Source organism: Lepisosteus platostomus, chromosome 5, assembly GCF_059453375.1.
Source record: "Lepisosteus platostomus isolate fLepPlt1 chromosome 5, fLepPlt1.hap1, whole genome shotgun sequence".
NCBI classification, from domain to species: Eukaryota; Metazoa; Chordata; class Actinopteri; order Semionotiformes; family Lepisosteidae; genus Lepisosteus; species Lepisosteus platostomus.
The window spans coordinates 64,246,749-64,370,244 of NC_142615.1; the positions used below are offsets into that span (position 1 = coordinate 64,246,749).

At 43.7% G+C, this 123,496-nt stretch overlaps 3 protein-coding genes, 1 long non-coding RNA gene, 6 other non-coding genes and 6 pseudogenes across 12 annotated transcripts; 11 read left to right on the plus strand and 5 right to left on the minus strand.

Moving 5' to 3' along the window:
* The first annotated feature begins 11,123 nt into the window (after positions 1–11,123).
* On the plus strand, positions 11,124–13,280 carry LOC148671228 (uncharacterized). Its single transcript, XR_015937175.1, has 3 exons — positions 11,124–12,120; positions 12,467–12,627; positions 12,756–13,280. It is a non-coding gene; the product is annotated as an uncharacterized LOC148671228 (long non-coding RNA).
* A 4,025-nt stretch (positions 13,281–17,305) lies between these two features.
* Positions 17,306–17,414, minus strand: LOC148671229 (5S ribosomal RNA; annotated as a pseudogene).
* Positions 17,415–17,951: 537 nt separating this feature from the next.
* Positions 17,952–18,070, minus strand: LOC148671230 (5S ribosomal RNA; annotated as a pseudogene).
* A 5,019-nt stretch (positions 18,071–23,089) lies between these two features.
* Positions 23,090–23,254, plus strand: LOC148671231 (U1 spliceosomal RNA). Its single transcript, XR_015938398.1, has one exon. It is a non-coding gene; the product is annotated as a U1 spliceosomal RNA (small nuclear RNA).
* Positions 23,255–38,975: 15,721 nt separating this feature from the next.
* Positions 38,976–49,510, minus strand: LOC148671232 (protein FAM78A-like). The gene is made up of 2 exons (XM_088631760.1): positions 48,734–49,510; positions 38,976–39,501 (listed from the first exon to the last, which is right to left on the minus strand). The coding sequence occupies exons 1-2, from the start codon at positions 49,036–49,038 to the stop codon at positions 38,976–38,978; spliced, it is 831 nt and encodes a 276-aa protein (XP_088487886.1). The 5' UTR covers positions 49,039–49,510.
* A 15,856-nt stretch (positions 49,511–65,366) lies between these two features.
* Positions 65,367–69,550, minus strand: LOC148671233 (uncharacterized). Of its 3 annotated transcripts, none has more exons than XM_088631761.1 (6): positions 68,376–69,548; positions 67,970–68,053; positions 67,668–67,730; positions 66,917–67,009; positions 66,027–66,383; positions 65,367–65,587 (listed from the first exon to the last, which is right to left on the minus strand). In XM_088631761.1, the coding sequence occupies exons 1-6, from the start codon at positions 68,541–68,543 to the stop codon at positions 65,402–65,404; spliced, it is 951 nt and encodes a 316-aa protein (XP_088487887.1). In that variant the 5' UTR covers positions 68,544–69,548; the 3' UTR covers positions 65,367–65,401. The 3 variants fall into 3 exon arrangements, with proteins under 3 accessions (XP_088487887.1, XP_088487889.1, XP_088487888.1); XM_088631763.1 differs by having other exon boundaries at positions 68,684–69,546; XM_088631762.1 differs by lacking the exon at positions 67,668–67,730 and having other exon boundaries at positions 68,376–69,550.
* A 7,605-nt stretch (positions 69,551–77,155) lies between these two features.
* On the plus strand, positions 77,156–92,293 carry LOC148671234 (CD5 antigen-like). The gene is made up of 12 exons (XM_088632976.1): positions 77,156–77,427; positions 79,273–79,581; positions 80,751–81,068; positions 81,574–81,606; positions 81,736–81,774; positions 82,294–82,608; positions 85,102–85,245; positions 86,780–86,878; positions 87,273–87,344; positions 89,159–89,245; positions 90,122–90,208; positions 92,178–92,293. Exons 1-12 carry the CDS (start codon positions 77,352–77,354, stop codon positions 92,291–92,293), a joined length of 1,695 nt encoding a protein of 564 aa, XP_088489102.1. The 5' UTR covers positions 77,156–77,351.
* A 2,834-nt stretch (positions 92,294–95,127) lies between these two features.
* On the minus strand, positions 95,128–95,199 carry trnaa-cgc (transfer RNA alanine (anticodon CGC)). Its single transcript has one exon. It is a non-coding gene; the product is annotated as a tRNA-Ala (tRNA).
* A 13,153-nt stretch (positions 95,200–108,352) lies between these two features.
* On the plus strand, positions 108,353–108,471 carry LOC148671236 (5S ribosomal RNA). The gene has a single exon (XR_015937932.1). It is a non-coding gene; the product is annotated as a 5S ribosomal RNA (ribosomal RNA).
* A 537-nt stretch (positions 108,472–109,008) lies between these two features.
* On the plus strand, positions 109,009–109,127 carry LOC148671237 (5S ribosomal RNA; annotated as a pseudogene).
* A 537-nt stretch (positions 109,128–109,664) lies between these two features.
* On the plus strand, positions 109,665–109,783 carry LOC148671238 (5S ribosomal RNA). The gene has a single exon (XR_015937933.1). It is a non-coding gene; the product is annotated as a 5S ribosomal RNA (ribosomal RNA).
* A 537-nt stretch (positions 109,784–110,320) lies between these two features.
* On the plus strand, positions 110,321–110,439 carry LOC148671239 (5S ribosomal RNA). Its single transcript, XR_015937934.1, has one exon. It is a non-coding gene; the product is annotated as a 5S ribosomal RNA (ribosomal RNA).
* Positions 110,440–110,976: 537 nt separating this feature from the next.
* LOC148671240 (5S ribosomal RNA) lies at positions 110,977–111,095 on the plus strand (annotated as a pseudogene).
* A 537-nt stretch (positions 111,096–111,632) lies between these two features.
* On the plus strand, positions 111,633–111,751 carry LOC148671241 (5S ribosomal RNA). The gene has a single exon (XR_015937936.1). It is a non-coding gene; the product is annotated as a 5S ribosomal RNA (ribosomal RNA).
* A 537-nt stretch (positions 111,752–112,288) lies between these two features.
* On the plus strand, positions 112,289–112,407 carry LOC148671242 (5S ribosomal RNA; annotated as a pseudogene).
* Positions 112,408–112,944: 537 nt separating this feature from the next.
* Positions 112,945–113,063, plus strand: LOC148671243 (5S ribosomal RNA; annotated as a pseudogene).
* The last annotated feature ends 10,433 nt before the right edge of the window (positions 113,064–123,496 follow it).

Sequence of the window (123,496 nt, forward strand, 5' to 3'; positions counted from 1 at the left end):
AGTGTGTGATCTCCTTTCCCAACCTGAGGAACAGACAGGAGTGAGCCAGTCTCTCAATAATAATAAAGCAGATTATGATCTGCTGTCCCAGCCTAAGGAACAGTCAGGAAAGAGCAGATCTCTCTATAATAATAATACAGTTTGTGATCTCCTGTCCCAGCCTGAGGAACAGACAGTGAGCCTGTCTCTCAATAATCATTGCGCCTCCTGTCCCAGCCTGGGGAACAGTGAGCTTGTCTCTCAATAATAATAATAATACAGTTTGAACTCCTGTCCCAGCCTGAGGAACAGTGAGCCTGTCTCTCAATAATAAAAATACAATGTGTGATCTCCTGTCCCAGCCTGGGGAACACTGAGGCTTTCTCTCAATACTAATAATACAGTGTGTGATATCCTACCCTAGCCTGAGGAACAGACAGTGAGCCTGTCTCTCAATAATAATAATAGAGTGTGTGATTTCCTGTCCCAGCCTGAGGAACAGACTGTGAGCCTCTCTCAATAATAATAATCCAGTGTGTTATCTCCTGTTCAAGCCCAAGCGAAGACACAGTGAGCCTATCTGTCAATAATAATAATACAGTGTGTGATCTCCTGTCCCAGCCTGAGAAACAGACAATGAGCCTGTCTCTCAATAATAATAATACAGCGTGTGATCTCCTGTCCCAGCCTGAGGAACAGACAGTGAGCCTGCCTCTTAATAACAAGCCAATGTGTGATCTCCTGTCCCAGCCTGAGGAACAGACAGTGAGCCTGCCTCTCAATAACAAGCCAATGTGTGATCTCCTCTCCCAGCCTGAGGAACAGAGAGTGAGCCTGTGTCTCAATAATAATAATACAATGTGTGATCTCCTGTCCCATTCTGAGGAACAGACAGTGAGCCTGCCTCTTAATAACAAGCCAATGTGTGATCTCCTGTCCCAGCCTGAGGAACAGACAGTGAGCCTGTCTCTCAATAATAATACAGTGTGTGATCCTCTGTCCCAGCCTGAGGAACAGACAGTGAGCCTGTCTCTCAATAATAATAATACAATGTGTGATCTCCTGTCCCATTCTGAGGAACAGACAGTCAGCCTATCTGTCAATAATAATAATACAATATGTGATGTCCTGTCTCAGCCTGTGGAACAGAGAGTAAGCCTGTCTCTCAATAATAATAATACAGTGTGTGATCTCCTGTCCCAGCCTAGGGAACAGTGAGCCAGACTCTCAGTAATAATAATACAGTGTGATCCACTGTCCCAGCATGAGGAACAGTGAGCCTGTCTCTCAATAATAATAATACAGTATGTGACCAACTGTCCCAGACTGAGGAAAAGACAGTGAGTCTGTCTTTCAATAATAATAATAATACAGTGTGAATTCCTGTCTCAGCTTGTGGAACATACAGTGAGCCTGTCTCTCTATAATAATAATATAATGTATGACCTCCTGTCCCAGCCTGGGGAATATACAGTGAGCCTGTCTCACTATAATAATAATACAGTGTCTGATCTCCTGCCCCAGCCTGAGGAACAATAAGCCTGTCAATCAATAATAATACAGTATGTGATGTCCTGTCTCCGCCTGAGGAACAGAGAGTAAGCCTGTCTCTCAATAGTAATAATTCAGTGTGGGATCTCCTGTCCCAGTCTGATGAACAGACAGTGAGCCTCTCTCTCAATAATTATAATACAGTGTGTGATCTCCTGTCCCAGCCTGAGGAACAAACAGTGAGCCTGTCTCAAAATAATAATAATACAGTTTGGGATCTCCTGTCCCAGCCTTGGGAACAGTGTACCAGACTCTCAATAATATTAATAATAATAATACAATGTGATCTACTGTCCCAGATTGAGGAACAGACATTGAGCCTGTCTCAATAATAATACTGTGTGTGACCATCTGTCCCAGACCGAGGAAAAGACAGTGAGTCTGTCTCTAAATAATTATAATAATACAGTGTGGGATCTCCTGTCCCAGCCTGGGGAACAGACAGTGAGTTTGTCTCTCAATAATAATACAGTGTTATCTCCTGTCCCAGCCTGGGGAACAGACAGTGAGCCTGTCTCTCAATAATAATAATACAGTGTGTGATCTCCTGTCCCAGACTGAGGAACAGACAGTGAGACTGTCTCTCAATAATTATAATAATACTGTGTGAGCTCCTGACCCAGCCTGGGGAACATACAGTGAGCCTGTCTCTCTATAATAATAATTCAGTGTGGGATCTCCTGTCCAACTCTGAGGAACAGACAATGAGCCTGTCTCTAAATAATAATAATACAGTGTGGGATCTCCTGTCCCAGCCTGAGGTACAGACAGTGAGCCTGTCTCTCAATAATAATATAGTGTGTGACCACCTTCTGTGGTCTGTTTCAAATCCGCCCGCGATGAGACACCGAGGAGAAATGAAGAGCCCCAGTCGCGCTAGAAAATCACCCGGGAAAGAGACTTTCAATGTAGGAAAAAAAAGTCGCTAGTAACAGACATAATATGTTTGTTTTGTTTTTTTAATCGCTGCGATGTGTGACTAAGCTCATACGACTAAGAGTTGCCCCCTTTGTCTAGATCTGGTAACCTGCTCGTCGCTGGTGGGCCAGATCGTGTCCCCCGTCACTACACTGGGGCATTAAGACCCACACAGACTGCAGGGTGAGTGCCCCCTGCTGGCCCCACTGAGAGGTCGAATCCCACCTCCTCCGCTCTCTGCGAAAAGCAGTATCTTCAGGCCCTGACATCCCACCCCTGCCACTCTCTGCGTAAATAAGTATCGTCAGGCCCTGACATCCCACCCCTGCCACTCCCTGCGTAAAGAAGTGTCGTATGGCCCTGACATCACACCCCCACCACTCTCTGCGGAAAGCACTGTCGTATAGCCCTGACACCCAACCCTCCACTCTCTGCATTAAGCACTGTCGTATAGCCCTGACACCCACCCCTCCACTCTTTGAATAAAGCAGTGTCGTCAGGCCCTGACATTCCACCCCCGCCACTCTCTGTGTAAAGTAGTGTCATATGGCCCTGACACCAATCCCTCCACTCTCTGCATAAAGCAGTGTCTTATGGCCCTGAAACCCTCCCCTCCACTCTCTACATAAAGCAGTGTTGTCAAGCCCTGACATCCCTCCCCCGCCACTCTCTGTGTAAAGCACTGTCGTATGGCCCTGACATCACACCCCCACCACTAACTGTGTAAAGTAGCATCGTCAGGCTCTGACATCCCACCCCTGCCACTCCCTGCGTAAAGAAGTGTCGTATGGCCCTGACATCACACCCCCACCACTCTCTGCCGAAAGCACTGTCGTATAGCCCTGACATCCCACCCCTCCACTCTCTGCATAAAGCAGTGTCGTCAAGCCCTGACATCCCACCCCCACAACTCTCTGTGTAAAGCACTGTCGTATAGCCTTGACACCCACCTCTCCACTCTCTGTGTAAAGCAGTGTCATCTAGCCCTGACATCCCACCCCCTCCACTCTCTGAATAAAGAAGTGTCGTATGGCCCTGACACCCACCCCTCCATTCTCTGCATAAAGCAGTGTCGTCAGGCCCTGACATCCCACCCCTCCACTCTCTGCGTAATGCGGTATCGTCAGGCCTTGACATCCAACCCCCGCCACTCTCTGCGTAAAGCAGACATGTTACAGACATTTACAACAAAGACATATTATAAAATATTGACATATACTGTAGGCGGCTGGAGCATTATTGGGAGACAGACTCACTGTTCCTCAGGCTGTGACAGGAGATCACATACTGGGCTCCCAGATCAACTGAGTTCCCTCCTCCCTCTCCCAGTAGGATTGGGACCCGTTGTGATTCTGGCAGGTGTGGGAACTCTGGGATTAGATTTCTGAATTTCGGGAAGAATGTTTCTCTAATCCCAGAGTATCTGTCACAGTGCAGTAGGAAGTGCACCTCTGTCTCTATTTCTCCCCGCTGGCAGTGGGAGCACAGCCTGTCCTCTCTGGGCAGCCAGGTCTGCCTGTGTCGCCCAGTTTCTATGGCCAGGTTGTGGTCACTGAGCCTGTAATTCGTCAGGGTCTGTTTCTGTTTGTTATTTTTTATTTTGGTCAAATATTCAGCTAGTGTGTATTGTCTATTTAAGGTTCTGTAGCATTCCAGTTTATGTTGTGTTTGTGTGTGTGTGTCCCAGTGTGTGAGATATTGCTGTTTGATCTGTGCTGTGATGTGGTTGAGTCTGGGTTGTGGTGCTCTAGCACTGCTGTCCTGAGGCTGGTTAGTGTCAGTGTCACTCACTGCGAGTGTGATTTCAGCAGAGTCTCTGTACTCTTGGGACACTTGACTCACCTGTCTCTCTCTTTCTCTCCCTGTGCTGTCCCTCTCCTGCCCCCTCTCTCCCTCCTCGGACTCCAGCTGGAGGAGGTCCAATCACCACCTCCTGTGAGACAGAAGAAAAATAAGGTGGGTAATGCTCTGATCCTCTCTTTACTCCTGTCCAGTGTCCAGTCAGTGTCCAGTCAGTGTGTCTGTATGAACCCCTCTCTCTCTCAGTGCAGTGTTCATGTACTGGAGTGTCCAGTCAGTGTATCTGTATGAACCCCTCTCTCTCAGTGCAGTGTTCATGTACTGGAGTGTCCAGTCAGTGTGTCTGTATGAACCCCTCTCTCTCTCAGTGCAGTGTTCATGTACTGGAGTGTCCAGTCAGTGTGTCTGTATCAACCCCTCTCTCTCTCTCAGTGCAGTGTTCATGTCCTGGAGTGTCCAGTCCGACTCTTAACGTGACTCTCCTGTCTCTGCTGCCCTGAGCTGTGTGTCGGTGGAGACAGATGATCAGGACGAGCCGATGGAGGCGGCGGAGACCGTGGGTCAGGAGAGGAAGAGCGAGGGAGAGGAGGAGCAGGCTGCCGGGAAGGACAAGAAGAGGAAGAGGAGGTGCAGGTGAGCAGACAGGGGGGCGCCGCTTGGTCGTGTCTGTGATTCAAGGAGGAGTCTCCTCTTGCTGTTTGATGTCATGGTGACGTCTGTGTCTGTGTCCCTCACACCTGCAATAACAATATTCTTTCCAGGTTCCTTTCCTGGTTCTGTGCCAGCTAAGATCTGGACTGGACTAGACTGGAATGGACTGGAGCTGAGGGACGCCAGACTGGACTGCACTGAAGCTGAGGGACGCCAGACTGGACTGGACTGGAGCCTAGGGACACCAGACTGGACTGGACCGGAGCTGAGAGACACCAGACTGGACTGCACCGGAGCTGAGAGACACCAGACTGGACTGGACTGGAGCTGAGGGACCCCAGACTGTGCTGGACTGAAGCTGAGGGACCCCAGTCTGGACTGAAGCTGAGGGACCCCAGTCTGTGCTGGACCGAAGCTGAGGGGCCCCATTCTGGACTGGACTGAAGCTGAGGGACCCCAGACCCCAGTCTGGACTGAAACTTGTAATTTTTGTTCTTTTGTTAAGCATCAATAAAAATTTTTTAAAAAAAATCTGTTTAGCTTTTGGTTTTTTCCCTCCCCCCCCCCCAAAGTTGCTGCTGGGAGAGGTGTGAGTGGGGCCAGCAGGGGGCGCTCTCACCCTGCAGTCTGTGTGGGTCCTGATGCCCCAGTATAGTGACGGGGGACACTGGACTGTAAACAGGCGCCGTCCTTCGGATGAGACGTCAAACCAAGGTCCTGACTCTCTGTGCTCGTTAACAATCCCGGGGTGTTTCTGGAGAAGAGTAGGGGTGTTACCCCAGTGTCCTGGCCTGATTCCCCCCCTGGTCTTGACCCATCATGGCCTCCTAATCACCCCCCTCTCTGAACTGGCTCCATCCCTCTGCTCTCCTCCCCACTGAGAGCTGCTGTGTGCTGAGCGGACTGGAGCATCATCCAGGTAGGGGCTGCACACTGGGGGGGCTGGAGGGGATCCCCCTGACCTGGGAGGAGCTCTGAGTGGAGAGTCCAGACTTATTAATTATTATTATTATTCGTGCTGCACTGGTCTTCAGTCCTGGCAGTGAGAGGGGGACTCTGTGATCAGTACAGACACTTATGACTGTATAATAATACACGATACAAATGGAAAACAGGGTAGCGCTGTAGTCCCTTCGAAACGTTTTGAACTGCCAGAAGAAGTTTTCACAACCCGGACTCGTGAAGGTACAGGTCTTCTCCCATCGTCCGGAGCAAGGTGTATCGTGTCCTGGTGATTTCTCCCGTTTTGAACGGAGTTTAATGTCTTGTTTCTACTTTATTAGAGAGAGGCACTGAACATCCTGTGATGGACTGGTGTCCTGTCCAGGGTGTGTGAGTGTGTGTGTGTCCTGTGATGGACTGCTGTCCTGTCCAGGGTGTGTGAGTGTGTGTGTCCTGTGATGGACTGCTGTCCTGTCCAGGGTGTGTGAGTGTGTGTGTGTCCTGTGATGGACTGCTGTCCTGTCCAGGGTGTGTGAGTGTGTGTGTCCTGTGAAGGACTGGTGTCCTGTCCAGGGTGTGTGTGTGTCCTGTGATGGACTGGTGGATCACAATATTAATTCTCCTCCTTGATTCCCTCCTTCATCGCCAGAGTGAAAGCGGGACACGGCAGTAAAAGCTCAGCCCTGCGGGTGGTGGTCCTCTCGGCCACACGGGGGCGCTCTGGCTCCACGGGGGGGGGGGGGGGGGGTTATGTTCAAGTCCCGCTGGGAATCGCACCGACGCGGCGGAGTTTGTGAACGTCCCAGACACCAAGAAAACGAGAGAGAGAAAAAAGGTCGTTTTTGGGGTTCAAGAAGCAACCCCGAGATTCAGGGAGTTTCCCCGCTGAGCTTACTCTGCCGAAAACACGCAGGTTTTATTTTTTTCCCGTGTCCCCCCTCACACAGGCCGTTTCTGTAGCGTGAAGTTGTGTTTTTTTGCGCGGCGGTCGGTGAGGGGCGAAATTGTATTTATTTTTTTACCACGGTCTGAAACAGAAACGGCCGTGTGGTGTTGTAGAGAGGTCGACGTGCCTGGTTTTCCTCGTCTCCGAAGCCTGTTTTTTTTGGGGGGGGGGTTGTGAGGTCCCACGCAGCGCTCGGAAAAGAAAATGCCGTCTCTTTTCCCCGCAGGACGGGGGGGGGGAACCTGTGTTTTTTGGACGTGGCGTGGCCCGAAATTTCCACCCTTGGCCGCTAGAGGGGGGTGGAGGTTGGTCTTTCTTTGACTTGGGGGTCGGGGGGGGTGCTAATTTCACTGAACCAAACCCCACGGAAACCCGTGTTGGACGTGGGGGTGCTGAATGCGCCCTCGACGTGATTTTGTCTTTAAATTCAAGTGCAGCTTTTGTAACCCTTGGGCCGGAAAAAGCTGGACCCGTTTCCCCTGCCTGTCCGAGGTGGCGACTACCGGGGTCGTACAGGGACACCCGGCTGGCCGCTGAGAGTTGGAAAAATAAAATGTCCACCTAAAAAAAAAACAACCGCGAAAAATATCGGCCATTTTTGTTTCGCGGCCGAGCCGTGAGCGCGTCGGGGGCGACATCACGGGGGCGTCACAATGAGCCGCCTGACGTCACAGAGCGGCGGAATCTAGCGGGGGGCGACGCCGGAGCCCCGTGAGCTCAGAGGAGTGAAGGGAGAGGAGGAGGAAAGGACTATATAGCGCTTTCTAAACACGTGTTTCTTCCAAAAAAGATTCGCGGGTTACTTCGACTTCAAACAAATAATAGTTTCAGCTTCAGATTCACTCTGAAGAATCCCTGTGAAATCGGTAAGTCAGTTAAAAATGCCGCTGTCGAGAAATAACAAAATAAGTTGAGAAATAAGTTGTTTTTTTTTTCCCGTTACTCCACTCTGATGGGTGTGATCGTGCTGTAAAAAGATATTGAGAGGAGGTGCACCTCTACACAGAGAGTGGTGGGGGTGGGGAACAAGCTGCCCAGCCCTGTGGTTGAAGCCGATACCCTGGCTTCTCTCCAGACACAGCTGGGTGAGCTCCTCCAGTCAGGACAGGAGGGTCTACTGTACACAGAGGGGGGCGGGGGTGGGGAACAAAGCCGATACCCTGGCTTCTCTCCAGACACAGCTGGGTGAGCTCCTCCAGTCAGGACAGGAGGCTCTACTGTACACAGAGAGTAGCGGGAGTGTGGAACAAAGCTGATACCCTGGCTCCTCTCCAGACACAGCTGGGTGAGCTCCTCCAGTCAGGACAGGAGGCTCTACTGTACACAGAGGGGGGCGGGGGTAGGGAACAAGTCGCCCAGCTGTGTGGCTCCGCCCCCTCCCCTCCCCTCTGTGACTCTGCTTGTCTCGGCAGGACGATGGACCGACAGAGATGCCGCACGGCCGTGCGCGGTCGCAGCAGGACCCGGGCCCAGCGAGGCGTCGTAAGTCCACCCCTCCCGCCCGCCGTCCAGCGTCCAGCGTCCAGCCCTCCTCCAACTGGCCTCTCCGCCCCCAGCAGCGCTCGCTGTATTATAATAATAATAATAAACTTCACTGATAGAGCACCTTTCACACACATAGCAGCGCAAAGCGCTTGACAGACCAGGTCTCACGGTAACACCTCCAGACGAGGAGAGACACTTCCAGTGGTGATCTTGACTGAGGACACGCCTCGGCTCAAGAGACAGGGTCGCGGGTCCGAGGAACACCAAGCTGCAGGTCCATTATGGCCTTCTGAGAGCACAGATTGCCTCTGGACGTCCCAGACTCTTCCTGAACACACTGTAAAGACTCATCTGTCCAGACTTTCACTGGACACACTGTAGAGACTCACCTGTCCAGACTCTTACTGGACACATTGTACACACTCACCTGTCCAGACTCTTACTGAACACACTGTACACACTCACATGTCCACACTCTCACTGGACACACTGTAGAGACTCACCTGTCCACACTCTCACTGGACACACTGTAGAGACTCACCTGTCCACACTCTTACTGGACACACTGTCCAGACTCTTACTGGACACACTGTACACACTCGCCTGTCCACACTCTTACTGGACACACTGTCCAGACTCTTACTGGACACACTGTACACACTCGCCTGTCCAGACTCTCACTGGACACACTGTACACACTCACCTGTCCAGACTTTCACTGGACACACTGTAGAGACTCACCTGTCCAGACTCTTACTGGACACACTGTACACACTCACCTGTCCAGACTCTTACTGGACACACTGTACACACTCACCTGTCCACACTCTCACTGGACACACTGTAGAGACTCACCTGTCCACACTCTCACTGGACACACTGTAGAGACTCACCTGTCCACACTCTTACTGGACACACTGTCCAGACTCTTACTGGACACACTGTACACACTCGCCTGTCCACACTCTTACTGGACACACTGTCCAGACTCTTACTGGACACACTGTACACACTCGCCTGTCCAGACTCTCACTGGACACACTGTACACACTCACCTGTCCAGACTCTCACTGGACACACTTTCCAGACTCTTACTGGACACACTGTAGAGACTCACCTGTCCAGACTCTTACTGGACACACTGTAGAGACTCACCTGTCCAGACTCTTACTGGATACACTGTACACACTCACCTGTCCACACTCTTACTGGACACACTGTCCACACTCTTACTGGACACACTGTACACACTCGCCTGTCCACACTCTTACTGGACACACGGTCCAGACTCTTACTGGACACACTGTCCACACTCACCTGTCCACACTCTCACTGGACACACTGTCCACACTCACCTGTCCAGACTCTTACTTAACACACTGTACACACTCACCTGTCCACACTCTCACTGGACACACTGTAGAGACTGCTCAAGGCCCCTAGTCTCGACACGACTGGGCTGGACTATTTGGTCAGAGCTGTCTCGGAGATGGGCTGTTTGGCGTCTTCACAGGTCACACCGGTCAGGCCGAACCCGGACTGGCAGCGGGAGAGATCCCGGCCCAAGTCCCGGTGCTTTTCCGTAAGTCTGACCGGGTCGCCTTCCGCGAGACTGGACCGGCCGCCCTGTGGTGGGCCCGGTGCCCCACATCTACCCTACAGCTCCCCCACTGACCCCTAAACTCCCGATACCCTACAGCTCCCCCCACTGACCCCTAAACTCCCGATACCCTACAGCTCCCCACACTGACCCCTAAACTCCCGATACCCTACAGCTCCCCACTCTGACCCCTAAACTCCCGATACCCTACAGCTCCCCCCACTGACCCCTAAACTCCCGATACCCTACAGCTCCCCACACTGACCCCTAAACTCCCGATACCCTACAGCTCCCCACACTGACCCCTAAACTCCCGATACCCTACAGCTCCCCCCACTGACCCCTAAACTCCCGATACCCTACAGCTCCCCACACTGACCCCTAAACTCCCGATACCCTACAGCTCCCCACTCTGACCCCCACAGTCCTGATGGCCGAGAGGTCTCTGCTTGCTGTAGTGATTGAGTGAGCTCTGTGGACCTAACCTCTGTCTTGTGTCCTCGTTTTCAGCGTCTCCTAGTGGTCCGTCATTTCACCAGAGCTGAAGGTGAGATCTGGGGAGGAGACAGAGCACCCCCTAACACCCCTGAGCTAGGTTACAGGGTAAGACAGCTTCTTACTGTTGGACACACCTGTCCACACTCTTTCTGGACACACTGGACACACTCGCCTGTCCGGACTCTTACTGGACACACTGTACACACCCACCTGTCCAGACTCTTACTGGACACACTGTACAGAACCACCTGTCCAGACTCTCACTGGACACACTGTCCACACTCACCTGTCTGGGCTCTTATTGGACACACTGTACACACCCACCTGTCCAGACTCTCACTGGACACACTGTCCACACTCACCTGTCTGGGCTCTTATTGGACACACTGTCCACACTCACCTGTCTGGGCTCTTATTGGACACACTGTCCACACTCACCTGTCCAGACTCTTACTGGACACACTGTACACACTCACCTGTCCAGGCGTAGTCTCTGCTCCTCATCCCCCCTGCGTTGTGTCTCCCTCTCTCCCCGCTGGACAGAATCCCGTGGTGTCTTCGTGTTTCCCCGAGCTCGTCCAGAAGCTTGAGAGGGCGGCCGAGCTGCAGCTGGAGCTCCCGGGGTCGCCCGGCTCGTCGCGCTCGGGGTCGCCCGGCTCGTTCCGCTTGGTTTCCCCCCGCCCCCGCCCCCGCCCCCCCCCTCCGGCCCCCTCAGGCCCCTGACCGCCCCGCCCCGCTGCCCCCCCTTAATCCCCGCCATGCCCCTCGAGCCCCCCCTGCTGCCCGGGGCGGTGCCCCTGCCCCTGCCCCCGCCCGTCCTGCCCCCCATCGCCCGCCCGGCCCCGCCAGGCCCCGCCTGGGGCTCCCCAGTGCGGAGGGCAAGGAGAGAGGCTGAGATGTTTGTCGAGACAAGTGGGGCAGAGTCTGTCCGTCTGTCCGTCTGTCTGTCCATCTGTCCTTCTGTCCGTCTATCCTTCAGTCCATCTGTCCCTCTGTCCATCTGTCCCTCTGTCCGTCTGTTCTTTTCTCTGTCCATCTGTCCATCTGTCTTTCTGTCCTTTTCTCTGCCTTTCTGTCCATCAGTCCATCTATCCTTTTCTCTGTCTTTTTGTCCGTCTGTACTTCTCTCTTTCTGTCTTTCTGTCCTTCTGTCTGAGTCTCTCCATGTCTCCCTGCTCTCTGTCTGTCCTGCGTTGTCCCAGCTGGGTCTCTCTCCCTGTGTCTCTCCTTGTGTCTCCCTGCTCTCTGTCTGTCCTGCGTTGTCCCAGCTGGGCCTGACTCCCTGTGTCTCTCCGTGTGTCTCCCTGCTCTCTGTCTGTCCTGCGTTGTCCCAGCTGGGTCTCTCTCCCTGTGTCTCTCCGTGTGTCTCCCTGCCTGTCTCTCTGTCTGTCCTGCGTTGTCCCAGCTGTGTCTCCCTCCCTCCTCTCTCTCTCCGTGTGTCTCCCTGCTCTCTGTCTGTCCTGCGTTGTCCCAGCTGGGCCTGACTCCCTGTGTCTCTCCGTGTGTCTCCCTGCTCTCTGTCTGTCCTGCGTTGTCCCAGCTGGGTCTCTCTCCCTGTGTCTCTCCGTGTGTCTCCCTGTCTGTCTCTCTGTCTGTCCTGCGTTGTCCCAGCTGGGCCTGTCTCCTCTGCTCTCTGCCTTCAGCTCTGTTCGCCGATGTCCCGCCAGCCCGTCACTCTCTCAGCCTGTCTCTTGACTTGCAGGAGGAAGAGGAGGTGGAGACAGCTCTTCCGGCAGGAGAGAGGAAGGAGGTCAGTGCTGGTCCCACCCTGCCCCCTGTCCTGTCTGTGGTGGAGTTTTGCCGTCTTGTCTGTCCCTGGGTCTCAGTGTCTCTCTCTCTTTCAGCCCTGTCTGTCAGTGTCTCTCTCGGCCTGCTGTCTGCCTGTCCCTGCCTCTCTGTCTCTCTCTCTTTCAGCCCTGTCTGTCAGTGTCTCTCTCCTCCTCCTCTCTGTCCTCAGTGTGTCTCTCTCCTCCTCTCTGTCCTGGAGTGTCCAGTCAGTGTGTCTGTATCAACCCCTCTCTCTCTCAGTGCAGTGTTCATGTACTGGAGTGTCTAGTCCGACTCTTAACGTGACTCTCCTGTCTCTGCTTCGGAAGCGCCGATGCGTCTTTTTGAAGTCCCTGAGCTGCGTGTCAGTGGAGACAGAAGATCAGGACGAGCCGATGGGGGCGGCGGAGACCCTAGCTCAGGAGAGGAAGAGCGAGGGAGAGGAGGAGCAGGCTGCCGGGAAGGACAAGAAGAGGAAGAGGAGGTGCAGGTGAGCAGACAGGGGGGCGCCGCCCGGTCGTGTCTGTGATTCAAGGAGGAGTCTCCTCTTGCTGTTTGATGTCATGGTGACGTCTGTGTCTGTGTCCCTCACACCTGCAATAACAATATTCTTTCCAGGTTCCTTTCCTGGTTCTGTGCCTGCTAAGATCTAGACTGGACTGGACTGGACTGAATTGGACTGGACCGGAGCTGAGGGACACCAGACGACTGGACTGCAGCCTAGGGACACCACACTGGACTGGACCGGAGCTGAGAGACACCAGACTGGACCGAAGCTGAGGGACCCCAGACTGTGCTGGACCCAAGCTGAGGGACCCCAGACTGGACTGGACAGGAGCTGAGGGACACCAGACTGTGCTGGACCGAAGCTGAGGGACCCCAGTCTGGACTGAAGCTGAGGGACCCCAGACTGTGCTGGACCGAAGCTGAGGGACCCCAGTCTATGCTGGACCGAAGCTGAGGGACCCCAGTCTGTGCTGGGCCGAAGCTGAGGGACACCAGACTGTGCTGGACCGAAGCTGAGGGACCCCAGACTGGACAGCACTGGAGCTGAGGGACACCAGACTGGACTGGACAGGAGCTGAGGGGCCCCAGACTGGACTAGACTGGAGCTGAGAGGCCCCAGACTGGACTGGACCGAAGCTTAGGGACCCCAGTCTGGACCGAAGCTGAGGGACCCCAGTCTGTGCTGGACTGAAGCTGGGGGGCCCCAGACTGGTCTGAACTGAAGCTGAGGGGCCCCAGACTGTGTCCTGGCCTGATTCCCCCCCTGGTCTTGACCCATCATGGCCTCCTTATCACCCCCCTCTCTGAACTGGCTGGGAGGAGCTCTGAGTGGAGAGTCCAGACTTATTAATTATTATTATTATTCGTGCTGCACTGGGCTTCAGTCCTGGCAGTGAGAGGGGGACTCTGTGATCAGTACAGATACTTATGACTGTCTAATAATACACGATACAAATGGAAAACAGGGTAGCGCTGTAGTCCCTTCGTAACGTTTTGAACTGCCAGAAGAAGTTTTCACAACCCGGACTTGTGAAGGTACAGGTCTTCTCCCTTCGTCCGGAGTAAGGTGAGAGGTCACCCCCTCGGGGCGCAGTATCCCCGATGCACCCCCCCACCACCACCCAGAACGACACACACTTCTGTGACGATTGGGAGACCCCGGTTCGACCAGCCCCTGCGGTGGAGGAAACGACCTGCTGGAGAGAACACGCAGACTCCACACAGAAGGGTCACTTCGGCATTTATTCTAACAGCAAAACAACACCAGAGAGAAACGGTCTCCGAAAGATAAGCGCACACCGGGAAAAACACGACGGGGTCATTACAAATGGGAATAGGAGTCCTTTTTTCTTTTCCGGACGTCAGTTGTATCGTGTCCTGGTGATTTCTCCCGTTTCGAACAGAGTTTAACGTCGCGTTTCTACTTTATTAGAGAGAGGCACTGAACTTTGGGGAACGTGACATCCACCCAGTATTACTAGTAGGTTGATAAATATAAATGTTCTTTTTCCCCCCGTATGTTACCTCGCGAAATATAACGATGGCCAACTCCTTAAGTCGAAATTTAAACCCTTCTCACGCTACAAGACAGTCCGTCAACATCACCGCGGCCCAAAGCGCGACCTTCGGTATGACGTTGGCGGAGAAGGGGGTAGGGTAAGTACGTCACAGCCGGGGGAAGCCCCTATCACGTGAGAGGGGTGCGGCGGGCGACGAGCCCCCGGGGGCGAAGAGAAGTTGATTTGCGTGGGGTGTGGAAACACTACACGACCGGGCAAGCGAGCCGTTTTTTTTTTTTTTTCCAGAACATCAGAACAACCGCAGAGATAACCATCGATCCACCTCCAGACGTTTCCTTTTTTGTCCTCTTTGGCCTCCAAAATAAAAAAAAAGGAGTTGTTCCACACCCCTGCCACCCTCTGTGTACAGTAGAGCCCCCTGTACTGACTGGAGGAGCTCACCCAGCTGTGTCTGGAGAGAAGCCGGGGTATCGGCTTCAACCACAGGGCTGGGCGGCTTGTTCCCCACCCCCACCCCCTTCTGTGTACAGAAGAGCCTCCTGTCCTGACTCCAGTAGGAAAGGTCACCTGGAGGCAACACACCGGCTTCTTTTAACAGATCACCTCGGGAATCGGGAACAACGGAGCTGTGTGCGGCCGTCTGTACGGAGGGGTTCAGCGCGGGGGGGCTCCGGGCTCGGGTCTGGACCCGGGGGGGGGGGACTGTCTGTGTGGAGTCTGCATGTTCTCCCTGTGTTCTCCGGGTCCAAAGACAGGCTTTTGGGCTAATTGGCTTCTGGGAAAACTGGCCCTGGTGTGTGTGTGTCCTGTGATGGAGTGCTGTCCTGTCCAGGGTGTGTGAGTGTGTGTGTCCTGTGATGGACTGCTGTCCTGTCCAGGGTGTGTGAGTGAGTGTGTTTTTGTCATGTGATGGACTGGTTCCTGTCCAGGGTGTGTGAGTGTGTGTGTCTGAGTGTCCTGTGAGGGACTGGTGTCCTATCCAGGTTCTGTGTGTGTGTCCTGTGAGGGACTGGTTCCTGTTCAGGGTGTGTGAGTGTGTGTGTGTGTCCTGTGAGTGACTGGTGTCCTGTCCAGGGTGTGTGAGTGTGTGTGTGTCCTGTGATGGACTGGTGTCCTATCTAGGGTGTGTGTATGTTCTGTGATGGACTGGTGTCCTGTCCAGGGTGTGTGAGTGAGTGAGTGTGTGTCCTGTGATGGACTGGTGTCCTGTCCAGGGTGTGTGAGTGTGTGTGTCTGTGTGTCCTGTGATGGACAGATGGTACCAAGCCTGGACACCCATGAGACACTGGCTTCCTCAGAAGACTCTCACGGAGGGCACACTGTCCCTAACCCGGGTCCAGAAGAAACTACAGTGATCTATAATTCCTGCGCCTCGGAAGGGTTTATGACGTCTATGTCCGGCGCCCGCGCCCGTGGACCGGCGGTTTGGCGTCGCGCTCCGCAGCTCGAGCTTCGGTGCGAGGCAGGGCAGGAGGGAGTCGATGTGGCCTCGGCGCAATCTTTGCTGGTGAGTCAATTGTGACCGTTGCGGTACAATAAACCATCAATAAACCTTTTCCCACCCCGTCCAGTATTTCTGTCGCGGCCCACGTCCCCTTACAATCGACAAACTATAAAAAAACAGTAGCCCTATCAACATTACACGCCATTTTTTTTATTTTAAACGTCCGCTAGATACGCAGGTGGCTCGATACCTGTCTTATCCTCGCCGGCGTCTTTATACCGGCAAGTGAATTTTATTTGGGGTCCCTCAGAATTGTGACAGAAATGTCAGTGAACCACAATAAAAAACGAAACTTTTTTTTAAAGGCGGTGAATGGATTTTCTGAGTAACCGTGTAGCGACTAACGTAAGGAAAAAAAAGTTGTCTTTCCCTACGAAGATGTTTTGGTACAGGACTTTCTTTAAATATCAGTTGTGCATAGCGTTTTACAAAAAGTTGATGATGATCTTGGAGATAATTGCAAAGGAAAATTGAGATAACTACCAAAACATTACGTGTGAAACGACAGGACAGAACTTTGAACCCACAAAGAAACAAAGGTATGAAATATTGCCTCGTCATGGGGGGTTGATAATTGTAGTAAGTGTTCCTAATTTTCGTAAAGAAATGTATATTATGGGAGTCACACGTGAGATTTAGTGTATATACGTTTCATATTGTGCATATATACGGGGTTAAAAAGTGGAATGAGTATGATTATAAACTCGTGTGTCCTAAAATTTGATAATTTTTGAACAAGCTTTGATTAGACAGGTGAAAAACAACATCAGATCCTTTTTTTTAATATATTCTCACGTCTGAATATCAGCTTCTCCCCTCTGGCCAACATTTCAGGGCTCCCAGGTGTAGATCCCAAATTGAAACAAATATTAATTTGTTACCCAGTTAAACAGTTAATAGAAGTGAGTGACCAGGGTAAATAAAGGTGGGTCAATGTAAACTGTTTATTCTGGACCAGACTTCGTCATGTGTGATATGTCATGACTTCTTATATTAAGTTTTAGCTTTATATTTAGTTCTACATGTGTAATAGATGCGATGTGTGTCCATAAAAAGGTTTCTCCAGGGGAAAATCAAGTTGGTTTTAAAACCATGTTTCCTTTTTAGGGTACGTTTGCATTCCAAGTGTGGGGTTTTTGCCTTTTTATCATATTTTGGATGTGAATCCATGGTATTTTTGCTGAGACAAGTTGCCTTTCTTATACGCGGAGGGATCTGCTCGTGAGATGTCCGCTTGGTCCATTTCTGAGCTCAGTATAAGGTGTAGAAAGCATGACTGTCATCATAACCCGCATCTCACCCAGGTGTGGAATAATGTTGTGACTATTGCTTCAGCAATAACATGCTGATTGCATGTTTCTAGATGGGTATAACAGAGATCTCAACTACTGAGGGGCCTTATTAATAAAGTCTCCACAGCCGAAGCGCTGTGTCTCTTTTCAGCTGGCGATAAACCTTTCCTCGATCCTTTGCGGACTTGTAAAACTGTTCATGATCAGAATAAAAAACGCTCACGCTAATACACAAGCACCCGTGTCTCGCCAAAGCTGACAAATAAACAGACGGACAAGCCGCACTGCACGTGTGAACAGGGGAATGAGCGAGCGAGCGGGGGTAGGGCGCCTCCTGCGCTTAAAAGCTTACAGCACCTGGTATTCCCAGGCGGTCTCCCATCCAAGTACTAACCAGGCCCATCCCTGTTTAGCTTCCGAGATCAGGCGTGCTCAAGGGGGTGTGGCCATAAGCGAGAGCAAGTCTCGCTGGCACCCTTCTTATTGAGAGGACAGCTCTGTCACCTCTTTTACGACGCTGCTTTTTTTCCCTTGCGTTTTTCTCTTCTTCCCACGTTCTCTCTCTTCACTGCCTTCGTCCCCGCTCTATTTCACTTCAGCCTTTCACTCTTGCTTCCTTCCAATGAGGACGGAGCTGCGGGAGAAAGGGCGCTATAGAGGATCGCTGTGGAGTGCTGCTGCTGTGCTTTGACATCTGAGCTCTGTGGAAAACGATCTCAATACAATTCTGAAAAACGCGACTCTCCGAACGCCAGCCGAACAAGTCTCCACAGCCGAAGCGCTGTGTCTCTTTTCAGCTGGCGATAAACCTTTCCTCGATCCTTTGCGGACTTGTAAAACTGTTCATGATCAGAATAAAAAACGCACACGCTAATACACAAGTACCCGTGTCTCGCCAAAGCTGACAAAGAAACAGACGGACAAGCCGCACTGCACGTATGAACAGGGGAATGAGCGAGCGAGCGGGGATAGGGCGCCTCCTGCGCTTAAAAGCTTACAGCACCTGGTATTCCCAGGGGGTCTCCCATCCAAGTACTAAGCAGGCCCATCCCTGTTTAGCTTCCAAGATCAGACAAGATCAGGCGTGCTCAAGGGGGTGTGGCCATAAGCAAGAGCAAGGCTCGCTGGCACCCTTCTTATTGAGAGGACAGCTCCGTCACCTCTTTTACGAGGTGACGGAGCTTTTTTTCCCTTGCGTTTTTCTCTTCTTCCCACGTTCTCTCTCTTCACTGCCTCGTCCCCACTCTATTTCACTTCAGCCTTTCACTCTTGCTTCCTTCCAATGATGATGGAGCTGCGGGAGAAAGGGCGCTATAGAGGATCGCTGTGGAGAGCTGCTGCTGTGCTTTGACATCTGAGCTCTAAATCTGGAAATCTAATAAGTAAATTGATTCTTAAAATGTAGAGAGCTTTGCAAAAAATATATATTGGGGCTTTTAGATAATATATTTCAAGGATGTAATTGCTGTGCTTAAGTACGTGCAGAATTTTAGAAAACAGTGCGTCAACAAAGTACACTGTTTAGGTTACTTTAGAAGACAATGTACCAAAACAATATATGCTGTCTGGGTCGTTAGAATTAGCTGAAACTAACTGATAAGCTTTCAATAACATATCTATTGCTTCTTCTTTCGCTTTTTGATGTAATCTGTTTTCTCTTAGGGATAGGGGAAGTTTTAGAAGGGACAAAGCGCTGAGCTTTTTTACAGCGCAACGTCTTATGAAAACCCTGTACTGCTTGTAACAAATTGAGTCTCTGGTTGCACTTTGCGAAGTGGCAGCAGGGCTCCCAATATTGCAATATTGAAATAAAGACCTTACTCAGGTGAGAACTCTCTCTTGTGGCTTCCTTGATAGTTATATTTCCATGACACCGGTTTTAATGTCTGTAGATTGTATCTTATTTTTATTTTTTGTTTTGTTTCATGTTCATATTATGTGTTTTCACCCAGTTGACTCCAGTTAATAACAGTTCACCCAGTTAATAGCCACTTTTTATGCGCGAAAAACGGGTAATCTTTCTATCTCGTGATCAGCTTAGTATCTTTCTGTAAGTTTTTTTCTTCTTAATTAAACGTTTAAAATACATGAATTTCATAAAGACAACACACGTTTCGTACAGAAAAAAATCATATTCTGTTCTCTTCCTGGTATGTATAACAGATCAGCAGGTCTTATTTTCCCAATTGCTTTTTTCCACTGTATTTATCATATTGGCTAGCCGATGTCCTCTCTTAGCTAGGTAATGTTACTTGTGGATGTGCTTCTGCGTTGCTTAGAAGCACATGTATCCATAGAAAGTGTATTATACTACTATTTGAGCTACAGTACATAAAAATAATTATATCGTTATTAATTTCTTTAGGTACGTGATTCCATATTATATTCCCTATTAATCAAATTCTAAAAGTATGCTTTTGTTTACTCCGATAACGAGCACATTCACAGAAAATGTTAATATCTTATGACTTTTCACAAAGTATATAAACTTAAGATGGTCAGAAGGAGCATGTAAAATCGTTTCCGAAACGTGGTAAAATCTTACTACATGTAAGACTTTGATGCTTAAAATGTTTAGGAAGAAAGTGGAATACTGGTGTGTATTTTTTCTTTAAACTACCAATACCAGCCATATACAGTTTACACTATATGTTTATGTTCCTAAATTTATATAGTTTATGGTGGTGTATCGTGGTTGTAGAGGTTTGATGGGTTTACTGAGACAATTATTAATTGTAGCAGTAATCACGAGGTTGTTCGTTGTGGCTTTTAGGAAATCAATCGTCAGAACAACTAACAACGCACACACACGGGTTCAATACACGAGATACATTTATTCATATAAATTGTGCACCAAACATATACTAGTCTGCCTGGATACAAGCAGCAGACCTTACTGTGAGGGTTATCAATATACAAGGTATATAATCTCGAAGAGATGCCAACACAAAGAGATACACAACAGAGAATATATGTCAATATATATCGTTCGGTTACCAAATCGCTAATCAGTGTTATTACCCACTGTTACTCTAAACTCGGAAGTAAATACATTACTCATGAATTAAATTGATAACAACTTGTGTTGAGGTACAATTGAATTCTCGAGACACAATGTAGAACATGGGGTTTACTTATCCACTGTGTATGGATTTGGAATCTCCCGGCACGAACACCAAACCAGCTGACAGGCTCTGTTGCAGCCTCTGTTCCAGCGGTTGTCCAATGGGCGTTGTCCTGGCGTTCTCTGGCTACCGGCCAACCAGTTGAGGTACAGCTCGGATTAGGACGGGCGGAGGAATCTGACTGCGGCGCGCAGGGCAGTCGTTGCTCCGAGGAGATCTACCAGCAGTCCAGCTGGCTAGTAGAAAGTCTCTATGCACAGAGTGTGACCGCGAGTCCTCACAAGTCACTCTTTTGCCTGGGAAGAAGCTGGTTCGTTCCTGGTCCAGCGCTGCTTCTGAATAAGCTATTCAGGTTGTCGACGAGGGTCCAACTGTAGGCTGCCGTTGATCAAGCGGATCATTCACGTTGGTAGAATTCTGAGTACGTATGGGATCCTCGGCCTCGCGCTTAGAACAAAGTCCAAGTCCCTTTGCAGACAACAGCAGTTGTCACGTGATTGTCTCTGAGGATGCGCGAAAATGGCCAAGGAGAGCCCCGATCTGAGCTTGCGCTCCCTTTTTGACCAAGACATAGATGTGTGCTGATTGGTTGAGAGTTTGGCAGGCATTAGAGACCCACGTGGTATTACCACGCCCTGCCAGTCCCTGATTGGTTGGTCAAGGTGAGATATGACTCACTTACAGTGCCTTGCGAAAGTATTCGGCCCCCTTGAACTTTTCAACCTTTTGCCACATTTCAGGCTTCAAACATAAAGATATAAATTTTTTATTTTATGTGAAGAATCACCAACAAGTGGGACACAATTGTGAAGTGGAACGAAATCTATTGGATTTTTGAAACTTTTTTAACTAATAAAAAAATGAAAAGTGGGGCGTGCAAAATTATTCGGCCCCCTTGCGTTAATACTTTGTAGAGCCACCTTTTGCTGCGATTACAGCTGCAAGTCGCTTGGGGTATGTCTCTATCAGTTTTGCACATCGAGAGACTGAAATTCTTGCCCATTCTTCCTTGCAAAACAGCTCGAGCTCAGTGAGGTTGGATGGAGAGCGTTTGTGAACAGCAGTTTTCAGCTCTTTCCACAGATTCTCGATTGGATTCAGGTCTGGACTTTGACTTGGCCATTCAAACACCTGGATACGTTTATTTGTGAACCATTCCTTTGTAGATTTTGCTGTATGTTTGGGATCATTGTCTTGTTGGAAGATAAATCTCCGTCCCAGTTTCAGGTCTTTTGCAGACTCCAACAGGTTTTCATCCAGAATGGTCCTGTATTTGGCTGCATCCATCTTCCCCTCAATTTTAACCATCTTCCCTGTCCCTGCTGAAGAAAAGCAGGCCCAAACCATGATGCTGCCACCCCCATGTTTGACAGTGGGGATGGTGTGTTGAGGGTGATGAGCTGTGTTCCTTTTACGCCAAACATATCGTTTTGCATTGTGGCCAAAAAGTTCGATTTTGGTTTCATCTGACCAGAGCACCTTCTTCCACATGTTTGGGGTGTCTCCCAGGTGGCTTGTGGCAAACTTTAGACGAGACTTTTTATGGATATCTTTGAGAAATGGCTTTCTTCTTGCCACTCTTCCATAAAGGCCAGATTTGTGCAGTGTAAGACTGATTGTTGTCCTATGGACAGACTCTCCCACCTCAGCTGTAGTTCTCTGCAGTTCATCCAGAGTGATCATGGGCCTCTTGGCTGCATCTCTGATCAGTCTTCTCCTTGTCTGAGCTGAAAGTTTAGAGGGACGGCCAGGTCTTGGTAGATTTGCAGTGGTCTGATACTCCTTCCATTACAAGATGATCGCTTGCACAGTGCTCCTTGGGATGTTTGAAGCTTGGGAAATCTTTTTGTATCCAAATCCGGCTTTAAACTTCTCCACAACAGTATTACGGACCTGCCTGGTGTGTTCCTTGGTCTTCATGATGCTCTCTGCGCTTTCAACAGAACCTTGAGACTATCACAGAGCAGGTGCATTTATACAGAGACTTGATTACACACAGGTGGATTCTATTTATCACCATCAGTCATTTAGGACAACATTGGATCATTCAGAGATCCTCGCTGAACTTCTGGAGTGAGTTTGCTGCACTGAAAGTAAAGGGGCCGAATAATTTTGCACGCCCCACTTTTCATTTTTTTATTAGTTAAAAAAGTTTCAAAAATCCAATAGATTTCGTTCCACTTCACAATTGTGTCCCACTTGTTGGTGATTCTTCACATAAAATAAAAAATTTATATCTTTATGTTTGAAGCCTGAAATGTGGCAAAAGGTTGAAAAGTTCAAGGGGGCCGAATACTTTCGCAAGGCACTGTACTCTTGACACTTAGGAATGCAGTCCAGATGTCCATTCGGCACTCCCTAGACAGATAGGCACCAATGGATGACCATTGATCATGATAGCCAGGCTAAGCTAAGTGCATCCCCATCTGGGAGCTGTCCATTATCAAAAGAAAACATCTTAAATCAACCTGCATGAATACTTTCTCTGTGGCTGCACCACAAAGATGGAGGGTGAGATGGGGCCTCATTTAGGACAGAATACCACTGCCTAATTCTGTCTTATTAACAAGCATTGCCGCTACAACGGCATCTCTCCTGTCAAACGTCCTCCTGACGTGTTTGACAGGATCTGGGCCGTGGTGAACAGTGGGAAAGACGCCCTGTGGAGAGTGAGGAACATGGGGCTGTTCAAAGGCATCGAGGTCCCAGTCAAGGCAGCAGGTAGCCTGGCCCTGTTCATCACCCGAGAGAACTATTACCTCAGAGATCTGTGGAGAGAAGGGAGGGAGGAAGCAGAAAATCTGTGGGAAATTGAGAGCATAGGTCAATATCTCAAGAAACTGTGAAAAACATTATCATGTTTAAGTAAAGAATGTGATTTGCACCAGAAAAAAATAAATTGTTGCTATATAACTGGTACCGTGTCAAAATGTAATGAGATGTGATTATATATACTGTTTTAAGTATGTATATTAATGTAAAGCTTTCTAATTTGTGATGTCCTGTATTTTTTTGTGAAAAGAAAATAAAGTTCTTAAAAAATCGATTCACCCAGGGCGAGGCTCGGCCATTGCACTCCGGCTGTGCTGACCCCTGCGAATTCCCCAAATATGGGAATCTCGACTGCATAATTTCTGGTAGTGGGGGACTGCGTTCGCGCTCTCTCCTGATGTGCTTGGTCCAATATCAGATACGGGAGAGTTAGGACACCACGAGCTGCGATAGGATCCCAGTTCGAAAGGAGTCGATGCCACTGCTGGTTCCCGGTTTCTTTTAGTTAGAAGTCCGGAGAAGCATTTCAAGCTGGTTACACTACTCCTTCCGGACATTCATTCCCTTTTCAAAGTCAGTCGTTTTGCTGTTGTCTGCATTATTTAGGCTGATTATCGAGGTTAGCCTTTATTTGGTCATGGGGGCCTCGGTACTGTATGCTAATTCTCAAGACAGTTTCACCCGTTTTCTGATTGCTACGTTCTGTACCAGTGCAGACATGTCAAACAGTGAATGGCTGTACCTCTATTGTATCCGTGCTCAATGAATGAAATCAGTAATAAATGAATATATGTATAGTTATACGAAAAACAAGTGGTTTATCGACTCATCTTCATTTGCAGATTTAGAGGCAGCTTCGATATTTGGGGGAGGCGTAAAACATGGTGCTGATCTTTGGAAAGCAGGAGGCAAAACTGACACGTTCTCATACAAGGAGCTGAAACCAGGCCACCTGGGTGAAGATCAGGTATCGTAACCGCTAGACCATATGGGAGCATACAGCCATGTTGTGCGTGCGTCATGTAAGCAAACTGTAATTGCTGCCTTCATGACCTGCTTGATGGAGAAAACACACAAGAGAGTTGGCACTCAGAGTGTCGAAGGGTTGATGTATACTAGGGCTCAGTTGAAATGCAGCGTCAGGACTTTTCCGACTAGTGTCACACAAAGAGAGTACATCCTTTCCTACTGTCTGTGTATGTCTCGGTAACTCGCTGTGATCGTATAGTGCTCAGAATTTGTGTTGTGGCCGCAACAACCCCGGTTCGAATCCGCATACTGGCAGAATAGGAGGAGTACTGCCTGACTGGATCGTTGATGAACGACAGAGGCCACTCCGACCTCTTCTTGGTTTTCTTCAATGACTTACTAAGGATCTTCTTCACATTCGCCCATGCAGGGGAAGCCAGTTACAACAAAGCAAACGCAGGAAAGTGCATTTCAAGCAGAGACCAGGAGGGACTTGTTTACACCGAGAGTGGTCGGAGAATGGAACAATGCGCCCAGCCCTGTTGCTGGAGCCGATTCTTGATGAGATCTTGGGCTCACTAAGAGGCCCCCGCTGGATGCTAATCTTTCTGTTGTTCTTGCAGGTCCTGCGCTGCTTTTGAGCCGACAGAGCTCGTCCTGGTCTGTCGGCACAGCCCAATTGCAAATGATCGGCTCCACATACAGAAGGAACGTGCGTTTGGTACAAGAGTGCACGAAGGCACCGGAAATACATTGGGAACAAATGACCGGTCGTTCAAGACCTCTGTGAAGTACAGGAGCGTGCAAAACGAGCCTGCTTCCACCCGGTCTCGAACCGGGGACCTTTCGCGTGTTAGGCGAACGTGATAGCCGCTACACTACGGAAACCTGCAGGGACCGCTGCTGGTGTCTTGCTTGCGTTTCGGGCTGAGAAAGGGACGCGTCACTTTAGGCAGGGTGCGCTGGAGAGAGGAACAAAGGGGGCGATGAAACAAAATACCAAAACCCGGGATCAAACCAGGGACCTTTAGATCTTCAGTCTAATGCTCTCCCAACTGAGCTATTTTGGCGGTGCGCAGAGCCCACAGCCACCTGCTCCAGCCTTCCTGTGTTGCGGCATGAGCGCACCAAGAGTAGCGGGAGAGTGTTGCAGGAACGTCACTCTGAAGGAAAGCCACCCAGGTGCGCCCTCTGAGCTCTGTCCAGCGCATCTTCCTCGCATGGACTCCTGCCTGCGACTGGCAGGAAACAATTAGCAAGAACAGAACGACACCCCATGGGTGTCTCATGACCACACCTTAGGTTGTGACACGTGCAGGTGTGAGGGGTTGCCGGGCTACTTTGGAGCAGAGCTTGGGCGGAGGGGGGGCAGGAAAGCAGACAAAGAGGTGACACCTCAAGGTCTGCACGATCACAGCTCTCCGCCGCCCCAGGCTTCCGCTCGATAAGCTACTTGACACACCCGCCCCTCCTCACACAGACCGTGGAAAAGCCCCCGAGTGGGAGCGCTCTCTCTTCCTCCAAGGAGCTCTTGGACACGACGCACAGACAGGGCGCGGGGAGCCGCCGCCTGCAAACACGGCTCCAGGAAGGACTCCACTCCGCAGGAGCCGCAGAGCAGAGGAGATGGGGGCAGCTTAGCTCCTGTGCAGAGACCTGAGCTGTTGTTGCTGCGGGCGCTGTCTTTTCTGCACTCGGGGTAGGAGTGAATGTTGAGTTGCCCTTAGAAATGAAGCAGAGCACTTCAACGGCACGGGTGTGTGTGTGTGTGCGTTCGCCCTGGTGATTCTGGGAGACAGATCGAACCTGGGCTAAAAGAGAGGGGGCTTAGCCCTCTTCCATTTGCTAGTTCAAAGTTGTACAACCCATTTGTATCTGCTAGGCGGTGCAGTCGTCGTCCACAAAGAAGGCTTTGAAAAGCGTCAAAGGCAAGTCATTCCGAGTTGGTCGTCTGTGTTTTCCGTTCAGACGCGAAATGCTGAAATGATCTCTCGGCTCCTCGGTTGTCATTTCTGCTCCGTAAAGGAATCAGAGGACGCGTCGGCTTCCAGCACGGTGGGTCGGGACACAATGCCGGGGGTCGGAGAGAGCGATGTCTTCCACGTTAGTATAGTGGCAAGTATCCCCGCCTGTCACGCGGGAGACCGGGGTTTTCTTTCACCTCCTTAGAGAAAGGACTGCCTTTCACTTCTCTGTTTTCTTTCACAGCGTCGTGCACCTTTTCATTGCTCTCGCTTTCAGAGCCTCCGCACGGCACACGACTCGACATCTGGAAGCACATTGAAGTGAAAGCAGGAAGCGCTGCGACATGCACTGTGCAGATCCCGCCACACTAAGAGGTGAGTGGGTCTGTTCGATGCACAAAGAACGCTTTGATAAGCGTCAAAGGCAAGTCATTCCGAGTTGGTCGTCTGTGTTTTCCGATCAGACGCGAAATGCTGAAATGATCTCTCGGCTCCTCGGTTGTCATTTCTGCTCCGTAAAGGAATCACAGCACGCGTTGGCTTCCAGCACGGTGGGTCGGGACACGATGCCGGGGGTCGGAGAGAGCGATGTCTTCCTCGTTAGTATAGGACCTGTCACCTGTCCCCACCTGTCACGCGGGAGACCGGGGTACATCAGGACGCGCATTGAAGTGAAAGCAGGATGCGCTGCGACATGCACTGTGCAGATCCCGCCACACTAAGAGGTGAGTGGGTCTGTTCGATCACAACGCTAGGCGAATCCCCAATCCCCTTTTGTGCGTGGCGACAAAAGAAGGCTGTTTCCGCCCGATTTCGAACTGGGAACCTTTCGCGTGTGAGGCGAATGTGATAACCACTACACTACGGTAACGATGGTAAGACGTGCCCAGCGGCCCAGCGCTGAGCTTCGTCAATGCGATTCAGCTGCTTCCAGTGCCTTTATTGGAGTGCGCTGATTGACCGTGCTCTCTCTCCAGAGACCAGCACGCCTGTCATGGACGGAGCAGGAAAGGCGGCGCCACATTCTACAGCCTTCTCCACGCATACGACAAAATCGGGCTACTGAAGTGGAGAAAATCGTCTCTCCAGAAAGTGCAAATATCATCTTGGAGAGTATAAATCCTATTGCCGAAGGTCAGCCCTGTCTACCAGAGTAACCCTCCCTCCTCCTGCAGCGATGATCAGCTCGTCTCACATGCGAGAAGTCTTCGGTTGGAAACAAGCTCCCCCTCTTCTCGCGCGTTTTGCACATTCGAGTGGTTTTAATGCGGCTCCTTCGTATGGTGTTGATCTTTTGGAAAGCAGGAGGCAAAACTGACACATTCCCATACCGGGAGTATGGAGTTTTCAACCTGGGCCGCCTGGATGAAAACCAGGAATCCTAACCGCTAGACCATATGGGAGCACACAACCCCGCTGTTCTGGGCATCATGCAAGCAAACTACATAAATATGAGAAAACACGCAAGAGAGTTGTCACTCAGAGTGTCGAGGGGTCGATGTATACTGGGGCTCAGTTGAAATGCAACATCAGGACTTTTCCGAATTATGTCACACGAAGAGAGCACAGCCTTTTCCGCCCTGTCACGTGTGTATCGGTAACTCGCCGTGATCGTATAGGGGTCAGTACTTTGCGTTGTGGCCGTCCTGATGTACCCCGGTCTCCCGCGTGACAGGTGGGGATACTCGCCACTATACTAACGAGGAAGACATCGCTCTCTGCTTAGTGTGCAAAACACTTACTTACAGCATTGTGGGTGCTGTGGTTTAAATGCTATTGGTTTGTGAACAGAATACCCTTATCCCAGTGCATTGTGCCACATTAAATAAACGCACGAGAAAAAGAGATTCAGAACGCAAAGCTGTGTCAGTGTTCTGTGTAAAAAATCGGTTTGAACATCACGGGAGCTGTTTTTAATAAGCTGCTGAGTAAAGAATATTGTGGCATTTACAGGTTCTTTTCAGAACAAAGGACAAGTGGAGACGCGATTAACAAACAAGCGCTTTGTTATTAATACTCACACTTTATGAACACTACCATTAAAACTACCAGTTGTACTCTCACTAATGTTAAAATGAATACACTAGTAGTAGTATTAGTTGCTGCCCGTGACGTCACATACACTCTCTGTGACGAATGCGAGACACCTAGACACATACAGTGACGTGCCGGCTGTTGCCGTGGTTACCATACTTATGATTTATAAACACTGGAAAAAATGCATTTAAACTGTTACTTACATACATTTATCAACTTGGAATATAATTTTCTAGCTCTAGGATAGAGTTACCTAAATAATAATATGAATAATCATTGTTTAATTTCGGATTGAACATTATTAACACTAAACGCACTATGGTAATTGATCGATACAGTCTTTATTGACTGTTTTCTAGATATTTAAACAGGGTCAAGAAAAGAATCAGTACTCACCAATCAGTGAAGTTAATCGATTATTCTATGGTCCTTCAGTTGAATAAATTGGTTGTCGATACATAAGTGATCAATAATTCTCCTCCGTGCGCTCCTCGCGCCTTCCACGTTCTCGCTCTCTGATCCCGGCGCTCTGGCTGGTGTCTGTGACGTCACAGCGGTCTTTCTGACAAAGCAGAGCTGGAGGAGACTCCTGTCCGGAGCCCGGGGGGCTTTTCTTACAGATAAAAAAATCTCCCCCCCAAAAAAAAAAACACACCGGACTGTGAAGAGAAGCGAATCATCACAGTTGGAGAAGGAGAGCGACAAACCTAGGAATAAAATTCATTAAACAGAAAAAAAAAGTTTACATCGCAGATTATTGCGTTACAAAGCGTACCCGTGTGGAGCAGTAGAGGACAAGCACGAGTCCCTGAAATAAGCTCTTTTAAGAGTTTTACACGAATCTTCAGAGTAAAGAAGCCAGGAGGATCAGACTCCTGATCCTGGAGGTTAAAATGTGTATCCTGGTTTTATTTCCACCCAGCTCTCAGTTCCATTAGTGGTCTGATGATTTAAATTAACTGTAAAACTGTTACCAGACTTAATCTAAATTGTAAATTTATAAGACTGGCTACTAATAATAAATATACTGATCAAAGTGTCAATACTGGTGTTTATAAAGTAAATACTGTAGCATTTGCAGGTTCTTTTCAGAACAAAGGACGAGTGAAGACGCGATTAACAAACAAGCATTAACACAAAACCAAACGCAGGATATACACACACATGAGGAGACTGACGAACACGTATACACATTTAGGGTGGTAATTACCTAACAACACACTCTACTTTTACAGGACTACACAGGGCACTAGAATTACTAGGACATTATTTACACAGGTAGGGTCAGTCGCTGGTCATCGTGCTGAACCTCAGACTCTTCCCGGCTACCACTCCCAGCATGCCCAGCGGTACTACGAGCGCCTAGGGGCGCTTCCTCCTCACCACCAGGCGACGGCGTTACAATATATTGTTCGGTTTAAATCAAAATGCTTTACTACTACAAGAGAGAAGTATAGTATGGAGGATGCGGCAAATTTATGATTTCTTGGAAGAAAACGGCTTTTCTTTGCATTCGAAATGAATCGAAAATAGCACGACACACAAACCCTTTGTTTTTTTTTTAAGAGGTTATTTTTTTAAAATGACAAATATAGAAAACGTGTTGTTGTTTTTTCACCTAGAAATTTTGGACCAGGCCGATGTATCACTAGTAGTGGCGCTGAGGTCACTATGGTGCAATTGAGCACTGTCAGACCCGGGCCAGTGACGTAATGGATAACGCGTCTGACTTCAGGTCAGAAGAGTGTAGTTTCGACTGGGCTTGGCTCGTGTTTAAACCATTTACATTTCTGTATATTAATGAACTGCAGCTGAAAGCTCTAAAAAACACGTTGGGTAAATTGCAGTGAACTAAAATTCGCACAAGGCTGTTGACTGCTTAAATAGCTCCGCAGAAGCGCGACTTTGCTCAGTGCTAGAGCGCATGTAAGAGATCCCGGTTCAATCCCCGGTATGTTTAGGTGCTTTATATCCTGTCGAGTGAGAACTCTTCGCTTGTTTTCATAGCCCAGTTTATATAGTTAAATCCCGATACTTTTGAAGTGCTATAATGTTGCTGTGCTGTTTTAACGTGTCTTTTAATGCAGGGGTGCCCAACTTTTTTTAATCTACTTCTTCATTTGCCAGTCCAGCGCGATCTACTGTACCAGTGTGAATCTGAAGCTCTAATATAGGAAAAACAGACTGTGGGCACATCGGTACAATAACGATACCCATCACTAAAATGACAGCAAATAAAAGCAAGTGACTCATGCTACAGTGAACAATTAATTTTCCCCATTTTAGAAAAAAGAATATCCTACCTTAATGTTAACATTGGCACCGAGAAGCTTACTTGAGAACACTTGTAATATTTTTTTGAACGTGTTGACACTGCTAATCATGTCGATGCCATTTTTAGTTTGTCTCTGCAGCTCAACATTCAGCTCATTCAGCAGTTCAGTCAAGTCTGTGAGGAATACTAATTCCAGAAGCCACTGGTCATCCTATAATTGGGCATATTCACCATGTTTGGACGACTTGAGGATTTCCTTGATTTCAGGTAACAGCTGTCTGAACCTCTCCAAAAATGTTTGTTTTTGAAATCTCCAAACAGCCAGTCAACAGCCTCGATAAACGCTTTTTAAATTTCTTCCTGGCTGAGTTTTTCTGTTTAGCCAGGACGCGGCTCACACGGGACGACGCGATGATTGCTTGCTTTACCTCTTGTACTAGACCTCGTGAAACCCGACTGCTGCTAGTTGAATTTGTAATTTAATTTATTTCAACTTTTCTTTTCTGTCACTGACTTTTAGCAGGAAAGTCCACATCATACGTTTTGTGTGCAATTTATAAATGTGGTTCTATATTTTCCTTTTTCGCGTAGGCGCTAGCATTGCAGATTTGAATGCGAAAGTACAAAAAATAGTCATGCTCCCATTTCTTGTGATAACGGTAAGTTTTCGGTCTCTTTGCTTAATCCTTTTCGCTCAAACACTACAACTATCAAATAGGCAAACGTATCAAACTGTTGGCTAATTTATCACAGCCAGTCTGTTTTGCTCCACGATGCGCTGTAGCGAACGTGGGGTTCGTGAGGCAATAACCAAGAGAAAGTTCTTGGGCAGCACACACACAACAACTTATTTACGGAGCTCCTGTAGCCTTTTTTTCAGTGAGCCAGCACTCAGGGAAGATACTTTTACAACCCGTTCGACAAGGGTTAAACACACAAGGGCAGTAAAATGTATGACATCACATGCACAGATCTGAATGAATGTTTAGGCTGTTGGAAAAAAAAAGTAAATACTCAAATAGCCCATTTGTTTTTTGCCATTCTTACAAACGATCGACTGGCAAGCACTCCGCGAACGATTGGTTGGGCACCCCTGTGTTAATGCATTAAGCTTTGTTAACATTCAAATGATTTTGACTAATTTCACGTCATGTTCAGGAAAGCAAGAAAAGTTCTTCTGCATTTTCTGCAGTTTGACACGTAGAGCAACATGAGCTTGGAAAGCCGTATTCCTTCTTTTCACAGAAACGGCGAAAACGACAGGTGTTTAAACAGAGGGTGTCCCAATGTCTGGGACAACGCATTGTGATTTTGTATAAACGCAAATGGTTTCTGATTTAAGCGCAAATGTTCCTCATTTAAACGCAATGCTACCTCATTTAAAAGCCAACAACATTACTTTTTCTCCCTGGCGCTAATAAGCTACCACACATGGAGAAAAGAAAAGAAAATTCATATGTGCATAGGAAGGCAGAATAAAATCCAGAACTGTATTGGTGATATCGATAAACAGGGCTCATGTTCTCAATAAAACGTATTTGTATAAAACATTAAAATTCGTAAATATATATTTTTTAATTATGCAAAGTGTCTGTTAAACCATTCATGAAGGATTTTTTAGACAAAAAAACACACTATTATATGAGAAAATATATTTACTATATGTGCATTTAATTTCTTTTTTTAACAATTTCGATTCCAAGGTCGATAAAAATTGTTGCCCTGCTTTTTTGTCATAAATACACAAGCTTGTTATGTCTTGTGTCAGAAATAAACTGCATGAAATTCGCTAAAGCAACAAAAAGTAAGCCACAAAGAAGACAAACATTTGCGTTTATAATGCAATGTCATCTCGAGCCTTTAAAATGACTTTAAACGCAATTTGTTTTTCTCTGTGGCTCTAAGGCTTTGTCATTTAGGTGTGCTGTTTTTTACGTATTGTAAAAAAGTCGCTAAATCATACGAAACATAAAAACTCCTATTGTAAACAATTGACCATTCATATTCCTGAATTTTAAACCTATGGAGTATTTATACTTTGTCTTAGTATTTGTGAATAATACAGAGCTCCTTTTCAAAAGCTGTCAGTACGGTTTAGTGCTTAGGTCTCCTGGTTTTCACCCAGGCGGTCCGGGTTCGACGCTTAGTATAGGAGCGCATCTGTGTTGCCTTCTGGATCTCAAATGAGCAGCTCAGTACAGATAAAAGCCCCGAAGAGCAGCATGCGGAGTGCAAAAAAAAGTATAATAACGATCGTCTTAGTGTGTTAAGAGAGATACATTGCGCGTGGTGGGGAGGTGTGACTGGCAAAGAGTGTTGACCTTCGAAAAAAGGACTCTCGGGAAAATATTTCCACATCCTGAAGAGAAGATTGTCCCCATTTCTCTAGTCGGAACTCCTCTAATGCTAGAGAGCTGTAGAATGTGGAGTCTCCTATCCTGCTCTGGGGGTAGGGTGTACTGTCGTTGCCGTAGCGCGGTGGTTATCACGTTCACCTCACACGCGAAACGTCCCTGTTTTCGCTCTTTCAAACTGCTTGTGGAGTTATTGCACGGACCCATGTTGTCCTCGTGAATAATTATTAAACTAAACAGCCAGCAGCGATATCACTCCTCTTCTTCATTAATTTCCTTAGTGAACGGCCATGTCTGTGTCCGAGCGCCTGGTGCGAATAGTGAGATAAGCCATTGTTTTCCGATATTTTCCAGTGCGGTTATTTATCATTGTTTTAATTAATTGCTTACACTTATATTATAGTGCTTTTCTGGACACTCCCCTCCACCACCACTGTGCAGCATCCACCTGGATGATGTGACAGAAGCCATAGTGCACCAGAAAGCAGAGCAATATAGCCAATTGATAGAGGGGGATTATTAGGAGGCCATAATTGGTAAAGGCCAATGGGAAATTTACACCCCTACTCTTTTCAGGAAGCACACTGGGATTTTTACTGACTGCAGAGAGTCAGGATCTCACTTTTATATCTCATCCGAAGGACAGCGCCTGTTTACAGTACAGTGTCCCCGTCACTATACTGGGGCATTAGGACCCACATGAGCCTCAAGGTCAGCACGCCCCCTGCTGGCCCCACTAACACCTCTTACAATAGTTTTTTCCCAGGAGGTCTCCCATCCAGGTACTGACCAGGCTCACACTTGCTTAGCTTCCATGGGTTGCCAGTTGTGAGTTGCAGGGTGATATGGCTGCTGGCTGGTTTACATATTGAACGTGTTACCTGTAAAGTCAAAGTGACACTTTTACACATGAATTTTTGTATGAAAGCAAAGGTTTCACAATATTTATTTTATTAGAATACTAGTAAATCCTCTTATTCGCCATGCAATTTCTTGGCCTTCTGACAGGCATGTGTTTTTTAAAGAAACTCTACTGTATAAAAAATAGAGAGGAGCTAAGATACCAATAATGGTTGCAATAATGAGCAGTGTTTTGATCATGCAGTTTCAGACTATAATGTGGCATGATATTCACTGCGTTTATCTGTGTCCTAGTGTCCAATGAAAATACATTTAAAGCAGAGTCCTTGATTCATTTACTCAAGCAAGGAAAGAAATTTCCTTCTTGATAATCTTTAACTGGACCAAATATATGCATTCCCATTTAGTGCTAGGTACCATTAAGGTGTAAAGTGCTAGGTACCATTAAGGTAATTAGAGACCTTCTGTAAGATAATGACATACACTGCACCTAACATTGGGCTTGAACCTACGACCCTCAGATTAAGAGTCTCATGCTTTACTGACTAAGCAAGTCGGGCACAGATGCCAAATAGACCTGCTGTCGTCAATTTGAAGAGGTAGCTGGCTTATAATTACAGTGCCTTGCGAAAGTATTCGGCCCCCTTGAACTTTTCAACCTTTTGCCACATTTCAGGCTTCAAACATAAAGATATAAATTTTTTATTTTATGTGAAGAATCACCAACAAGTGGGACACAATTGTGAAGTGGAACGAAATCTATTGGATTTTTGAAACTTTTTTAACTAATAAAAAAATGAAAAGTGGGGCGTGCAAAATTATTCGGCCCCCTTGCGTTAATACTTTGTAGAGCCACCTTTTGCTGCGATTACAGCTGCAAGTCGCTTGGGGTATGTCTCTATCAGTTTTGCACATCGAGAGACTGAAATTCTTGCCCATTCTTCCTTGCAAAACAGCTCGAGCTCAGTGAGGTTGGATGGAGAGCGTTTGTGAACAGCAGTTTTCAGCTCTTTCCACAGATTCTCGATTGGATTCAGGTCTGGACTTTGACTTGGCCATTCAAACACCTGGATACGTTTATTTGTGAACCATTCCTTTGTAGATTTTGCTGTATGTTTGGGATCATTGTCTTGTTGGAAGATAAATCTCCGTCCCAGTTTCAGGTCTTTTGCAGACTCCAACAGGTTTTCATCCAGAATGGTCCTGTATTTGGCTGCATCCATCTTCCCCTCAATTTTAACCATCTTCCCTGTCCCTGCTGAAGAAAAGCAGGCCCAAACCATGATGCTGCCACCCCCATGTTTGACAGTGGGGATGGTGTGTTGAGGGTGATGAGCTGTGTTCCTTTTACGCCAAACATATCGTTTTGCATTGTGGCCAAAAAGTTCGATTTTGGTTTCATCTGACCAGAGCACCTTCTTCCACATGTTTGGGGTGTCTCCCAGGTGGCTTGTGGCAAACTTTAGACGAGACTTTTTATGGATATCTTTGAGAAATGGCTTTCTTCTTGCCACTCTTCCATAAAGGCCAGATTTGTGCAGTGTAAGACTGATTGTTGTCCTATGGACAGACTCTCCCACCTCAGCTGTAGTTCTCTGCAGTTCATCCAGAGTGATCATGGGCCTCTTGGCTGCATCTCTGATCAGTCTTCTCCTTGTCTGAGCTGAAAGTTTAGAGGGACGGCCAGGTCTTGGTAGATTTGCAGTGGTCTGATACTCCTTCCATTACAAGATGATCGCTTGCACAGTGCTCCTTGGGATGTTTGAAGCTTGGGAAATCTTTTTGTATCCAAATCCGGCTTTAAACTTCTCCACAACAGTATTACGGACCTGCCTGGTGTGTTCCTTGGTCTTCATGATGCTCTCTGCGCTTTCAACAGAACCTTGAGACTATCACAGAGCAGGTGCATTTATACAGAGACTTGATTACACACAGGTGGATTCTATTTATCACCATCAGTCATTTAGGACAACATTGGATCATTCAGAGATCCTCGCTGAACTTCTGGAGTGAGTTTGCTGCACTGAAAGTAAAGGGGCCGAATAATTTTGCACGCCCCACTTTTCATTTTTTTATTAGTTAAAAAAGTTTCAAAAATCCAATAGATTTCGTTCCACTTCACAATTGTGTCCCACTTGTTGGTGATTCTTCACATAAAATAAAAAATTTATATCTTTATGTTTGAAGCCTGAAATGTGGCAAAAGGTTGAAAAGTTCAAGGGGGCCGAATACTTTCGCAAGGCACTGTATGTGGTGACCAGGAGTCCAGTGCCTATCACGGTGTGGTGTGTTGATTATTCAATGCAGAGCAAATGTCAGTAGCCATTGAAATTAATGGTTGAAATCAAAAGCACTTTATTCTTTCACACAGTAACAGATACACATATAACATAGGACGATTTTCATACCGGGGTAAAGTTAGCTTCAAGTTCGAAAATGATTTTGGCACGCCTGTAGCATTTTCACGAAACCTCCTTCACGAAACCCAAAGTAAGGCTTGGAAAGGTCAGAATGCCTGCTTAGTGTGTAAAACACTTACTTGCAGCAGTGCCACATTCAATAAAACCACAAGAAAAAGGGATACAAGTGTATCAGTTTCAGGAAAAGGTAATGCACAATGGTTCTATTGGATGCAAGTGAAACCTTTTCTGAATGGAAATCAAGACAAAGATAATACTAAACAATGAATACTAATCATTTTTCTTTTATTTCTATTAACAGGACAGGAAATGGTGTTCCAATATACCAGGATCCATGATATAACATACTTAGATTTTACAGATTACCATGGGACAGACCTCGAAGAGTTAGTACATTAACAATGGCCAATATATACACTTAATAGGGAGGGCAGATGGTGAGTGGAGAAGGTCTGTTCACCAGGTAAAAATATGATTCAAGTGAAGCTGGAAAAACCAGGAATGCCGTACAAGTTAAATCCAGTTTGAATCCAAGTAAAGCACGACAATGTATAACATGGTGGGAATATAGACCATATCCGAAAAGATTATCATCCAATTTATCCAAACTCAGAATACACAATGAAACTTATGACAGTTGGCTAATAACCGCTCTTTATAGAAATGAAACTGGACTCATTATGTGCATCACAACATATACTAGGAGCATCCCAGGACCCAGAGTATGAATTAGTACTGATTTTAATTACATCCAGATGGACTAATTTGAAACCTTTTTTATGGACAAATGGACTCGATGGACAATATTATTCAATTAAATGTATCAATGTTATCCAGAGGAAACACTGTGAATATAAACAATGTTTCAATCCAACAGCCTGTGGCTATAAAATGCTAACAATATGTCCAACATTGATGACACCACCAACAGATGGACTTCTTAGGGAAGCAATGTTGCATGTTAAAATCATTACTTTAGAGGTAACTTATGTTTTAGCTAATGTTGTATTGCAATATAAAAAATGTAATCAATTGTAGAAACAAAACCAGTACTTTACAATGGCTGCAACAAAGCATATCTGTTACAACTTGCCCAATGAGGACCTGACACACCTCTTCGCATTACAGTGCGAAATCAGTAATCAGACACACCCCTACTCTTGGGTACTTTAACCTGCTTCACTCTCATCTCCCTGCTCAGTATTTGCTTGAACTTCTCGTGATACAATTCAGAGCCTTTTGCTATCTTGATTGCTTCTTGGTTATTCTAGACTTCTAGTTTGCCGACTCGACTTCGGTTTTGGATCTTGTTTTCGGATTGGTCTTTTGGATTGACTTCCTGGTTTTTTTAACTTGATACTTTTTGACTACGGATTATGGCATCCTGGTTTTCGGCTTCTTGTTTTCTCATCTCCCGCATACGGTCCATCTTTTGTCTTTCGTTTAAACAAAGTGTAGCAATATCCACACTAATTATAGATGACCCAATTATATCAAACTTAAATTGCACCAAGAAGTGCTCGGGGAAAAAAAAAGTTTGTTTGGAGATATTGGAGGTCTCTTTGGAAGTTCAAATTTGGCTCTAATTTCTTGGAAAATTGCAAATACAGAAGCATGTGCTAACTAGGCATATGCTCAGCAGGCATTGCAAGGTCTGGGTTTAGCAGATAATGGAGAAAATTATTTTTTGCATGCTGTAAAGCTTTAGTAGAAATAGTGAATACATTAGGTCAAGGTATAGTGAAAAACACAATTATTCATGTGAAAATTTTGCTAGAGATCTATTAAATGTAGTCAAAAGTGAATTATTGGATATCAGATTAGGAGTAGTCCTAAATACACTATTGGAAATGCTTAAAAAGTTAGGCTTACAATGGTTCACTGACAAAAATGAATTAACTTGACAGAATTACAACAAAACCCACTACATGAGGTGACACTATTACAGTTCCATTTTTCTTAGTGTTTCCACAAGTATCACATAAGCATAGATACAAGAAAGTAAGGGATTTTGAGAGTTTGCGTGATTCCATATAAAGATATATTCCATATTAGATTCCATATAAAGATCAAGTAATGACTCGTGGTAAGAGAAGATCTATAGTAAACAGAAAGCATGACACTGCTTACTACAACTGATTGCTGTCCTGAAACTCACCGTTATATTATAAGCAGTTGTAATACTTTACAGCCTTTATATAACAATTCTAAATTTATTTCTAGAATTGCATCCCTGTTGGGAACCTCACAAGCAATACAAATGTCAGCCACGCAATGGTGTATCACAAGTAATAGGTTTATTCCATGCTGAAAAGAGAAGAAAGGAAGCAAATTTCAGCTGTGGAGCATTCTTCGGGTGTCACTGCTGTCAATGGTATATCATGTCTGACAAAGAAACCTATATATATGGGGATTTATTGTGACCAGAAAAGCACACTTCTGCATACAGTTAACAGATGCTTGTGCGAAGGACACAGTGTACAAACACCTGTTGTTGCAAAAAAAGAATCTGACACATACGCTGAACAAGCAGACTGTTGTGTTGCATATATGAAAGTCTGTAGCATGGATCAGCGGTTAGTCCTTAACATATTGATCATAAAATATGTGCTTCTCCAATACCATGTTAGGTACATAGAGGAGATGATTATAACGGTATAAAAGGGTGCTTTTGAACAATGGCAAGCAAATCAGATAGGATTACTCTGACAGTCTGATCTTGGGGAGGCCTCTTCATTATTAATAAACCTCTTTCAATCCTTCACTGAACTGCACTGTGCCTCTTTTCTCCACAACAGTACAGTTGGAGTTTCAGGTTCTTTTAGGTACAAAATTACTGCATAGTATAAATACTCAGATCATAGTTTTTTTTTGAGCTTCTAATGTGACTACTCAATTAGGGGACTACCTTCTTTATTATTTTTTTCCTGTTTGAAAAAACAATTCTCCCACCCTTCCTATCCCAGGAAACAAGATGTGCAAATTTGTAGATACACACACACCTACTGTATATATTCTCATATAATGTTAAAATAATGCCTTGCAAAAAATAATACTAGCCATTTTTGCAACGATTTAATTTAAACTGGGCCGAGTATCACTGTGCTAAAGGTAGAATGGTTGCAGTTGTTAAGTCCAGGAGACATTCATAGCTTTGCCACTTGGGGCATCTTGTTATATTTTTGTTTCTGATGTAAAAAAAAGGTCGGGGGGGGGTTCCTTTCTTCAATATACTACCCTATAGTTTTGGTGGTATAACAACCACAGGCTTCCCAGTTTCTGGCCTCCACATCAGGACCTGCGCGTCGTTGGCATTGGGCTTCACCATGGCGTTGGGCGGAATGGGCTCGTTCCTGGCCAGGATCTGGGGCTGCTCCTGGGCGGTGGGCTCCAGCAGCTTGGCACGCTGGCCCAGGGGTTTGCCGGGGTCGATCTCGATCTGCAGCTGCATCCTCCACTTGATGGTCTTCAGGATGAAGTGCTCCCTGCTGGCCTGGTTGATGGCCACCAGCCAGGTGATGAAGCTCTGGTCCCTGCGGATATTGGTCAGCTGGGACTGGTTGCTGTTGCTCACGGGCACGCCCCAGGACACACTGGGGTTGAAATTGTCGTCCATGGTGACGTTGAACTCTGTGTCCTTCATGGTGGGGCTGGTGAAAATGTAGATCTCTTTCTTATTGCCATACCAGGGGTAGTTCACCCCATCAGAGTCACTTATTGCTTGAATTTTACCATCCCTTAAATCAGGGATCTCCCAGCTAGACCTAAAACAAAACACACCAATTAATAGATCAGCACATCAACATGTAACACAGCAACAGTGCAAGTTTGACACTTTCCCCCTTTATAGTAACACACAAGTCTATGGTGGCTGGATTGATTAGCTACTATAGTGTTTCTAATTGGGTCATCATTACTTTGAGTTCCTGAGATCATATTGTTGAAGATTCTGATCACTTATGGATCAAAAACTCACACAAACTGAACTGTAGGAAAAATAGTCAAAATGATTAGAGTAGTTGAAAACATTAATGGTGGCTTGTACCAATTGATGATGCTCATAACATATGGTACTTCCTGAATTTGCCTAAAATATCCAAGGCTTTTGCACAGCAAGAACTAAGGAAGAATTTTCCAGCAGGAAAATGTGTTCCCATCTAACAAGAAAATATATATATATACAGTGGTTTGAAAAAGTGTTTGCCCCCTTCCTGATTTCTTATTTTTTTGCATGTTTGTCACACTGAAATGTTTCAGATCATCAAACAAATTGAAATATTAGACAAAGATAACACAAGTAAACACAAAATGCAGTTTTTAAATGAAGGTTTTTATTATTAAGGGAAAAAAAAAATCCAAACCTACATGGCCCTGTGTGCAAACGTGATTGCCCCTAAACCTAATAACTGGTTGGGCCACCCTTAACAGCAACAACTGCAATCAAGCGTTTGCGATAACTGGCAATGAGTCTTTTACAGCGCTGTGGAGGAATTTTGGCCCACTCATCTTTGCAGAATTATTGTAATTCAGCCACATTGGAGGGTTTTCGAGCCTTAACCGCTTTTTTAAGGTCCTACCACAACATCTCAATCGGATTCAGGTCAGGACTTTGACTAGGCCACTCCAAAGTCTTCATTTTGTTTTTCTTAAGCCATTCAGAGGTGGATTTGCTGGTGTGTTTTGGATCATTGTCCTGCTGCAGAACCCAAGTGCGCTTCAGCTTGAGGTCATGAACAGATGGCCGGACATTCTCCTTCAGGATTTTTTGGTAGACAGCAGAATTCATGGTTCCATTTACCACAGCAAGTCTTCCAGGTCCTGAAGCAGCAAAACAGCCCCAGACTATCACACTACCACCACCATATTTTACTGTTGGTATGATGTTCCTTTTCTGAAATGCTGTGTTACTTTTACGCCAGATGTAATGGGACACACACCTTCCAAAATGTTCAACTTTTGTCTCGTCAGTCCACAGAGTATTTTCCCAAAAGTCTTGGGGATCATCAAGATGTTTTCTGGCAAAACTGAGACGAGCCTTTATGTTCTTTTTGCTCAGCAGTGGTTTTCGTCTTGGAACTCTGCCATGCAGGCCATTTTTGTCCAGTCTCTTTCTTATGGTAGAGTCATGAACACTGACCTTAACTGAGGCAAGTGAAGCCTGCAGTTCTTTGGATGTTGTTGTGGGGTTTTTTGTGACCTCTTGGATGAGTCGTCGCTGCGCTCTTGGGGTAATTTTGGTCCGCCGGCCACTCCTGGGAAGGTTCACCACTGTTCCATGTTTTTGCCATTTGTGGATAATGGCTCTCACTGTGGTTCACTGGAGTCGCAAAGCTTTAGAAATGGCTTTATAACCTTTTCCAGACTGATAAATCTCAATTACCCTTTTTCTCATTTGTTCCTGAATTTGTTTGGATCGCAGCATGATGTCTAGCTTTTGATGATCTTTTGGTCTACTTCACTTTGTCAGGCAGGTCCTATTTAAGTGATTTCTTGATTGAGAACAGGTGTGGCAGTAATCAGGCCTGGGTGTGGCTAGAGAAATTGAACTCAGCTTTCCAAAGATGTGATAAACCACAGTTGATATATGTTTTAACGGGGGGGGCAATCACTTTTTCACACAGGGCCATGTAGGTTTTGATTTTTTTTTTCCCTTAATAATAAAAACCTTCATTTAAAAACTGCATTTTGTGTTTACTTGCGTTATCTTTGTCTAATATTTCAATTTGTTTGATGATCTGAAACATTTCAGTGTGACAAACATGCAAAAAAATAAGAAATCAGGAAGGGGGCAAACACTTTTTCACACCACTGTATATACACCTGTTTGACCTGTATTGGCTTTAACTGACAGAAGTCATACTCATTCTTAATATCCCATGCATCTGTTTTTTTTAAAAATAAACATAGGATCGCACTGGTATCACACAAGTCCTGCATCCTCTTTGGATAACTCTGCAGTACCAGTGATTCAGATGTGGCAAGATTTGTTCAGATATGCCCATGAACTTTTTTGAAAAGTAAATCCATCATCTATCCACACATATTATAACTGCTTCATCCAATTCAGAATAGCAGGGGAGCCTATCCTGGTAAGCAAAATGCACAAGGCAGGATACACCTTAGATGGGACACCAGTCCCTCACACACACACACACACACACACACAAGGGCCAATTTTCCCCAGAAGGCAACTAATCCACCTGTATGTCTTTGGACTTTGGGAAAAAACCCTCCCTATATTCATTAGAAGATACAACTCTATATACACCCTAAGAATTGAACTCAGAGATGGTGTAATGCTAACCACTGTGCCACTTAGAAGTTGTTGCACATTCTGTAATTCCCCCCCCCACAAAAAAAAATAAAAATTGTCAATTATTTTCTTTTAAATCCCCCCCTCATCCAATTTAGATTCTCCATAGTTTAACAGGCCTGCATTTACAGCAGCTCCTAAAACCAGCACAGGAAAGATATAACCCAGCAACCTTGCAGGAACCTGTGCTTGTCAGAGTTATCTGCTATTTTTCACTTCACAGGCCCCACAGATACCAATGGAGTCACCACTGCCTGGGGGACTGACACGGCTCTCACAGCTGCTGACAGATTGAAATCTGATGATCCAATGGATGTTTTTGATATGCAGGAGACTGAAGGAAATGACCAGCATCATCAGGAAAGCAAGATCATCCTCAGTACCTGGGTCAAGTGTGCAAATACTGTCTAAAAGTAACAAGAGTGCTATGGAGGCTTTTAAGGGTTGTATTGAGAAGAGGCAGATTGGCATGTAGTGGAGGTATGTTTCATACCAAAGCGGGAGAATGCCCAGGGCATAGGACAGTTTAGAACTATATCTTTGCTGAATGTGGAAGGAAAGATCTTTCTGGCAATTGTGGCAAGATGACTTACTGACTACATGCTGCTTAACAAGTACATGGATATATTAGTGCAGAAAGGAGGCAAAAAAAGGAATAGGGAACTAACAGTACTATGGCTGGACCTAGCCAATGGATATGGCTCATTACGACATAAATTAGTGCATCTGACAAGTAAGATGTAAAATGGCGAGTAAGATGGCGCTGACAGTGAAGGCTGGCGTCCTGCAAGTGTCCTGCGAGCATCCATTCGTCCTTGTTTATTTAGTTTTATATAATAATATATTATATAAATAATTATAAAATAATCCAGATACGACCTCAAGAAAGCCATCAAAAGAGCTAAATACAACTATAGAGTTTATAAAAAGTTTTATAAAAAGTTTATAAAAAGACCAATCCACACAAGGCTCCTGGCAATGGCCATGTTCTGAAGTCATGTGCAGACAAGTTGGCAGATGTCTTCTCAGACATACTCAATCTTTCTCTAGCTCAGTACATAGTTCCTTCCTGCTTTAAGAAAGGCACCATTGTCCCCGTTCCTAAGAAACAGAGTCAGGTGTCTAAATGACTACTGCCCCGTTGCACTTACATCAATTATCAAGTGCTTCGAGTGGTTGGTCAAAGCATTCATCACCTCCTCACTGCCTGATACACTTGACCCATTAGTATTTGCGTATCGCCAGAACAGGTCAACAGAGGATGCTATAGCCACTGCCCTCCATACTGCCCTCTCACAAGGGGATAAGAAAGGAACATATGTGAGAATGCTGTTTGTTGATTACAGCTCAGCATTCAATACCATAGTGCCCTCAAAGCTCGTCATCAAGGTCCAGGACCTGGGACTGAACATCTCCCTCCGTTACTGGATCCTGGACTTCTTGATGTCCGCAGGTGGTGAGGGTGGGCACCAACATACAGTGGTGCTAGAAAGTTTGTGAACCCTTTAGAATTTTCTGAATTTCTGCATAATTCTGACCTAAAATGTGATGAGATCTTCATCTAAGTCATAGAAATATACAAAGAGAACCCAATAAAACAAATAACACACAAAAGGATATACTTTTTCATTCATTTATTGATCAAAATGATCCAACATGAAATGTCTGTCAGAAAAAGTATGTGAACTTATGCTTTACATAAATTTACAAATGTATGTAGAAATTCAGAAAATTCTAAAGGGTTCACAAACTTTCTATGCTCTACCCAGACTCTAAAAACTGGAGCCCCCCCATGGCTGTGTGCTTAGCCCTCTCCTCTACTCCTTATTTACTCATGATTGTGTCGTCAGGCGTAACTCAACTCCATCATCAAGTTTACGGATGATACAACAGCCATCGGCCTGATCACAGATGGTGAAGGGTCTGCGTACAGGTAGGAGGTTGAAACCCTGGCAGCATGGTGCCAGGAGAACAACCTCTCTCTGAACATCAGTAAGACTAAGGAAATTATTGTGGATTATAGGAACCAATAGGGAGATCACATACCTATTTATATCAATGGGACTGCAGTGGAGAGGGTCAGCAGTTTTAAGTTCCTGGGAGTTAACATCTCAGAGGACTTTACCTGGACCCACCACACCAACATCGTGTTCAAAACAGCACGGCAGCGCCTGTTCTTTGTCCGAAGGCTAAAGATGTTCAGAATGCCATCACATATCCAGGCCAGCTTCTGCAGGTGCACTATTGAGAGCATCCTGATTGGCTGCATCACTGCCTGGTATGGAAACTGCTCCACCTGAAATCGCACTGCACCAAGTACCACAGAGGGTGGTGAAGTCAGCGCAGCTCATTACCGGCTGTAAGGTACCAGACATCCATGATATCTTCTCAGCTAGATGTCTTAAGAAGTCCAGATCCATTCTCAAGACCCCAGTCATCCTAGTATCGAAGCATTCAAGACTGCTAAATAGCCAACCTGCAGCTTCAGCAAATCACTGTAATGGCTGCATGGACATACTGTACAGTTTTCATTGTATTTCTTTGTATTTGGTGTACTGCACTACTTGGACATAATGTATTGCATACACCCTGGACACATAACAGCTCTATTTATATTGAGTTTTGTTGTAGTTCATCTTATTCATATTCTATGTTACTTAATTTAGTCATTTTTATGACCCCCCCCTCGTAGAAAAGGAATTGCATTGCCGGCATGTACTGCTGCACACTGTATTGTTGTGCATTTGAGAAACGTTGATTGAGATACTGGATGTTTACAGACAAGTCACAGGGTCACTGCTGAGCACTGAGCTGAAAATACACTGATTTGAAATTCAACAAACAAACAAACAAACCACAGAAAACTGGACAAGTGTCTTTGTCCTGGTCAGTCAGATAAGTGGCTCACCCACACTGAAACTAACACTGTCCATGCTCTTGGACAAACCGTCCTATCTTTACTGGCATCAAATCACTGCAGGACTGGGTAAGTGCTGTTTTGACAATAATTTGTTCCCTGGACTTGGACATTGAATACAAGAAGCTCCTTATACAGTATACCAAGATGAGAGTGTCAGCAAATCCTATAAATGCAACGTGTAGTGTGCACAGTGTCACTAGTAGTAGTGACATTGCATATGACTATTTAAAGAAGGTTAAGCTGCAACATGGTAATAAAAAGATTACTGTACGGCAGAACACATTTGTGTACATCTTTACAGTAAGCACTGATTGAATATGTACTGTAGCAGCATTTCCTTTTTTATTACAGGTACATAAAAACAAAAGATTAAATATGTGTCTTTTCGTATTTGCGTCTTCTTCTTTCTCATTTCTCTCAATCCCTTCCCTGTCACTCTTCATTTCAGAGACACAAAAGGGTTTCTCCAGAGGGAAATTTGAGTCCAGGCTACTGGTGCTGAATCTATTAAGAACCATGTTAACAAGTACTCTGCTGGGAAATGTGAAATTTCTGAGAATATTCACATCTTGACTTGTGCCACTGTTTCAGGCGTTTTAATATAGACCTTGTCACTTTCTCCACAGCAATTCTCTTAATTTGGTACTAATCCAGAAACCATTGCTGAGCTCATTAGAGCAGTTTGCAAACATCTCAATCTAGCTGACCATGGCGTAGGACGAATGCAATTAGTTTTGATTAAGAAACTAAACATCAAATGATACATTAATTTTTCCCCCCCTAAATAATACCAGTTTTGAACATGTTTTGATAGGTCCACTTCACAGTCATTAGAGTTCAGTTATTTTACCTTCAAATACAACCAGAACATGTTCCAGCCATGTAGCTACAGTAGTTCCTGGCTAAAGATCATGATTGAAATAAAGGCAAACATTCACAGGCAACTATGAATGGTGAAAGCAGAGCACCATTTCATAACAGCAGTTATGAAAATAACAGCACACGTAGGATTAATATACTACCTGTTAGTGATCCCTTAGACAGTTCACTGAGGATATAAAATACCTGATAATCTCATACTCTTCAGCAAAGCAAGAGGTACTGGAAGTTACTGAGGAAAGCTTTCAAAAATAAAAACAGATACAAATAAATCCAGCCATTTTATTTCTTAAGATGTGTAAAAATATATTAGAATGTAACTCTATACTTCTATTATATAAACTGTATGTATAAATATTGCATAGTATGAACATGCTAAATGCTAATTAACTTCACTTTTATTTAAGCTGATCATACTGATAGTTACACTAAATCTAAAAGTGAAACCAAAAACTTTGCTGTCTTGACACATGAAACTTTTTAATTTAGGACTCAGTAAAAGAAATCTGCACCACTTGTGAATTAGCCGATAACACAAGAACACTGCAATAACTCAAGTAGCACTGCCAGCTTGGGGTTCTAGGGGCGCTGTGCTGTGCCATGCTGGAAGTTTGGAAGAAGGTTATACAAACAGTGAAGCTGGGCTCTTCCATACTGAGCCATGTTAACATTAACCTCACAGTTAAGACTAAATACAGGGCTGCAAATACTATCCACTAGACGTAGAATTCAGGGAAGTGGGGGACACAGTGCAGAGAGTGCAAGGCAGGACACGCCCCGGACAGGACGCCAATCCATCACAACACACACACACACACACACACACACACACACACACACACACACACACACACACACACACACACACACACACACACACACCAGGGCCAATTTCCCAGAGGCCAATTTATCAACCAGCATGACTTTGGACTGTGGGAGTAAACCCATGTGAACATGGGGAGAACATACAAACTCCACGCAGACAGCACCCCAGGAACTGAACCTTAGACAATGGAGTCCACCATGCTGCCCTGGATTTGATCACTCTGCTTTATTTCTGTGTACAATTTATATTACAATTGTAAAGTAAACATTCTAAATGCCTGGTTACTTTTCCCTTGCTACTTAACAGAACCTTCCTGTACATTATACTCTTTTTCTACCACACAGCCACCAATTAATGATCTACCTCAAAGGAGGAAAGCAGCTCTTGGATGACCAAATACTTGGGTGTAATTTTTTGTACATAGGCCTTGTTTGAAAATTTCTGCCTGCACAGGCAAATTACAAGAAGGAAAAAAGAATAATGTATTTTGCTGTATTTCTTATAAGTTGAATAATAATAATAAATATAATAATTGCTTACACTTATATAACGCTTTTCTGGACACTCCACTCAAAGCGCTTTACAGGTAATGGGGACTCCCCTCTGCAACCACCAATGTACCGCATCCACCTGGGTGATGCGACGGCAGCCATAGTGCGCCAGAACGCTCACCACACATCAGCAATCAGTGAGGAGGAGAGCACAGTAATGAAGCCAATTCATGGATGGGGATTATTAGGAGGCCATGATTGGTAAGGGCAAATGGGAAATTTGACCAGGACACCGGGGTTACACCCCTAATCTCTTTTCAAGAAGCACCCTGGGATTTTTAATGACCACAGAGAGTCAGGACCTCGGTTTTACATCTCATCCGAAGGACAGCACCTGCTTACAGTACAGTGTCCCCGTCACTATACTGAGGCATTCGGACCCACATGGAGTTTCAAAAGTGGGTAAGAGGGGTTTGAAGTATGGTAAAGCATAACTGCCTGTTTAATTCACCCCTTACTGTCTACATTCAATCAATATAAGGCACAGACTAATGTTAAGGAACAAGTAATACATTTATTACATGCTGAAAAGAATAATGGAAAAGACAGAAAACACAACGTGAGCCTGTCTCTCAATAATAATAATCCAGTGTGTGATCTCCTGTCCCAGCCTGAGGAACAGACAGTGAGCCTGTTTCTCAATAATAATAATCCAGTGTGTGATCTCCTGTCCCAGCCTGAGGAACAGACAGTGAGCCTGTCTCTCAATAATAATAATAATAATAATAATAATAATAATAATAATAATCCAGTGTGTGACCTCCTGTCCCAGCCTGATGAACAGACAGTGAGCCTGTCTCTCAATAATAATAATCCAGTGTGTGATCTCATGTTCTAGCCTGAGGAACAGACAGTGAGCCTGTCTCTCAGTAATAATAATACAGTGTGTGATCTCCTGTCACAGCCTGAGGAACAGACAGTGAGCCTGTCTCTCAATAATAATAATACAATGTGTGATCTCCTGTCACAGCCTGAGGAACAGTGAGCAGTTGTAATAGTTACAGCTTTCCTTATTTAGCTCAGCAGCTTTTATTTCGCCCGCGGCTAGAAGTGCAAGCAACTTGTGAAAACAGATTGGGTTTGCTGTGTTCAACCGGTTTGGTTTCTTCGTTTTGTAAAGCCGAAACGTTGCGTTTAATTTCTTTTTTCAGCATGGAATAAAAGTATTACTTGTCCCTTTGCACCTTATGCATGCTGACGCAGCTACCCACCTGAACTATAGAATAATGTTATCAGACTTGCGTCTGTTCACCAATTTATACAGGCTGTAGGAAGTCAAAAGATTCTGAAACGTTTTTGTAGATACTGTATATTGTAGCAGGTTGTGCTGAGCATTTTCAGTTTTGTGTTTTTATGCGGTAAAGCATTTCTTAGAGGTTACATAGAAACGTGTTTTTATAGGGCTATACATATTTCTTACTGAAGTCTAGTAGATAGCCCCAATAAGCCATTGTATATACAGTATATATAATGTGAACATCAGCGCGCTTGCTAACGCGGTACTTACGTTCCTTCATCCCCGTATTCATTGTAAAACTGCATGTGGTTGCACGCTTGAATCCAGCCCACGGTCCAGGTCTCCTTAGCAGCGATGGGCGGCACCAGTACCCGGGCCGAAGCTCGGAAATACGGGGTTGTGTACTGCAGAGCAGAGAAGGATTCGTAGATGCTGGTGGGATTTGAGTCTATGATAGAATTCACTTCAAGAACGGCAATGCTTTCACGGAAACGTTTGGGAAAACTCTGGCTAGAGCCTATTGCATTGAATATCACTAGAACTCCCAAGAACGGCAACAGACGCATGAAAAACATAGTCACTGATTTTGTCTCCACTCAAGGAAATATATATATATTTTTAAAGAAGGTGTTACGGTCAGTCTTCCTAAACAGAAGATTGGATCCTATGTGGGTTCAGTAGACAGAACAATAACCAGGAACTTCCTCGGTAGTGATTTCGCAATCCGAAAGATTTGCTCAAAAACGGAAAAAACAGACAAGTTCGAATGTTACACAAAGCCGCAATCCGAGAAACGAAATAAAAATACTAAAAGGGGTCCGAAAACAAGAAGTCACTCTAAATGAACAGCCAACAGTAAGGGAAGATCAAAAGTCAAACGCAATACTAAGCGAGGAGGATGAGCGGCGCTTAAATGCATTGAGAGGAGCGGGTGTGTCAGCAAGAGAGCAAAGCGGTAGGTTAGGTGGTTATCGATGTCTCTGCCTACGTTTTGATCGGGACGTCTGGGTCTTAACCGAAGGTCTTCACGGCACATAGCCTAGCGTTATCGCGATGGTTAGATATCCTGTTGCAGTTTCAAATTTTTTACTAGTCTTGAAAAATATCCACTCCCGGCACATGTTGTGTATAAGAAACTTACTGCACGTTTTATGCCAAATCAATATTTCTATACTGGAAAGCTAAGGAGGTCCAGCATTTGTAATAATAATAATAATAATAATAATAATAATAATAATAATAATAATAATAATAATATTCTAGTTATCAATAGCATTTTTTTATAAATATACAAACAGCTTACTTTACTTCTCTGAAGCAGGTTTCCGTTTCTTATAGCCATAGCATAGTCCATTGCCGCAGAGAAGAAGAGCGGATATCAGTGGATTCTGTACAGACCTGCAGGCATGTCCCAGGTGAGTTCAAGTTCGCGATCAACAGTTACACCAAGAGCTGCAGCCACGCTTTCCTTTAAACTACCGGCGGTTTAAAATAAACTAGCCATTTAAAACAAAGTAGTGATTGACAGAACTAGACTGATCTACATGCTCTGATGCATAAAATAATATCGAGATCTGCAACAGCAATGCCTGATAAACGATCTTTCCGTCGAGTTCCTACCTCAAGTTTTAGTACCCTTATACGATCAGTCGTTTTTTTTTCTTACTTTTGTTATAGTTTCCTTAAAAGACGGAGGAGAGGATGTGAGAGCGATTTAAGCTACGTTTGCATGTTTCTAGTTGTGAAAGAGAGCGGAATTAATATTTTGATTTCTTCATAATGTCACATTCAGACTCATCTCATGCCTTCAGGGTAAGACTAATAGACTTAGCGTTGCAAGGGTTAATGTACTGTTGCTTAAAAAACTTTTATACATTGCTGTGAAAATTATATTAAATATTTGACAACTTCTTACATATTGTATAAGTCGTTTAATCGAAGATTGCATTCTCAAAAAATAAATTACTGTAACGCATACGGCCGACAGGCACTGTGTAAAAGCCGGCTTACCAGAGCGGTGACGCCACCGCCCTTCCCTGTAATAGCTGGACCACAGCTGCTAAGCTAGGGAGAGATCTCTCTTTAGGTCACCGGGCTGGGTCCCTGTTGAGTGACGGCGGAGTCCTGGGTTCAAGCAAGGGCGCCCGCCTGAACCCTGTTACACTACATTATACCCGCTCTTTGCCTGAAATACGTATTTAACAGAAAGTTTGGATTTTCAGCAGTGTTAAAATAATCAGGCTAGGACAGTTTGTGGTTTTTGGATTGCCTGAATTTGTTATACAATAATGTAATCCTCAATCTAATGGTTCCGTCCTGCATCGTTTACATTCAAATTTCATAACAGGAAAAAATATATATATTTTCCCTGCTTTCCCTGTTTAGAAAACCTTAATTCGCAGGCGCTTATAAATAAAAGATACTGTAATAAATATGCCCCTGCGCATAACACGGATGTTGGCTGCCCGGGCTGAGGAAGACTGCAAGACCCCTGTTGAGTGATGGTTTGCGCCCATGTGGTAGAGAGAGGAACTGGGAGCGGCGGGGGCACAAGCCCGAGAACCCAAATTCGTTACAGCACCTGTTGGACTCAGAGATGCGCCAGTTCCCCCAGCAGGTGTCCCACCCTTAAGTGCCAAGAGCTAGAATGGCTCCACCGGTGCAGCCACTGTTAGAAATTAAATCTAGGTGGACTGAGTGAGCACATTTGGTTCCTGTTCTGACCCGAGGAAGACCTAAATAATCTAGACCAGGCTCCTCTTATTCTTCTGCTTGCTGTAATAAAACCAGAATCTCCATCACTCCCACTCCCTGCTCTCTAAACTGATTTCAACATAAAATCTATCCAAAACCATCTCTGCAAATTCTCCCAGTGGTTGGTCATAAGAACAAAAGAAGAGTTAGAGACCCATCTAGCCCATTTGGTAGTAATTAATGCATCAGATGATCTCATCCAGCTGTGTCTTGAAAGGAAGCAGGGTATCAGTTTTAACAACATGGCTGGGTAGTTTGTTCCACCTTTCCATCACCCTATGAGTAAAGTAGTGCCTCCAGTTTTTAGTTTTAAATCCATGTAGTTTCCACTGTTCATACTAAAGAAATCCACTGGGTTTCAGTGGATCAGTGTCTCCACTGGTGATCAATGTCCTTTGAGAATATGGAATAAAAGTATCAGTGTAAGGATCCTATGCAGACGCAGATGCATAGGATCTGTATATGATATGTACAGTTGGCTTGTGCCCAACAGAGAGGGGACTATTTCCCGTATCAGTTTCAGTATCAGTTTCGGTGGGTGGCCTGGGAGAACGGCTGGTCCCAGGGGGAGATGGCAGGCCACCTTGCCATGGCCCAGGAGGGGAAGGTCTGACAGGCTTTGCTGACCAGCAATACAGCTACATGGTCAATGCTGTGTTTGAGGAGACCGGTGGGCACGTTCAGAAGGGTGCTCCCTGCTGGGCAACAGGGGCCACATCAGAGGAATCGGGTGGGGAGGAGGAGATGGCCACCGGTGTTACACCAGTAGAGCAGCGAAGACAGGTCACCTACTTACCACTGTGGACATCGCCCAGGAGGTGTTGGGCGCCAGAGCCAGAAGCTGTCGGGAAACAGGAGAAGAACAACCTAAAGGGGGCAGGAAAACCCGGAGGAGTGCTAGACCCCGCCTGCCATTGTGGGGTTCCTTTCCTGCCTCACTGAGGGCTGGGCATCAAGACAGCCGGACCCTCAGGATGGGAGACTATCAGCCTGCGCCTGAGGACAGTGATGGGACAGTGCACAGAGGTCCTCGGCAAGAGGGTGCTGACTGACTGTGAATGTAAAGTTTGGGGCAGCCCCCTTTTATCTCCTCCAAATTCATGATGACTGAATCCTGGGGGACTGGTTGGAAGGAAGGTGGCTGCCTAGACTTGGGCTGGTGGGAATTGGTGGGGCGGGGAACAGATCCGTCTCGAACATGATTATGTTAACTCTTGTAAAACTACTTCTACTACAGACCCAAAACCGATGCAAAACTAAGATCACCAGCAATTTTTTAAAAAAGATTCTCTGAATGAAACAGGAATTAACAGAAACTCTGTTCCGGTGTTTAATAAAGCTAAACAGTAAGCAGGTGTTTAAGGACAGCCCCAGAACTACTGAACACTTGCTTGAGGAGCTTTTCTCTGGTTAGACTGAGCACAGGCAGACATAGAAGTGTAAATATTGTGTCTCTGTACTTAGTGTGTATGTTCAAATTTACTCTTCTGTTTCAGATATTTGGACGGTCGCTTGACAGCTCTTGAACCCATCAGTATTTATTACCTTGATTAATGGAAATGCAGGTTTCCCCCAAAAAAACTATCATCCTTTTATCTGACTTCAGTTTTGAAACTGGATCTTTCCCCTCTTAACATGGTATAAAGTTCAGGAATGAACTCACGTTTTCTACATTATTTAGCATGTTGATATCAGCACAAAATATAAAACTCTTCCCCTTGACTCATGAATTACTTTCTTTATTGAAGGTTCCTTTCCACCTGTCCTAGAGAACCGAATCCTGTGTGCTCAAGTGCTCTGAGCAAAATCGTTCATGTCAAGGATCGCCTCAAGAAAGAGAAAGAGGAAAATCAACCCTGATATTTTTAGCACTGTCTCTGTGTGTTTCTTTTCTTACTACTTCATGTCCTTCTCCTGCCTCTTCAGTGTTCAGACAAGAATGTTGCTCAACACCCATTTTCAACACATGAGGATATATGTCAAAACCTGATTTTGAGTTCTTTAAAGCATGTGTGCAGGCACTGTTCATTCATTATACATAAACGTAAAAAAAATGACTCTGACGTTTGGTGACATTTGAGTTTTAGATGAATACAAGAGAAAAGAACTCCAGGTAACTTTGATAGAGAACAATGCTGTGTTTGTGTTCTAACCTGTCATAGTGATGCTACTATTTTGTTTGTACTAGTTTTCATAGTCTGAGAGGGGGTAATAAAGAAGCAATCAGCCCTGGCTCATCTCTTCTTGTTACTGTTTTCTGGGCCAACGTGGCTGTCACAATCCATGACCTTAGTCATTAAGAGAATGAGCTTGACTTCTTCACAACAAGCACTGTGTAGAAAAACAGACAGTTTGAGAACAGTAGTTTTGCTCTCACCACCCAGGAACCTCGTGTTACAATGAAGTTTCAACTTCAGAATGCCCCCAAGCTCAGATACAGCTACCCTTTCACTTTCAAAATGAGGCTGTATATATTTATTGATATTGTAACGCAACGGGGGCTCAGGCGGGCGCCCTTGCCGCATCTGGTCGGCCCCTGCACCCTCTGGGGCTCGAACCCGGGACTTCCGCGTCTCTCTGCAGCGACCTAGCCCCGTGAGCCAAAGAGAGATCTCTCTACAGCCCAATAGCTGTGGTCCTGCTATTACAGGGAAGGGCGGTGACGTCACCCGCTCTGGTACGCCGGCTCTTACACAGTGCCTGTCGGCCGTAAGCGTTACAATATCATGGCTCTGTGGAGATAAGATAAGAGTTTTTTTAAGCAAGTCATCAAACAAAGCATATCATATCTTCAATGAGAGGCACTCTGAAAATGAACCTAACGAAATCTGCAACAATAGAAATATATTTGAACTTCCTGGGATCGTGGTCTTATTAACTACAACTGGCAAAGCAAAATATCTGTTGAGGGGCCTGTTCACACAAGCTCAGGCAGTCAGAGACTTGATGACAGATCTGGAATAGAAGGATGGCTGTGATGCCAGATTCTAGGTTATAGATCGTTGACTGAACTTTTGAAGTCACTTTTTTTAAAATTAAAATGTATGTGGCCTATTAGAGCTTCAGTACTGTCAAGGCCAAAGATAAAATCAACGTTCTGCTGTCAAACACTACAAGCTTCCTGTCTATTACAACTGCACTCATAAGAAATGCCTGTGAAACTGCCTATAAAGAGGCTTAAGAAATTCAGCACTCCAGTCCTTCTACAGTATTTCCTCTTGGAGCAAGTAGAGTGATAATAACCAATGTCCAGGAGTGTTCACTCAGGGTATGGATTGTTACCGTGCTGATATGAATCTGCTGGCTGTTGACCTCATGATCTGCACCAGGTAGCTTATTCCCAAGGAGATATTTTTAGCACTGACTGTGTGTGTTTCTTTTCTTACTACTTCATGTCCTTCTCCTGCCTCTTCAGTGTTCAGACAAGAATGTTGCTCAACACCCATTTTCAACATATGATGATATATGTCAAAACCTGATTTTGAGTTCTTTAAAGCATGTGTGCAGGCACTGTTCATTCATTATACATAAATGTAAAAAAATGACTCTGACATTTGGTGATATTTGAGTTTTTGATGAATACAAGAGAGGAGATCTCCAGGTGACTTTGATAGAGAGCAATGTTTTGTTTGTGTTCTAACCTGTCATAGTGAAACTACTATTTTGTTTGTACCAGTTTTCATAGTGTGAGAGGGGGTAATAAAGAAGCAATCAGCAATGGCTCATCTCTTCTCGTTACTGTTTGCTGGGCCGACTTGGCTTTCACAGCCCATGACCTTAGCCATTAAGAGAATGAACATGACCTCTTCACAACAAGCACTTTGTAGAAGAACAGAAAGTATGGGAATAGTAGTTTTGCTCTCACCACTCAAGAACCTCGTGTTACAATGAAATTTCAACTTCACAATGCCCCCAAACTCGGATACAGCTACCCTTTCACTTTCAAAATGAGGCTGTATATATTTATTGATATCATGGCTCTGTGGAGATAAGATAAAAGTTTTTTAAGCAGGTCATCAAACAAAGCATATCATATTTTCAATGAGTGGCATTCTAAAAATGAACCTAGCGAAGTCTGCAACAATAGAAATATATTTGCACTTCCTGGAATCGTGGTCTTATTAACTACAACTGGCAAAGCAAAATATCTGTTGAGGGGCCTGTTCACACCGACTCAGGCAGTCAGAGACTTGATGACAGATCTGAAATAGTAGGATGGCTGGGATGACAGATTCTAGATTATAGATCGTTGACTGAACTTTTGAAGATTCTTTTAAAATTAAAATGTATGTGGCCTATTAGAGCTTCAGTACTGTCAAAGCCAAAGATAAAATCAATGTCGTGCTGCTCAAACACTACAAGCTTCCTTTCTTTTATAACTGCACTATTGAGAAACACCCTTGAAACTACTTCCCATAAAGAGGCCTACGAAATTCAGCAGTCCAGTCCTTCTACGGTATTTCCTCTTGGAGCAAGTAGAGTGATACCAATGTCCAGGAGTGTTCACTCAGGGTATGGATTGTTACCCTGCTGATATGAATCTGCTTTTAACTGATTTCCAGTTTGAAACTGGATAATGTTTCTCTTAACATGGTATAAAGGTCAGGAATGAACTCGCATTTTCTATAATAATTAGTATGTTGATTTTAGCCAAAAATATATAACTTTCTTTATTGAATGTTGTTTCTGCACTCTGTCTTGATCTGTTATTTTCCATGTTTTAGTCTCATCTTGCTTTCTGGCGATCCTGCACACTTCTTCTTCTGTTCCTGGTCCAGTTCCTGCTTACCTGGTGGTCTGTGCACTTTTGGTCATTTCCAGTCTTGTTCCTGATTATCCTGTCCAGTCCTGCTGTGCTGCACCGTCACCTGCCTGGACCACTCCCACTGCTCCTGTCCATTATTGCAGATCCTCCTCGGAATCTTCCATCATTGCTTGCCTTGGCTTCAGATGTTTCCATGAGACCTCATCCTTTCAGGTACATCAACTCTTTGCTCGTGTTAATGCCTCTTTTCAATAAACTAGTCTTTATCTCATGTATGAATTCTCTCATTACTCAATAGGCTTTAGGATTTCTTCCACTTTGCCAAAGTGTAACACTTCCCAGCTGGAAGAGTCAGTCTGAGAACAGAACTCAGACAGCTCTCTGCAGAGTACATCTTTTACCTGGAATCAGTGAGTCACTTTACTGGCTACAAATGATGGTTGCAGGCAGAGTGCACCATCTGACATTGTATAGCAGATCATCTGACACTGATACTTTTGAATGGCTAATGGATAATACACAATATATATGTATGAAAAATGTAGGGTTTCTGCACACACAATAGAACACATCTTAAAAAAAACATTAGCCTACAGTATGTTTTATTCATATTGTCAAATATCTTAGTGACCTTGTGGATTAGAGAACTGCACTTTCCTCTCCAGAGAGTTTCTATACTGTGATTATACACTGTGTCCATAGAGTGTTCATGGAGACTCATTCACATAGTGTACACTGTAATAATGAGAGTATTTTTAGAGGGTGGTTGAGAGAATGATATTTGGATTGAACACCATGCAACCATATGAGGAACTTTTATCACTGATCTGGAAATAGGATCAGTTTTAACCACTGATCCAGGTGCCACATGCCTTTTTATGGAGGAAGAAGATTTGTGGAGGAAGAAAATCGGTTCCTTCTATGGGTGACTGGTGGAGTTTCAGAAAAAAAATGTGCTCGAACCCGGGACTCCCACATCTCTCTGCAGTGACCCAGCCCTGTGAGCTGAATAGAGATCTCCCCACAGCCCAGTAGCTGTAGTCCTGCTATCACAGGGAAGGGCAATGACGTCACCTGCCCTGGTACGCCGGCTCTTACACAGTGCCTGTCGGCCATAAGCGTTACAATACTTACAATTGCATACACTTAACAAACGGTGCTATACCCATTTAACAGCTAAACATAAGTCTCTGTAAAGAATAAAGGAACATAAAATACAAGGAACCTGTGAAACACATTACTAACAATTCAGTTAACAGATATTCCTAACCCGAGTAGATGTCTAGAAACTGGCTACGGCCTCAGTGCACTCAGTTAAAATCTAATATCCATCTTTCTAATCTTGTCTCAATCCTATGAAATACCCCTTTATACTTGTTAATAATTTTGATTTGAGACCTTATTTAGGGTGTAAATAGGGAAACAACACAGTATTCACTGTTACAACTCTCTGCAGAAATTCAGGGTTCTTTTTAACAGTAACTCACTACTTCCTAGTCCCTTCTGCCCATGCGCAAAACGCTGAACTCAACTGACAGGAAGTAAGATACACCGCAAGCTAAGAGGCAGCACCATCTAGTGGATTTAACATAACAGACATTTCTTCGAAAAAATAGAATAGCGATATTATGGACAATCAATTGACTTTTATATTTCAAAATATCGCAACATGATCGATTCTAAGTCATTTTTGATAACAATGAATAGTCACCTTCTTCCCTTCTGACAGCGGTTCCTGCTTCTATTGTGTGTGTGTGTGTGCAACAGAGTAAATTTTTATAGAGAAATGGAGGCTGGACAGTATGCGTTACAATATAAACATTTATATTGATTTAAATCGTGTTCTGATTTAAATCGCAAACGCGTGTTTAATTATGTGTTTTTTAATCATAATCAGGCTAATGCATTTCTACATTTTCTGTATGAACCAGCTTAGAGGTTCATACAGAAATATTATTATTTAGGTTACTGTATCCCAGAGCAGGAAAAATATATTCCAAGTTGATAAATGAATGTAAGTAACAGTTTAAATGCATTTTTCCAGTGTTTAAAAATCATAAGAATGGTAACCACGGCGACAGGCGCCCCGTCACTGCGCGTGTCTAGGTGTCTCGCATTTGTCACAGAGAACGGTGTGATGTCACGGGCAGCAACTAATACTAATACCAGTGTCTTCATGTTAATATTAGTCAGAGTACAACTGGTAGTTTTAATGCTAGTGTTCATGTGAGTATTAATGATGATAGTGCTACTGATCGTTTTAGTTTTAATGTTCATATTCATGTTAATATTAATTATAATTATAGTGTTACTGTTAGAGTATTAACACTAGTAGTAATGTTAGTTTTAGTAATATCATTACTGTTATTATTAGTAGTTTGTGTCAGTGTTAGTGATAGTCTTACTGTTGTAATATTAGTAGTATTTCTATTTGTGTTAGTCATCTTGTATCTGTAGATAAGTGTGTTTGTGGTATCTGTGTGTGAATGCATGCCTGTGAATGTGTTTGTATGGTGTGTGTCTGTGAATGTGTGGTGTCTGTCAGTATGTAGTTTTATATTTGTAAGTGTATGTGTGGGTATGTCTGTCAGTGTGTGTAGTGTCTATGTGTCTATGTGAGTATAAATGATGATAGCATTACTGATAGTTTTAGTATGAATGCAAGTATTCATATTAATATTAGTGAGAGTGTATCTGGTAGTTTTACTAATAATATAAGTAAACATGTGAGAGATTGTGATGATAGATACTTTTAATTTTAGTTTTAATGCTAGTATTCATGTTAATATTAGTGATAATTATACTGTTAGTGTCAGAGTATCATCATCATGTTAGTTTTCATGACAGTATTACTGTAATTATAAGTATTATTAGTCTAGTAGTAGTTTTTGTCAGTGTTAGTGTTAGTAACAATGATAGTGTAAGTTTTGGTGTTATTGTGTTACTGTGTTAGTGTTGCTGTTGTAATATTAGCACTATTGCATTAGTATTAGTTATAGTGCATCTGTACCTAAGAGTGTATGCGGTGTCTATGTGTGTATATAGTGTTTATTTGTGTGTCTGTGAATGTGTGTGAGTAAGTGTGTGGGTGTGTATCTGTGAGTGTGTGAGTGTCTGATTGGGTGTATAATGTGTGTTGTGTCTGTGAGTGTGTGTAGTGTCTGTGGGTGTAAATGTGTGTGAGTGTGTAGGTGTACAGATGCAGCCATTCAAAGTGACGCGCGATGACGCAAAATACAGCGGTACGTGATTGGTTGACTGACAGGGGCACTCGTGGTCCGTTGGTCGGTCATGGAAAGATTTACTAAAGAAGACGGGGGTTTGAATTTAATCCTTTCTGTAGGGGGTTTAGACTTCTAAGTCACAAGCTGGGGTTTATGGCAGAAAAGGGGGTTAACTGATAAGGATTGCAGATGCAAGCTAGGAACCCCCCTGGGTGTAATCTTAAACTGACCATTTGTCCAGAACATCGTAAACTGGCCAAATACCATGAACCCCCCTCTTTACCATCAGACCGAGTGAGGTCAGAAACGGAGAAGAAAACACTATATAACCCAAAAGTTTGTACCAGTACGGGGAACAATACTTCGGTTTTGTTGTTTCTTGCGGGAAACAAGACTTCGGCTTTATTGTTCCTTGCATGCAATAAACTCATCTGTTTTACTTCATCTCGGGATCAAGAACCTTATTTCTTCTGTTACAACAGGGGGGAGAAATATGGCTTGCTATGAATCCTAACACTTTACAGGAGGTATTTTATTCATTATCGGCTCAGATATAGCTGTCAATAAATACATCATACATTTCAACTCCATCAATATCAGCAGTGTTATCGCTAAATGTAGTTCTTACATCCCCATTACAGTATTAAACAAAATATTGTAAGTATCAATTGCATGCTGCTGATAAAATATATTTTCGATGGAAGTTATAGTGTAGAGATGCAAGGAGTCACAGAGCAGTGAGTTGTACTATAGTTCAGACTTGAAATAGTGTATTGTACATGCAAGTTTACAATGCAACTGTATTGTTTTTACTCAGTTCAACTTTAAGCAAAATGATACTGCACGTGAATTCTTTTCGGTTTCTTGAGAAATAGTATTACAGTATAATTCTCCTGTAAAATAGTAAATATTTAGTCTAAATTTATTCTTACGTTGTGTTAGACCATGACAAAAGTCTTATTTCATGGCTTTGGTTCTTCTTTGTCTAGGCTTCACCTAGTTTGATAAAGGGTTTAAGTTGCTGTATGCCTTCCTATGAATCCTGGGAGCTTCACTTTCATGTTGTTCTTTATAAACTCACCTGTCTCTTATCTTTACGATATAAAGTTTGTTCCAGCTATAGTAAATATACCTCTAATTTTTAGTTGTTGTATAATTTCAATTCCAAAGGTCAGAAAAGTTTTATTTTTTTACTATCCCATGCATTGTATGCATATCATTGTGTTTTTGCAGTTCTTTCAACATAATAAGTAGTTTTTAGCTTTACATAATCATGTACTCAGAAATATTATATATATTGTATTCTAATAGTTCATTAACTAATGATTTTCTCATTTTTTCTTTTAAGTGATACTTTTACTTTTCCTTAATTTTGTATTCTAGGTATATGCAATATAATAGTATTTTCTTAGGGTTATCATAAAGCTGCACTTATTATCATTTGTAATAGTGTTTAAACTATTTACACTAATTCCTTCCTCTCAGTGAGAATATTATGATAAAGTGGTTGGCTTTTATTATTTTTATATATACAGATACATGCATTTAAAATGTACAGTACAACCCTGTACTGCGTGAAAGTATCTACAGATCACAGCGTTGTACCGCAGTAAGTGATTGGCTAGCCAAAATGACCGACAGGCAGCACTCGTGATGCATTGGTTGTTAGTGAAATGATTGTGTGAAACCAGTATTCCACTTTCTTCATAAAAATTTTAAGCAGCAAAATCTTTCATTCCGTTACATACTGTGGTTATTTTGGAGACGTTTTTACATACTTCTGACTGTATTAAGTTTATATACCTCATAAAAAGTTTAACCTTTTCTATGAATAATTGCTCTCGTTATCACAGTTAAAAAACACATACTTTTTATAATTTGATTAATAGGGAATATAATCTGGAATCGTGTATCTAAATAAATTAATAACGATATAATTCTATTCATATAGCTAAAATTATTACAGTAGTAGACTTTCTTTGTAAACAGCTTCATCAATTTGACTCATTAATCCCCTTGAAAACCCCTCATTCAGTTATAGCTTAAACTATCAAGCGGTGTGGTGGTATAATGGCTTAGGCATCTAACTTGCACGCTGGAAGTTGGGGGATTAAACCCAGCTCTTGCCATGAGTTTTCTTTTAACAAATAAAAATTTATTTGAAAAACTACAAAAGTAAATATTATTGACACTATATTGAATTTGTTGGTATTTATAAATATCAAAACACATTCAAAGTTAACTGAGTTAAGTGATTAACCTTTCCTATGAAAACTTGCACTCGTTATCGATGGAATCGCTTATCTAAAGAAATTAATAATGATATTAATTTACTGTAATCCACATTCTTTGTAAACATGGTTTATTTTTAATTTGACTCAATCGCGCATGATTACTTTCAAAACATTTTAAAACTGTTCGTCTCAGCTGTGTTTTCGAGCAGCCCTTCACAATCCAAGTTCAATACCTGCTTACGGGACAAGTTTTTCTTCTAACAAATACTTAAAAAATACTTAAAAAAATAAAATAGTAAGTATTATGTACACTATATTATCATATTTATAAATATATATTCATCATAACATATTCAATGTTAATTAATATTAATAATGAAATAAAAACGTGAATTATCAAACGGGAATACTGTCAACTGTTCAACCGATTTGATTCAAAACACTTTATTCAGTTGGGCAGTTTAACAGATGCCTCAAGCCTTAAAACAAAAACAAAGTTGTATATATTGTAATTAGAATCGAGAATAACAAATTAAAAATACCACTGAAACTATATATGTGTCTGGTCATTATTAACAGTATTAATTTAATAATAATAATTTCAAGCTTCTTGTATCTTTTTCAGAGTCATTTTTTTCATTTTTTTCTTCAGTTTTCAGTTTTCAGTTTTCATAAGTTTCGCTTATTAAATACTTATTAATATACTCGTGTGTAGGAGACACAATGTTTCAGATGTCGATAATTTTGTGAAAAAATGACAGAGCCTGCAACCTACAGTTTTAAAGATTGTGATTTGTGAAAAATTTCACAGCTTTAATTTAAACAATATCTAGTACCTGCTTGCAGTTTAGAAATCCTAGTTTGAATAAAGCGGATACCAGGTGCAAGTGATAACGCGAGAAGACATTATGGTATATTTTTTATGCATCACTTGAAGCATGCTGAAGTCTCTCAAAAACCTAAAAATGTAACATAATATTGTGTGGCACGATGGGCAACCGATTCTTTTAATTTTTAAGAAAATCAAAAATAGGAAACATTAAAGTGTATGTCTCAAATAGACATTGCATGGTTTTAAAACCCATAAATACTGGTTTAGGAAAAAAATACGAAAAAAAAAATATTTTGTGTGATCAGCTTAGAATCTTTGTGCAAGCTGTACATTTTTTAAACTTTTTAATTAAACATTTTTTTTAATTAAAGACTTTAATATTGTAAACTCAACACAAATTTCTTACAGATCCAGAACAATCACATTCTCCTGTTTTCCCGTGGTGTGAAATGAATTAGCAGGAGATTGAGAAAACGGTGCACCCACTGAGCTCAGAGAAAAGGAGGGTGCCGTAAGGACACCATTCTGCAGCCCAGTGTTTATGGCTCTGAGTGCGCCTGCCTTTAAAACTTAAAAATAGAATGTAAATAATTTATTTTAACTTGAAATATTTTATTATTAAACATAGCTTTCTCACCAGTTCGTTTTATTTTTTAAACGATCGTTAAACAAAACAGGGGCTTATTGTACTTTCTAATGACATTACACATGGAAAGATTATACATTTTAATCATTTTTAAGTAAAAAAATAAATTTTAGAAACATTTCATCTACACAAATATCACATACTATTTTATTTCTGATTGTTATGACAACAGATTACAATCTAATCTTTCCACGTGTGTGAAGTACAATAGGCTCTTGCTTTGATTAACGATGGTATGAAAAATAAATCTAAATGGTGAGAAAGCTATGCTTAAAGTTAATTCAGGAACTTAGAAGACAAAGACAATGATTGATGTTGTTTAATTTTAAAAACTAAATAATAAATGTAGACGCGATTGGTGCCATTTGCACTGCGAAAGCTCAGGCTGTGCTGCTTCTCCCCCCGTCTTTGATGGGGCGCAGTATTTTCACAGCCTCTGACTGGGGAAAAAAGACCAGCTGATGTGTCCTACATAACAGGAAGAGAAGAGAATGTGATTTTTTTTTCTGTATGAAAAGTGTGTTACGTTTATGAAATTCGAGTATTTTAAACATTTAATTAAAAAGTAAAAATCTTAAAGCTAACACAAAGGTTCAAAGTTGATCACGAAGATGAAAATCACCCAATTTTGTTGCGCATAAAAAGTGGTTTTTAACTAAACCAGTTTTTTACAGATTTTAAAGTCATGCGATGTTAGGCAGGGACACGTCATTGTATCTTATTTTTTATTTAATTTAAAAAATAAATAAATCGTTTGGCCATCTGGTTGATAATTGGTTGATCCAATTACTGGCAATTGTAAAACAAAATAACCATTCCACCCTCCCTTGATTAACTTAAAGATTTCCATTAAGAAATGCTTAAAAACAAAACCATTATGTATAATAATTAATCCAAATTCACACGCAGGAGCCAATTTTGCCAGACACACCTGTCCCTTGTTCCAGCCCCTTTTTAGTTCCCCCTTATAAGCCAGACGCAGACGCCAATCTGGGCTCTGCATTGGTTCCTGTATCATGCGAGCCCGGGTCCTGGATGTGTCTGGCTCCGTCATAGTTTTAAGTTTCTGTTCCTGTTCCCCTTGCCGGTCCCGACCCGGTTCTGGTTTTTAATCTCCTGTCTTGGATGGATCTCCTGGCCATGGACTTTTGCCTTGTTTGTGGACTTCTCTTTGGACTCGTCCCCGGATTGTTTGCCTCGCTACACCTTCCCCGACCACCAGCACTCCATGGACACGCCCCCCTGTTTTTATTCCCGTATCCTGCATGACTTTTTCCCTGTGTTTCCTCACTCAACCCCGGATTGTGTCATCCGCATAGGGTCTGGAAAGAAAGCTTTCGTGACAATTACAGTGCTCATTACCACTACAATGACAATAGAAGTTTTTTTTTAAAGAAACGAATATCAAAATGTTTCCAAAACGTCCACTTGTGATACTTTAGCTGCTTAGTTACACAATCCCATATTAATATAACTATCAAGTGATGTTAAATCACTACAACATGTATTTTTTTACAATAACAGCAAGTGGTGTTTTTACTACGAATTCTTAGAAAAGTATAAAACGTTATAACTTTTTATGAATTACAGAATATAAGCTTAATAATGTTAGAACAAGCATGTTAAAACCAGAACCCATGTTAGTTACCAAGTTAAAGACTTTGATGCATAAAATATTTATGCATAATTAAAATATTTATGATGAAGGTGGAAGGTTGTGTACTTTTGTCCACAAGAGCAATCTTTCTTTTATAAAATATACCTACTTTTTAATGTTTAATGATTGACATTCTGTAATACACAGTTTCAAGTTATTAAAAATCTAAAGAGTATGCAATTTAAATTCTTGTAAAAAGACTGTCCCTCAGCAGTGACTGGGATTCGAAACCAGGCGTTTTCTGGTGACAGCTCAAACGCTGTATATGAGATGTTAAGCTGTATATGATCTGTAGGTGCCATTGCTCCAGGTGAGGTGTGAACACACAACATCGCCATGACTCTGCTGTGCACACTGACTGATTGTGCCACTGGGGCTTCGCAAGTCGCAAGTCAGTCCAAAGACTTTGAACAAACAAATGGTGAAACAGGGTTTCGTCTGTGGATCAATCTCCACATGGGGAAAGGGGACAGTGAAACAGTAAGGAAAATACAAGAGAAGAAACTGAAAGAATTATAATCACTGCAAAATAGGAAGAGATGGCTGGACATGTTAAACAGTTTGGCGGTTAATTTGTGACATTTTTGGTGACAATCAGCACACGGATTTCTCTTCATGTTCCTTAAGATGTGCAGTATATGTTTTCATTGTAGATTGGTTACTTCAAAAGTCCAGTAAAGTGACAGTGGAGAGCTATCCGATACACATCTTAAAGAAGACTCCCTGTAAGTCGATTAAACATTTAATTTTCAAGTCAAATCCTTTACATGAAATAGACACCAACAATAGAAGGGGATGAGAAATGTCTTTTATCAAAATAAACCTGCTATTCACAGACCTCGGCCACAACATCTCCCAGGTACTTCTGCAGGATAAGGTCAAGCTCAGCTTTAGCCTGGCGGAAGCACTTGTCCACCTCAGAAAAGTCACACCTGGCCATTGTATTTTCGAAGTAGGATTTCAGCGCCTCTTTCACCTCCTCATAGTTGTCCTGCTTCATGATTCCTGTGCCCTGGGAGAACAAGAAAGGTGAATATTCATCATCATCCCTCAACAATTCTCCAAATTGCCTGACTGCAGACACCACCATGAGGAGGAGCTGGAGTGACATAACATCATCAGTAGGCAGTGAGTCAAGAGAGGGGGAGTCATCCCACTGTTATCCTTATCCATGATCAAGAGTCTCACCCCCTGCTTTACGCTGTCCCTAGTGGTGATCTGTAGACAGTGTGTCTTCCACCTCACCCACCTCCTGAGGCAATAATCTTGAATAAACAGAGGGCTGGAGGCCCAGCCCGGCTCCTGTCTCTCTCCCCTTGGGGACGGGAGATTTTCTCTGAACCATGTTGAGGTGAAATGGGAGTGGGATGACGCAGGTGTCTTGTAGAGGTGAGTCGCCCCTGTGTACCTCAGTGTGATTCAAGCAAGGGGGAGGGGTTTAAGGGACTTACCAATCCCGCGTATGCACCCTCTGATTCAAAGTCAGGCAGGACTTCATTGTACAGCGCCAGGCAGTCCAGCTGGATAGATGATATCATGTTCTGAGCCCAGGTCCGCACCCGTATCTCCTCCTCCTGGAGCAGCCCCTCCAGCTCGACCTGCAGGCCCTCCCTGAGCCGCCACAGGGCCACTGGGGTCAGGCCCGGTTGAGCGGGTGTACCAGGGGGTGGGTGAGAGGGCGAGCAATGGGGTATGTGGGCTGCCAAGGAGGAGGTCCATGCCCTGTCCTTCTGAAGATCCCTCTCCGGGCCCTTAGGGTAGTTCCACAGCTGGGTCTCGGTCTCCTGCCTGGTGATTGGCTGGCTAGCCTGAGGGGACAGGGGCACAGAGAGGGCATGAGGAGGACAGAGTGGAAACTGAGAGGGTCTTCTTTAGGAGGACCAAGCCCTGCCCCTGGTCTCCCAGCAATCACAGTCACCATCATTGCAGCTGAAACCAAACTTTCGACAGATGTCACAGACATATCAGGCTCACAGACTTGCAGCTCTCGGCTGCCCAGGGTGAGACGCAGGGGGAGTCTGTTCCCTCTTCCTCTGACAGTCCTATCAGATGACAGCGGCAGACCCGATCCAACCCCACCTTTCCTTTCACACACAGCCACACACAGGCATGCCTGTGTCACCATCATCAACACCTCCACCATTATAATCTCCACTATCTTCGTCACCATCATCTTCATCACATTTCTAATAAATGATCTCCACCATCTTCATCACCATATCCTTCTTCATCATGACAATCATCATGTCCACCATCATCATCATCAACACCTTTCTTTACATAGAGGAGGGTGGGGGTGTGGAACAAGCTGTCTAGCCATGTTGCTGAAGCCAATACTCACGTTCCTGTGGGATCTGCCCCAGGTCTCGGTGTGACACCCTTCTCTCTGCTCGGCCATTCCTCTCTCGACTTGAGCGAGTTTCTCCAGGCGGTGCTGGGGAGGAGAAAACAGAGTTACCAGCCAGTCACACAAACACACATCATCATCGTGGGCCAAGATGACCCTACATGACAGTGGCCTGTCGTCCTCGATCCAGAAGCAGTGTCCAGCCCTCAGCTATCCAGCTTCATGATCCCCAACATCCCTGTCGAGACCTGTTGAGGGGCCAGTTCTGCTAGAGCAGGGGTCTCAAGCCCAATCACAATCCCTGGAGAGCCAGGTGCATCTCCAGGTTTTCTTTCCAAACAGGGCTAGCCAATTAAACAATTAATCTAATTATTTTCATAAGAAGATGTGGAAATAATGTGTTTAATAATATATTTTGATGTCTCTCACTGTTGAAGACTCAAAATATTCAAGGCATAGTTGGATATTTAAGGTCTGGATAAAGGTACAGTATTAGAATATTTTTTGTTTAATTAAAAAATTAGATCAACTTTGTAACCAAGACCTCTGGGCAGGAAACCAGATGATGCACCAGACCCTCTAGGAATGGAGTTTGAGACATGCTCACCCTCTCTCACACACAACCTCACACACACTCACCCTCTCACTACAAATACTACTACCACTACTACTACTACTACTACTAATAATAATAATAATAATAATAATAATAATAATAATAATAATAATAATAATGCAGACTTGCTTTTCTTGGGGTCTTGGGTCTGGCTCCTGTTTTGGCTGAGTCTCCTGTTACCTCCTTCCTGATCTGGGGATGTCAGACACAGTTCTGTTACAGACACGGGCTGGACTAGACTCACAAGCACAAACACCCACAGACACACACTCCCACACACTAACACACACGCAGATGCACACACTGTCAGGTAGAGTCTTTCTCCTCCTCAAGAGAAGACGACAGAGCCCTGCTGCTGCGATGAGCTTTAATTTCAGGAGGAGGAAGAAGAGGAAGAATCACAATATGAAGAAGACCATCAGTGGACTCACAGCTCTCTGGGTCTGGGGCCTGACTCTCAAACTTGTCTCCAGTCTCTGGTGGATTTGGACATCTCTGTTCACCTCTGTAGACATCTGTGGACAGGACAGTTCATTTAGACAAACAAGTTCGACCAGACTTCACTCTCATAGTCAATCAATCAATCAATCAATTTTTTTCTTATATTTTGCCTTTTAATCCAGAACATCAAAGCACTTTACAAAACATACCTGGAAAATAGAGTATAAATGTGTAATACTGTAGTTCCTGGAGTAAGTGCTTGGATAATTCAACTACCACTGTTGTTACTTCTGCTGCTACTACTATGACCATGACTACAAATTCTAATACTAATTCTGATATTAATACTACTACTGCTGTCATTACTAGTAATAGTGATAAAAACAGAGCACTCACAGCTCTCTGGACGTTGGTCTGGAATCTAGAAAGTGGTTCCATTCTCAGGCGACTCTGGACCTCAACACTGTCACGCCCCACACTCTCCCTCGCAAACGACGTTACATTCCCGGAACCTCTGCTTCCCAATCTCATCCCTGATTGAACCCAGCACATTCTCACATGCATCAGATTCCTCAAATTCTCACTCCCTAACCAATCATCCAATCACACCCCTTTCCTTTCAGTATTTAAACCACCTTCACACACCTTCCCACGCTCACTATTGAGAAGCCTTTCTTAGTATTCTCCAGTGCGCGTTTCCAAACCTTTTGACTGATCTCCTGTTACGAATCTTCTGCTTCTGCCTCTTGACCTCGCCTTCTGGATTTTGCCTTTGAATTGTTTTGGATTTCTCTCGTTACCGGACCCTCTGCCTCCCTTATCGACCCAGCCTTTGGATTTCGTCTTTTGGTTTGTCCCTTTGCTACTCTGTGTCCTGTGGGATTCCGGTCACGCACAAGGATCCTTCTATTCCACGTATCGGTTCTGTGACAAACACCTGTTGATGGGTCACTTCTGTCAGACACACGAGTGGAGCCCAAGCCCACCTACACACACACTCACACACACTGACAGATATACACCCACACAATCACACACATTATCACACACTGACAGACACCCACCCACACATATTCACACACAGACATTACACACACACACAGACACTCACACACACTCACAGACACATTCTTACACTGACAGACACACACACATACACTACACCCACTCACAGACACACATTCACAGACACACACACAGACACAACACACACTCACAGACACAACATACATTTATACACACAATCAGAGACTCACACACCTACTCGCACACATTCACAGACACACACATAGACTACAAATACTTATAGACACACACCAACACACACACACAGACAAAAACACACACACTCATAACTACAAATACAGTATAACTAACACTAACACAAATGCCACTAACATTAAAACAGTAACACTATCACTAAGAGTTACACTATCATTATCACTGACACAAACTACTAATACACTACTAATACTAATAATAATACTATCACTAAAACTAACATGACTACTGGTGTAAATACTCTAACACTAACTCTATAATTATAACTAATATTAACATGAATGACTAGCATCAAAACTATCAGAAGCGCAATCACTATTAATACTGACATGAACACTAGCATTAATATTAAAGCTACCGATTGTACTCTCACTAATATTAAATATGAATACACTCGCATTAGTATTAGTCCGTGACGTCAAACCACTCTTTGTGACGAAGGCGAGACACCTAGCCGGACACTGTGATGTGGCACGTGTCGCCGTGGTTACCATACTTATAATTTGTAAACAGTGGAAAAATGCATTTAAACTGTTACCTACACAAATTTATCAACTTGGAATATAATTTTCAAGCTCTAGAATACAATTTCTAAACAATCATTTGAATAATCATTCTTTAATTTGGGATTGAACATTATGAACACTAAACGCACTATGGTATTTGATCGATACAGGCTGTATTGACTGTTTTATAGATATTTAAATAATTTAAAGAAAGAAAAGAATCAGTACTCACCAATCGGTGAAGTTAATCGATGATTCTAAGGTTTTTTAGTTGAATTAATTGGTTGTCGATAGATAAGTGATCAATATCTCTCCTTAGTGCGCTCCGCGCTCCTCCCGCGGTCTCGCTCTCTGATCCCGGCGCTCTGGCTGGTGTCTGTGACGTCACAGCGTTCTTTCTGACAGAGCATAGCGAGTCTCCGCTGTCCGGAGCCCGGGGGGCTTTTCTTACAGATATACTGTAACATCTCCAAAAGAAAAAACACCAGGCTGTGAAGAGAGGCGATTCATAACATCTGGAGAAGGAGACCGACAAACCGAGGAATACAATTTATTAAACAAAAAATTAGTTTACTTCACAGATTAATGCGTTGTATAGCATACTCCCGTAGAGCAGAACAGAAAGGGCACAAGTCCCTGTAATGAGCGCTTTTAAGCGTTTTACACGAATCTCCACAGAACAGAAGCCAGGAGGATCAGACTCCTGATCCTGGAGGTTGAAGAGTATCTCCTGGTTTTATTTCCACTCGAGCTCTCAGTTCCTCAGCCAGTTTGGTGATTTAATTAACTGTATAAGACTCCGTGAGAGACGTGTGGGAGACGCTGTATCCCAGGGCTGGTGTGGAATCACACACAGACAGGTCTTCTGTGTGATTTGAGTCCCACTGCTCAGAGGTACAGACTGTTCAACTGGTCACTATTGTAGACAAGACCATCGGTCTGCTGCTGCTGATAATCATATTACACTTATAAGAGTAGCAATACTGCTGTTCATTAAATTAGTAAAAATAATAATAAGAGATAAACACATATTGCTCAATTTTCAGTCAAACACTTCTGACAGAGGGATGGAGGCTGACTTACAGTAAAGACAATGAATCAGGGCAGTAATACTGAGGGGCTGGAGGTTCTGGAAAGGGTTAATAGAAGCTTCTTGATTCTGATCTGGAACAGAGCCCACAGCGGCCAGATTAGTGACCCTTGAGCCCAGTTCACAGAGAGGAGAACCAGGAGCTCTTCTCTGTCTCTAAGAGGCTGTGAGGAAGGAGAAAAGGGGGAGATGTGACCTGAGTCCAGGCTGTTCTGTCTGATATTATTCATGTAGCAGCACTGATTGTCTGAATGTCCTCTGGTTCTGGATTGTCAGGATAAAGAGAAGGATGGAGATGAGCTTCTGTTTGTTTTTTAGGTAGGAATTTGGGAAAAGTACTGAGTGACCCAGAGCTCTGTGTGTGTCTGAGCTGTGAATCTGACTGAGAGGAGAAAAATATTTTTGTTTTATTCTGCCTCTGAGAAGTCTTTTCCTTTGCCAAGCAATGTTCCATCCCCTTCAGATACTCTGCACAGACTGTCAGAGTAAGCAGAGAGGAGAGAGAGAGATGGACAGATAAGAGCACACACTGCGAGAGAGACAGAAATGGGGAGAGAGATGAGAAGGAGCAGGAAGACAGTGCAGGTGTTCAACCACACTGTGACCACAGGAGACAGGAGGCTTTTCTCAGCTGCTGAGGAGCTCAGTACTCATGGCCATTCAGGCTCAGAGGCTCTTGCAGCAGTAAGGTCTGAGAGCGTCTCCTCATACTGACACTGGAGCTCTGAGAGTCAGTCTCCATTCTGACAGGAACAGCCCGTCCTGTTCAGACCTGAGAGACACACTGAGAGAGCTGTGTGGGGAGAGGACCTGTCACCCTGTAGAGCTCTGAACATTGGACTCTCCTGTGTCTCCCTGTGCAGCACTAGAGCTCTGAACACTAGGCTCTCCTGTGTCTCCTTGTGCAGCACTAGAGCTATGAACACTAGGCTCCCCGTGTGTCTCCCTGTACAGCTCAGCTCTCAGCTGCCTCATCACACTGACACCCACAGCCTCACAGTACAGCCTGGTTTCCTGTGCTGGAAGAGCTCGGAGGAGCAAAAACCACAGACTCACTGCAGAGTCTGACCTGAGGCTCCAGTGAAGCTCTGCCTTAAATCACCGTTGTATTAACAAGGACTGAACTTTTTTTTATTATTTTGTTGCTTTTTCTAATTTGAAACTGACTCCTGCTCTGTGGCTCCTGCTGCTGCAGCTATTATGGTGAAGCTGTAACACAAGAACTCTGCTATATTGAACAGGAGAGTTTAAATACAGCATAACTGCTAATACTACTACTGCTACCACAACTGCTGCTGCCACTGATACTACTGCTACTACTAATACTTTACTGCTGCTCCTAGTGCTGCTCCTACTACCTATAATAATAAGGAAGAGGATGTGAGCTGTGCCCTCACACTGTTCAGACTGGGGGTGTATCAGTGTATCAGTATCAGTTCAGCTCCACTGTGCTGTTAGAGAGTCTCAGTCATGCAGTCGGCTCCACACAGAGAGACACTGGGGCCACAGCTGGAGGGGTTGGAACATCTGTGTGGACTGGAGCTGCGCAGGGACAGACTCAGGGTCTGAGGGAGTCAACTGGAAGAGCTGCTGTCCAACAGGCTCAGTACATAAGGGACAATCACTGCTGAGCTTTTCTTTCTTTTTCATTTAAATTATTGATCACAGTCACAGGACAGCCAGTTCTTATTCAGTCCACCTTGTCTCCGTATTCCTGTGCTGACCTGAATGACCTCACTGCCACCTTGAGCACAGGCTCTCCTCACACTGCCCTTGACCAGGACCAGAAGACATTACTGTCTGGAGACACAACAACTCTGTGACTCACTGCAGGACACCAGTCACTGGACACTGCCTTACACAGACAAAAAGACAGGACCTCGTTCTAGACACTTCCTGATACAGACTGCAAGAATTACAGGACCATATATACATAATTGATTATCTTGATACTGATTTAAAAATATAATACTTGTCTACAATTTTTTTTAGTTTAATATCTGATCTCTTCCTGCCCCTGCAGCACCTGCAGCCCTGCTGTCTGTATCTGTATCTGTGTTTCCTCCAGTGAGACACAGAGCTGCTCCTGTCTCTCCTCTCCTCCGCACTGCTGGGAGTGTCTTCAGGGAGAGGAAACAGTGATGTGTCTCTGATATATATGGAGAAGACTGAAAGGGCCCTGTGTGATTGGCGTCCCGCCTGTGTGAGAGGTTCCTGCTGTTAGTCTGAAAAGGCAGTGCTGTGTGTGATTGGCGGGGCGGGGGGCTGTGTTGTTACTGGGGGTCCGGGGTGCGGAGCAGCAGCTCAGTTGCCCTGTGGGCTCAGGGGTGAAGACAGGGGTCTCAGCTGCGCTCTGTCCTGATGACAATGGAGAGCTGCCTGTCCATCTTCTCTCTCGCTGTCCTGGTGCTGCACAGCTCAGCCAGTAAGTGTTGAGTCTTCTTCTGTTCAGACACACAACAACTGAAATTAAAGTTTGGATGAAAAAAGGATAAAAAGTATTTTGAAATGAGATTGCCTTGAAAAATATTAATGTTCTATTATAACTTCTATAGAAAAATATGGGCTTAGATATGTTAATGTTTTATTTTAAATTCAGGTTTCTGGGTATTTGTCCAAATTTATTATAACTGCATTTTAGGGGTTCTATGAGTCAGGAAGAATTAATTGCTAGTGTTGAAAAGCTAATTCATGAATAATAATTTTACCTCATCTGATTTGCTGACATAAAACTAAAGTTTTAAGTGGAAAAACACAAATCTAAATTGAAAATGAGCTTGGGTTGAAAAATGTTAACATTCTTTTTAAAATTAAGCTTTCTGTGTAACAAAATTGTCATAATTGTTTATTTCTGAGTATGTGAATAATAAAAAAGCAGTACTAATAAAATAATTCCTTATAGCTCACACTTCAGTTGATATCTACTGTATAATTGTCTGTAAACATTATTTTAAGATGTTGCCATCAGTGTTATAAACATTAATGAGGACAGGGCTGGGGATACAGGATGGGGTTCTGTTACTTACAAGTTATCAATCTACAGCAGAGGCTGGTTATCATCGGACTTTATTGATACTTTCTAAAATATTTGATATATAAAATATATATACTATCTATATAAAGTATTTACAACTCCTAATCTGTCACCATAAAAATAAAAATATCTAAGCTATTTCTTAGACATAGAAAAAAATGAAGACAAAAAAGTATCTATAATAGTATAATATTGTGATTTGGAAATAACGAACACTGTGATTTTTAGTATTTTTATTGTTATTTTATTAATTAAAATCAATATTTATTATTTTATTATTACAGACTAATGTATGAATAGAAATCAGTGTGTTATTAATGACTGAAGTATCATTAAGACTGACATTTTATTATTAGGGAATGGTGTTTTCATAGAAATAATTAAAAGCCTGATGCATTAATAGAGGTAAGTGTATTGTTAAATACTAGTACATTTCTGAGACATATATTATTATTACAGTCTGATGTATTAATTGCATTGTGTAATTAAAGACTGGAATTTTATTGAGATTTTAATATTAAAATAATATTTTAATATTACAGAGTGATGTATTAATAGAAATATGTGTAATTATAGACCAAAGTATTATTGAGTCTGATAGACTGATAATTTATTATTACATACTGATATATTCATAGTGATAAGCGTGTTATTAACTAACAGGAGGATTATTGAGACACTGGTATTTTATTATTAAATACTAATGTATTAATAGGTATACAGTAAGTTTACACTGGATTTTTAATGGTGCCAATGTATCGCTTGTGTGTTCAGACAGTCCAGGTTTCTGTCATTAAGCCCTGCGAGATTCAGTTACCGTAAAACCCATGTATTTAATTTTGGTGTTATAAGAAATGTTGTTCCATTATGATAGGTAATTATGGGTTACCCATCTGCAGTTTAAAGATATACAATTGGGTTCTGAAAATGTAAAACACTGAAGCCATAGGACAATTGGCTCTTGTAGTTTTTAAAGTGTTAAAATAAAATTGATGTTATCATTATCTGGTTCCTATAGACCAAGTTTGCTGTGTTTGACATTGAGCAGGACAGGCTGATAATGGTTACATTCTGTATTGCTTTATCAAACAGAAAATGCAGAATTTAAGATCAATTGTGAGAATTATTATTATTATTATTATTATTATTATTATTATTATTATTATTATTATTATTATTATTGGGAAATATTGACTGAGGTGTAACAGCAATAATTTAACAGCTAAAGGACATTGTGACATTACAACAAGAATTTAAAAACTATAGGAAGTTGTGTTATGTTTATACAGGATTTGAGTGCTACTTCACAACTAAATTATTTGTTTTATGTTCTTAGTTGTTGTCTTAGTTACAAAATGATGGAATATTTGTTTGTATATTGTGAAGGTTTAATAATATGTTTATTTGTTTATTGGAGGTATATAATCAAATACACATATTTAAGTATGGATAATACAAATTAAATTAATTATTACTTTATCACACAATAACACATAAACTAAGCCTTGAAATATTAAATAGGCAAGCACTTAGAGATTCATAACCCAGCAGTTGAGTTTTGAGCAGTTTCTCAGGACACCACAATAATACAATAAGTGTCAGTATCTGTGTCTGTGTTAAACCTATCCTGTATTTGTGAAAAATAATGTGCTTCAATATAATTTAATTAGTCAAGCATGTGTTAAATATATATATTGACAGGTAAAGGCTAGAAAGAGACAATGAGAATATACCCTTAACATACTGTACATTTTAGAACAACATGTGAAGCACCTGTAAACCACTGACCACTGTAGTGATCCCAGACGTCTGACGTGTCAGTCATTCCAGGCACGATGCACTATAGTGGCCACAGCTCCCAGAAACACATGTTCGAACCCTCTGAAGTCATGCAGTCATTGCAGTTACTTTCCTCTACAGTGAAGGCAGCTCACAGAGTCCCAGTCATTAAAAACACTGTCCACTGTAGTGACCACAGCTTTCGGAAACACACAGACACAAATTGCTTATCTGAAGTCATACACCCTCCACTGCAGTGACCATATGTCCCAGAATCCCAGGGACAAAGTCATTGCAGACACTGACCACTGTCTTGATCACTATACTGAATAGTTTAATTTTAATTATTTTTCCTAAAAAGAATCCATTTGCCTTGCACTTAAATATTTTTATTACAAGATCTTATTAAAGGTGATAAAAGGTCTGACATGATTTGTCTTGATTTCAGCCTTTACATTAACAAAAGCTGAAATTTCAATAAGGGTGTATAGACTTTTGATATTCAGTGTGTGCATACAAGTCCAAGCCCTCTGAAGTCATGCAGTCTTTACAGCCACTGTCCACTGTCATGACCACATATCCCAGAAAAATACAGAAACACAAGTACCAGTCTATTGAAGTCATAAAGTCATTTAAGTCACAGATCACTTAAGTGACTGCAGTTCTCAAGGTAGTATCCAGGATAGGCCTGACACATACAGGTGTGAACATCAGGGTGTCGATGTTTGTGTGACCGCTTTGTGAAATAGAGTGGGTTATCTCTAGTGGAGACTGAGTGATCTCCAGTGGACAGTGGTTGATCTCCAGTGAAAAGTGAGTGATCTATTCCAGTGGAAAGTGAATGAATCTTTCCTATGGCTCTTTCAGTCTGGTTTGACAGACTCATGTCTATTGTGTCAGAGTAGAGAGACTGTATTGCACTGATTCACAATTCAAGACTGCAGCTTCTCTTCTCTGTTCTAAATGACCTTTTCTCTGAGTTGGACACTTTGTTTAATGATACTGTGTGCATGTTTGTTGTAAAGTGCAAAAAAAGAAAGAGTGAAAATTGCAAATTTCCTTTTGGACACCTTGAAGAGCTGTAAAAATAGAGAAAACAAGCTCTTTCTAGTCACATTGTAGCAATATTCTAGGTACTGATTTCTTCAAGACCCGGTGTTATTTAGTTTTTATTGATTGATTCATTAGTCGAACATTTTTCAAAAGGTGGGTATTTTTTTTTGTGAGATGAGATGGGAATTTGAGAATTAATCTGTAATTTATGTTTTGGTAATGTATCTGATTGTGTTATAGTATTGAATATATAAAGAAAAGCATAGAAAATTATTTTCCTCTTATTTTGGTTGAGTATGTTTGTTGACTGAGGAACTAATGTTTTACTGAATGTATTATTGTGAATTGTTAAACAAACATGGAGACTAGAGTTAAACCCCTCCCCTCTCTCTGCAGGCAGTGCTGATGTGAGGCTGGTGAATGATGCCAGTGCCTGTGAGGGGAGAGTGGAGGTGTATCACGAGGGACAGTGGGGGACAGTGTGTGATGATGAATGGGATCTTGATGATGCTGCAGTGGTGTGCAGACAGCTGGGCTGTGGATCAGCTGTTTCAGCACCAGGAAAAGCTCACTTTGGAGCAGGGTCTGGAAACATCTGGCATTTGAGCTGTAGAGGCTCAGAGGCTGCAATGAAGTTCTGTGGCTCTCCAACATCAGCAAATTCAGCCTGTGGTCATAATGAAGATTCGGGCATCATTTGTTCAGGTATGGCAAGCTAATTTAACTTGACTTAAACTGTTTAAAATATGTATTTTCTCAAATATAATAAGATCAGTAAATAGAGGGTGCTATCATTCTGAAGATTCAGTGGGTATTTGCTCAGGTAGGATGAGCCATTTCATGTTTACCCAAAATGCGTAAATAAATATGATAACAGATATGATTAAGAATTTTACAATTTCCTTTAATTAGTATCATAATTATCAATAGATCACAATTGTGTTTACATGCAATATAACTGAGACTTTACATTTGCTGGGTTCTTAAACTTTTAATGTCATTTTTACTGATAGATTGTGTTCAGTACACTAAAAAGAGGAAGAATGTGATATATAACTCTCAACGGTTTGGTTGCTGAATATCTTTTATACAGAATAATTTAACTAGAATAATAAAAAATGTCAGTGCCCAGGTCAGACAGTCCTGCTCCAGCAGTGCCTGGCTGTGACAGTCCTGGTCTTGTCCAGAGTGTCTGTCAGTGCCCAGGTCAGACAGTCCTGCTCCAGCAGTGCCAGGCTGTGACAGTCCTGGTCTTGTCCTAAGTGTCTGTCAGTGCCCAGGTCAGACAGTCCTGCTCTAGTAATGCCAGGCTGTGACAGTCCTGGTCTTGCCCAGTGTGTGTGTCAGTGCCCAGGTCAGACAGTCCTGCTCCAGCAGTGCCAGGCTGTGACAGTCCTGGTCTTGTCCAGAGTGTGTGTCAGTGCCCAGGTCAGACAGTCCTGCTCCAGCAGTGCCAGGCTATGACAGTCCTGGTCTTGTCCAGAGTATCTGTCAGTGCCCAGGTCAGACAGTCCTGCTCCACCAATGCCAGGCTGTGACAGTCCTGGTCTTGTCCAGAGTGTGTGTCAGTGCCCAGGTCAGACAGTCCTGCTCCAGCAGTGCCAGGCTGTGACAGTCCTGGTCATCTCCAGAGTATCTGTCAGTGCCCAGGTCAGACTGTCCTGCTCCAGCAGTGCCAGGATGTGAGATCTCTGTTCCTTGGGTTTATAACGTCTGGAGTAACGCTGCTCTTCTTTTGTGAATTAGATGATAATGATCATCCATTTCTTCTGTAGTTATTAATTTCATACCTCTGGCTCCACTGAATTGGAAGAAGCAGAATTCATGGATGGATTTGTTATCAGTTTCTGTTTTGATTGATTTCACAGCAGTCTGTGTGCAACATGTAGCACTACTGTCAGCGCTGTAGTAATAGTTATGGGCATGTTGAGCAGCTGGAATGATAGTGATAATTTGGGTACTTTGTAATGTTCCACAGACTGATCAATTTGGTGTCTGTGAGTTTTATTTGCCCCAGTGTACAGCTAATAATGCACTGAGTTTCTTCAGAGACACATTTTAGAGATCTTAATATACATCTAAAATTATTTGATTAACATATATCTACATTATTTCTGGAAGAAATTAATCAATTTTACATTCAGTTAAAACATTCAGCCACAAAATATTTTTTGGTTTAACTATTTGACGTTGACCTTTCAGATTTTCTTCCAACACTCCTCTCTTTCATTTAATTTTTATATCCTATTATCTATATTCTTATTGAAAGCACTTTGCATTATTGTACAATTGATTGTAATAGTATATGCATTTATAAAATGTAATTTTCTACGCCAAATTGTAGGTGTAAATCTGTTTATGAATGGAACAATAAGAAGTCAAGATTTAAATTGAGAATCTATTATATTTATTTTTTCACATGAAGTTGGTTTATTTTCATAGGGTAGTAAGTTTAATTCTCACAGGCACCAGGTTCAGTGACAGTGAGCAATGAGCTGCACTATGAGAGATTACCTGCTCAGACTGACAGCCTGTAGTTCTCTATTGCAGGTTTCCTGAGGCTGGTGAACGGACACAGTCTCTGCTCTGGGAGAGTGGAGGTGAATATCAAGAACACCTGGACCTCAGTGTGCGACTCTGACTTTGACTGGCAGGATGCAGAGGTTGTCTGTCGTGACCTGGAATGTGGGGCTCCTGCAGTGATACACAGAGGCGCTCATTACGGACAGGGCCAGGGTGCAGTCAGGTCAAAGCAGTTCCAGTGTAGAGGACAAGAGTCCAAACTACAGCACTGCCCCACTGCAGCCAGGCAAGAGCAGAGCTGCTCCCAGAGTAGAGCTGTGAGTCTGACTTGTACAGGTAAGAGAGTCACATCATTGTCCTTCATGGAAACAATCGTTATAGAGTCATAAATGATTCATATTTTGATTGGGTGATCTCTGATGTAGACTGAGTGATCTTCAGGGGAGAGTGGGTGAGGAGTGCCGAGTGGGGCAGCATGCAATCGGCAGGTTCTAGGCAGGGTCCCAAGCACACACCCCACACACCAGACTTAATTTAAAACATGATTTGTTAGCTGGAATTTACAGTATATGACCTGGACCGGGCACACTAGACATAGGAGCTTGTTGTTTTTGAGGATGTTGTCATTTTTGCGGATAACCAGGGTGTAGCAGAGGGGAGTGTGAGTGACCGTAGGACAGTCCCTGTGGCTGTGTCGGTGTTCCCATCAGCGCCCGGTGTGGAAACTGCTAGGGGAAGAAAATAACACAGGTGGTTTAGTGTAACAACTGAGGGGATGGTGCTTTCTGCCTGGGCTGTTTTGTGAAACGTGTATCTACAGCCTGTGCAATGGCGAAAACTGCCCTTCAGCCTTGAGGCTGGGAAAACGAATCAGCCTAGGCTGTGCCAAAGCCTGTTTTAATAGCAGCAGCATACCCTTCAGCCCTCAGACTGTGTGGGAAAAAAAGTACAGTTAGCAGGTAGTAGGTAGATTTTTCAATTGTAACAAAGCTCCTCACCAATGAAGCTAGGAAAAGTAAGGTAAACACCCAGTGTGATGGCAAGGACTGTTACAGAAATATCAACGCTATTCTTCAGGCCTAAGACTGGAATTGTAGAGATAAAAATATAAGTGAAAACCTTCATCTTGGGGACGGTTTATTAATACTTTATTTCAATATGTGCCAGGCTTAGGCAATTATTGGGGAATTTTTCTGTCTCCTCCAAGTCCTTCCTGGTTTTATGTGGCCTAGAGCAGGGTGCTAATTGTCTCCTATGAGCTGCACATCGTTATCTTACGTATGGGGAAAACTTGGAAAATTGAGTCCCCAGGGAAAGTAGCACCCTTTGAGGAAACAATCACTTATGGCATCACAATATCTGTTCTTATTCTATGCCTGCTATTGGTTTTTCAATCACTATGTGCTGAATCTTATAGTTTTTTTCACTGTATTGGTACTTTAATTTGTTGTATTTCTTGTAGCCTGCTGTGGTGTCATGCTGGTGAAGTTCTCTCCTATCTGCAGGATACACAGGGTTCAGGCTGGTGAATGGCTCTGACTCCTGCTCTGGCCGAGTGGAGTTGCAGTGGCTCTTCAGGGACTGGGGGACAGTGTGTGACCAGTACTGGGACCTGAGAGATGCCAGTGTTCTCTGCCAGCAGCTGGGCTGTGGGGAGGCTGTAGCAGCGCCAGGACAGGCCTGGTTTGGACAGGGCAGTGGACCAGTATGGGCTGATGTGTTTGAGTGCCAGGGCAATGAGAGCCGTCTCTCACACTGTGCTGTCTCTTCATGGGGGAGAGCAGGGTGCTCTCATGGACAGGACGCAGGAGTCATCTGCTCTGGTGAGAATCGTGTATTTAAAACACAGTGACACTCCCTCTGCTTACACACAGAAGCACACTGTTTTCATGATTGAATATCTGCTCTGTTACACACTCCCAGTTATGTAAGAGATGCAAAAATGAAAACACATATTCCTTAAAACGTGAGTGTGTTTTTAACATGTCATATCTATCTCAAATATTCCCTCAAGGTGTTATTTTCTTTCTGATGGATAGATGCACAAATACACTGAGGACTAAAGCTCAGTTGTATATTTATGTTGATATCAATGCTCTAAAAGATTAAAGAAAGTTCTGTACCTCAGTATCCCGTAATTAACATCTGACCTGCTTAATTGGTTTAATTAATAGAGCCCAATAAAACAGGAGCCTGAAAAGAAAGTGAGTCTCAGAAAGTCAAGGTTTACAGATGTTATGTGCAGTTGAGCCCCACACACAGCTGACATTCCACTGGTGAAACATCACTCCTGTGGACAGAAATGAGCTCCTTTCTTCTCTTTTACAGACTCAAATATGACCAGAGATTCACCTGGAGCAGGTAAAGAGAGAATGAGGACTGTCTTAATCACATCAGTGCTGTTTTATTTGTAGTTTCATTTCTGGTGTTAAATTGCTCCTCTCACACAAGGTTAACAGTCTGATTTCTCTCTCTCTGTTTGTTTCACAGACGTCCCTTCTTCAGCTCTTCCCTCTTCCAAAACACCAGGTATGAATTAGCCCCTGTTCTGTATCTCCAGGACTCTCAGTGTGTGCTGATGTCTCTGTTGCTCAGTGGAATCCCAGATAAGTCAGTGAGGCAACAGCTGTGTGTGTGCAGTTTTTTCTGTGTCACAAACACACTCGGGTCTTTGGGATCTACAGCAAACACATCTATCTGAATACTGCAATTTGACACTGGTGGAGCTATTGTCTCTATGCCCAACAGTGGGTCAGAAAAAATAACTTATCTGGTATACTGTTTATGAACAATGTGTAATATGTTAAACTTACTGTATATATTAAATATATATATAATAGAATAATATATATACATATATACTGCTTATGAACAATCTGTTACAATAAGTGTATATATTAAATTAATCAAAAGTCAAGAAACACTGTACTTGAACTGTATCTGCTGTGCCTAGTGGGCCGAGATAATCTTCAACTTGTAACAGGAGGTCATGGTGATCTCTTAGAACTCCTGATCTCTGACCCCTGACCTCTAATTTTCTGGTCCTAGATCAGCTATCCCTTAGGCTGGTTGGGAGAGGAGATGATTGTGCTGGGAGGCTGGAGGTTTATCACAATGGCTCCTGGGGGACAGTGTGTGATGACTCCTGGGACCTGGCAGACTCTGAGGTGGTGTGCAGGCAGCTCCAGTGTGGGACGGCCCTCAGTGCCCCAGTGCCGGCCTCCTTTAGCCAGGGAACTGGTCCCATCTGGCTGGACGAGGTGGGCTGTCTGGGGAATGAGTCGTCCCTGGGGGAGTGTCCCTCAGCATGGTGGGGACAGCACGACTGTGGACACAAGGAGGATGTGAGAATCCTGTGTTCAGGTAGGGGAGATAATTAAAATTACAATGATTCAGATAATTTAATCCCACATTGTGGATATGGCTTACATCTAGAGTGCCTAGATATGTTTGACTTGTGAGGATGTGAGAATCTTGTGTTCAGTAAGTTAGTTAAGTAAAATAATCCAGTCTTAAATTCCACATTGTGGATATGGTTTGCATCTGGAGTGCTTAAATATATCTTGTTGAGGAAAAGACTGAGCTGTATGCAGAATTAATTTTAAAATAAATATTTATATTTATGATACAGTTGTGAATGCACATCCCAGCAAAAATAAATAAAGAGAGAAAGAAACTCAAGATAAATTCCCCTCCACTTTAATGGGGATATATTAATCTCAGTCCTCCAGTAAAATCTAGGGTCCAAACTTTAAACTTCTCACATCAATAAGACCTGTTGTCTGTTTGGGTGTATTTGTCTTGGCCATGATCTTTCATGATTTTCTGCTTCAAATGTTTCATTTTGATTTGTTCCAAGAATGGCTTCTGGTCAGATCCTGATGAACCACTTGGTGTTAAATGTCACCCTGAGCCTCGTTTTCTCCACTCACAGCGCTGCACTGCTCACCCTGAGCCACGCATTCTACTTTCATGCCTCAGTCTCTTAGTTGTGCTGCTGCTGAAAAGCCAAGCTGATCAGAATTACATTTTGGGTCAGAACCTGATCATGTAATGGGATTTTAAAGCTCTGTGTGATGCACTGTCCAGGTTCTGAATGAACAGAACCACACAGTCCTGTCACCTTCATGTCAACTATGTTATTGTACAGCTGTCCTTGTTTCATTACGTGAGTCAGTTACCTGCTCAGGTACAGAGGGAAGAGTAATGCTCTGTGAATTAGTGTTTTGCCATTTTTAGAACAGACAAAAGCTTTAAACTGAATTCTTATTAATTTATCTCCAAACATGTATAAAATGAAATAATTATTATTAATCTTTGAAGGTCCTAGAAAAGAAGCTGACAGAAGCACTCCAGCCCCTCAGGAAGAGCAGCCACAGCAGTACTGCCCAGGTGAGTTCAGTGTGTAAAACAGTCAGAGACACTGCAGCCCTGAGCTGAGGAACAGTAACCATACAGCTCTCTTCTAGAGCCACTCAATACCTCACTGACCTCTACTACAGTCACTGAGCTGAAGACACTCAGTAAGCTCTCTGCTCTCGTCTACAGTCACAGATCTAATGACACTTGATAACCTTTCTGTTGACTTTCAGTCGCACTGGCTCTGCGCCTTGCTGGAGGCACTAACTGCTCTGGCCGGGTGGAGCTGCGGTACGAGGGCTCCTGGGGGACAGTCTGTGACGACTCCTGGGACCTGCAGGATGCCCAGGTGGTCTGCAGACAGCTGGGCTGTGGGGACGCAGTAAGTGCAGCAATAGAGGCCTCATTCGGACCAGGGAGTGGTGCCATCTGGCTGGACGAGGTGAACTGCACAGGCAGTGAGCTTCACCTGTGGGACTGCTGTCACTCTGGACTGAATCAGGGTGACTGTCGACACAAGGAGGATGCAGGGGTTACCTGTACAGGTGAGGATAGTCTTAGAACTGTAGATAAACAAGGTAGCAGATCAATGGAGAAGTTAGACTGATGTCACCCATACTCTATCACTGCTTAATATCTAACTGAACCAACTAAGATCATCAGTCACAAGATTTGGATGTTTTGTAATCATGTGTGTGTGAACAGCACTAGGCTTTAACTCTGAACAAGACACCATTCATCCAGCAATCCTAGATTTGACCTCAAGGAACAAATGTAAAGATTTTTTTTTATTAAGACCACTCTGGATTCAACTTGCTTTAAAACCAAAGACAAAATAATGACAGTTCTCCTATCTCTTTTACAGGTTTGTCAGAGACAACAGCCAGTCCAGCAACAGCTAAAGGTGAACAGAAATCTTCCTTGTCATTGATAACTCCTGTCTTTCTGTCTCTTCAGATTCCCAGTGTAGCTGTAGTGTCTCCTCTCCCCCCTCATGGTGAAGATCAGTGTCTCTTCAGATTCCCAGTGTTGTTGTAGTGTCTCCTCTCCTCCTTGAGTGTGAAGATCAGTGTCTCTTCAGATTCCCAGTGTTGTTGTAGTGTCTCCTCTCCTCTCTCAGAGTGAAGATCAGTGTCTCTTCAGATTCCCAGTGTAGCTGTAGTGTCTCCTCTCCTCCTTGAGTCTGAAGATCAGTGTCTCTTCAGATTCCCAGTGTTGTTGTAGTGTCTCCTCTCCTCTCTCAGAGATAAGATCAGTGTTTTCAGATTTCCAGTGTAGATCTTGTGCTAGTGTCCTCTCTTTCCACACTGATTTAGTGACAGTCCTGATGGGTTAGATTGGGAATCCTTAACTGTTCTTCATTGATCTTGGGTTCACCCTGAAGCCATGAGAGCCACATATCGGAACAGGAGGAGAACAGGACATGTGTCGAAGTGTATATGAGCCCAAGAGCACCTCTCCTGATCCCTGTTCATCCATTGTCTCCCCCTCTCTCAGGCAGAACCAGGACAACACCCCAGACACAGCCACTGGGAGGCCTGTCTGCCTCGCCCCTGGTCCTCCTGCTGCTGGGGGCTCTGCTCTTCGTGGTGCTGGCCCTGTTAGTGGGGCAGCTGATCCAGAACAGGAATCTGAGGAAAGGTAGGGAGGGAACTCTCCATCCACATAGTGACCTCTAGTGGTCAGTTCTGTCACTCACATGGAACTGATATTTATATAATTACCTTGAGGAATAATTCAATTCAATTCAATTCAACTTTATTGTCATTAAACTTACACAGGTGCATAGTATAATGAAAAGTGTTTCTCATTAGTCACTCAGGTGCAGTATATAAATAGGACAGAAGATGAGACAATAGACAGTTACACAATAAGACAGTTACACAATAGCAATAATAGTAACATGTAATAACATAACATAAATAACATGTAATCAAGTAATCGAAAACTGTGCAAAATTCCGCAGAGAAAATGTAACAGGACAAAAACAGTGCAAGGTAATTCTTGGAACAGTGCAAAAAAACAGTGTGGGTAAAAGTAGTGTGGTTAATTAATATTGAATATTATTATGCCTGTTACAATTTTACCAGGCTATCGAGGGGACAGTACAATTTTGGCTTACGTGTGTGTGGTGGTGTAGGAGTACAGTGGTTGTGGGTACAAGAGGATGTTAGGAGAGATCATAATAAGGTGGAAGGGAGTGGGGGCGTCACCAACTTGACAGCTCTGGGGAAGAAGCTATTTTGGAGTCTAGTTGTGTGCGACTGGAGTGACCGGAACCCTTCTGCCAGATGGTAGGGGAACAAACAAGTTATGACCGGGGTGAGTGGGGTCAGACATAATTTTGGTGGCTTTTTTCAGACTCCTGGTGTTGTATATTTCCTGGATGGATGGTAAGGCACTGCCAACGATGTGTTGGGCAGTTTTGACCACCCGCTGTAGTGCCTTACGGTCGGATGCGGTGCAGTTGCCGTACCAGACTGTGATGCAGCTGGTCAGTATGCTCTCCACCGTACATCTGTAGAAGTTGGTGAGGATCTGTGGATGTAGGTGTATTTTCTTCAGCCTTCTCAGGAAGTACAGCCGCTGTTGTGCCTTCTTGATGAGACTGGAGGTGTTCAGTGTCCATGTAAGGAGATGTGAACGCCTAGGAATTTGAAGTTATTCACCATCTCCACCGCAGACCCTTCTATGTAGATGGGGGAGTGAACTTTTCCTTGTCTTCTGAAGTCAACAATCAGTTCTTTGGTTTTGCTGATGTTGAGACATAGGTTGTTGGTTCGGCACCAGTCTGCGAGTTGTTTTATCTCCTCTCTGTAGGCAGCCTCATCGTTGTCAGTGATCAGGCCCACGACTGTGGTATTGTCAGCATACTTGGTGATGGTGTTTGTGCTGAACTTAGCAGTACAGTCGTGGGTGAACAGGGAGTAAAGCAGTGGGCTGAGCACACAGCCTTGAGGGGCACCGGCTGTGCCCTGGTAGAGACCTGGTAGAGAAAAACATTTAAAGTTTAAAAAAGATTATCAACAATTACAGATGGAGATATCAGGAAATTTGCAAATCCAGAAGCATAACATTTATGTGCTGTAATGTCCAAAGAAGGTTTAGTAGTCAATGTTTGATCTTGTACTCCTCTCCCTGCATGTTAACCCTGAGTGTCTATTTTCTCACACAGCCCTATCTAAGGGAGCACTCGCACCCTATCATGATGCCGTTTACGAGGAAATAGAGCACAAACTGGCCAGAGAGGGAACCTACAGCGCCCCCAGGAGAGGTGAGTGGAGAGAGTCTTCAGGAGTGATTAGTCTCCATCTTCTGAGGAAGATCTGAGGACTTAACACTTGTAGAAAATCTCACCATACTGGTTTTAAATCTGTAGAGTTTTCTTTCTCAACTGCTGTCAAAGTAAGTGAAGAAAAGCATCATAAACTGTGTTTCTGTTGACAACCTGGCTTCTCTCCCAGTAAGAGACAGTGCTGACTGACTGTAGGATTGTTTTTTCTCAACTGGTGTCAAAGTAACTGACACCACAGTTCACAGTTCCTGATCTGCCTTATACACACAAACTCTGAGATACTGTTCACACCCTGCCTTCTTCCACAGCCAGTGGAAGACAATGAGTCTGCTCTCTGACTGCAGGTAATATTGATCTGTTCTCCTGTTCACAGGGAGATTCCTCTCTGACGAGCTGCCCTCTGGATACGATGATGTGGAGGACAGTGAGGGAGACCCAGTACCAGGTGAGGGGAGATGGAGTCAAGGGGCTCAGTGTGGGAGTGAGGAGGTCTTCAGTCCAGTACTCACTCTCACCTCAAACCAGGCTGACGTTTAGAGAACTTATGTAGAAAATCCTGAATTATATAAATATAACCACACGTGTTTCTTCAGTGTTGCCTCACACTAGCCTTATCTCAGTGTAGTGGTTTGATGGGTTTACTGAGACAAATATTAATTGTAGCAGTAATCACGAGGTTGTTCGTTGGGGCTTTTAGAAAATCAATCGTCAGAACAACTAACAACGCACATACACGGGTTCAATACACGGGATACATTTCTTAATATAAACTGTGCACCAAACATATACTAGTCTGCCTGGATACGAGCGGCAGACCTTACTGTGAGGGTTATCAATATACAAGGTATATAATCTCGAAGAGATGCAAACACAAAGAGATACGCAACAGAGAATATATGTCAATATATATCGTTCGGTTACCAAATCGCTAATCAGTGTTATTACCCACTGTTACTCTAAACTCGGAAGTAAATACATTACTCATGAATTAAATTGATAACAACTTGTGTTGAGGTACAATTGAATTCTCGAGATGCAATGTAGAACATGGGGTTTACTTATCCACTGTGTATGGATTTGGAATTCCCGGCACGAACACCAAACCAGCTGACAGGCTCTGTTGCAGCCTCTGTTCCAGCGGTTGTCCAATGGGCGTTGTGTCGGCGTCCTCTGGCTACCGGCCAACCACTCAAGGTGCAGCTCGGAGTAGGACGGGCGGAGGAATCTGACTGCGGCGCGCAGGGCAGTCGTTGCTCCGAGGGGATCTACCAGCAGTCCAGCTGGCTAGTAGAAAGTCTCTATGCACAGAGTGTGACTACGAGTCCTCACAAGTCACTCTTTTGCCTGGGAAGAAGCTGGTTCGTTCCCGGTCCAGCGCTGCTTCTGAATAAGCTATTCAGGTTGTCGACGAGGGTCCAACTGTAGGCTGCCGTTGATCAAGCGCAGCATTCACATTGGTAGAATTCTGAGTACGTACGGGATCCTCGGCCTCGCGCTTAGAACAAAGTCCAAGTCCTTTTGCAGACAACAGCAGTTGTCACGTGATTGTCTCTGAGGATGCGCGAAAATGGCCAAGGAGAGCTCCGATCTGAGCTTGCGCTCCCTTTTTGATCAAGACCCAGATGTGTGCTGATTGGTTGAGAGTTTGGCGGGCATTGGAGACCCACGTGGTATTACCACGCCCTGCCAGTCCCTGATTGGTTGGTCAAGGTGAGATATAAGTCACTTACTCTTGACACTTAGGAATGCAGTCCAGATGTCCATTCGGCACTCCCTAGACTGATAGGCGCCAATGGTTGACCATTGATCATGATAGCCAGGCTTAGCTAATTGCATCCCCGTCTGGGAGCTTGTTTCTTATCAAAAGAAAACATCTTAAATCAGCCTGCATGAATTATTTCTCTGTGGCTGCACCACAGAGATGGAGGGTGAGATGGGGCCTACTTTAGGAGCATACCAACGCTTAATTCTGTCTTATTAACTAGCATTGCCGCTACATCAGCAAATCATAGATGCCGAGCAAAACTAGACCTGGTCAATACTGGGGTGCTCTCATTGGTTTTGATAGAAAAGGAGACTGCGGAACAGCATGCTGTAAAAATGGCCTTTCAGATCAGATTAATCAGCGACCCTAGAGTTTTGGCTTAACTATACACCACAAAACATTTAAAATCACACTTTCCAATTACTTTGCAGCTCTATGGTCAAAGTAAGTCTGAGTCCTGAAGTGTAAATTCTCTGTCTCTCTGTGTGGTTCAGGAGACTCGATTACCTCTCTGAAAGAAGAGATCCCAGAGTACTATGATGATGCTGTAACTGTACCTCAGAGTCCAGATGCCTTGTCAGGTGGGTTATTTCAGTCCAATCACATGGGGAAACTCTGCACCAATACACACAACATAAACATACAGCACCCAATTACAAATTTGCTAACAAGGTGTTTTAGACACCTACATCCTAAACACCCAGAAAATCCTCAAACTGCTACCAAGTATTCAGCTTTTACAGAACACCTTCATAAAAGAAAGAGATAAACCAAACCTTCTAAACCAAAGACATTACAACCTACAGTTAAATCTCTCTCTTTGTGAACCCAATTGCTACAAAATAAATGGGAACCTATCTCCCTGTTCTAAAGATGCTCCCACTAGCCAGGAGAGGCACTTTTTAACTAAGGGATTATATAAAAAAGAAATAAAAGTTTCTAAAAACAACAGAAAGGCAAGCTCTCTTTATGAGGTTCAAAGACTAAACTCCAGTCTGGACTCCCACAGAGTCTGAATCTCTCTACTCTTTCTTGGATCTCAGCCTCTGAATATGGAGTCTGTACTATTCTGTACCAGTTACATGAATCTGACTCTCTCTCTGTGATCTCAGCCCTGCACACTCAATCTGGGTCACTGCTGACAGTGTCCGGCTCCTCTTCAGTATCTCATAGGGTTCACATCACCACCCTCTCTGTCCAAATACAGCCAAACTTTCTCTGCCCTGTTTTCCTTCAACATCTTATTTAAAAATCTAGGAATTGTTTTACATTTATTACAGTTGTGAATAGGACTGGAAATCAGGTTCCCCCTGATCTCCTGTACTTTGAGCCTGGAGTTTTAGATCCTGTGTGATGTTCAGTTAATCAGTGTGTTCTGATGAGCTCCAGCAGTCCCGTGCTCTAGATAACTCAGTATGCTGATATGTGACAGTGAAGCTGTGCTCTGTGTGCTTTAGGAAAGCTGATGTCCTCTGTGAAAGAAGAGGCCCCTGAGTACTATGATGATGCCATCACTGTGCCCCAGAGTCCAGACACTGTGTCAGGTGAGTTATTATAAATAAGACTAAGGAGTACCCCCTGTACCAGCCCACAGTAGCCTTTGTCATTAGAAATTAGTCTCAACCTAATTTCATATCTTCAAATAAACACTACCTAGAAGAGAAGAGGTCTCTGACAGGCCAGTCTGTGTCAGAATGACAGAGCCATTACTGACCTGCTCTTCTGTTCACAGGGAGACTCCTCTCTGATGAGACACCCTCTGGGTACAGTGATGTGTTCAGCAGTGAGGAAGACCCCACTTCAGGTAAAAGTACAGCCAGGGGGCTCAGTGTGGGTTAGGTATTTCAGGGATGGGAAAGATAATCCATCTCTGTTGCACTGTCATCCAAGACAGGGGGGAATCAGGCATTTTGCAGTAGCAGTAGCTTCACTCTGTCATGTCCTACAAGGATCAATAACAGCCAATAAAGACTGAGTGACCTGAATTGTACAAAGTTAGATCACAAAGATCACAGTGTCACTGAAACCCACCTACTGACACACCTAGCCAATCAGATTTAAATTAATTTAAATTGATCAGCAGCTTTAGATTCCCCAAGACCAGGAATTCTGTTCTCTGACTGCAGAGAGAATTACTAGGCTCAGAAATTATTAGGTCTTCCTCACTGTGGTTTTAGATCATTGATACTTCATAAGTATAAGTTAATTCTACACTGAATCATCAATTCTTCCAAAAAGATACAATTTAATTAAAAAAACCTATTAAACGCTTTTGAGTACAATATTGTAACATCTATTCTGTATACTATAACTGTTAGCCCACTAATAACCATTGATATCAAAGCAGAGAACTTCTCAGATACAGTATGTTCTATTATGCTTATTGTTTGTTATGCAAATTATGATTATATCAATAAATTGTATATTGTCTGGTTAGAATACATGTGTGAGACTATAGATTATTATGTTTGATTAGTTCCTAAAAGTCTACAATAACTCTCAAAATATACTGCTATAATTTCTTATTGTTACAGAAAATTAAAATCCCCATTCACTACACTATTGTGACTATGTAAGTGTTTTAAAAAATCTAGGTACACCTGGGTATTGTCATCAATTCCAATTCCAATTACAGTACATGGCTAGGGGCTGCAAAGCAAGGAGATGTTTGCTGAGATGCTGAGGTGTGAGATTCAGAGATCAAAGCAACCATAAAGTTCTGGTTAAATGATTGTCAATCAACTGTCAATGATAGAAGGCGAGAGCTACTTCTTGCTTCTACTACTTGTCCAGATCAACTGGAAAGACCGGACTGGAGTTTAGTCTTTGAACCTCATAAAGAGAGCTTGCCTTTCTGTTGTTTTTAGAAACTTTTATTTCTTTTTTATATAATCCCTTAGTTAAAAAGTGCCTCTCCTGGCTAGTGTGAGCATCTTTAGAACAGGGAGATAGGTTCCCATTCATTTTGTAGCAATTGGGTTCACAAAGAAAGAAATTTAACTGTAGGTTGTAATGTCTTCGGTTTAGAAGGTTTGGTTTATCTCTTTCTTTTATGTAGGTGTTCTGTAAAAGCTGAATACTTGGTAGCAGTTTGAGGATTTTCTGGGTGTTTAGGATGTAGGTGTCTAAAACACCTTGTTAGCAAATTTGTAATTGCGTGTTGTATGTTTATGTTGTGTGTAGTGTTGTTAACAAATATTTAACTAATTGTCTGAACTATTACTTTTTTCAATAAAGAACAAAAGAACAAATCTCTTATGTGCCTTTAACTATACCAAATGCTTGGGTATATTCTTGGCAAAATCTTTAAAAGTAGGGGGTTATGATTAATTTATTTTTTAATTTATCTACTCAGTCATTTTTGATATTCACAATTTTCATAATCCTAATATGTAACAATATTATTTCAATAACTGGCTCATTTAACAAATCATGAGTCTGTCTCTCTGTCAGGTGTCCTCCAGCCTGGCCCTGGAGTGGACAGGGTCCTGCCCACACTGCCCTCTGAAGAAGGACCCCCTGCCCCTGACAGGACTGACTACGATGATGTTGGGGATGACTCTCAGGGAGAGGATGGGCGCTGTGAGACTGACAGAGCTGTCTGGGAGAACCTCCTCCAGCAGGTCTAGACACAGAAGAGCTTCACCAACAGAGTCACACAGTCTTACAACAGTTCTGAGCACTGAGACTGTCTGTGATCTGAGTCCACTTCACTCCACTGCTTCCACACTGACACTGTCTGTCACCTGAGAGCTCTGACTAGTGAGTCACTGTCCTCATTGACTTTGTCTACAGGACCTGCAGTTTGTGTTTTAAAACAGGGAGACCTTAAAGTTCCCTATTCCATTCAGTCTTTTTTTCTTGTACAATATGATATGTTTCTGAAATAAAACTATTAATTGATATAGAATTCTGAATGTAAGATTTCTGATGTGCAGAAATGTATAGACATTTTCTTAACGTTTCCTTTTTAAAAATAAACTTTTTAAAACCATTTTGTCATTCATTTGTAATTTCTTAATTTTGTACAATTAAAGACTTTTAATTAAATATATAAGGAACCTTTGGCCACTCACAATGATAAAATCAACCCCAGAAGGAGAGAATGCCTAAATGTTTGTGATCAATTCATAAGTATGATTTAATCCACACAAGGAACAAAAGGCACTGTCGACAGAACCAGATACAACACAACCAAAGAGACAACCTGGCTGTTATTTACATTCCCTTCAAATCAAAAGGTTAAGATAGATAGATACTTTATTGATCCCATGAGAAGAAATTGCATCTATCTATCTAAGACTCCTTGTCCTGCCTTCAGGAGCTGCTCAATTTAAAACGCAGCATCCCACAGCACTAGAGACACCCCAATATTCACTTTATACTGCACCTCAAACCATAGGTATTTTATAGCACCCAGATTGACCAGTACAGAGCACTAGATACAGTAAAACATCTTCATATTTGAAAGAAATGTGAGTGTTTTGCACATTTCAAGCTACAACAATAAACATTTGAGTACCTAAGTCAATATACCTGGAATGATCAATAATGACCAACATCGGCAACTTCCAAGAAAATCATTTTCACTCATTGAATTTGATCTTCATACTCACCTTGCATTCTCAGCTATAATACTTCAAAATTACAGTGCAGATTTGGTGGAAAACTTCACAAATCTGTACAATTGTATTTTAATATCTTGGTATATGTACCTTCATTTTAATATACATGTAAGCATAAATGCTGTTCAGTATATTGTACTTTTGTTGTACTTTTTAAAACATTTTACCTGAAGATGCAAGGACTGTTATATCTTGTGATACATGCAAGACATCTGTAAAAGAAGGTGACATTTTAATAAAATTGGTGATTAAAAGAAAACCACAACTTGTATGATATTATCCCTCGATATGGAAGATCAATTGAAGGATTTGAAGAAACTATCAAAGAAACAACAGCGATACCAGATGATTTGGGTTTTGAACCAATGATTACACCTCAATAATCAATTCGTCCTCAAAAAATGAAGAGAGGCATGTTTTGAGCCTCATAATGATCCTCTTCTGGATCCACAAGAAACGTGTTTTGGATGTACTTATAACTTCCATCGAAGAGAGATCTCATCAGTTGCATGCAATTGAAACTTTTGACTTTTTGGATGGTATTGAACATATTTGTTTTAAATAAAATAAACAATTTTCCAACGAAGATCTCACGAAGGATTGCCAGGATCTATTCTTAGCGTTTGGTAGTGATAACACTGCTGATATTGATGGAGTAGAAACGTACGAGTGGAGTAGAAACGTACGATGCGTTGACAGGATTTCTGAAGCGAGAAGTCCTAGAAGCCGCCTATAAATGAGCTAGGATTCATACCAAGAAATACTTTTTGTTTTCCACCCAGAAGGCTGCTATTGCATTACACATCTTGTGAACATTACCAGTTTTGGTAGCTTCTAGGCGCGATTTTCCAAAACCGAAACTAATAACAAAATTATTTAAGATGCACAATGTCCAAAAATTGTAAATCGAGACTAGTATTACTACAGAAGAAAATATTTAACTGAAATATTAATAAGACTATGTAAGTATAAAAAGTAGAACAATTTAATTTATATAACTTATTTTTTATTCTTATTAGAAATGGGCTCACACACCGGAAGACACTAACGTTTATCTTCGTTAGAGTGTGTGAATAACAGTTTAACCCAAAATGTTTGTAATTTGTGTAAATTGTGATTTTGTTAAAATTCAATAAATCACCTATCAACAATAAGAAATTATTAAGAAAGTAGAACATTATTTTATTTCATAAACTATAAAACATGAAGAGAGTTTACAGGTCATATCCTTCGCTTTGTCTTTTAACTTAAGCGTTCAGGATCCAAGCCCGTGTGCGGATGGTTGTGTTTCTTGAATCTCTTGTAATCATCAAACGTCGTTGTTTAGTCCTTCAGTACTTTCTCGAGTTGTACCATGGATATTTTATACGATTAATACTATTCATGCTCTTTTGACTTTTCCTTCACATAAGGTAAAAGTTCAAAGTCTCCTTATGGCTGTGCTCCACGTCTACACGAGAGCACCTGTAACAGTACAGGACACGCAGTGAGGAATTCGCGCAGCTTTCAGTTTAGTGCGGAGTCCAGAGGGAGGACTCGCTCGCTGAATGATCTCTCAAGAAATCCCGGGTGAGATTTAACAGGTGATTTCTTCAACAGCCACGACAAGTGTGGAGACGTTCTCTGGATTTCCTGAATATGACATTAAATTAGTTCAAATCATTTGTTGTAGTTAACAGAACTAAATGCTTCGGAGGTACATCTAAAACAGCAGAGCAACACTGTAGCACTTCGCGTGTGACTGAACTTAATTGTGTAAACCTGGCTCTCTATGAACACCAACAAAGAGTTCTCACTCAACAGAAGATTGCGATGTGAGCACAATAATAAAAAGCACGTAGAGATGCCAGGGATTGAACCCGGGACCTCATACACGCGAAGCATGCGCTCTACCACCGAGCTACATCCCCAGTGGTGCGTGCGCATGGAGAATGCCTGCAATTTCGCACTTTCGTGTTTCCTCTACTACAGAGTAAATTCATGGGAATGAAGAAATAAGGAAGGAAAAATAATCGCATTGAAGCTTCCAGAGACTGGGCAAAAACAAATCAGTTATTTTTATATCCAGTCACATGGGCGACGGTGGTTAATTCCTCGACGGGGAAGTGCTTTTTTACCTCCTTATTCTACTGTCTTTCAATTCTGTTTTCTTTGAAAGCTTTTTGCATCTTTTAAGTGCTCTCGGTTAAACTACGCATAGAACAACAGCAGTACTGATGATTTTCATGGACCGATGCACACTTCTTCTGTACAACTCCAGTGATAAAGCCCTGTCTGTAAGTATTGTAGAAGAACGAAAAAGGGCGAAACAACGCTCCAACCACAGGAATGGTAACCGGAAGGATCGTGTTCTTATTTAATATGTCATTTTGAGATGCCTTGTCAACGCAGACAGGCGTTAGAGCTGAACAAATAATTTATAGTGGTGGTTGTAAACATGGAACATGTTATTTCTATACCAGGAAGAAAGGAGCAGACTCTTAAACTCTTTAACTCTTAAGTTAAAAGAGACAAAAACGACACCTAATCACAGCTAACATTAATTAAAATGACATCACAACAAAAGAGCAGAGCTTTGAGTGAATCAAATTCGTTTTCATTAAATGTCTGTGTCTTCATCACTTTGACCGGGGTAAAGTTAGCTTGAAGTTCGAAAACGATTTTGGCATGCCTGTAGCGTTTTTATGAAACAATTGCTTTGTATATATAATTGCTCTGTGTATAAAGTACATTGTGAATGTTCTCACAGCCTTCAGTTTGTCTTTTTATTCCACGCACGAATATTCTTGTGTCCATATCACATATCATATAACACAGAACGCCTTCAAACCAAATGCATTTTAAAGACCACGACTTTGAAAATTTTCACAACCCCTCCATAAACATATCAGTGAGCTAATTATTCTTTTCTGACAGTCGGGGTTTTGATTGATGCGCAATTACGCACCATCTGGAACACTGGGGGACCGCTGTATACATACATACGTTCACAACGCAGAAATACTGCTCAATAGAGTTTCATGCGAAAAACCCATATATGACCATAGGAAGCAGAACAGCAGTTTCCAATTACCCAGACTGTCAGCACGGGAATAAAGCTTTGTTTTATTTCTGAAACCCTTTCTTTATTTCCTGTTTTCATTCTGCGGGAAAATTCCTATTCTTTACTCAACAGCTTTTTAAAAACAGCACCCATGATGTTCAAATCATGATGTCCATGATTGTTTACACAGAAGACTGGCAGAGCTTTGGGTTGTGAATCTCTTTTTCTCATGGTTTTATTGAATGTGGCACTGTGCACTAGGATAGGGGGATGCTGTTCACAAGCCAATAGCATTTAAACCACAGCACCCAGAATGCTGTAAGTAAGTGTTTTACACACTAAGCAGGTCCTCTGACCTTTCCCAGCCTTGCTTTGGGTTGTGAAACCTCTTTCAGTTTTTTTATGATTTTTTCAATACGGCACCGATTAGACATGCAATACACTGGGATAGGGAGGTCCTCTTCATGACTCAATAGCATTTGAAGCACAACATTCACAATGCTACAACCAAGTGTTTTACACACCAGACAGCCCCCCTCACCTTATACAACCTTGCTTTGGGTTCTGAAAGTGTTCTTTATTTTTTTATGATTTTTTTTAATATAACACTACAGGTAATATACTGGAGTAGCGGGGTCTTCTTAATACATGGGGTACATGGGGAAAGCACCTTAAAAGGAGGCTTCTCAAAGCTCTTTACAGAATGACAAAAACAATAAATAAAAATACACAAGATAAAACACAATTACAATATATAGAGGAGACCGTGGATGGTGGTACTAAGAAAAGCAGAGGGGTGAAAAATGGAACCAGTTCAGTAAAGGCTTTTCTGAAGAAGAGGGTTTTGAGTCTGGATTTGAAGTAGTTTAGAGAAGGTGACTCTGTGATATCCTTGGGGAGAGAGTTCCAGGGCTTGGGGGCATAACAGGAGAAAGCCCTGTCACCCACAGAATGTAGATGGGCTTGGGGAACAGTTAGGAGAGTAGAATTAGAAGAGAGAAGGTTGCGAGGTGGGGAGTAGGGCGATAATAGTTCAGACAGGTAATGAGGTGCCAAGCCATGCAGAGCCTTATAGGTGAGCATGAGAAATTTCATGTGCATTTTTTCCCCTCTGTAACAAGAAACATGTGCACTCTGAATTGAGTAGGTGTCAAATTTGTAAACCTGAAATTATTTTTTGTTTATATAGTCATTAAGATCCAAAAGACTTGGACAGACATTCAACGAGCCCAGGCATAGAGACTGAGTGTCGAGCGAGCAGGAGCGGTGAGGAAGGAGACTGCGAGAACATAGATATAGATATAGATATACTTTACACAAAGTACAGACAGTGCATCAAGACAATATACTGTACAAACAGTAGACAACGTACAAGTAAACAATGCAGACATGTAAAGAGTGACTGCAGATGTGCGGAATAAATAAGAAATTAAGGTAGATGTTTCTATGAAATTAATGGTATTCGAAATGTTGCAAAAAGAAAAGCGATTTGCTTTGTAAAAAAATGAGAGATGATTTTTACTTTATACAGGAAAGGCATGTGCGTCAAGTTGATCTTTTTGGATTGCACCATTTGAAAATATAAATTGGAAGTTAGTTTGGACAACTCCTGTTGGATATTGTTAAAAAGATATCATTTAAAATTGTTCATAGGTTTTATCCAGTTAAATAAGTACTCTCTAAAGTACTTATTTAAGCATGAGCAGGATGATTTGTGCATTTTTGGTCGGGCTGAAAGGGAACCTTTGGTACATTTAGTTGTAAGGTGTGTGTTTGTGAAGTTGGTTTGGACGGACTTGCACAATTTTGTTTGTAGGCATTTAAAGGTGTTTTTTTTAGGTTTAAGGACTTTGATATTGTACTGTGTAAGATAACTTTTAAAAAAACATTTATTTATAGAAAATTTATTAGTCATTCTTAGTAATTTTCACATTCATAAAATCAAAATGGACCAATAATACTCCCCTTTTTAGTACTTTTCATATGGAGTTGAAATATTATTTAAATTCTATAAAAATGAAAAAAATGCTAAAGCAAGGAAAACATTTGATATATGTAAAAAATATAATTTACATCGTTACCTCTGGCAGTTAATTTTTTTTCTGTACGTGTTTTTTTTTGTATCCATTTCTGCTCCTGTAGTTGTATTTGTAAATTATTTACACATTTAATAAAAATAAAAAAAAATGTCGGCCGTATACGTTACACTATAATATAACGCAAATATCTTTTTTTTTCAGATTATTTTTATTCGACTAATATTTTTGTGGTTCATAGCAACGGTCACTAAGGAAAGTTCATCTGATAACCCGGAAGTCCTCTGTTTGACCACGTTTCGCTTTCTGTGTTCAAACCCACGTGTTTACAGCGACTGCAGCTGCAGGAATTGTTTGTGTTTTTCAGATCGACTCTGAAAAAAATGGAGAATCTGTTGCTTAATCTGGAAACTGAGGCGCACTCTTTCGTGGAGACTGTGCTTAGATCGATCGTGCACGAAGTTTCAGAAGTTTTCCGAAACCGGACAGATGATTCCGAGAAGTCGATTGAAGAAAAACTCCGCCGGATCTCCCAGGTTCTGGCGAGACGGGTTTTGATTAAAATCATGTCTGTCGACAATGTTTTCGGGGCCGAAATCGCGCAAATGAAGCAGGAAAACGAGCTTCACTGTTTCATGGGGGGTTTTGCTCAAATCGTTTGTGTATGAAGTTTCAGAAGTTTTCCGAAACACGATGTCTGACTCCAAGGTCTCGTTTCAAGACAAACTCCACAGCGTCTCCCAGATCCTGGTGAGTCGGGCCGTGATTAATATCACACAGTGTGTCAAGGACAGTTTCAGGACAGAAATAACGCGAATGAAGGAAAACGAGACCTTTAAAGTGCGATTGCAGTTATGGGAGAAGGAGTCGGGAGCAGGAGGATATCAGGGACAGACGGATCATGCCTCCCTGTGAAATCACTGCAGAAACAAATGAAGAAACGGAGCCGTCGGGTAAGTGCAGTGACTTTCAATTAGTAACGTTTGTGTTTAAAAACGGTGTTTTTAACTTCCTCACTGTTGAATCTGTAGTGGAGAGATGCAGAGCGAAGTAGGAGAGGTTTGTGATGTTGCCGAAGGATTATTTTCTGCGAACTAAACTAGTTGTGGTCTGGTTATATTCTCATTAATGTTATTGCTGTTCTTTAAATTTGGACAGAAATATGTCGTCAATTGATACACTTTCTCCATGTGAAAGCCAATTTAGGAGACTTTGGAGTCTTGGAAATGTTTGTGGGCAGATTATTTATCGACGTGGCGGTAACTATCTCTTCTGTGCAGTGTAAATGTACTGCATTGTTCAGCAGTGTCCAGTCAGCCAGTGTGTCTGTATTAACCCCTCTCTCTCAGTGCAGTGTTAAATACTGGCAATTTAGACAGAACAAAAGTTTTCGCGAAATTACATGCCCGACTGTCCTCCGCTGCCCTTTTCAATCTTCTGGAGAGCACAAAAGAGTCTTACGGAAATTATTTTCGGTAACTTTGTTCGGTCAGCTTCTCCTCCTAGACCCTGTTAATTGCTACGATGAGTTGCTTTGTGCTCTGTTTTGCCATCTTCTGAATATACTGTACATTTAGGACTCAGTACCGATAACACTGCTGCTATTGATGGAGTAGAAATAAGTGTATTGGTAGTTTTATCTGAGGCAAGAAGTACTAGAACACCTCCTATACAAATGTTAGGATTCAGAGCAAGAAATATTTTCCACCTCACCCAATGGTATTGCATTAACGAAGCTGAATCTGGCTTCTTATTCGCCAGCTTCTTCTGCCTTAAATGCTGCTGCTGTGATGTTATGCCGCCTTTCACCTGTAGATGGCTCTTTACAGTAATTTTTAAAAGTACTAATCGGGATGGATTACTGTATTTATCCTCAGCAAAGGGGAATATGTAAGTAGTGAATATCCAAATAGAATTTTTGTGTGAAACACATTTCAGAAAATTGTAAACCAATTTTCAAAACTCACAATAACACAAACACAATAAGTAAATAAGACAAAGGCAAAACATAAGTTCACAGGCACTTTCTGCATATTTACCACGCCCTTACCTTCTGATCATAAAAAGTCTTAAAATCTTGCATTTTACAAGAAATTTTAATATAAATGGGACATTTAGAACATGGCATATGAGAATATATGGTTAACCGAGGATGAGCAACGGGTGATGGCACTTTCTGCTTCTTGCTATAAACCTACCCCCTGGTTATAAAAATATCTAAAAAGTCTGACATTGAGGTGTGAGAGACAATTGAACAGACTATCAAAATTCTGAACTTTAGGAAATTTTACTGTGCCATTTTTTTTAAATATGACCCTGTGAACATGGCATGTCCCTCCTACCTCATTACCAAAACATCTCAATGTTCCGACACTATGTACATTACAACACTTCACTGTTGCATTTCAGTTGTGACATTGTGAACATGGCATGTTAAAGTATATAGAAAATCTAGATCAGTACAGGCTAAATGCAATTCATAGTGATTTATCATTTTCTTACTTTCTAAATAAAAAAAAAAAATTCAGTGATTATGACACTTCGGTATGACATAAAATATGCTTCAATGACAGAATAAATAACCATGGAAAAAATACCCACAGTGGACATTCATATTTGTGATTATAGGAATGTTAAATATCAGGTGAGTAGCTGTGTCAGCATGCGTAGGCTGCAAAGGAACAAGTAAAAGGTTATTCCATGCTGAAAAGAGAAGAAAGGAAACAACGTGTTGGCCGTGGAGCCTTCTTCAGATGTTAGAAAGACAGGGCAGTATGCAAAGATACATTTCTTTTTAGCTTTGCTGACTGCAGTTTATCTTTGATGACAACATCAAAGACATTAAGGAATTCTTACAGCGAACAGCTCCACATCAACTTCCTTTTATAACTAACCTCAGCAGATCTCTCAACTCCCAACTCTTCCAGTTTCTCACTTCAGAGAATGATAAAAAACTCAATCATCCTCTACAGAGAAAAACCATCAACACCTCCACCAATCCTAACCTTGTTGTTACTGTACCCTCTGGCCTTTCCCTTTCACCCCTTTGCATCCTCAGCTAACATTTTAATATTACAACACAATTACAATAGATTGTACAGTGTTTACAGTTTAAAATTAAGGTAAATGTCAAAATATTAAAATCCAACTGCACAGTGCTAACAAAACAATGCTTGTCAAGTTCTCAAACAAATCTGCATTGTATTTTTAAAATATTTCAGTAGAGGATGTGACGGGAGTATAAATGACGATTCGACGATCATTTTTCTTGGGTGAATATGGTTTTCTGGGGAGTTGCGATGTTGGGCATTATTGGACATTTTTGACACGTGTTGAACAGTCGCATTTTCTACAAATATTAAAATAGCTGTGATTTAGCTGAGAAATCCAATCGACCTATGCGAAAACAATGTTTACATCACAAAAGAAACCCATCCCTGGTTGGACTTGAACCACCAACCTTTTGGATAACAACCAAATGCACTAACCGATCGGGCCACAGACACTGACTGGTGGAGAATTTTCTCGAATCCCCCCCCAAAAAAAAAAAAAAAATCTCTTACCGTTCTTTTTGCCGGCCGGTAATATTTCTTCTGCACTGATAACCAAGAACTGAATTTCATGTTTCGCAAGCTGTGTGAATTTAATCAAAAACAAGTTTTCCAGAAAGAAAATGAACACATGCATTTAACGAAATCAAGCCCTTTGTGAGTGCCCAAAATGGTACGTTCTGTACTACAAGATAGGAAGAAATACACAGCTGGGATTCAAACCGCAGTTCTTTTGTTTAATAAAGAGGGACTTTAACCAACTTGTTAGGAATCCCTGGTGAGAAGATACACGGATCCTGTGCAGACGCAGGCACGGGTGATAGATGAGGCAGGCGAACAAACCAGAACGAGAGGCAAGGTCGTAGTCAAAAGGCGAAAGGCAAGTCGTAATCCAGGAAGTTCACCGGTAGCAGACAGTCCGAGTCGAGAGGCGAGGTGCAAAGTCGAAAAGGCAGAAGGGGAATCCAAAATCCAGAATAAACGAGGTACGGGGAAAAACGCCAGGTAGAGCTCTCAAGGAGTAGACTCAATACCGAGCAGTGGGAAGCAGGTGAAGATGGTTTAAATAGCAGTGCGCACCGCAATGAGTGTGCGCAGGTGGTTTAACTCGTGCGGCGGCGTTTGTTAATAATCACCCGCTGCTGGGTCTGATTAGCTCGCTTACGCTTTGGTCTTGACTGCCTGGTGGTCGTGACACAACTAAGCTACGGTGACATGACATCCAACCCCTTTTACAGCCACTTGGACACATCGCTCTGAGACATCTGCATTCAGAAAGCGCTGAACCTGCTCTCAGAGCAAATGGCCTCTTTTACATACAGTAGCAGCCCCGACAACGAGAAACTAAGAGAATTGGCTTTTATCTGGCATTTTTCATGTCCAATGCGTTTGACATCTCCCAAGGGCAACAGAGTTCTTTTGCAACACTATTTCTTCTTCTTTTTTATTTCTGTCCGCTTTGATAAAAAATGAGAAATCGTGCAAGGGAAAAATGTCTTTTTTTCATAGAGAAAACGTGGACCGGGAAATGTTGTGTTGAGAAGAAGTGATTTAACATGATACGTGACCTGATTTATAGGAGCAAATGCTCACCCAGCAAGGTCTGGAGAAGTTGAAGAGTCTGGTGGATGTGATAAATATACGGTGTTGTGGAAGAAAACAGTCTTTCTTTGAATTCTCAATCAATTGGAATTTCAGTGCGAAACATAAACCCTTTGTCTGATTTAAAGAGATTATATTTTAAAACTCATAAAAAATCAGAAAACACGTTTCTCACTTTGAAATTTTAGACAGGGCGTTATATTACTAGTAGCGACGCTGAGCACACTATGGGGGAATTCAGGTTATGTGAAATACCAGCAGTTTAATAAATAACACATCTGATTTTAGATCATAAGATTGTAGGTTCGACTTCTACCTTGCTTGTGTAAATTTTATTCAAGCTCCTCAGTAATAGATGTCTATTATGTAATGAACCGCACCTGAAAGCAAACATTGGGTCTGTTTCCTCTGTTTTCCAGCATGAAATAGCAAATCGTTACAAAAAGTACCTGCTAATGTCCAATAGCGTTTTTTTTTCAAATTACATTTTCAGGCTTCAGACACTTTTTAATAAAACAAAAGTGTCCAGAAACTCCCTAACTTTCAGGTTTGCTTGAACCTGTATTAAAAGAAGTTATTTGAAACTTCCGGGATTCCATTCTCTGATGTAGCTGTCTCTAAAGACAGATGTGATGTTTCGCAGATGTGAACTGTGCCTTCTCTCTTGTGTTCAAGGGTATTCGCTGAGTGAGATCCTAACTGTATGTCCAGTAGGGCTCTATTTTGTTTAGATTATCTATGTGGTGTACAGATAGAACTCAACTACATGGTGTGAATTCCGTGTTCAGGACGAGCAGAACCTGAAAAACTAAAAGCAGACCTCGACATAATTTGAACACACAGCCTTCTGATGTGGAGTCAGGCATGCTACATTTGCGCCACAAGGTCACAGCTATAACCACAGAAACCAAAATAGTTAGAAATATGGAACACAACTGTTGTTCCCCAAGAAGGAAAGCTGTTTTGTACTGATGTCACTCCTGTTTATGTAACCCAGATTGTGAAGACGACTCTGCCCTATCAAAGACAAATGTTAAACAAAAGTTGGAAAGCACACTCTGAACCCATCTGTATATTTGATTCCCGCGATCCTTTCAAAGCTGCTCAGTACTTTGCAAGCAAATCAAATCATTTCAGGGAAGAAACTCAGTTTAATGAACTACTTTCGTATTTTCACTCGTTGATTTTGATCTTTGTATTCTCTTTCCATTCTCAGCAATAATATTTCAAAATTACAGTTCAGATTTATTGGAAAACTTCACAAGCATTATGAGATTAGGACTGTACAATTGTTTTTTTAATATCTTGGTATATTTACCTTCATTTTAATATAGATATAACCATAAATGTTGTTAAGCATATTGTACTTTTGTTGTACTTTTTAAAACATTTTAGCTGAGGACACACGGCGACTATTATACCTTGTGATACATGCAAGACATCTGTAAACGAAGATGTAATTACAATAAAATTGGCAATTAACAGAAAACCACAATTTGTATAATATTATTCCTCAATATCAATGATCAAAATGTATAAATTGATTGCTTCCTTAGTATTGCCAGGATCTATATTTAGCGTTCGGTAGCGATAACACTGCTGATATTGATTGAGTAAAAATCTATGATGTAGTGACAGCTTTATCTGAAGCGAGAAATCCTCGAACACCGCTTATGAAGTGTTAGGATTAATACCAAGAAATACCTTTTGTTTTCCCACCCAAAATGCTACTATTGCATTACACATTATGCAAACATTACCAGTTTTAGTAGCTTCTGGGCACGATTTTCCAAAACTGAAACTAAATACAAATGATTTAAGATGAACCATGTCCAAAAATTGTAAATCAGGACTAATACAATATCAAATGAAATTACTACAGAAGAAAAGGTTTAACTGAAATATGAATAAGACTATGCAAGCCTACAAAATAGAATAATTCAATTTATATAACTTATTTTTTTCTTATTTGAGAAATGGGCTCACACACCGGAAGACACTAACGTTTCTCTTCGTTAGAATATGTGAATAACAGTTTAACCCCAAATTTCTGTAATTGTGATTCTGTTAAAATTAAAAAAAGCATCTATCAATAGTAAGAAATTATCAAGAAAGTAAGAAATTGTGTTATTTCATAAACTGTAAGACATGAAGACATTTACAGGTTATATCCTTTGCTTTGTCTTTTAACACAAGCGTTCAGGATCCAAGCCCATATTCGGACGGTTGTGTTTCTCTTGTAATCATCAAATGGCATTGTTTTGTCCGTCAGTTCTTTCTCGAGTTGTACCATGGATATTTTATTCCATCAATACTTTTCATGCTCTTTTGCATTTTCCTTCACATACGGAAAAGAACTCAAGGCATTCTTCTCACTGTGCTACACAGTACAGGACACGCAGTGAGGAATTCGCGCAGCTTTCAGCTCAGTGCGGAATCCAGAGGGAGGACTCGCTCGGTGAATAATCTCTCAGGAAATCCCGGGTGAGGTTTTTCTGCAACAGCCACGACAAGTGTGAAGACGTTCTCTGGATTTCCTGAATGTGACTTTAAATTAGTTCACATTCTTTGGTAGTTAACAGAACTAAATGCTTTGGAGGTACATCTAAAACTGCAGAGAACACTGTAGCACTTTGAGTTTAATTGTGTAAACCTGGCTCTCTATGAACACGAGCAAAGAGTTCTCACTTGACAGAAGACTGCGATGTGAGCACAGTAACATAAAGCACTTGAAGATGCTAGGGATTGAACCTGGGACCTCATACATGTAAGACAAGTACTCTACCACTAAGCTACACCCCCGACATAGAGAACTTCCGAAGATGTGCAGGTGCTCACAGACCACAATCCATCTTTTGCATCTTTTAAGTGCTCTTGATTAAACTATGCATAGAAAAACAGCAGTACTGATGATTTTCATGGACTGATGCACACTTGTTCTGTACAACTCCAGTGATAAAACCTTGTCTGTAAATATTGTAGAACGTAAAAGGGTGAAACAACGCTCCAACCACAGGAATGGTAACAGAAAGGATCATTTTCTTATTTAATACCTCCTTTTGAGATGCCTTGTCAACGCACACAGACGTTAGAGCTGAACAAATATTTTGTACACAAGACGGCAATATTAGAATTCCTGTCTTCTTGATGGATTCAGACTGGTAGCCAGAGGACGCCGGGACAACGCCCATTGGACAACTGCTGGAACAGAGGCTGCAACAGAGCTTGTCAGCTGGTTTGGTGTTCGTGCCGGGAGATTCCAAATCCATACACAGTGGATAAGTAAACCCCATGTTCTACATTCTGTCTCGAGAATTCAGTTGTACCTCAAAAAAAGTTGTTATCAATTTAATTCATGAGTAATGTATTTACTTCCGAGTTTAGAGTAACAGTGGGTAATAACACTGATTAGCGATTTGGTAACCGAACGATATATATTGACATATATTCTCTGCTGTGTATCTTTGTGTTTGCATCTCTTCGAGATTATATACCTTGTATATTGATAACCCTCACAGTAAGGTCTGCCGCTCATATCCAGGCAGACTAGTATATGTTTGGTGCACAATTTATGTTAATAAATGTATCTCGTGTATTGAACCCGTGTGTGTGCGTTGTTAGTTGTTCTGACGATTGATTTTCTAAAAGCCACAACGAACAACCTCGTGATTACTGCTACAATTAATAATTGTCTCAGTAAACCCATCAAACCTCTACAACCACGATACACCACCATAAACTATATTAATTTAGGAACATAAACATATAGTGTAAACTGTATATGGCTGGTATTGGTAGTTTAAAGAAAAAATACACACCAGTATTCCACTTTCTTCCTAAACATTTTAAGCATCAAAGTCTTACATGTAGTAAGATTTTACCACGTTTCGGAAACGTTTTTACATGCTCCTTCTGACCATCTTAACTTTATATACTTTGTGAAAAGTCATAAGCTATTCACATTTTCTGTGAATGTGCTCGTTATCGGAGTAAACAAAAGCATACTTTTAGAATTTGATTAATAGGGAATATAATATGGAATCACGTACCTAAAGAAATTAATAACGATATAATTATTTTTATGTACTGTAGCTCAAATAGTAGTATAATACACTTTCTATGGATACATGTGCTTCTACGCAACGCAGAAGCACATCCACAAGTAACATTACCTAGCTAAGAGAGGACATTGGCTAGCCATTATGATAAATACAGTGGAAAAAAGCAATTGGGAAAATAAGACCTGCTGATCTGTTATACATACCAGGAAGAGAACAGAATATGATTTTTTTCTGTTCGAAACGTGTGTTGTCTTTATGAAATTCATGTATTTTAAACGTTTAATTAAGAAGAAAAAAACTTACAGAAAGATACTAAGCTGATCACGAGATAGAAAGATCACCCGTTTTTCGCGCATAAAAAGTGGCTATTAACTGGGTGAACTGTTATTAACTGGAGTCAACTGGGTGAAAACACATAATATGAACATGAAACAAAACAAAAAATAAAAATAAGATACAATCTACAGACATTAAAACCGGTGTCATGGAAATATAACTATCAAGGAAGCCACAAGAGAGAGTTCTCACCTGAGTAAGGTCTTTATTTCAATATTGGGAGCAACCAGAGACTCAATTTGTTACAAGCAGTACAGGGTTTTCATAAGACGTTGCGCTGTAAAAAAGCTCAGCGCTTTGTCCATTCTAAAACTTCCACTTTCCCTAAGAGAAAACAGATTACATCAAAAAGCGAAAGAAGAAGCACTAGATATGTTATTCAAAGCTTATCAGTTACTTTCAGCTAATTCTAACGACCCAGACAGCATATATTGTTTTGGTACATTGTCTTCTAACGTAACCTAAACAGTGTACGTTGTTGACGCACTGTTTTCTAAAATTCTGCACGTACTGTAGCACAGCAATTACATCCTTGAAATATATTATCTAAAAGCCCCAATATATTTCTTTGCAAAGCTCTCTACATTTTAAGAATCAATTTACTTATTAGATTTCCACTTAAAGACTTGTTCGGCTGGCGTTCGGGGAGTCGCGTTTTTCAGAATTGTATTGAGATCGTTTTCCACAGAGCTCAGATGTCAAAGCACAGCAGCAGCTCTCCACAGCGATCCTCTATAGCGCCCTTTCTCCCGCAGCTCCGTCCTCATTGGAAGGAAGCAAGAGTGAAAGGCTGAAGTGAAATAGAGCGGGGACGAAGGCAGTGAAGAGAGAGAACGTGGGAAGAAGAGAAAAACGCAAGGGAAAAAAAGCAGCGTCGTAAAAGAGGTGACGGAGCTGTCCTCTCAATAAGAAGGGTGCCAGCGAGCCTTGCTCTCGCTTACGGCCACACCCCCTTGAGCACGCCTGATCTCGTCTGATCTCGGAAGCTAAACAGGGATGGGCCTGGTTAGTACTTGGATGGGAGACCGCCTGGGAATACCAGGTGCTGTAAGCTTTTAAGCGCAGGAGGCGCCCTATCCCCGCTCGCTCGCTCATTCCCCTGTTCACACGTGCAGAGCGGCTTGTCCGTCTGTTTATTTGTCAGCTTTGGCGAGACACGGGTGCTTGTGTATTAGCGTGAGCGTTTTTTATTCTGATCGGGAACAGTTTAACAAGTCCGCAAAGGATCGAGGAAAGGTTTATCGCCAGCTGAAAAGAGACACAGCGCTTCGGCTGTGGAGACTTGTTCGGCTGGCGTTCGGAGAGTCGCGTTTTTCAGAATTATATTGAGATCGTTTTCCACAGAGCTCAGATGTCAAAGCACAGCAGCAGCTCTCCACAGCGATCCTCTATAGCGCCCTTTCTCCCGCAGCCCCGTCCTCATTGGAAGGAAGCAAGAGTGAAAGGCTGAAGTGAAATAGAGCGGGGACGAAGGCAGTGAAGAGAGAGAACGTGGGAAGAAGAGAAAAACGCAAGGGAAAAAAAGCAGCGTCGTAAAAGAGGTGACGGAGCTGTCCTCTCAATAAGAAGGGTGCCAGCGAGCCTTGCTCTCGCTTACGGCCACACCCCCTTGAGCACGCCTGATCTCGTCTGATCTCGGAAGCTAAACAGGGATGGGCCTGGTTAGTAATTGGATGGGAGACCGCCTGGGAATACCAGGTGCTGTAAGCTTTTAAGCGCAGGAGGCGCCCTATCCCCGCTCGCTCGCTCATTCCCCTGTTCACACGTGCAGTGCGGCTTGTCCGTCTGTTTATTTGTCAGCTTTGGCGAGACACGGGTGCTTGTGTATTAGCGTGAGCGTTTTTTATTCTGATCATGAACAGTTTAACAAGTCCGCAAAGGATCGAGGAAAGGTTTATCGCCAGCTGAAAAGAGACACAGCGCTTCGGCTGTGGAGATTTGTTCGGTTCGCGTTCGGAGAGTCGCGTTTTTCAGAATTGTATTGAGATCGTTTTCCACAGAGCTCAGATGTCAAAGCACAGCAGCAGCTCTCCACAGCGATCCTCTATAGCGCCCTTTCTCCCGCAGCTCCGTCCTCATTGGAAGGAAGCAAGAGTGAAAAGCTGAAGTGAAATAGAGCGGGGACGAAGGCAGTGAAGAGAGAGAACGTGGGAAGAAGAGAAAAACGCAAGGGAAAAAAAGCAGCGTCGTAAAAGAGGTGACGGAGCTGTCCTCTCAATAAGAAGGGTGCCAGCGAGCCTTGCTCTCGCTTACGGCCACACCCCCTTGAGCACGCCTGATCTCGTCTGATCTCGGAAGCTAAACAGGGATGGGCCTGGTTAGTACTTGGATGGGAGACCGCCTGGGAATACCAGGTGCTGTAAGCTTTTAAGCGCAGGAGGCGCCCTATCCCCGCTCGCTCGCTCATTCCCCTGTTCACACGTGCAGTGCGGCTTGTCCGTCTGTTTATTTGTCAGCTTTGGCGAGACACGGGTGCTTGTGTATTAGCGTGAGCGTTTTTTATTCTGATCATGAACAGTTTAACAAGTCCGCAAAGGATCGAGGAAAGGTTTATCGCCAGCTGAAAAGAGACACAGCGCTTCGGCTGTGGAGATTTGTTCGGTTCGCGTTCGGAGAGTCGCGTTTTTCAGAATTGTATTGAGATCGTTTTCCACAGAGCTCAGATGTCAAAGCACAGCAGCAGCTCTCCACAGCGATCCTCTATAGCGCCCTTTCTCCCGCAGCTCCGTCCTCATTGGAAGGAAGCAAGAGTGAAAGGCTGAAGTGAAATAGAGCGGGGACGAAGGCAGTGAAGAGAGAGAACGTGGGAAGAAGAGAAAAACGCAAGGGAAAAAAAGCAGCGTCGTAAAAGAGGTGACGGAGCTGTCCTCTCAATAAGAAGGGTGCCAGCGAGCCTTGCTCTCGCTTACGGCCACACCCCCTTGAGCACGCCTGATCTCGTCTGATCTCGGAAGCTAAACAGGGATGGGCCTGGTTAGTACTTGGATGGGAGACCGCCTGGGAATACCAGGTGCTGTAAGCTTTTAAGCGCAGGAGGCGCCCTATCCCCGCTCGCTCGCTCATTCCCCTGTTCACACGTGCAGAGCGGCTTGTCCGTCTGTTTATTTGTCAGCTTTGGCGAGACACGGGTGCTTGTGTATTAGCGTGAGCGTTTTTTATTCTGATCGGGAACAGTTTAACAAGTCCGCAAAGGATCGAGGAAAGGTTTATCGCCAGCTGAAAAGAGACACAGCGCTTCGGCTGTGGAGACTTGTTCGGCTGGCGTTCGGAGAGTCGCGTTTTTCAGAATTATATTGAGATCGTTTTCCACAGAGCTCAGATGTCAAAGCACAGCAGCAGCTCTCCACAGCGATCCTCTATAGCGCCCTTTCTCCCGCAGCCCCGTCCTCATTGGAAGGAAGCAAGAGTGAAAGGCTGAAGTGAAATAGAGCGGGGACGAAGGCAGTGAAGAGAGAGAACGTGGGAAGAAGAGAAAAACGCAAGGGAAAAAAAGCAGCGTCGTAAAAGAGGTGACGGAGCTGTCCTCTCAATAAGAAGGGTGCCAGCGAGCCTTGCTCTCGCTTACGGCCACACCCCCTTGAGCACGCCTGATCTCGTCTGATCTCGGAAGCTAAACAGGGATGGGCCTGGTTAGTAATTGGATGGGAGACCGCCTGGGAATACCAGGTGCTGTAAGCTTTTAAGCGCAGGAGGCGCCCTATCCCCGCTCGCTCGCTCATTCCCCTGTTCACACGTGCAGTGCGGCTTGTCCGTCTGTTTATTTGTCAGCTTTGGCGAGACACGGGTGCTTGTGTATTAGCGTGAGCGTTTTTTATTCTGATCATGAACAGTTTAACAAGTCCGCAAAGGATCGAGGAAAGGTTTATCGCCAGCTGAAAAGAGACACAGCGCTTCGGCTGTGGAGATTTGTTCGGTTCGCGTTCGGAGAGTCGCGTTTTTCAGAATTGTATTGAGATCGTTTTCCACAGAGCTCAGATGTCAAAGCACAGCAGCAGCTCTCCACAGCGATCCTCTATAGCGCCCTTTCTCCCGCAGCTCCGTCCTCATTGGAAGGAAGCAAGAGTGAAAGGCTGAAGTGAAATAGAGCGGGGACGAAGGCAGTGAAGAGAGAGAACGTGGGAAGAAGAGAAAAACGCAAGGGAAAAAAAGCAGCGTCGTAAAAGAGGTGACGGAGCTGTCCTCTCAATAAGAAGGGTGCCAGCGAGCCTTGCTCTCGCTTACGGCCACACCCCCTTGAGCACGCCTGATCTCGTCTGATCTCGGAAGCTAAACAGGGATGGGCCTGGTTAGTACTTGGATGGGAGACCGCCTGGGAATACCAGGTGCTGTAAGCTTTTAAGCGCAGGAGGCGCCCTATCCCCGCTCGCTCGCTCATTCCCCTGTTCACACGTGCAGTGCGGCTTGTCCGTCTGTTTATTTGTCAGCTTTGGCGAGACACGGGTGCTTGTGTATTAGCGTGAGCGTTTTTTATTCTGATCATGAACAGTTTAACAAGTCCGCAAAGGATCGAGGAAAGGTTTATCGCCAGCTGAAAAGACACACAGCGCTTCGGCTGTGGAGATTTGTTCGGTTCGCGTTCGGAGAGTCGCGTTTTTCAGAATTGTATTGAGATCGTTTTCCACAGAGCTCAGATGTCAAAGCACAGCAGCAGCTCTCCACAGCGATCCTCTATAGCGCCCTTTCTCCCGCAGCTCCGTCCTCATTGGAAGGAAGCAAGAGTGAAAGGCTGAAGTGAAATAGAGCGGGGACAAAGGCAGTGAAGAGAGAGAACGTGGGAAGAAGAGAAAAACGCAAGGGAAAAAAAGCAGCGTCGTAAAAGAGGTGACGGAGCTGTCCTCTCAATAAGAAGGGTGCCAGCGAGCCTTGCTCTCGCTTACGGCCACACCCCCTTGAGCACGCCTGATCTCGTCTGATCTCGGAAGCTAAACAGGGATGGGCCTGGTTAGTACTTGGATGGGAGACCGCCTGGGAATACCAGGTGGTGTAAGCTTTTAAGCGCAGGAGGCGCCCTATCCCCGCTCGCTCGCTCATTCCCCTGTTCACACGTGCAGTGCGGCTTGTCCGTCTGTTTATTTGTCAGCTTTGGCGAGACACGGGTGCTTGTGTATTAGCGTGAGCGTTTTTTATTCTGATCAGGAACAGTTTAACAAGTCCGCAAAGGATCGAGGAAAGGTTTATCGCCAGCTGAAAAGAGACACAGCGCTTCGGCTGTGGAGACTTGTTCGGCTGGCGTTCGGAGAGTCGCGTTTTTCAGAATTGTATTGAGATCGTTTTCCACAGAGCTCAGATGTCAAAGCACAGCAGCAGCTCTCCACAGCGATCCTCTATAGCGCCCTTTCTCCCGCAGCTCCGTCCTCATTGGAAGGAAGCAAGAGTGAAAGGCTGAAGTGAAATAGAGCGGGGACGAAGGCAGTGAAGAGAGAGAACGTGGGAAGAAGAGAAAAACGCAAGGGAAAAAAAGCAGCGTCGTAAAAGAGGTGACGGAGCTGTCCTCTCAATAAGAAGGGTGCCAGCGAGCCTTGCTCTCGCTTACGGCCACACCCCCTTGAGCACGCCTGATCTCGTCTGATTTCGGAAGCTAAACAGGGATGGGCCTGGTTAGTACTTGGATGGGAGACCGCCTGGGAATACCAGGTGCTGTAAGCTTTAAAGCGCAGGAGGCGCTCTATCCCCGCTCGCTCGCTCATTCCCCTGTTCACACGTGCAGTGCGGCTTGTCCGTCTGTTTATTTGTCAGCTTTGGCGAGACACGGGTGCTTGTGTATTAGCGTGAGCGTTTTTTATTCTGATCATGAACAGTTTTACAAGTCCGCAAAGGATCAAGGAAAGGTTTATCGCCAGCTGAAAAGAGACACAGCGCTTCGGCTGTGGAGACTTTATTAATAAGGCCCCTCAGTAGTTGAGATCTCTGTTATACCCATCTAGAAACATGCAATCAGCATGTTATTGCTGAAGCAATAGTCACAACATTATTCCACACCTGGGTGAGAAGCGGGTTATGATGACAGTCATGCTTTCTACACCTTATACTGAGCTCAGAAATGGACCAAGCGGACATCTCACGAGCAGATCCCTCCGCGTATAAGAAAGGCAACTTGTCTCAGCAAAAATACCACGGATTCACATCCAAAATATGATAAAAAGGCAAAAACCCCACACTTGGAATGCAAACGTACCCTAAAAAGTAAACACGGTTTTAAAACGAACTTTATTTTCCCCTGGAGAAACCTTTTTATGGACACACATCGCATCTATTACACATGTAGAACTAAATATAAAGATAAAACTTAATATAAGAAGTCATGACATATCACACATGATGAAGTCTGGTCCAGAATAAACAGTTTACACTGACCCACCTTTATTTACCCTGGTCACTCACTTCTATTAACTGTTTAACTGGGTAACAAATTAATATTTCAATTTGGGATCTACACCTGGGAGCCCTGAAATGTTGGCCAGAGGGGAGAAGCTGATATTCAGACGTGTGAATATATTAAAAAAAAGGATCTGATGTTGTTTTTCACCTGTCTAATCAAAGCTTGTTCAAAAATTATCTGATTATAGGACACACGAGTTTATAATCATACTCATTCCACTTTTTAACCCCGTATATATGCACAATATGAAACGTATATACACTAAATCTCACGTGTGTCTCCCATAATATACATTTCTTTACGAAAAATAGGAACACTTACTACAATTATCAACCCCCCATGACGAGGCAATATTTCATACCTTTGTTTCTTTGTGGGTTCAAAGTTCTGTCCTGTCGTTTCACACGTAATGTTTTGGTAGTTATCTCAATTTTCCTTTGCAATTATCTCCAAGATCATCATCAACTTTTTGTAAAACGCTATGCACAACTGATATTTAAAGAAAGTCCTGTACCAAAACGTCTTCGTAGGGAAAGACAACTTTTTTTCCTTACGTTAGTTGCTACACGGTTACTCAGAAAATCCATTAACCGCCTTTAAAAAAAAGTTTCGTTTTTTATTGTGGTTCACTGACATTTCTGTCACAATTCTGAGGGACCTCAAATAAAATTCACTTGCGGACGTTTAAAATAAAAAAAATGGCGTGTAATGTTGCGAAGGGCTACTGTTTTTTTTATAGTTTGTCGATTGTAAGGGACGTGGGCCGCGATAGAAATACTGGACGGGGTGGGAAAAGGTTTATTGATGGTTTATTGTACCGCAACGGTCACAATTGACTCACCAGCAAAGATGGCGCCGAGGCCACATCGACTCCCTCCCGCCCTGCCTCGCACCGAAGCTCGAGCTGCGGAGCGCGACGCCAAACCGCCGGTCCACGGGCGCGGGCGCCGGACATAGACGTCATAAACCCTTCCGAGGCGCAGGAATTATAGATCACTGTAGTTTCTTCTGGACCCGGGTTAGGGACAGTGTGCCCTCCGTGAGAGTCTTCTGAGGAAGCCAGTGTCTCATGGGTGTCCAGGCTTGGTACCATCTGTCCATCACAGGACACACAGACACACACACTCACACACCCTGGACAGGACACCAGTCCATCACAGGACACACACACACTCACTCACACACCCTGGACAGGACACCAGTCCATCACAGGACATACACACACCCTAGATAGGACACCAGTCCATCACAGGACACACACACACTCACACACCCTGGACAGGACACCAGTCACTCACAGGACACACACACACACTCACACACCCTGAACAGGACACCAGTCCTTCACAGGACACACACACACAACCTGGATAGGACACCAGTCCCTCACAGGACACTCAGACACACACACTCACTCACACCCAGGACAGGAACCAGTCCATCACATGACAAACACACACTCACTCACACACCCTGGACAGGACAGCACTCCATCACAGGACACACACACACCAGGGCCAGTCTGTCTTTGGACCCGGAGAACACAGAGAGAACATGCAGACTCCACACAGACAGCCCCCCGGGTCCAGACCCGAGCCCGGAGCCCCCCCGCGCTGAACCCCTCCGTACAGACGGCCGCACACAGCTCCGTTGTTCCCGATTCCCGAGGTGATCTGTTAAAAGAAGCCGGTGTGTTGCCTCCAGGTGACATTTCCTACTGGAGTAAGGACAGGAGGCTCTTCTGTACACAGAAGGGGGTGGGGGTGAGGAACAAGCCGCCCAGCCCTGTGGTTGAAGCCGATACCCCGGCTTCTCTCCAGACACAGCTGGGTGAGCTCCTCCAGTCAGTACAGGGGGCTCTACTGTACACAGAGGGTGGCGGGGGTGTGGAACAACTCCTTTGTTCGGGGCCTTGGGGCATTCTTGTTGTGAAAGGCGCTATATAAAAAAACTGAATTGAAATTGAATCTTACAGGTTTGGGTTTTTCGGAGATCTTGTCAGAGATCTTGTCTGACGTGCCATTTCAAAAACGTAACGACACTCCTCACGTCTGAGCGCCGCCTGTCTGTGACGTAACGTATGCTTACACAACCATGACGGTTTCATCATGGACAGCACGAAAGCCCGAAAAGTGGTTGACGTTTTAATTTGGCAACGCCACGATGGATCCCAGTTTTTTTTTTTATTTTGGGGGCCAAAGAGGACAAAAAAGGAAACGTCTGGAGGTGGATCGATGGTCATCTCTGCGGTTGTTCTGATGTTCTGGAAAAAACAAAACAAAAAAAAAAAACGGCTCGCTTGCCCGGTCGTGTAGTGTTTCCACACCCCACGCAAATCAACTTCTCTTCGCCCCCAGGGGCTCGTCGCCCGCCGCACCCCTCTCACGTGATAGGGGCTTCCCCCGGCTGTGACGTACTTACCCTACCCCCTTTTCCGCCAACGTCATAGCGAAGGTCGCGCTTCGGGCCGCGGCGATGTTGACGGACTGTCTTGTAGCGTGAGAAGGGTTTAAATTTCGACTTAAGGAGTTGGCCATCGTTATATTTCGCGAGGTATCATACGGGGGGAAAAAGAAAATTTATATTTATCAACCTACTAGTAATACTGGGTGGATGTCACGTTCCCCAAAGTTCAGTGCCTCTCTCTAATAAAGTAGAAACGCGACATTAAACTCCGTTCGAAACGGGAGAAATCACCAGGACACGATACAACGTCCGGAAAAGAAAAAAAGAACTCCTATTCCCATTTGTAATGACCCCGTCGTGTTTTTCCCGGTGTGCGCTTATCTTTCGGAGACCGTTTCTCTCTGGTGTTGTTTTGCTGTTGGAATAAATGCCGAGGTGACCCTTCTGTGTGGAGTCTGCGTGTTCTCTCCAGCGGGTCGTTTCCTCCACCGCAGGGGCTGGTCGAACCGGGGTCTCCCAATCGTCACAGAAGTGTGTGTCGTTTTGGGTGGTGGTGGGGGGGTGCATCGGGGATACTGCGCCCCGAGGGGGTGACCTCTCACCTTACTCCGGACGAAGGGAGAAGACCTGTACCTTCACGAGTCCGGGTTGTGAAAACTTCTTCTGGCAGTTCAAAACGTTTCGAAGGGACTACAGCGCTACCCTGTTTTCCATTCCTATCGTGTATTATTAGACAGTCATAAGTATCTGTACTGATCACAGAGTCCCCCTCTCACTGCCAGGACAGGAGCCCAGTGCAGCACGAATAAAAATAATAATTAATAAGTCTGGACTCTCCACTCAGAGCTCCTCCCAGGTCAGGGGGATCCCCTCCAGCCCCCCCAGTATGCAGCCCCTACCTGGATGATGCTCCAGTCCGCTCAGCACACAGCAGCTCTCAGTGGGGAGGAGAGCAGAGGGATGGAGCCAGTTCAGAGAGGGGGGTGATTAGGAGGCCATGATGGGTCAAGACCAGGGGGGGAATCAGGCCAGGACACTGGGATAACACCCCTACTCTTCTCCAGAAACACCCCGGGATTGTTAACGAGCACAGAGAGTCAGGACCTCGGTTTTACGTCTCATCCTAAGGACGGCGCCTGTTTACAGTCCAGTGTCCCCCGTCACTATACTGGGGCATCAGGACCCACACAGACTGCAGGGTGAGAGCGCCCCCTGCTGGCCCCACTCACACCTCTCCCAGCAGCAACCTTAGGGGGGGGGAGGAAAAAAACAAAAGCTAAACAGATTTTTTTTTAAAAAATGTTTATTGATGCTTAACAAAAGGTCATCAGTCCAGTCTGGGGCCCCTCAGCTTCAGTCCAGACCAGTCTGGGGCCCCTCAGCTTCAGTCCAGTCTGGGGCCCCTCAGCTTCAGTCCAGTGCAGTCTGGGGTCCCTCAGCTTCAGTCCAGACTGGGGTCCCTCAGCATCGGTCCAGCACAGTCTGGGGTCCCTCAGCTTCAGTCCAGCACAGACTGGGGTCCCTCAGCTTCGGTCCAGTCTGGGGTCCCTCAGCTTTGGTCCAGCACAGACTGGGGTCCCTCAGCTTCGGTCCAGTCTGGGGTCCCTCAGCTTCGGTCCAGCACAGCCTGAGGTCCCTCAGCTTTGGTCCAGTCCAGTCTGGGGCCTCTCAGCTCCAGTCTAGTCCAGTCTGGGGCCCCTCAGCTCCAGTCCAGTCCAGTCTGGTGTCCCTCAGCTCCAGTGCTGTCCAGTCTGGGGTCCCTCAGCTTCAGACCAGCACAGTCTGGGGTCCCTCAGCTTCGGTCCAGCATAGACTGGGGTCCCTCAGCTTCGGTCCAGCACAGTCTGGGGTCCCTCAGCTTCAGTCCAGACTGGGGTCCCTCAGCTTCGGTCCAGCACAGTCTGGTGTCCCTCAGCTCCTGTCCAGTCCAGTCTGGGGTCCCTCAGCTTCGGTCCAGCACAGTCTGGGGTCCCTCAGCTTCGGTCCAGTCTGGTGTCTCTCAGCTCCGGTCCAGTCCAGTCTGGGGTCCCTAGGCTGCAGTCCAGTCGTCTGGGTCCCTCAGCTCCGGTCCAGTCCAATTCAGTCCAGTCCAGTCCAGATCTTAGCAGGCACAGAACCAGGAAAGGAACCTGGAAAGAATATTGTTATTGCAGGTGTGAGGGACACAGACACAGACGTCACCATGACATCAAACAGCAAGAGGAGACTCCTCCTTGAATCACAGACACGACCGGGCGGCGCCCCCCTGTCTGCTCACCTGCACCTCCTCTTCCTCTTCTTGTCCTTCCCGGCAGCCTGCTCCTCCTCTCCCTCGCTCTTCCTCTCCTGACCCACGGTCTCCGCCGCCTCCATCGGCTCGTCCTGATCATCTGTCTCCACCGACACGCAGCTCAGAGAGTTTAAAAAGACGCACCAGCGCTTCTGAAGCAGAGACAGGAGAGTCACATTAAGAGTCGGACTGGACACTCCAGTACATGAACACTGCACTGGGAGAGAAGGGTTGATACAGACACACTGACTGGACACTCCAGGACATGAACACTGCACTGAGAGAGAGAGGGGTTCATACACACACACTGACTGGACACTCCAGTACATGAACACTGCACTGAGAGAGAGAGAGGTTCATACAGACACACTGACTGGACACTCCAGTACATGAACACTACACTGAGAGAGAGAGGGGTTCATACAGACACACTGACTGGACACTGGACAGGAGTAAAGAGAGGATCAGAGCATTACCCACCTTCTTTTTCTTCTGTCTCACAGGAGGTGGTGATTGGACCTCCTCCAGCTGGAGTCCGAGGAGGGAGAGAGGGGGCAGGAGAGGGACAGCACAGGGAGAGAAAGAGAGAGACAGGTGAGTCAAGTGTCCCAAGAGTACAGAGACTCTGCTGAGATCACACTCGCAGTGAGTGACACCGACACTAACCAGCCTCAGGACAGCACTGCTAGAGCACCACAACCCAGACTCAACCACATCACAGCACAGATCAAACAGCAATATCTCACACATTGGGACACACACACACAAATACAACATAAACTGGAATGCTACAGAACCTTAAACAGACAATACACACTAGCTGAATATTTGACCAAAATAAAAAATAACAAACAGAAACAGACCCTGACGAAGTACAGGCTCAGTGACCACAACTTGGCCATAGAAACTGGGCGACACAGGCAGACCTGGCTGCCCAGAGAGGACAGGCTGTGCTCCCACTGCCAGCGGGGAGAAATAGAGACAGAGGTGCACTTCCTACTGCACTGTGACAGATACTCTGGGATTAGAGAAACATTCTTCCCGAAATTCAGAAATCTAATCCCAGAGTTCCCACACCTGCCAGAATCACAACGGGTCCCAATCCTACTGGGAGAGGGAGGAGGGAACTCAGTTGATCTGGCAGCCCAGTATGTGATCTCCTGTCACAGCCTGAGGAACAGTGAGTCTGTCTCCCAATAATGCTCCAGCCGCCTACAGTATATGTCAATATTTTATAATATGTCTTTGTTGTAAATGTCTGTAACATGTCTGCTTTACGCAGAGAGTGGCGGGGGTTGGATATCAAGGCCTGACGATACCGCATTATGCAGAGAGTGGAGGGGTGGGATGTCAGGGCCTGACGACACTGCTTTATGCAGAGAATGGAGGGGTGGGTGTCAGGGCCATACGACACTTCTTTATTCAGAGAGTGGAGGGGGTGGGATGTCAGGGCTAGATGACACTGCTTTACACAGAGAGTGGAGAGGTGGGTGTCAAGGCTATACGACAGTGCTTTCCGCAGAGAGTGGTGGGGGTGTGATGTCAGGGCCATAGGACAGTGCTTTACACAGAGAGTGGTGGGGGTGGGATGTCAGGGCCATATGACACTGCTTTACACAGAGAGTGGCGGGGCTAGGATGTCAGGGCCATATGACACTGCTTTACACAGAGAGTGGTGGGGGTGGGATGTCAGGGCTTGACGACACTGCTTTATGCAGAGAGTGGAGGGGTGGGATGTCAGGGCTATACGACATTTCTTTACGCAGGGAGTGGCAGGGGTGGGATGTCAGGGCCTGACGATACTACTTTACACAGTTAGTGGTGGGGATGGGATGTCAGGGCCATACGACACTTCTTTACGCAGAGAGTGGCAGGGCTTGACGACACTGCTTTATGCAAAAAATGGAGGGGTGGGTGTCAGGGCTATATGACAGTGCTTTCCGCAGAGAGTGGTGGGGGTGTGATGTCAGGGCCATACAGCAGTGCTTTACACAGAGAGTGGTGGGGGTGTGATGTCAGGGCTTGACAACACTGCTTCATGTAGAGAGTGGAGGGGAGGGTTTCAGGGCCATAAAACACTGCTTTATGCAGAGAGTGGAGGGATTGGTGTCAGGGCCATATGACACTACTTTACACAGAGAGTGGTGGGAGTGGGATGTCAGGCCCTGACGACACTGCTTTATTCAAAGAGTGGAGGGGTGGGTGTCAGGGCTATACGACAGTGCTTAATGCAGAGAGTGGAGGGTTGGGTGTCAGGGCTATACGACAGTGCTTTCCGCAGAGAGTGGTGGGGGTGTGATGTCAGAGCCATACGACACTTCTTTACGCAGGGAGTGGCAGGGGTGGGATGTCAGGGCCTGACGATACTTATTTACGCAGAGAGTGGCAGGGGTGGGATGTCAGGGCCTGAAGATACTGCTTTTCTCAGAGAGCGGAGGAGGTGGGATACGACCTCTCAGTGGGGCCAGCAGGGGGCACTCACCCTGCGGTCTGTGTGGGTCTTAATGCCCCAGTGTAGAGACGGGTGACACGATCTGGCCCACCAGCGACGAGCAGGTTACCAGATCTAGACAAAGGGAGCAACTCTTAGTCGTATGAGCTTAGTCACACATCGCAGCGATTAAAAAAACAAAACAAACATATTATGTCTGTTACTAACGACTTTTTTTTCCTACATTGAAAGTCACTTTCCCGGGTGATTTTCTAGCACGACTGGGGCTCTTCATTTCTCCTCGGTGTCTCATCGCGGGCGGATTTGAAACAGACCACAGAAGGTGGTCACACACTATATTATTATTTAGAGACAGGCTCACTGTCTGTATCTCAGGCTGGGACAGTAAATCACACTGTATTATTATTATTATTAATATTATTGAGAGTCTGGCTCACTGTTCCCCAGGCTGGGACAGGAGATCACATACTGTATTATTATTGAGAGACAGGCTCACTGTTCCTCAGGCTGGGACAGGAGATCCCACACTGTATTATTATTATTGAGAGACAGGCTTACTCTCTGTTCCTCAAGCTGAGACAGGACATCACATACTATATTATTATTGATTGACAGGCTCACTGTTCCTCAGGCTGGGACAGGAGATAACACACTGTATTATTATTATTGAGAGACGGGCTCACTGTCTGTTCCTCAGGCTGGGACAGGAGATCACACACTGTATTATTATTATTGAGAGACAGGCTCACTGTCTGTTCCTCAGGCTGGGACAGAGGATCACACACTGTATTATTATTATTTAGAGAGAGGCTCACTGTCTGTTCCTCAGAGTTGGACAGGAGATCCCACACTGAATTATTATTATTGAGAGACAGGCTCACTGTCTGTTCCTCAGGCTGGGACAGAGGATCACACACTGTATTATTATTATAGAGAGACAAGCTCACTGTATGTTCCCCAGGCTGGGTCAGGAGATAACACTGTATTATTATTGAGAGACAAACTCACTGTCTGTTCCTCAGGCTGGGACAGTAGGTCACACTGTATTATTATTATTGAGAGTGTGGCTCACTGTTCCCCAGGCTGGGACAGGAGATCCCACACTGTATTATTATTATTTAGAGACAGGCTCACTGTCTTTTCCTCGGTCTGGGACAGATGGTCACACACTGTATTATTATTGAGACAGGCTCACTGTCTGTTCCTCAGGCTGGGACAGTAGATCACATTGTATTATTATTATTAATATTATTGAGAGTCTGGCACACTGTTCCCCAGGCTGGGACAGGAGATCCCACACTGTATTATTATTATTGAGAGACAGGCTTACTCTCTGTTCCTCAAGCTGAGACAGGACATCACATACTGTATTATTATTGATTGACAGGCTCACTGTTCCTCAGGCTGGGACAGGAGATCACACACTGTATTATTATTATTGAGAGACAGTCTCACTGTCTGTTCCTCAGTCTGGGACAGGAGATTACACACTGTATTATTATTATTGAGAGACAAACTCACTGTCTGTTCCTCAGGCTGGGACAGTAGGTCACACTGTATTATTATTATTGAGAGTCTGGCTCACTGTTCCCCAGGCTGGAACAGGATATCCCACACTGTATTATTATTATTTAGAGACAGACTCACTGTCTTTTCCTCGGTCTGGGACAGATGGTCACACACTGTATTATTATTGAGACAGGCTCACTGTCTGTTCCTCAGGCTGGGACAGTAGATCACGTTGTATTATTATAATTAATATTATTGAGAGTCTGGCACACTGTTCCCCAGGCTGGGACAGGAGATCCCACACTGTATTATTATTATTTTGAGACAGGCTCACTGTTTGTTCCTCAGGCTGGGACAGGAGATCAGACACTGTATTATTATTATAGTGAGACAGGCTCACTGTATATTCCCCAGGCTGGGACAGGAGGTCATATATTATATTATTATTATAGAGAGACAGGCTCACTGTATGTTCCACAAGCTGAGACAGGAATTCACACTGTATTATTATTATTGAGAGACAGACTCACTATCTTTTCCTCAGTCTGGGACAGTTGGTCACATACTGTATTATTATTACTGAGAGTCTGGCTCACTGTTCCCCTGGCTGGGACAGGAGATCACACACTGTATTATTATTATTGAGAGACAGGCTTACTCTCTGTTCCACAGGCTGAGACAGGACATCACATATTGTATTATTATTATTGATTGACAGGCTCACTGTTCCTCAGGCTGGGGCAGGAGATAACACACTGTATTATTATTATTGAGAGACGGGCTCACTGTCTGTTCCTCTGGCTGGGACAGGGGATCACACACTGTATTATTTTTATTGAGAGACAGGCTCACTGTCTGTTCCTCAGGCTGGGACAGAGGATCACACACTGTATTATTTTTATTGAGAGACAGGCTCACTGTCTGTTCCTCAGGCTGGGACAGAGGATCACACACTGTATTATTATTGAGAGACAGGCTGGCTGACTGTCTGTTCCTCAGGCTGGGACAGGACATCCCACACTGTATTACTATTATTGACAGATAGGCTCACTGTGTCTTCGCTT

Bases quoted from the DNA above. Each gene is read 5' to 3' on its own strand.
- LOC148671232 (XM_088631760.1), bottom strand. From the start codon at position 49,038: ATGTTTTTCATGCGTCTGTTGCCGTTCTTGGGAGTTCTAGTGATATTC. The intron at 39,502-48,733 runs GTAAGTACCGCG...GTTTTGTTTTAG, and splicing joins GAATACGGGGATGAAGGAAC to GTCTAGCTGGGAGATCCCTG.
- LOC148671233 (XM_088631761.1), bottom strand. From the start codon at position 68,543: ATGCATGTGAGAATGTGCTGGGTTCAATCAGGGATGAGATTGGGAAGC. The intron at 66,384-66,916 runs GTGAGTATTGGC...CTGTCCCCTCAG, and splicing joins GGGGCAGATCCCACAGGAAC to GCTAGCCAGCCAATCACCAG. The intron at 65,588-66,026 runs GTAAGTCCCTTA...TTGTTCTCCCAG, and splicing joins AGGGTGCATACGCGGGATTG to GGCACAGGAATCATGAAGCA.
- LOC148671234 (XM_088632976.1), top strand. From the start codon at position 77,352: ATGAAGTTCTGTGGCTCTCCAACATCAGCAAATTCAGCCTGTGGTCAT. The intron at 81,775-82,293 runs GTATGAATTAGC...TTCTGGTCCTAG, and splicing joins TCCCTCTTCCAAAACACCAG to ATCAGCTATCCCTTAGGCTG. The intron at 90,209-92,177 runs GTGAGTTATTAT...CCTCTGAAGAAG, and splicing joins GAGTCCAGACACTGTGTCAG to GACCCCCTGCCCCTGACAGG.